The sequence below is a fragment of the Oncorhynchus kisutch genome, linkage group LG18, assembly GCF_002021735.2.
Source record: "Oncorhynchus kisutch isolate 150728-3 linkage group LG18, Okis_V2, whole genome shotgun sequence".
In the NCBI taxonomy this organism is placed as follows: domain Eukaryota; kingdom Metazoa; phylum Chordata; class Actinopteri; order Salmoniformes; family Salmonidae; genus Oncorhynchus; species Oncorhynchus kisutch.
The window spans coordinates 28,838,988-28,982,534 of NC_034191.2; the positions used below are offsets into that span (position 1 = coordinate 28,838,988).

Sequence of the window (143,547 nt, forward strand, 5' to 3'; positions counted from 1 at the left end):
TCCTTGCTCGCACATGCTTTTTCAGTTCCGCACATGCTTTTTCAGTTCCGCCCACCCATCTTCTGTGGGATTGAGGTCAGGGCTTTGAGATGGCCCATACAAATACCTAGACTCTGTTGTCCTTAAGCCACTTTTCCACGACTTTGGATGTATGCTTGGGGTCATTGTCCATTTGGAAGACCCATTTGCGATCAAGCTTGAACTAAAACGAGTTTTAATGACTCCAACCTAAGTGTATGTAAACTTCCGACTTCAACTATATGTGGTGACAAACTGGCCCAGAACATATACATATATTGCTTTCTCAGTCAGTCAGGAGACCGCTTCCTGCTGTAGATGAGCAACCCAGAACTGTGTTTGCCTCAAAAGCATTTTGCTTCAATCAGTTAATTTCAGTTAAGAATAACAATTATTATTGTATTTTAACAGCAACAGTTCCAACCTAGAGTAGTTTTCAACAATAATTTATACAGTAAGATGTACTGGCCTTATCATCTTTCATCTTCATCTGTACCGTTACTAGGGTTACACTCTCAGTAGCTAGCTTGCTTTGGCGAATGTTGGCTATTAGCTGTGTACAAGGCCAGCGGATTGTTTGAAAGAGAAACTCACATCTACTACTATGAGAGTTAGTTAGTACTCCCTTATTTCTGCTTATCATCCACCACCTGTTATAAAATGACAGCAATAGCTTACTAGCTAACTTACTTTTCCACTGTCGAAGCACTGTTTCCTGAAGCATTAATGTAAACTCACCTCATTCAGTACAAATGTGCGCAACCGCAACATTCAAATGAGGCTACAAAGAAAACTAATGGGACTGTAGCGAGTGTGTTGACGTCAAAATCGGGGGTGTGAACTAGGTTTCCATTCAAGCGTTGATCGAAATGGTAATGGCTCTATAGTATTGGAGAAAAGTTGAAAAAACGGACCCTCCGTTACATCTTGATGTCTCATGTCGTAACGTACAGCACGCATAAGGCAACTAATTCTGTCTTACAGCCTCTCTCCACCAGGTGTAGCACTTCTATCATCCTTTAAAAACAAGAAATGGACAGTGAAGGGGGTAAGGGGGATACCTAGTCATTTTTTTCGTAATCATTGCATGCGATCATCATTCTCAAAGCCGCTGTTTACTTCGAAGATCACTTTAACACCGCCCTAAAAACCCGATTCAAATTTGACACAAACATTCAAATAGGTATGTAATGACACATTATATAAACTCTTTATAGTGTTATATTTACATTTTAGAGGCGATAAGGTGATAAGTTGGACAGATCAGTGGAAAAAAAGCCATTTTCCCACACATCTCTCCTTCTCACTATCACACATTAGTTTCGCTTCCCCACCCGCCATTTTAAAAAAGACCCGACGGGCTCATTGCCTGCTTGAATTATGCAGAAACGGGCAGCGTTTAGGTCATGTAATTGATTCTGTTGGAAAGGGGAGAAATTGTGCTTTACAATGGTATTGACATTACAGTTGATCTGGAAGTATTACGTTTTTAGGGCGCTAAAATAAGGGCAATTGTACGGACCAAGGCTTACGTGAATTTACGTTATGCCGTTTTGAAATAACTCCCAGTTTACCATCATGCTGTGAATGTATGGTCAAGACGTGTCATTTTATTAATTTGTTCGTGAAGAGACTCATTACTAAGCCCTTCCACACACAAAACACATTGTGGGCGCTCTTCGTTATACGTTTGTATGAAAGAGAAAGAAATGCATCGCTGTATATGCGTTTCATGACAATTGAGCTCAGTAAGTCAGAACTTGTAGCTATGGGTCCATTTGATGACAACGGTGAGTGATGGCGTGTGGGACTGACAAGTCGATGGCAGACAGCGCATCATCTGCTGCTGAACCACAGCGCTGCATCGTGTGTGTCGCGGAGTGATCTTCAAGAATACGGCAGAAAAAAAGATCCGGTAAACCGCGAAGCACACCCGCGCAGCTGACAAACTGAGCAAAGACCTCCTGTTTAAGATTAAGCAGAGAGCTCACCGAACAGAGAGCGCAGATGCACTTGGCTAAATCAATTCCAATAATTAATGAAATAATTATACATTTACTCTCACTCGTCGCGACCCACCATTAACAGGTCCGCGACTCACTTTAAGAAAGGCTGAACTAAATAGTTTATGAATGCTGGTGCAAATGCAAGACGAATAGACCACCTCCAGAAATGAAGCTTCAAAACTAAATGTACTGTATTTTGCAAGATTTTGAGTTAAAATCCTGCCTAATTGTAATTTTCCATTGGCTACTACTGGTAAGACAACAGTTACCTCCCTGTATCCACGAGACAGGAAGTGTCGATGACCATAGAATATAGAAAAAGTGGCAAAGCAACGTAGGTCTACAGTGATTATCAAAGGTCAGAAAACCCAGCGTTCTATCATCGGAGTAGGGTGCCAATGACTATAATGTTGGATTGTAGCCTACATGATTCTGTATAATAAACAATGTTGCAAAAAAAATGCCTGTTTGTGCTACACTGTGTCCAATGATATCTGCCGCCAGGGGGACTCGACCCGCGCTGAACATACTTCCCAAATTCCAACTAGAACCTGGAGGTGAGTCAGAGTCAGTGGTCCGCCTAAAAAACGAAATCATTTGCAGACTACGTTTTTCCCCACTCACTTCCGTAGATCGAGTCTATTTGGTGTAAGCAAATACGGTGAGTGTTTTGGAAAGATTGGGGTTAATTTATGTGAAATCCTCAAATCTAGAAACCAAACTAAAAGTCAAAGCATTGTTTTTATTGACTGAAAAACGGTTACTGCTCCGTGACGAAAGAACTCCATCCCGACCCGTTACAAGGTATGTAAGTCCAGTGACATCCCCGCTTGGACTCTGTTCCAGTTAGCAGCTTTTTTATTTAGCCTTTGTAGACAAAACTTCGGTTTTGTTTAAACATCTTGGGAGGTCATGTTTCAATGTGTCCCCGTGTTTTGGTTCTTGGAGAGCATGATTACAATTATAAAAAAGCAGCAAGACTATTTTTTACAATCTATTCTCGGTTCAATATGAATTAGCTATATTGTTGTACACAGCTTCCAGTAAATATTTGTCTTTTTGCACAGAACAATAGGATTAAAATAGAGATTAGTGGATCATCTCCAGAATGTAGGAGTTACTGGCTACTGACTGACTCATAGGCTAATCATGTAGTGGCTTGTCATACCACGTGGCATAGGCTACTCTTGCTCATCATTTTCATGTTAATAAAACCTAAATCTCTCTCTCTCCCCCCTTATTTGTTTTTTTTTACCCTGTAGGTCTCTCTGATCACTGTTATCTTGGCCTAATGTCTGTCCGGGTGCCATCCATGAGTGTGCTGCCTCCTGTTCGAAGGGACCGCATCATTGCCCAGCTTCCTCAGGTAAGCATCTTACATGCTAGCAGTAAAACAATAATTTGAATGTGTTAACCTTGTCTGAGCTTGCAAAGCCACCGGTAACACTTTACTTGACACTCAGCATCATAACACGTTATGACATGGTCATAACCATGTCATAACATGTCATAAGAGCTGGCATAACTTGTCATAACCTGTAATAATATGGTCATAACCATGTCATAACATGTCATAAGAGCTGACATAACTTGTCATAGCCTGTAATAATATGGTCATAACCATGTCATAACATGTCATAAGAGCTGACATAACTTGTCATAACCTGTAATAATATGGTCATAACACTATCATGACAATATTTAGACCTGTTGTGACATATTGTGTTATTTTAGGGCTGGTTATGACACCTACATAAGAGTGTCAAAACCCACAAAACCTACCACACAAGGCAAACATTCTATTACACCATAGCCTATGTGTCAACAGTATGTTTATGTTATATACGTTTTTTTGCAATTGACCATATTAAATGACCATTGTAATTGCGCACACGTTGATGTCAGACATTCACCTACCCCAATGTTCTGTTGCTGATGAGTGGGATGAATGCAGGAGGTGATTTCAGGAGCAAGACCCGACACCCCCTTTTAGACTAATAACTGACATAAGGGCATGTACAGTACGTGATAGGCCTATCTGCCTTATATGATTATGATGGTCATAATGCTTCTTGACAGTGTCATAAAGTGCATTTTCTACAAGTTATTAAAAATATTATGAAAAAAACATGACTGAAGAATTCATTACAACATCAACGAAACTAAGGATTTAAGAAACAAACTTTCAAACGAAAGGAAATGTCTTGGCATGGCAAAAACTAATTTGAATAAATGTGAGTTTTGACACGCTTATGTAGGTGTCATAACCAGCCATAAAATAATGCAACATATGTCACAACAGGTGTAAATATATGGGTCATGACCGTGTTATGACAGGTTATGTCAGCTGTTATGACACATTATGACATGGTTATGGCCATGTCATAATGTGCTATGACACTGGGTGTCAAGTAAAGTGTTACCAAGCCACCAATCTCATAAAGCTGTGTTCATTATGTTCTAATCTAGTTTTACAGTAAGAAGGCTGCTGTGCACACTAAAGATGAGTTCAACTCCAAAGTGAAGACTGCCTGCCAGGAGCAACGCACTGGCACAGTAGGGTGGGTAGGCCACAAAACATTTCATGTTCAAGATATACAGGTTAGATATATACCTTATGGCATTATGGGGATGAGGGTGGTATGTTGTGTCTCATTGGGGTCTTTGATTGTCTCTCTGTAAAAGTCTCCTTCTCCTCCAGTAGGTTTAAAATTGCTAAGGTCATAGTGGTTGGTGACCTGGCTGTGGGAAAAACATGTCTGATTAATAGGTAAGCAAAGCTTGGATACTGCTGATGCGTAGTATTTGATTGCAGTATGAGTCAACTGGGCAGTTTTGGTAAATCAATAACCAGATGGAATGCACAGCGTACAGCAAACTTGAATACAGCAGGTTGTATTTTTTCTAGGTTGTTTGTAAGTACAGATTGTCAGCCAATTTTCCTAATATTTCACGCTTTTATCATTAGGTTTTGCAAGGATGTATTTGACAAGAACTACAAGGCGACCATTGGCGTTGACTTTGAGATGGAGCGGTTTGAAGTGTTGGGGGTGCCTTTCAGCTTACAGTTGTGAGTCTCTTTCTACTGGTCTGTTCTACAGTATTAATCCCCAGAGCTAACCTGTGTTCCTTCACTCACCAATATCTTTCTCCTCTACAGGTGGGACACTGCAGGGCAGGAGAGGTTCAAGTGTATTGCTTCCACATACTACAGGGGAGCTCAGAGTAAGGGGAGTTTCTCTTTTGAACAGTTTTTATGTTTCCACATCATTCATTATGACCTATAACATGTTGCCATGTTCTTAGGGACAGATGTGATGAGGTTTGAGTTTACTAATAAAGTAAATTTTGTTTTCCAGCTATTGTTATTGTGTTCGATGTAAATGATGTGGCATCTTTGGGCCATGCAAGGTAAAATACATTAGAATCACCTGACATGACTATGGATGTGCATTTCAGCTGCATGTGTGCTCTGTAAACTCTATTTAACATATTTGAATGTCACTGCGTTTATCCACAGGCAGTGGCTTGAAGATGCCTTGAAGGAGAATGATCCTACCAATGTCCAGCTTTTCCTGGTGGGCACAAAGAAAGACCTAAGTGTATGTGTTTACTCTTTTGATATACATTCTTCAGAGGCACAATTGATCCGTTTTAGTCTCTCCATTTCAAAATCATACTTCATGATGAGGATACAACTTAGCCACTTATTAACCACTGTCCCAGTATTCACCTCTGTTCCAGTGGTATGTTGTTGCTTTAGGGGAATGTCAAATCTGGATTGTTTGGGGGGATAAAGGCCAACGGCATCAAGTATCCATGTCTTATTAAACACCGTACCACAGGAATGCATTTTTCCAGAAGTCAAATTTCAGACTATATACTGGATACTAAGATATTGAAAAAGATTCTGTATAAAATGCATGGAATACTGTATATTATTATTATACATTATGTTTTTTTCTATTGGGTTTGTATTTTCCTCTTCTCTATGCTATTTCCTCAGTCTCCTGCTCAGTACTCTCAGATTGAACAGGATGCCATCGAACTGGCTGAGGAAATCAAAGCAGAATATTGGGCCTTGTCATCATTGACTGGTGGGTGGGCTAATACATCAAATCAATGTTGAGATTGGTAGCAATATGATAGGATGCAGCCTACTTGTTTGTAAGGCGGTATTATCAATTATCATAAACTAATTGTTTAAACATCTACGGAACAAATGTGACTATTTTTGTTGTAGGGGAAAATGTGAGGGAATTTTTCTTCCGTATTGCATCATTGGCATTTGAGGCCAACGTTCTGGCAGAGCTAGAGAAGAGTGGATCAAGGCACATTGGGGACGTTATCAGTGAGTATACAGCTATACACTGTTAAAATATAGAAACAAGCGTTACAGTGCCTTGCAAAAGTATTCATCAGCTTGGTGTTTATCCTATTTTGTTGCATTACAACCTGTAATTTAAATACATTTTTATTTGGATTTCATGTAATGGACATACACAAAACTTGTTGAAGTGAAATAAAAATACTTCAAATAAGAAACGGAAAAGTGGTGCTAGCATATGTATTCACACCATTTGCTATTAAGCCTCTAAATAAGATCTGGTGCAACCAATTACCTTCAGAAGTCACATAATTAGTTAAATAAAGTCCACCCGTGTGCAATCTAAGTGTCACATGATCTCAGTATATATACACCTGTTCTGAAAGGCCAAAGAGTCTGCAACACCACTAAGCAAGGGGCACCACCAAGAAAGCGGCACTATGAAGACCATGGAGCTCTCCAAACAGGTCAGGGACAAAGTTGTAGAGAAGTACAGATCAGGGTTGGGTAATAAAAAAATATCAGAAACTTTGAACATCCCACGGAGCACCATTAAATCCATTATTTAAAAATGGAAAGAATATGACACCACAACAAACCTGCCAAGAGAGAGCCGCCCACCAAAACTCACGGACCAAAACTCACGGCAAGGAGGGCATTAATCAGAGAGGCAACAAAGAGACCAAAGATAACCCTGAAGGAGCTGCAAAGCTCCACAGCGGAGATTGGAGCATCTGTCCATAGGATCACTTTAAGCCGTACACTCCACAGAGCTGGGCTTTACTAAAGAGTGGCCAGAAAAAAGCCATTGCTTAAAGAAAAAAATGTGCAAACACGTTTGATGTTCGCCAAAAGGCATGTGGGAGACTCCCCAAACATATGGAAGAAGGTACTCTGGGTCAGATGAGAGTAAAATTGAGCTTTTTGGCCGTCAAGAAAAACGCTATGTCTGGCTCAAACACAACACCTCTCATCACCCGAGAACATCATTCCCACAGTGAAGCATGGTGGTGGCAGCATCATGCTGTGGGGGATGTTTTTCTTCGGCAGGGACTGGGAAACTGGTCAGAATTAAAGGAATGATGGAGGGCGCTAAATACAGGGAAATTCTTGAGGGAAACCTGTTTCAGTCATCCAGAGATTTGAGACTGGGACGGAGGTTCACCTTCCAGCAGGACAATGAGCCTAAGCATACTGCTAAAGCAACACTCAAGTGGTTTAAGGGAAAACATTTAAATGTCTTGGAATGGCCTCGTCAAAGCCCAGACCTCAATCCAATTGAGAATCTGTGGTATGACTTAAAGATTGCTGTACACCAGCAAAACCCATCCAACTTGAAGGAGCAGGAGCAGTTTTGCCTTGAAGAATGGGCAAAAATCCCAGTGGGTAGAGGTGCCAAGCTTGTAGAGACATACCCAAGAGACTTGCAGCTGTAATTGCTGCAAAAGCGTAGCCTAGTGGTTAGAGCGTTGGACTAGTAACCAGAAGGTTGCGAGTTCAAACCCCTGAGCTGACAAGGTACAAATCTGTCGTTCTGCCCCTGAACAGGCAGTTAACCCACTGTTCCCAGGCTGTCATTGAAAATAAGAATGTGTTCTTAACTGACTTGCCTGGTTAAAAAAAAAAAAGAAGGTGGCTCTACAAAGTATTGACTTTGGTGAGGTGACAATCACCTCAAGTTTTCTGTTTTTTTTTGTCTTATTTCTTGTTTGTATCACAATAAAAAATATTTAGTATCTTCAAAGTGGTAAGAATGTTGTGTAAATCAAATGATTACAACCCCCCCAAAAAATTGTAATTCCAGGTTGTAAAGCAACAAAATAGGAAAAATGCCAAGGGGGTGAATACTTTCGCAAGCCACTGTATGTAACATTAATAACATCACTTCTCTCGCCATGTTAACCCTGACTAGGTTACAGACAGGCCCTTGAATGAGTAACATAAGAAACACATAAGAGCCTTTTTTCATGCAAGTTTATTTGTCTGTTTCAGAAATTAACAGTAATTCAAACAACGTGTATGCAACATCAAAGAAGAAACAGTCAAACTGTTGTCAATGAAGACAAACACATGACTTCTACAGTTAAAAGGTACCAAAGCAAAAAGCATAATTTACTCAGAAGAGAAACTGAGAACCATGGACCACTCCCAGACACATGGAATTTGCAGTGAGAGCTAGCAGACGGGACAGAGACTTTTGCTTCCACAGGCATTTGATTTTCATTTCTACTGGCCCAGAAAGAACAGCTCCTTGGTTGGATGTAGATTCCTGTGGTGTTTGGCTTATTTTTGCCTATCTATAGTTTCGGAATAGAATTTCCTCTATGACATTGCACTCCATACTGTACAATTCCAGTTTTTGAGTGTTGACAGATTATCACGTCACTGCTTAAATGGCTATGGAGTATGGACAATCATGGATGTCTTCAAATACCTAATATGGATATTTTTAAGACACCACCATTAGGCCTATTAGAGTTTTTACAGTGTTTTGTCTAGTGTTGTTTGCATGCTATATGTTTTTTGCACAATTTGTAACTATAGCATAGATGGAAACTCATGACTCCACCCTGGGAGGTTATATTATGCTAGCTAAGGAGTATGATTTCATTGTTTGGATAGTCCTATTTTTAGCAGCACAGAGGCGTTCATACAGTATGAGAGATGTGTATTAGTCAGATGTACCTCATCTACGTTAGAGACAATAATATAACTGAGAATTATTCATTTTGAATTATATGCGATATTTGAATGACTGATCTTATACTATCCCTCTAGTTGAATATCATAATCAGAGTGAAATGTGCATACATATGTCTAGTTGTCCTTTTAGACAATAAAGATTATTTACGTTTTCTTTCTAATATGTTTAATTGCAGAAGTAAGTTTTGACTCTATAAAGATATACTGTGTATCAAAAACTACTACACGTAGCTCTATAATATAGATATAAGCTTTAAAATCACTGCTCTGTATCAAATCAAACTGCTGTTTACCTTTAATTAGACTAATTCAAAGTTATTATTAAAAGTCCTATATAGGATGAGTCACTAATCTGTAATTAAATTATGTTTTATAACTGTTTGTCATATTAGCCAGGGCCTCTTAATATGAAACAATAATACATAAGGTCGCTAGTGAAAGTCTACACACCCTTTGCACAATCTTCACATTTTGCTTCCTTAAAATACAAATACAAAACATTTATTCAATTAAATATTTTTTCCTGTCAATCTACACGACCTACTCCACATAAATGACTAAGAAATACAACATTACAACATTAGGATTGTTGTTGTATTTAACCTTTATTTAACTAGGCTAGTCAGTTAAGAACGGCAAGGTAGCTTAGTGGTTAGTGTTCCTAGGTTGTCATTGAAAATAAGAATTTGTTCTTAACTGACCTGCCTAGTTAAATAAAGGTAAAATAAAAAGAACAAAATCTTATTACAGGGGCTGGGATTAAAAAAATATATGAAAAAAATAGGTATACAGTATATATAGGACAAAACACACAACACAACACCACCTATAGAGAGACCTAAGACAACAACATAGCTAAGCAGCAACACATGACAACACAACATGGCAGCAGTACAAAACATGATACAAACATTATTGGGCACAGACAACAAAGGGCAAGAAGGTAGAGACAACAATTCATCACGTAAAGCAGCTACAACTGTCAGTAAGAGTGTCCATGATTGAGTCTTTAAATAAAGAGATTGAGATAAAACTGTCCAGTTTGAGTGTTTGCAGCTTGATCCAGTCACTAGCTGCAGTGAACTGAAAAGAAGAGCGACCCAGGGATGTGTTGTCACGTTCTGACCTTTATTTTCCTTTGTTTTGTATTGATTTAGTATGGTCAGGGCGTGAGTTGGGTGGGCAGTCTATGTTTGATTTTCTATGATTTGGGATTTCTATGTTTCGGCCTAGTATGGTTCTCAATCAGAGGCAGGTGTCATTAGTTGTCTCTGATTGAGAATCATACTTAGGTAGCCTGGGTTGCACTGTTTGTTGGTGGGTGATTGTCTATGTTGATGGCTTGTTTCAGCGCAGCTCGCATTAGCTTCACGGTTGTCATTTTGTTTACTGTTTTTGTATAGTGTTTCAGTGTTCAGTTCTTTCTTTAATTAAACATTCAACATGAACACATATCACGCCGCATTTTGGTCCTCCGATCCTTCTCGCCTCTCCTCTTCAGATGAAGAGGAGGACGACCGTGACATGTGTGTTCTTTGGGGACCTTTTATAATGTCTGCTTCCATCTCACACTCTCAAACACATAGATCCTATGAACACAGCTCACTTTTCAGCTCACACTCTCAAACACATAGATCCCCTGAACGCACCTCACTATCCAGATCCCAATCACCTGAATTCTAATCACCTGTTCACACACCTGTATGTCATTTACACACACTATTTAGTTTAGTTCATTGCACCCCATCATTGTGAGATATTGTTTGATTTTGTCCACAGTCTAGTCGGAGTGCTGTTTATGGACATATTAGTCCTCCCGTGTGTCGTAGTTTTTGGCTGTCCTCACTAACAACGTTTTTGCCTATTCCCTGCCTATACTTTTGCCTATCAGATTTCCTGTCATCAACCTCTTGCCTGATCTCCCGGACTATGTTATTAGCCTTTCCCCCTGCCTGTACTGTTACCTTTTTAGATTCCCTGTGTTTGACCTTCCCTGGATCATGGTACCTGCCTTCTCCTGTCGTCCTTTATTAAACAAACACCTGCTGTGCCCTGCGCTTGAAACCAGCACTCTGTCTCCCATCATACTCATTACACCTGTAACAGAATGTGACTGACAGAATGGGTGTTGTATGTGGAGGAAGAGGGCTGCAGTAGGTGTCACAGATAGGGGGAGTGAGGGTTTTATAAATAAACATCAACCAGTGGTCTTGCGACGGGTATACAGAGATGACCAGTTTACAGGAGTTTAGAGTGCAGTGATGTGTCCTATAAGGAGCATTGGTGTCAAATCTGCATTGATTGCATACTGTATGTTAATAAACTCAAAAAAAAGGAAACGTCCTCTCACTGTCCACTGCGTTTATTTTCAGCAAATGTAACATGTGTAAATATTTGTTTGAACATAAGATTCAACAACTGAGACATAAACTGAACAAGTTCCACAGACATGTGACTAACAGAAATTGAATAATGTGTCCCTGAAAAAAGGGGGCGTCAAACTCAAAGTAACAGTCAGTATCTGGTGTGGCCACCAGCTGCATTAAGTACTGCAGTGCATTTCCTCCTAATGGACTGCACCAGATTTGCCAGTTCTTGCTGTGAGATGTTACCCCATTCTTCCACCAAGGCACCTGCAAGTTCCCGGACATTTCTTGGGGGAATGGCCCTAGCCCTCACCCTCCGATCCAACAGATCCCAGACGTGCTCAATGGGATTGAGATCTGGGCTCTTTGCTGGCCATAGCAGAACACTGACATTCCTGTCTTGCAGGAAATGACATGCAGAATGAGCAGTATGGCTGATGGCATTGTCATGCTGACAACAAGCTCAGTCCGATGATGCTGTGACACACTGCCCCAGACCATGACGGACCCTCCACCTCCAAATCGATCCCGCTCCAGAGTACAGACCTCGGTGTAACGCTCATTCCTTCGACGATAAATGTGAATCAGACCATCACCCCATGTAAGACAAAACCGTGACTCATCAGTGAAGAGCACTTTTTGCCAGTCCTGTCTGGTCCAGCGATGGTGGGTTCGTGCCTATAGGTGACGTTGTTGCCGCTGATGTCTGGTGAGGACCTGCCTTACAACAGGCCTACAAAGCCCTCAGTCTTAGCGACCGTTCCACAGGTGTATGTTCATTAATTGTTTATGGTTCATTGAACATGGGAAACAGTGTTTAAACCGTTTACAATGAAGATCTGTGAAGTTATTTGGATTTTTACGAAAGACATGCTCCTGAAAAGGGACGTTTTTGTTGTTGTTGCTGAGTGTACTTGATGGAAGCACCTTTGACAGCTATTACAGATGTAAATCATTTTTAATAAGATTCTACCAACCTTACCTTAGGGTAACATACTGTATATCCATTGTTTTTGTCAAAATTGCTCAAGCTCAGTAAATTTGGTTGGGAATCATTGATGGACAGCAATATTCAAACATTGTCTTGTTTTTCTTTAAACAGATTTAAGTCAGGACTGAGACTGGACTATTTAGAAACAGTCAACACCTCCTGGAAGGCCATTCTGTACATATTTGGCATTACATTTTGGGTAATTTTTTAAATCCCAGGGTTAGGTTTTCAGAAGACTGAGGTAATGTAATGGGCTATGCTTACATTACATATTTTTTAAAATCCTAACAAACTATCACGCCCTGACCTTAGAGATCCTTTTTATGTCTCTATTTTGGTTTGGTCAGGGCGTGAGTTGGGGTGGGAATTCTATGTTCTTTTTCTATGTGTTTCTATTTCTGTGTGTTTGGCCGGGTGTGGTTCTCAATCAGAGGCAGCTGTCTATCGTTGTCTCTGATTGAGAACCATAGTTAGGTAGCTTTTTCCCACTGGGTTCTTGTTGGTAGTTGCTATCTGTTTTTGTGTCTGCACCAGACAGAACTGTTTCGGTTGTTCTCTTTGTTGTTTTGCAATTCAGTGTTCAGTTCAACTAATAAAAGATTAAGACGTACCACGCTGCACCTTGGTCCTCACCTTCTTCCACCAACGGCCGTTACAGAACTACCCACCACCAAAGGACCAAGCAGCGTGGAAAAGAGGACTGGACATGGGAGGACATTCTAGACGGCAAGGGATCATACACATGGGAGGAGATCCTGCCTGGAAGGGATCGCCTCCCATGGGAACAGCCAGGAGAGCGGAGGCCGCAGGAAAAGGGAACCGGCGATACGAGGGAACACGGCTGGCAAGGAAGCCCGAGAGGCAGCCGCCCCCCAAAATTTTTTTGGGGGGCACACGGGAAGTGTGGCAGAGTCAGGTTGGAGACCTGAGCCAACTCCCCGTGCTTACCGTGGCGATCATGGGACTGGTCACTCCCTCGCTGTTCTCAATGGCCACAGCAGCAACACCTGCAAATATGCATTACTTTTACTTGATAATAATTAAGGTAGAAGAAAACTTTAAAGTATACCGTTGTGATTAAAGTATATATTTTTTGCACTTCTCAGTGATACAACAAGTTAAATCAAGTCTAGCCTACCTACAATGAGACACATTGTCTGGCACTGTGATTACACACTGACCTACAACAGTCGCTCCCTGTCACTCCACCAGTTTGATAGCAGCCTTCATGGTTCCTCCGGTCTCTATCCACTGGTCCACTATCAGCACCTGGAGCCCTGAAGCACAGAGACAGACCAACTAGTGGTTGTGGTTGTGTCCCAAATGGCACCCTAACACTGGCAGTCCTACTGAGATACAGTACAAAACACATTTAGAGAATCACCTTGAAGGGCAAATGTTTCCTTAAATATTTGCTATACAGAGTAGGGCCCTTGGTTCCTGCACCAACACTAGAGGGCATTATGTCACAGGAAATAAGAGTGGTTATGTCTGGAGGGAATGAGGCCATGGTTGCATTCATTGAAACAAATACAAAGTCAGAGCCAAAACAGGCCATACTGCCTCTTTGCTTGTGGGTTCATTGAGCTCGTCTATCACACTGTATGTTGTCCATTGCTACATTCATGTTAATGAGTATGTCTCTTTATCCTTCACCTCAAGATTCTACAAACAAGGCAGGACTCTTGAAACCTTAGACGAGTGGTGTCCGTTCATTGGCCATAGACTCAAAATTGTGACTTATTCACCAAGGAAAGCTATCCTGTCAGACTGTGATGGTGACTCACCTGGCCTTAACACATCCAGGCGAACCTCCACCATCTTCTCTCTGTCTGAGTAGTCACTGTACTCTTGGCTCTGGGTTTGTATGCGCAGGTGTCCTCCTTTGCAGATAGCCAGAAAGCCCTTTCCAAGGGTGGTGGCCACAGCCGATCCTGAAAACCACCAAGATAAAAATGACATCTTAGAAACAGCACAGATACACTGTTATTGTATTGATGAGATTGTGAGTTCATTTCACCAATCAATTTTCTCTCAGAAGAAATTGAAGTGATTGAAGTGACAGCAGCATTCCATATAGATAAATCCATACAGATCCATTTCACACATACTGTGATTGATTTAGCAAGGCTTTTATTTTGAATTGCATGGTGTGATATCGTACTCTTAAAGTGTGTCCTTGGTGACGCAATTCTCCAAGCAGGACCTATGTGTACTACCCCTAAATTAAGTATCATTGCCAAGGGGGTTAGGTTTCCTGCCCTTTCAGTGGAGCTTGCTGGATATGAAATTAAATGAGTATCAAGTAAGTAGCATAGAGCCACACTTCAGCAACAACACATGAGCAGATTGGTTGAGATTGTGTGTTTTCCTAAAACATTATTGACTGGTTGTTTACCGAGGATGAATCCCATTGCATCTATACCCATTACCAGGTCAATGGCCTCCTTCTGGAATGGATAGAGAAGGTCCTTCACACAATCTGACAGGGCCTGGATTAGAGACAAAATAAACCAGAATGAACCAGATGGACCACCCGGACTGCTATGGGTTTCCTTACAGTATCTTTACGTATATGCACTGGACAAAATAAACATTTTGTATACTGCAGGGGAAATTTGTTATAGTTATAAGTTGTACAGTGGGTATCATAAGTATTCACCCCCCTTGGATTTCTTCGTATTTTGTTTCCTTTACAAAGTGGGATTGAAATAGATTTAATTGCAATTTTTCTCATTGATCTACACAACATACTCCATAATGTCAAATTGAAAAGAAAATTCTATACATTTTTACTAATTAATAATAAAATAGGAAACTATGCAGTATTTTTCTTTTTACGTGTTGTTATATCTTACATTTGTACCCCAGGTAATCTTAGGTTTCATTACATACAGCCGGGAGGAACTACTGAATATAAGAGCAACGTCAACTCACCATCATTACGACCAGGAATATGACTTTCCCGAAGCGGATCCTGTGTTCTGCCTTCCACCCAGGACAATGGATCGGATCCCAGCCGGCGACCCAAAACAACGACGTCGTAAAAGGGGCAGACGAAGCGGTCTTCTGGTCAGGCTCTGGAGACAGGCACATCGCGCACCACTCCCGACCATACTACTCGCCAATGTCCAGTCTCTTGACAACAAGGTAGATGAAATCCAAGCAAGGTTTGCCTTCCAGAGAGACATCAGAGACTGTAACGTTCTTTGCTTCACAGAAACATAGCTCACTCAAGAGACTCTATCGGAGTCGGTGCAGCCAGCTGGTTTCTTCACGCATCGCGCCGACAGAAACAAGTATCTTTTTGGTAAGAAGAGGGGCGGGGGGGTATGCCTTATGATTAACAAGACGTGGTGTGATCATAAAAAACATACAGCAACTCAAGTCCTTCTGTTCACCTGATTTAGAATTCCTCACAATCAAATGTCGACCACATTATCTACCAAGGGAATTCTCTTCGATTATAATCACAGCCGTATATATTCTCCCCCAAGCAGACACATCGATGGCCCTGAACTAACTTTATTTGACTCTATGTAAACTGGAAACCACATATCCTAAGGCTGCATTCATTGTAGCTTTAACAAGGCTAATCTGAAAACAAGACTCCCTAAATTCTATCAGCATATCGATTGCGCAACCAGGGCTGGTAAAACCCTGTATCATTGTTATTCTAACTTCCGCACGCATATAAGGCCCTCCCCTGCCCTCCTTTTGGAAAAGCTGACCACGACTCCATTTTGTTGCTTCCAGCCTACAGACAGAGACTAAAACAAGAAGCTCCCGTGCTCAGGTCTGTTCAACGCTGGTCCAACCAATCTGATTCCACGCTTCAAGACTGCTTCGATCACGTGGACTGGGATATGTTCCGCATTGCGTCCAACAACAACATTGACGAATACGCTGATTCGGTGAGCGAGTTCATTAGAAAGTGCATTGACGATGTTATACCCACAGCAACGATTAAAACATTCCCAAAACAGAAACCGTGGATTGATGGCAGCATTCGGGAAAAACTGAAAGCATGAACCACTGCTTTTAACCAGGGCAAGGTGACCGGAAACATGACCGAATACAAACAGTGTAGCTTTTCCCTCCGCAAGGCAATCAAACAAGCTAAGCGTCAGTATAGAGACCAAGTAGTGTCGCAATTCAACGGCTCATACACAAGAGGTATGTGGCAGGGTCAATCACGGATTACAAAAAGAAATCCAGCCCCGTCGCGGACCAGGATGTCTTGCTCCCAGACAGACTAAATAACTATTTTGCTCGCTTTGAGGACAATACAGTGCCACTGACACAGCCGCTACCAAAACCTGCGGACTCTCCTTCACTGCAGCCAACATGAGTAAAATGTTTAAACGTGTTAACCCTTGCAAGGCTGCAGGCCCAGACGGCATCACCAGCCGCGTCCTCAGAGCATGCGCAGACCAGCTGGCTGGTGTGTTTACGGACATATTCAATCAATCCTTATCCCAGTCTGCTGTTCCTACATGCTTCAAGAGGGCCACCATTAATCCTGTTCCCAAGAAAGCTAAGGTAACTGAGCTAAACGACTACCGCCCCGTAGCACTCACTTCCGTCATTATGAAGTGCTTTGAGAGACTAGTCAAGGACCATATCACCTCCACCCTACCTGACACCCTAGATCCACCAACTTGCTTACCGCCCCAATAGGTCCACAGACGACGCAATTGCAACCACACTGCACACTGCCCTAACCCATCTGGACCAGAGGAATACCTATGTGAGAATACTGTTCATCGACTACAGCTCAGCATTTAACACCATAGTACCCTCCAAACTCGTCATCAAGCTCGAGGCCCTGGGTCTCGACCCCGCCCTGTAGTACAACTGGGTACTGGACTTCCTGACGGGCCGCCCCCAGGTGGTGAGGGTAGGTAACAACATCTCCACCCTGCTGATCCTCAACGCTGGGGCCCCACAAGGGTGCTTTCTGAGCCCTCTCCTGTACTCCCTGTTCACGCACGACTGCGTGGCTTGTCACCAAAAGCACTCACAAACTCCTACAGATGCACAATCGAGAGCGACCTGTCGGGCTGTATCACCGCCTGGTACGGCAACTGCTCTACCCACAACCGTAAGGCTCTCCAGAGGGTAGTGAGGTCTGCACAACGCATCACCGAGGGCAAACTACCTGCCCTCCAGGACACCTACACCACCCGATGTCACAGGAAGGCCATAAAGATCTTCAAGGACAACAACCACCCGAGCCACTGCCTGTTTACCCCGCTATCATCCAGAAGGCGAGGTCAGTACAGGTGCATCACAGCAGGGACCTAGAGACTGAAAAACAGCTTCTATCTCAAGGCCATCAGACTGTTAAACAGACACCACTAACATTGAATGGCTACTGCCAACATACTGACTCAACTCCAGCCATTTTAATAATGGAAATTGATGGTAATTGATGTAAAAAATGTATCACTAGCCACTTTAAACAATGCCACATAATATAATGTTTACATACCCTACATTACTCATCTCATATGAATATGCATATACTGTACTCTATATCATCTACTGCATCTTTATGTAATACATGTATCACTAGCCACTTTAAACTATGCCACTTTGTTTACATACCCTACATTACTCATCTCATATGAAAATACTGTACTCGATACCATCTACCATCTTGCCTATGCCGTTCTGTACCATCACTCATTCATATATCTTTATGTACATATTCTTTATCCCTTTACACTTGTATGTATAAGGTAGCAGTTGTGGAATTGTTAGGTTAGATTACTCGTTGGTTATTACTGCATTGTCAGAACTAGAAACACAAGCATTTCGCTACACTCGCATTAACATCTGCTAACCATGTGTATGTGACAAATAAAATTTGATTTGATTTGATACTCTATGGGTGTCCCTAATAAACTGGCCGATGAGTGTATAGTTGTTGCATAAGTATTCACCCCTTTGTTTAGGCAAGTCTAAATTAGTTCAGGAGTAACATTTGGCTTGACAAATCACATAATAATTTACAGGGACTCACTCTGTGTGAAATAATATATACATATATATAACAAAACATGTTTAAAAAAAAACTTTTACCCCTTTTGCTCCTCAATTTTATGATATCCAATTGGTTGTTACCATCTTGTCCCATCGCTGCAACACCACTATGGACTCCGGAGAGGCGAACGTCGAGGGCCATGTGTCCTCTGAAACATGACCCTACAGTACCAAGCCACACTGCCTCTTGACACAATGCTTGCTTAACCCAGACGCCAGCCGGACCAATGTCTCAGAGGAAACACCTTCCAACTGGTGACCGAAATCAGCTTGCAGGCTCCCGGCCCGCCACAAGGAGTCGCTAGAGTGGGATGGGACAAGGAAAATCTCAGCCGGCCAAACCCTCCCCTAACCCGGATGATGCTGGGCCAATTATGCGCCGCCTCATGGGTCTCCCGGTCATGGTCGGCTGTGACACAGCCTGGGATCAAACCCGGGTCTGTAGTGATGCCTCAAGCATGGTGCCTTAGACCGCTGCGCTACTCGGGATGTGAAATAATAGGGGTTGACATGATTTATGAATGGCTACCCTTTCCTATGCCCCCCATACATTTAATCTGTAAGGTTCCTCAGTGAAGTATTGCATTTCAAGCACAGATTCAACTACAAAGACCAGGGAGCTTTTCTAAAGCCTCATAAAGAAGGGCAGTGCTTGGTGGATGGTTAACAATAACAAATCATACATTGAATATATCTTTAAGCGTGGTCAAGTTAATAATTATGCTGTTGATTTATGTATTAAACCACCCAGACATCAAAAATACAGTCGTCATTCTGAACTAAGCTGCAGGACAGGAAGGAAAAATGCTCAGGGATGTCACTATGAGGTCATTGGTCATTTTAAAACAGTTATAGAGTTCAATGGCTGTGATGGGAGAAAACTGAGGATAGATCAACAACAACATTGTAGTGACTCCGCAATAATGACCTAAATTACAGAGTTAAAAATAAGAATACAAATGTACAGAATAAAAATATTCAACAATGTACATCCTGTGCATATGCAACAAGGCACTAAAGTAATACTTCAAAAAACACGGAAAAGGAATACACTTTTTGGCCTAAATGCAAAGCCTTATGTTTGTGGCAAACGCAACACATCACTGAGTAACTGCCTCCTTATGTTCAAGCATGGCATTGGCTGCATCATGGTATGGGTATGCTTGAAATCAGCAAGGACTGGCTAGTTGTTCAGGGTAAAAAGAAACAGGATGGAGCTAAGCACTGGCAAAATCCTAGAGGAAAACCTGCTTCAGTCTGCTTTATACCAGACTCTGGGAGAGGAATTTACCTTCCAGCAGGACAATAAATTACAACACAAGGCCAAATCAACAATGGAGTTGCTTACCAAGAAGACAGTGTTCCTGAGTGTCCAAGTTACAGTTGTGATTTAAATCTAATTGAAAATCTATGGCAAGACGTGAAAATTGCTGTCTAGCCATGATCCGCAACACCTTGACAGAGCTAGAATTGTTTAAATAATAATGAGTTGCACAATCCAAGTGTGCAAAGAAGACTTCCGCCTGTAATCACTACCAACGGGGTTTCTAACATGTATTGACTCAGGGGGGTTAATCTAATCAAGGTATACAGTATTAGTGTTATATTTTTCATTAATCTTTATAAAATGTTCAAATATTTCTTCTACTTTGATATGACAGAATGTTTTGGCTAGATCGTTGACAAAAAAAAGGACAAATCCATCTTAAATCCCACTTGGTAACACAATGAAATGTGAAGAAATCCAAGGAGAGTGAATACTTAGGATACCCACTGTATTGTTCAGTTACCACATCATCTTTTAATCCCTCTTGAAAGGCAAAAGTACTCTCCTGGGGAATACATCCCAAACATTTGTTGACCCAGAAATGTGAAATACAACTGCTAAAAGCCACTCAACACTCACTCTCACCTTCTTTGGACAAATGGACCAGGAAATTAAAGGTATATCACTAGAACCTGGAAATTACAGTAGAGTCTTGATGGGTCCAACCAGGCAAAAGTTGGTCCTCTGGTGTTTGGTGCCATTAGGGAAAGGTACCAGCCTTTCCCCCTGTCTGTTGGAACAGCCAACGCGTCCATTTGTAGTAACAGTCCACACAGTTAAAGAGGCAGAGGAGCCTGGGCTGTGAATCTGTCTGCTGACCTGGCAACCCATATCAGGTTCCATGGAGTGTGCCAATGTGTAGACCATGCCACAGAGTACATACTAACATGGAGGCCTTAACAGAGCTCTACTCATTATCATTAGCGCTAGACCCTGATATTGTTATTGCAACATTTCTAATATATATTTTTTTAAAGTAATGCAACCTGAATGAAAAGTCATAATCCAGTTTAAATCAATGTCAAGACACATTTCAGTTTGCAGAATCAAAATTCACATGTAGTCTCTTTAGTTAATTTAAATACACAATTGGAGCAAAAGTTAATAAGATTGGTTAAAATGAAAATATAATCTTTATTGCAATAATATGGTGTATTCAGCTCAATTAGCACAGAAGATTACTCTAAAATATGGCTAAGATATTTGAAAGTTTGCTGTTTTAAATGATAAAACAAAATACAAAAATGATGCAATAGTTCTAATGCTATAATGTTGTTAAAAGTTAACAAATGTATCAAACAGCTTTAATCATGAATATTTAAATAGACTTACAACGCTGTCTTGTGGTGGATATGTGAAGATACTGTGCATACAAATAACTTTGGTGAATCCCAAACATAGTTAATGATAGAAGCCTTTAGTGGCCAAAAGGCAGTTTTGGCACGGGAAGCGCCATTGGCTTCCACCATACTTACACCATTTTAAAGTAATCAAAATAGTCAACTGGGTGGGGATTCCTATGGGTTGTGGCTCTGCCCATGCTGTCACAGATGCTATAATAGCACAGATATAAAGATGAGTCCTCTATCTATCTCTATGATCCCAAACTAGCCCCTCTCCCTTACCAACTCGCTTGGAGGGTCCTACGTTGTCATGTGTTGCTGTCAAAACTCAGAGGGTGACGCCTCGATCAGACCGACAACGTCATTGTGTTTTGGTACACCTGAAGTACAATTATTTCCAATGGAATGCTGTGTTTATCTTGCACACAGATTGTCTGTTATATTGACCAGATACTCATGTGTACGCTCTAACAATGGAAATACATTTCTTTAAAAATGGAAGGCATTCGAGAGTAGGCCAAATCAGGTGGGTCCAGTCTAGCCAATGAGATGGCTGATATGCACGTGAATGACAGACACAACTCTGATATAAAGTGTTTTTTCTCAAAGTTGTCAGGATGTCACGCATCCTAATTATATCAGTACACTCGTAACAACCTAAACATTACGAAACGTATAATCGATCGAATAAGTCACACCAAACAAATAAACTATTACATGTTTATTAACCAAATTCAACATTCTCATTGACCAACAAGGAAAACAACATTGAGTCCCCTGACGCTTATGATGACTTTGTGCAATTGCACCGTCCGCAATCGCAGGGCTCTCCAGAGGGTGATGCGGTCAGCCTAACGAATCACCGGGTGCAAACTGCCTTCCCTCCAGGACATCTACAGCACTCGGTGTCAGAGGAAGGCCAAGAAGATCATCAAGGACCTCAGCCACCCGAGCCACGGCCTATTCATCACACTACAGCTACAACCCCGCAGCCCCTGCGAGGCAGGGGGGTTGGGGGCCCCCAGAGCCCATGCAGGGGTGTGTGGTACACCAGTGGTAGTTCGGTGAATAGGCTGTGGCTCGGGTTCGCTGCATCTACGATAACATCTGCAAATATGTGTACATGACCAATAAACTTTGATTTGATTACAAAAACTCCTCCCTTGGTGAGCTTAAAAAAATAGAAAAAATGCCACTTGCTGGAGAAGCCGAATTTTGGTTCCTGTTATCGCTCTTGCTTCGCCTCTTCCTCTCTGCCTTTCAGCATTGAGTTGCAGTGCATTCTGTGTTCTGTGGACTATAAGGATCTATCCAACGTATGCATCAAATTGTAAGCGTAGAGTTAACAGAAATAGTAGCAAAAGGTGAATGTTGAACTTCTGTTGCACACATATCCAATAACAATTTTGGATTACATACTGAAAAAAGTTTGACTTCAGAATTTATTAGGCAGCATTGATGCAATTATGCTGTTGGTCTGATCGAAGCGTGACTTGCAGAGACTGGCGAGGGAGATCAACAAGCCTTTACTATTCTGCTAGCGTCACTTTTCTACGGTAATGAGGAAACCTTCAAAATGAAAGCCAGCATTTCAAAACATCGCAGGGTGGATAATGCATTAAAAAACGATATTACATTATAATCCATTTAGATTTTCATTGTGCTTAATAGCAAATGCAAAAAGGAATTTATGGAGAATTTAAGGAATTTTAAGACCACTTGAGAAATACAATGTTCAGACTGGTAGGTTGACAATATTGGACTTAATAGGGAAAAACATGTTTTATTTGTGCCCATATAAAAGTGGGGTTGGGAGTACACAGTAGGGTCTCTAGAATCTTTATATTGTGTCATTTAATGGGGCACCGAATAATACGGAGTGTTGCTGGCCTTTACCAATATATATAAAATATATATTGGCTTATAGTGAAAAAAACATGATTTGTGCCCATGTAAAAGTGGGATTGGATGTACTCAGTAGAGTCTGTATAATCGATATATGGTGTTATTTCATGGGGCACTGAATAATAAGCCAGTACGAAAGAGAATTTGAGGATAAACAACTTCCAATTCAGAAATACCTGTCATTACAGTATCTGGCAATGCATGGGGGTTGTTGTGGTGGATGTGACACTATACTATGAATTTTCTCATCAATGCCCCCATTTTAGGAAACAGTCAGATGGTAGTAATTGTGGTGTTTATGTGTGCTTGTTTTCTAAAGCAGTCAATGTGAATACGCTTTGTCACAATGGCATACAAGACTATGTTTTACATTAGTTATCAGACGGGAAATGTCTTTATTCATAGAAGTTAAGGTGTTAAGCTTTAAGAATATAACGGACTCATGTAATGTATTTTAAACTGTACATAAAATACCTTTGCTGACCTTGATAGATAATCATCACAATATAACATGAAAATAATATTGTCTTTGTTATTGTTTTTGAAATATAGTTAATAGGCATATGCCTGTACTCTACACAATAGCTTTGAACATACCAGTATTGGTGTAAACTTTCTAAAGAAATGCTGGTATAAATGATTGGTTGCAATGCTGTATAAAACAGTTATACTACACTAGAGTGAGATTTTTTTTCCCGATATTCCCAAAGTTTAGCATGTCTTTGGAGGGGAACCTTACAAGATATAAATCTCAGTAACAGTTAAACATCTTAGGCTTGTGTGTGGCTGCTCGGCCATAGAAATCCATTTAATGAAGCTCCTGACCAACAGTTACTGTGCTGACCTTGCTTCAAGAGGCAGCTAGGAACTCTGTAGTGAGTGTTGCAACCGAGGACAGATGATTTTTACGCACTACGCGCTTCAGCACTCGGGTGGTCCAGTTCTGTGAGCTTGTGTGGCCTACCACTTTGCGGCTGAGTCGTTGTTGCTCCTAGATGTTTCCACTTCACAATAACAGCACTTACAATTGACTAGGGCAGCTCTAGCAGGGAAGAAATGTGACAAACTGACTTGTTGGCAAGTTGGCATCCTATGACGGTGCCACGTTAAAAGTCACTGAGCTCTTCAGTAAGGCCATTCTAATTCCAATGTTTGTCTATGGGGATTGCATGTCTGTGTGCTGGATTTTATACACCTGTCAGCAACAGATGTGGCTGAAATAGCCAAATCCACCAAATTGAAGGGGTGTATTTCTCAGTTTTTTTATTTAGCTAGGCAAGTCAGTTAAGAACAAATTCTTATTTTCAATGACAGCCTAGGACCAGTGGGTTAATTGCCTTGTTCAGGGGCAGAACAACAGATTTGTATCTTGTCAACTCGGGGATTCGATCTTGCAACCTTTCAGTTCTAAGTCCAACACTCTAACCACTACTAACCACTAACCACTATCCCTGCCGTTGGGATAGCATTTTGCTCTGGAGCCTGCAGCCTTGCTGGCTTGGTCAGAGGCTGTCGAAGGGCCTAATTAGCCCATACACATGCAATAATTTTCACTCCCTCAGCTTTGGGACATTTGTGCAAATGGTGGGGGCATGTGAACAAGCAAATGGAGGCCCGAAGTGCCTGAGGAAGGAGAAGGGGGTAATTTGGGTCTCAGCCTAAATTCTCTTACTTATACTTTGGTTTAAGAATGTTTCATTTTCATTAACTCGAAAGTTATTAAGACTGCTATACCACTTTTGGTGAGTGAACCAACCCTCTTGCGTTTTTATATATAACAGTAACCCCTTTAACTTTATCACACACATCATAAATTGATTATGGATGGGGGAAAGAGCAATCATATAAACTGGGAGGCAATAAGGTCAAACATATACTGACAGAAGTAACATTTCAAAGAAATGTATAAAAAAAATGCATTAACTGTCAAGCAACACTCATCTTCTCTCTGTTGTGTCAAGCAGGGTTGTATTAGTGATGTCTCTGAGCTTTGATGAGGAGGCGCATCTGACTCCTCCTTGACACATCATGTCTTCATCTGGATGCTCAGGAATAGTCTGGACTTTTGGTACCTGCAATACCATGTGTAAATATACTGTAGGTCTAAACCATTGGTAGAAATGTGAAAATAGGAATTAATGAAAATTGTAATGCCATAGAGATCCTATTAATCTACTAGAGGGGCTTTGTCATACACCCTCAAAGTTCTAGAATGGAGTGAAATTGGCAGCCGTATTGGTTAGGGAGATATCCAAACCAGTCTAATTGGAATGAATGGCAGTGGAGGCATAATCCAGATTTTACTAATGCAGGGAGGAAACAAGTAAGTAAGCGTGCCAGAAAGTATGTCATATAATTATTGACACCCTAAAATATTGTCATATAATTATAAATACAGTTCATACAGGTTTTATACCAATGTTCTGTATAAATAGCCTTTCTAATATACGTAAACAGGCCATAAATGTTTTTTTTTTTCATTCTTGGAACACTTTGAGTGCTACTATACATTATATTTACAAAGGTATGTGGACACCCCTTCAAATTAGTGGATTAAGCTATTTAAGCCGTTGCTGACAGGTGTATAAAATCGAGCACACAGCCATGAAATCTCCATAGACAAACATTGGCAGTAGAATGGCCTCACTGAAGAGCTCAGTGACTTTCAACTTGGCACTGTCATAGGATGCCACTTTCCAACAAGTTAGTTCGTAAAATTTCTGCCCTGCTAGAGCTGCCCCAGTCAACTTTAAGTGCTGTTATTGTGAAGTGGAAACGTCTAGGAGCAACACAAGTAGGACACACAAGCTCACAGAACAGGACCGCCGAGTGCTGAAGCGCGTTGTGTGTAAAAATCATCTGTCCTCGGTTGCAACACTTACTACGGAGTTCCAAACTGCCTCTGGAAGCAACGTCAGCACAAGAACTGTTCGTCAGGAGCTTCATGAAATTAGTTTCCATGGCTGAGCAGCCTCACACAAGCCTAAGATCACCATGCGCAATGCCAAACATCGTCTGGAGTGATGTAAAGCTCGCCGCCATTGGACCCTGGAGCAGTGGAAACGCGTTCTCTGGAGGGATGAATCACGCTTCACCATCTGGCAGTCCGATGGACGAATCTGAGTTTGGCACATGCCAGGAAAACGCTATATGCCCCAATCGATAGTGCCAATTGTAAAGTTTGGTGGAGGAGGAATAATGGTCTGGAGCTGTTTTTCATGGTTTGGGGTAGACCCATTAGTTCCATTGACGGGAAATCTTAACGCAACAGCATACAATGGCGTTCTAGATGATTCTGTGCTTCCAACTTTGTGGCAAGAGCTTGGGGAAGGCCCTTTCCTGTTTCAGCATGACAATGCTCCCGTGCACAAAGCGAGGTCCATACAGAAATGGTTTGTTGAGATCGGTGTGGAAGAACTTGACTGGCCTGCACAGAGCCCTGACCTCAACCCCATCGAACACCTTTGGGATGAATTGGAACGCAGACTGCGAGCTAGGCCTAATCTCCCAACATCATTGACCGACCTCACTAATGCTCTTGTTGCTGAATGGAAGCAAGTCCCAGCAGTTATGTTCCAACATCTAGTGGAAAGCCTTATCAGAAGAGTGGAAACTGTTATAGCAGCAAAGGTGGGACCAACTCCATATTAATACCCATGATTTTGGAATGAGATGGTCCACATACTTTTGGTCATGTGGTGTATTTACAACTTGTCTAAGTCCTATCATCAACTGATTCCAGCCAATGTATGACTGGGGGTTGACTGCATTTTTGTAAATGGAATGTTGGCATATTGGCAGTTAATTTGAAAGATTTATGGAATCTTCCCTCTAAAAATGACTGGCTAGCTAGCTAACAAATGTACAGTGAAAATAAATTCTTTAAATTAATTATTTTACACAATATCACAGCACTAGCAAACCATGGTTGACTAACTCCCTGACCAAAATGGCTGGCCTTTATGCCATCATAAGGTTCATGTCCATTCTAGTATTTTAGTAATTCCTAATTCTATGCCATCTTGTCAATAATGTTCCCTCACCTGAGAAAATATCCTTTTGCATCTCCATGGACAGTCCCTTATCAATCTCAACTCCTCCTCTCTGCTCACAGTCAAAGAGTGTCCTGAAGGTACACATCCCATTAGACTATCAGAGTATGAGAAGAAGCTGGAATTCATTAACTCGTTCATAAGGGGGTTTAGGTAGGCAGGCTGCACCTGTGCTATGCGTGTCTAGGTGAGTATACACAGCCAAAGGGTGAGTGTCTCTAGGCCTACTCAGTTGTTTGCTTACTCTGTGACGCCATAGTAAGAATGGAGAAATCGACAGAACCTTCCATTTAATACAATTCAATTTAATAGAAAGATAAATACATGTTTGTTGTAGGCAGATTGTATTACCGTGTCTCATTTGTTTGTGCGTAATAGTGTGAACGTTTTGTAATACGTGCGTATTAGTGTGAATAATTTCGTTTTATCAATAATTTATTATTGTCACTTTCTATTAAAACTCTTATTCTGATAATACCAACTGTAACTATTTGCCTATTAAAAATGGATTATAAAGGCTTTGTTATATAGTCAATGGAAAGGTCCCAAGGCTATCCAAACGGATTACCAGCATATAGGCAGACTTTTATCAATGTCAGAATGTAATACCAATGGAAACAAGGTATTTGATTTATAATATCTGGAGCACAGAAGAATTATTGTTTTCCACCCACTTCATCTTTACAGTAATGAGCATTCAATTAACCCAATGGCTTTTCCAAGGTTTAGTCGAATGTTGCCTCAGGTGATTTTGCATCATTTCTCTCCACCTTCTAATAACAATCCGATTCCAGTGCATTTGCGGAGAATACAAAACGACTACGACTCTCCTGGAAGCTCATGGTAAATTCTGCCTTGTGACATAACAGTGGGCTGATTAGAACTCACCGCGGATTTTTGTCTTGACTACTGACTGCACATGCAGACCCAGCTAATTGGGTGAAATATTTAATAGTTCATAAAACCTAATAAAATGTTGCCAAAGAAGTATATGTTGCAATATTTAAAATGCATAGTCCGTTTTTGTCAAAAGAGTTCCATTACATAGTCAGCTACTTTAATAGTTGAATTACCTGCCCGTACCACCATGCAGTGCCAGTCCAAGTAAATTACCCTTTTGACACTAGGGCAACATTTACGCTTGGCCCGGATACAGTAGCGCACCCTCTGACATGACCTCAACCTCAGCTCTCCATCATCCATCGTTAGTAGGTTTCAACCCCCGAAAGAACATTAATTAAACCCAGTTTGCTCATACATGCTGCTGAGAGAGCGCGGATTGCGTGCACGATTTGCAAACCTTTCCATTCTAGAAAAAGAAAGACGCTTGTTTCGACATTCTAATTTAGGTCACCACCAATGCCTTTTGTGGAATCTAAAAGATGTCAAATCTCTTGGGTTTCAAGAATCACGCCATCCCTTTTACCATGGAAAGCGCGAGAATAACCTCCTCCTTGCTTGCAGCGTCACCAAAATTAAATCTCGATTTTTTTTTTTTATGAAAAGGGGGACGGGAAGGTAACTTGCGGTCAACGCACCGCAGAGTAGCCTAGGCTGGCAGCAATAGTACACCCCATCCTATTAACCCTATCGGTTCTGCTTTCTTTGATTATTCGCCTATAAATAAATTGAATGCGTATAAGAGAAAAGACGCAAGCAAAAATGTCCCTTGTTAATATACTTTCCTGTAGTTATGGTCTCATTTGGATGTAACAAAATTCAGGCACAAGTAGACTGATTCTTTTCGTGTTGAACTTCTAGTAATTGTAGATTAGCCTTGTTTTTATGTTTAAATGACTAAACATCAATCTACGCACATTCTGAAATTAGACTGACCACACAGTCTCAATGAATTCTGTTGAAATAATGGAAAGTGTTTAATCGTCCACTCAAGGGGTACATTTTATGTGTCAGACCCCTCCCATTACTGTCAGTCATCGTATTAATAATCGCGCCACTAGAAGTGTCATTATAAAGCCGGTTTTGGCGAGAGCCCGGGAACAGTAGTGGTGCTCTCTCAGTGCGCGTGGTGCTGAAAGTGCCATCTGAAGTAATGTGGTCGGTATTTTTTTTCTTTCTGTCTTATCTGGACAGAAACTTTGTCAAAGGAGAATTCCCCAATTATTCCCTAGATGCAGAGAAACAGAGTAAAGATGTGTTTTTCATGCTCAACAGCACATTCTGTGCCAAAATGTCAGGCATGGGGGGAAATTGCTTTTACCAAGTGTCAGACGGAATTGAGGAGGTGCGCTCCGTGCGTGACCCGGCAGGTAAACTGGTGGATTGCTCAGTAACCATCAACCAGATGCAGGTAAAGTCGTTCATGCATGTGTGCAGATTAGGACTGAAGCACCAGAGAAATAACCCAGGAGATATGGAGTTTAGTTTTACAGACATGGCAGAAGCCAAATACAACTGTCAAGCGTTCCAAAGGACATCAAAGCGCACGACGGCCACCACGGAGAGGATAGCCGCGCCAACAGCACATACACCGAAGGAGACGAGAGAGAATTCTGTCCAGGAGGATGGCAAGCAGGTGATACGGAGATCCAAGCGAGGATTCACTTATCCTGGAACCCTGTGGTGTGGAGCTGGCAACATGGCTGATAATTACGACCATTTGGGTAGGTTGCGTGAAGTTTGATATTATTCTGTATTCTAGATGCATGATTAACTATTCTGAACTCATTTAGCCATTCAACTGTTTCTCTGATGTTGGTTTGTTGTGTTTTTTAATATACACTCTCTATTTGTAGGAGAGTTCGCAGCGACTGACAGTTGTTGCCGCGTTCATGACTACTGCCCCTACGTCATCCATGCGTTTTCCTCAAAGTACGGCTATACCAATTTCAAGTGGCATCCCCTTAGTCACTGTGACTGCGATGATGCGTGAGTTGCCTACACTATAGTTGGAACGCCTTTTTTTGTTTATACAGCTTCATACACAACTATGTTAGACAGTTAAAAGGCTGAAACCAATTATATGATGTACTGACTGTCAAACCATCCAAACAGGTTACAGTAAGCTGCTGGAGTGGCACATTTTCTCTTTGTCACACTGTCTGTGCAGGTTGAAGGAGTGTCTGAGGAAAGTCAATGACACCTCCTCCAGGGTGGTTGGTCAGGCTTTCTTCAATGTCATTGAGGTGCCCTGTTTCCAGTTCATATATGAAGAGCAATGTGTGGAGCGCCACTGGTATGGCGTGTAAGTACAGTATTTACTGTAGATTCCAATAATGCGCTTATAAATCAAATCAAAGTTTATTGGTCAGATACACAGATTTGCCGGTGTTATGGCAAGGTGCAGTGAAATGCTTGTTTCTAGCGCTAACATGCTGACCAGACCGGGCACGTGCGCGAGCCTCGCAAAATAAATGTAGAAATCCATGTTATTTAATTATTGCACCCACACTGCTCTGCGATGCCAAGGGCTAAAATAGAACTCCTTTCTATTTCTATTTCTGAAAGTCCTGCCTCTCCCATCTCCTCATTGGTTTATAGACGCAGGTACCCACGTGCCATTTCCTCATTGGTTATACCCACGTGGGCGATTGAAAGTCGAAATATTTTGCCGGTAGTCGTGGTAAAAGGGTAAGTTAGATGTCAATCACTATGTAAATTCAAAGATAAAAAAGCTTGAAAGGAGGAGCGATGACTAGAAACGATTTGGCTAGCTAATTAACGTTAGCTAGCATGTGTAAGCTAACAAGCTAAATTGCCATACATGTTTAATGCTTTTCGACCTGTTCCCAAATTAATGTCATTGGTTCAGAGTTTGTTTTGATATTTTAACCTGCCTGTCATGATCGCGTTTGGTGTGGGGGGGAAGAATACATTTATGCATGATAGCGCACGACCGCGCACGCACGCAGCCAGTTTGGGTTCCGTGTAACAGTGAACTAGAATGTCTTGCAAATACAATTCAAATAATAAAAAAAATCTAACAAGAAATAACAATCCAAGCATTTTTAAGTGGCTTTGAAGTACACTACAGGGAGCACATCTTAAACCTCTCTCCATCTCTGTTATTCACACAGGTGTAAAAAGTATGACAAGCTCCTGGTTGCAGTGCCCAGAGAGTCCATCCTGTATGATTTCGGAGGCATTGAGGTTATTGATGTGCTGACTGTGGCTCCTCTGGTACAGAAAGAGACAAAGAAAACAGGCATAGAGCAGGACAATCCTGAAAGCACACCACAGTCCACTGTGTCCGGCTCCCAGACCACTGGCCCCGAGGAGCCCTCTCTCAGCAACATGGTCACCGCAGCTGAAGACTTCATCAAATTTCTGGCCACCGTCTCCACCTCTCAGGGCTCGGCTACAGACACCACCAAAGGAGAGACACAGACCTCAGAGAAGAAGAAGAGGAAGAACACTGCAGGGAAAAATAAGAAAAATAACAAGAAGAGGAAAGGGAAAGGAAAAGGGAGAAAGAGGAAGCAGAAAATCAACTCAGTCTCAAAAGGAGCAGAGGAAGGGACAATGGTTAGTCCTACCAAAGCAGTGGAAGCTGTCGACAAGAGTAACTTTGTGAATGGGCCTGAGAATGTTGACCAGTTGAACAGAAATGTCAACCGTTTCAGTGATGGTGAAGTAGATCGTGGAGGGATAGAGGAGCGTTCTAATGATGTCATGAGAGATGAACCACATGTAGATGAAGAAAGTGCTGCAGATGCCTCTGTCACCCCAGTCACTTCTATCAAGAAGGAGCAGACAATGCTGGAAATCCCAGCTCTGATGGATCCCACAGAAGCAGCGTCTCTCTCTGCAACCACTGGCACACCCATTGTGACCACACAGAAAACCAAAAGGAAGAGATCAAGAAAGGGGGAAGGGAGGAAAAAACAGAGCAACGTACCGCCAACTGTCACCCCTAAAGGAGTTGCACACCATACCGCCATTAAACAGGTCCTCACAACTTCCACAACAGAGAGCTCTGGCACCCAGACCATCCCTACCAGCACTGCCATAATCTCTGCAGATCAGTCTGTGCAACAAAGGTTAGAGAACCACAGTGAAAAGGGCCCTGTTACGGTTACTGCCGGCACCCCCATTGGGACTTTTATCAAAAGCAAAAGGCACAGGTCAAAGGAGAGAAAGGAAAGAAATAAAAGGAGGAAAATCACTTCCACTCTTCCCATGGTGGCTGTTACTTTCAGAAACCTCACTGAAGAGGATTTTGCAGTGATCACTACTGAGAGCACAAGTGCTCCAGCCGTCACCACCATCACTACTGTTAGCACTGCAGGGCAGCCAGTATCACACAGACCAGAATGTCACAATGAGAAGAGGTCCAATACCACTACGACTGTAAGCTCGACTTTGAGTGAGACCAAAAGGCACAGGCCGAAAGAGAGAGAGGGAAGAAAGATGAGGGGAAAAATCATACCACCTCTTTTGGCTGCGGGAACATCTCTGCAGAATCCCACTGAAGATGCCCTTCGTACAGTCACTACTGGCAGCACTGGTGTACTGAACATCCCCACAACCACCACTGTAGTCGCTGCAGAGCAGGCAGAGACACTAGCACCACAGAGCATAGGGAGTCACAGTGAAAAGGGACTTCTCACCACAACAGCCAGCGTCCCCGTTGTGACTGGGAGAAGACAACGCTCAAAAGAGAGGGAGGGTAGAAATAAAAGTAAAAAAGAGGCCATAACCACTGTTGTCAAGGATGAGGTTCCCATCCATAATGAGAATGAAACTAAACTTGAAGAAATAATGACAAGTATAAGTCTGACACCCTCAGTGTCAGCAATTTCATCCAAAGTTGACGAAGTAGGAGAGTCTAATCTACAGGAATCTGAGAACCACAGAGAACAGGCCCTCTTCCCTGTGCAGACCAGCACACCCACTGTAAGTCCAATAAATTCCACTGTCCAGAAAATAGGAGAGAGACTAGGTAGAAAGAAAAGGAGAAAACCACCACAATGAGACTCATACTAACTATATTTCTAGTATAGATTAAAAAAAAATGCAATGATGTCCTAGATGACTAGCCTAGCTCTTGACTATCAGAAAAACCTGCTATGCAGACTCAGACGTAGGTGTATTATGTGTTAGTCATCATCTTGTGTGTTTTGTCAAATCAACATTTGTGCCACTATTCAACAGGAATTGTAACAAGTGCATGAAGGATCAGGATAATGTTTTGTAATAATGTATATGCATTTAAACACCAATGATTAATAAAATATTGGAAAGAAGCATATATTGAGTGCAATGAATTCTACAAGTGATGATTTCATTAATAACTCATTCCCTTTTGTACATGTAGGCATTTACTGTACTGTACTCCCAAGACAGCAGGGAATATTTAATAAGGAAGAAATTAAAGAATTCCAAGTTCAGGGAGTTTGCCATTTCATCTGCTTACCCGTAAACTGCTTACTTGTACTTTTCTGAAAACAATGCTTGCCATACTGTATACACAGACAGGCTCCAAGCCAAGAAAGCTGAGCCTTCTTCCAGGTTTAAATACTATTTCCTTTGTTCTGTGTGGGACTTTGGACCTCTAGTCTCTTCCAATGCGATATAAGGCATTTTGATGAAAGGGGTCACATTCTTCAAAAAGGATTATGTGCTCACTGTGAACTCTATTCTCCCCACCTAAATTAGGGTTGTAAAGAGGCTGTAACACTGAGGCTCAAATCCCTCAGCTGATTCTCACATGCTACTCTGAGGAGTTTTACAGAATTAGATTGACATATTATACTGTAGCTTACTTTAGAGAGTACAGACACATATGTTTAGAATAACTTCTGTAATTATGTCCAGCAGTTTATGGAAGGTGCACATCCTTTTTTGGTATTTCCCACTTAAAGTAAATGAACATAAACAGCGTTAGGCTTTCAAACATGCCATTTCTGTTTCTGTTGTTTGTTTCTTGTCTGTTGTTTCTTGATTTAATTGAGCTAATTTACAGTAAATTGCCAGGATATGTTACAGACTGAAAACACCAGCTAGGGTAATAGTAAAACTGTTGGAGACTTCAGGAAGCAGTGACTGGTATTCAAAGCTTAATAACAAAGGGGACTTTGATGCTACTGATGGTGTTCCAGACTGGGACTAGACCCAAGCATTCAGACCAGCTTGGTTTGGGGGGGGGGGGGGCAGAATGTTTAAGCAGTACTGGCAACATAGTAGGCTAGTTGGATCTGAGACAGTATAATCATTTCTCACCTCATACCACATAATATTAAATCATCTGCATTGTCTGTTTTTTTCAATGGTCTTTTGAATGGAATCATACTGTATTTTGTATGGTCTGACTACTTGTGAGTAACAATTGTTCTCAGTTGGCAAAGAAACAAGAGGGTCTTCTGTATTAAACATTTTTTTATGAAGGAAAGGCATTCAACAATGCTAACATACAGCTTTAATTCGTACTTCAGGCTGGCACTGATAGATCTCTTCTTTGTTATGGCCTCATTTTGTTAATGGATTACATGAGAACATGATGAATACTGAAACTGACTGACACTTCTTACATGACTTTAATTCAACTACAGGAAGTGAATTTGATAGGTTTAAAATACATTCATATGGATTAAATGTTGATAGAGGATAACATTTAAGTGTACTGTATATTACAGGACAGTAGCTGTAATGTGAATATGCTGATGTAGCACAGTAAGCACAGACCGCAGTCGGCAATGCATTTAAAAATACTAAAAACATTCAAAGTAAAAAAAATAATACAATTAGTAAAAGTGCTTGAGGTCCTATACCTATTTTGTTCAACACGTCCAAGTAAATACTGTCAATGTTCTTCATTGTGTTACACAGACTAGACATGAAGCTTGTATAGCTACTGTAGGCTAAAACCTATAACCAGTCGAGCTCTCATGCAATACACTAAGCAGCAACTTCATATGAATCCAGAAACTAACAAGATAGCTATTGAAATGGCCTAAGACCCATGTGACAAAGATAAAATAGTATACAGTAGATATAATATACATGGTACTAGAAATTGCCTTTTAAAACCCCTACTGAGATGGTTAATATTCATATAGCATGTTACAGTAACCTTGGGTGTGATTCAGAAATACATAGTTTTCATTGGTTTTTGTTGCATCACATGCATTTGAAGTTAATACGCTTAAAACCTGGTTTAAAGAAGGCATGCAGTTGTCATTGTTCCCAGTACATTCCACAAAAATTGCAAGTGAGGAACAGTGCTACCAAAGAAGTGATAGTCAACATTTACAAACATCTTCTTTAGGTGAATTTGAAACAAACCACTGTTATCAAATACATTTTCCATGTGCAATTCAGTCATCCATATTGGTCACCATCATCTTATCCTTCAATCTGACCAACTGAAGCAGTGAAGTGTATGCAGTATTATACAGTATAATGAGTCCAGTTCATATACAGTACAGTAGGGGTGAGTAACAGTGGGATCGGGAGAAGGAAAGTCTACTCTGGACCTAGCGATCCATCTCATCCAGCAGCGGTGTGGCGTCTCCAGCGAGGGACATGGGCGTGCTCTCAATCATGGGGCTGGGAGAAGGTCGTGGGGTCATTCTGGGCCTCGTCTTCTTGCGCTCTGCCTCTTTCTCCTGGAGCCACTGCTCGGCCATCTTGCCCCAGTCCACTGCTGTGTGGGAAGTTGCCCTGAGGGTTGGGAGCATGGAGAGAAGATAACTCACTATTTACTTACTCGCTCACAATCTAGCAGTTGTATGCTTCCTGAATAATTAGAGCTAAGTTATCTGCGGTTGGAAACTTCCGTAAGAAATCCTTTCTAAGTGCCCAGCTACATACATGAACCATAGTCTCTCCATTTGAATTACCCAAATTGAAATAGTTTCTCTATTTGGATAATTCTGTCTAAGAGTTAGCTTTGAGAAGTGACTTACTTTGGTGTTGGTGTCCTGTGGTGGCGGGAAGAGGATGATGATGTTGGTGTGGAGGAGGAAGGGCGGTGTCCATGTCCTTGTGACCCATGTGAGGACTGGGGAGTGCTGCTGGGGTATTGGGGTGTGGTGATAGTCTGCTGCTGGCTAGGGGTGGGGGTGGTGTACGAATAGCTTGGTGTCAGAAGGGGAGTAGCAATGGGCTGCTGAGCTGGTGTGGTAAACACCTGGTACAGAAAAAAGAAGGGCTCATGTTGAACAGAAACATGAAAAACTGACAGATATTTGTGATGACATTCAGATATACAGTAAGCGTCTGTCTATTCCAAACGTACGTGATAGGCGCTGCTGCTGCCCCCCCCACCGCTGCTGTCCCCAGTGTAGCCATACTGGCTGGATGCCCAGCCGGCAGGTGTGGTGTTGGGGTTCTGGCCCTGGCCCGTTACAGCGGCAATGGCACTGAACATCTGAGAGGTCATGTTCTGAGGGAGGGCGTTCACTGCACGAGTCAGATCTGAGTGACAGAGACATAGGGCATACACAACACATGCAACTTTATACATTAGGAGAAGATTAAACAGAGAAACTGCTTCTTAAAAGTTCTTAAAATGTTGATGATTCCAACCTTAGGATGCATGAAATGATAAAAACCAATTGAGGTAACATATAGTATATTATAGCCATAGAGATCCTGGTGAGTAAGTATACACAGTAACTGACCTAGGGCCTGGACGATACCACTATCACGATACTCGTTAGTATCATGGCAAGAAACAAAACACAAAGCGGATATAAGTTCTTTAGGAAAACAGCCCTGATGTTGGAAACAAACATCATGTTGACATCCAGAGTCACATGTATTTATTTTTCTAGCTATATCACACAATATTTTACATACAGCATGTTTTTAAAGGACCAAAGAGTAAGATCTGCTATGTGTTTTCATTTTTGCCATGGAAAAAATATGGAGATACTAGGTATCATCCCGGCTCTAAACTGACCTGCAATGTTAATATTGGCTGGCGTGGCATTGACAGAGGCTGGGGTTCGTGTTCTACTGCTGCTGCTGGGAGTAATCCCTGTAGGAGAAATACCAGAAATCAGATAACAGAAGTTAATCTGTCATTAGAGCACGATTACCCTGGACTGTATGTTTAATTGTGAGGCATTTCAAAGGCAGCATTCTGTATATGCTCTGACCTGCCACTGGATCTTGGAAATGGTCTTTGAACCATCGGAAAAGTCCATTGACTGTGGGAAAAATCTGTCCTCTGTATCTGAACCCCTCAGGCGTGACAGTCACAAACTCAACCCTGCATGCCAGAGAAAAGTCATGACATTCTGATTATGACATTCTAACAATAACACTACAGTGCATTCAGAAAGTATTAAGAACCCTTGTCCTTTTCCACATTTCATTCCATTACAGCCTTATTCTAAAATTGATTAAATAGTTTTTTCCCTCCTCCTCATCAATCTTCACATAATACCCCATAATAAAAAATTCTTGCAAATTTAGAAATCCCCCTCCTTTACTCCATACTTTGTTGAAGCACCTTTGGCAGTGATTACAGCCTTGAGCCTTCTTGGGTATGACGCTACAAGCTTGGCACACCTGTATTTGGTGAGTTTCTCCCATTCTTCATGCAGATCCTCTCCAACTCTGTCAGGTTGGATGGGGTGCGTTGCTGCACAGCTATTTTCAGGTCTCTCCAGAGATGTTCCATTGGGTTCAAGTCCGGGCTCTGGCCACTCAAGGACATTTGGAGACCCGAAGCCACTCCTGCGTTGTCTTGGATGTGTGCATAGGGTCATTGTCCTGTTAGAAGGTGAACCTTTGCCCCAGTCTGAGGTCCTTTTAATCAAGGATCTCTCTGTACTTTGCTCCGTTCATCTTTCCATCGATCCTGACTATTCTCCCAGTCCCTGCTGCTGAAAAACAACCCCACAGCATGATGCTGCCACCACCATGTTTCACCGTAGGGATGGTGCCAGGTTTCCTCCAGACGTTACAAGTTCAATCTTGTTTTCATCAGGCCAGAGAATCTTGTTTTTCATGGTCTGAGAGCCCTTTAGGTGCCTTTTGGCAAACTCCAAGCGGGCTGTCATGTGCCTTTTACTGAGGAGTGGCTACGTCTGGCCACTATACCGTAAAGGCCTGATTGGTGGAGTGTTGCAGAGATGGTTGTCCATCTGGAAAGTTCTCCCATCTCCACAGAGGACCTCTGGAGCTCTGTCAGAGTGACCATCGGGTTCTTGGTCACCTCCCTGATCAAGGCCCTTCTCCCCCTATTGTTCAGTTTGACTGGGCGGTCAGCTCTACACTCTTGGTGGTCCAAACTTCTTCCATTTAAGAATGATGGAGGCCACTGTTTTCTTGGGAACCTTCGGTGCTGCAGACATTTTTTGGTACCCTTCCCCAGATCTGTGCCTCGACACAATCCTGTCTCTGAGCTCCATGGATAATTCCTTCCACCTCATGGCTTGGTTTTTGCTCTGACACGCACTGTCAACTGTGGGACCTTATATACTCCAATCAAGTTGAAGAAACATCTCAAGGATGATCGATGGAAACAGGATGCACCTGAGCTCAATTTTGAGTCTCATAGCAAAGGGTCTGAATACTTATGTAAATAAGGTATTTCTGTTTTCACTTTGTCATTATGGGGTATTGTGTGTAGATTGATGAAGGAAAAAAAATATTTTATCCATTTTAGAATAGGGCTGTAATGTAACAAAATGTGGGAAAAGTCAAGGGGTCTGAATACTTTCCTATTGAACTGTACATTATGTGACATTACAACACCACATTACTGTATTTATGAAGGTTCACTGAACAGTGATGATTACTGTGGATAATGTGACAAACCCTCCTGAGCGAGTGAGAGGTAAGTAATAGTTAATGTTTATGTTCATGTTCTGTCATGTCTCTTGTTACAAGCACCAATAATCACTCTTTCTCTTCGCAGGCAACAACGGCAGAGACAAACAGGCGCTTCATGCTTCCCCAACTGTCCTGGCACACATTCTGTTTGGGTTTGGGTGGGGCAGTTCCATTTCAAACACAAGAGCTTTTCTATTTAGGGTGTCAATTGCACATGGAAAAAAATGAAGCCAAGCGCATCTCCAGCATTTGTATTTCTATGCAAATTCATGCATCCTATGAATGGGTGTTGATTTAAATGACAAAAGCAGTGGGAGGTGTGGTTGGCAGTCCTGAGGTAACCTTGGCTTTGCGCGGGGCTGGTAACCGAGCAGAAACTTCCCTGGCAGCTCTCTACAGGCAGACACATAGTAGGGGATGAATGTAGGCTTCTCCTTCTTGCTTTTCACCAAGACCTCCTCCATTTTCTGCAATTCAAAAAACAGGGACGGCAGCTGATGATCAATTGAAGAAAATTGAAAAGGTTTCTATCCCATCTGTCTCTTTGTATCTCTTAATCCCCCACTCTCTCAGACACACACAAACTGGCAGATAGACTGATGCACAAATAAAAACATATCCATACACAATGATACTGTGAATTGAAAGAATGTATATCCTTGTTCCTACCTTTCGGTCTCCACCATTGCATTCTTGAAAATACTTGTGACCGAGCAGATCGCGAGCAAACGCAGCCATTGGTTGAACGTATCTGGCTGTGATTTCATCCAGATCTTCAAATTCCTGAGAAAAAGGTCACACAACCTACTAAAAAAGTGAAACACATTGGTATCGTGCCAAATGGCACCCTATTCCCTACATCGTGCACTACTTCTGTGGATTATACAGGGAAAGGGTGCCATTTTGGATGCACATATTTGTATTCATACAGGCATATACTGCTTCATAATGAAGAAGCCTGTGAATGGAGCTGACCTCAGTGTTGATCCACAGGGTATGTCCCAGGCTGAAGGCGTTCTCCTTGCCCTCCTCACGTACGTCAATGTGCTGGTAGATGCTATCAGCAACCTTCCAAGTAACAGTCAGGTGGTTCTCTCCCTTACTACTGGGCCTGATGATCACATCTCCCTGGTCCATGGACTCCATCATCTTCTCTGCCTGCTTGAAGTTGATGTTATGGAACGATGGGTGGGCTATCACCCTCTTAATGTAGGCTATAGGGAGTTGAAATCTGTATTTTAGAGTTTGGTATTATATTATTAGGGTTGGTTTCCCAGACACATAGCCTTGGACTAAAAAACACTTTAAATGGAGAATCTCCAAAGAACATCCATCTTATTCTAGGACAAGGCTTAATCTGTGTCCTGGAAACCGGCCCAAAAACTACTCTTACTACCATTACCACAATCAACCAATAATAAAAGATGAATCCAAAATGCCATTTATCAACTCCAGCTATGTTCTCCATCTAGAGATCTCAGACAGGTACACACTTGTTCTCTGCTGTTTCTTCTTGGCCTCCTCCTCCTGCTTCACATCCTCTGTCTCAGTGTCAAAGTCGTAGTAGGTGTCCTTGGGAAGCTTCCAGTCGTTGTTCTTATCCGACAGGTCTGACGTCCGACAGGTCAGATCCACACTGAGCTTCTCAATGTCAATCTTCATGATCCTGCAGTGCACTGTCATGCCCACCTACAGCAGGTTCAAGTTAAAGTGTTATATGACTGTTAGTTATACTGAAATTGAGAGATATTTTGGGGGAAACTACTGTGATACCTTAACCCTTTCTTCAGGGTGCTTGACCACTTTGTCACTGAGGAACTTGGTAGGGATAAAGCCGGTGACTCCGTTGTCCATGCGACAGCGGACCCCAATAGCTTGGCCAGGGCAGGAGCCACTGTCAAAATGATTCCACACCTGCCAGAGAGACCAGAGGCTATGTCAGACTTTGTTGATCAAAAAGACAGACCAATATAAATATAGCCACAAATAATAATCTAGGAATTTAAAAACCATAACACACCACTCTTCAGAGTAACTGTCAGTATAGATTGCAGCAGAATATGGAGCATATATGATTCTCACCTCGCTGAGCTCAGGAAAGTTGTCCTGCTGACAGAAAGGACACTGCCACAGACCTGTCTCATCATTCCTTATGGCCTGGTCATAACTCTCCCCCTGGGGGCGCCGGTGAGCAATGCCTGTCACCACACTGGTAATAAGTTTACCTAAAGAGGCAGGGCAGGACAGGACAGACAGTGTTGAGATTCCAGTAAAGGATTTATACATGTTTTCTACTATGTCAACTTTGGGGCTGTGACTCCCTGCACCAAAATAAACCCTGGCAGTGTGCGTATTAACACATCACTTTGAAAGAGATATCAATAATGCCCTGGTTGAGAAGGAACAGTATGGACCGATGTAGAAGGTCTCTGGTGTCTCCTTGGTGAGCAGGTTGAAGATCTCCTCTGTGTTAGGTCCTCTGTAGGTGGACCTCAGGTCTTTGTACCTGCAGCTCAGCTCAGCACGGATGTCATACAGGGTGATACCCTTGTTACCATAACCCTGTGGACACAGAGAGTCTCAAACAGTGAGCACTACAATGTCCTCAGATCAGGAGGAGTATGCAAGAATATGCAAGCTCTTCATAACCAAACCAGAGTAGGACAACGGGTGTGTTCAAAATGGCACTCTATTCCCTATATAGTGCACTACTTCAGAGACGCAGCCTAAATCTCCCACACTGACCTGTCTTTCCAGCTCCTCAGCGAAGGCATCCAAGTCCAGGTCTTTGAGCCGCTCTGGGTTTTCCAGGATCTCCTCCAGTGCTCCGGCCGGGTTGGCGTCCTCCGCTGACTCATCGTACTCCAGAGCGTCCACGGCCATCTTCCTGGCCCACTCATAGGTCTCTGGGTGCACCCGTGACCCGTCCAGAACCTCAATATAGGAGTCAGTACTGCAGGTAGGGAGAGACACTTGATGTCAATGATTCAGTTATTTAGTGAATTGGCTGTGTACTTTTGTCAAGTTATTCACTGTTACTATTATGAGTTGAATTTCGAATAGAAATATGTTTTTTAGTCTCAGGTATTTTCTGCACTATTGGATGAATGACCATGCCCAATGTTCTGAGACTGACCTATCTCCCAGAGAAGCTGTGTCAATCTTTATGAAACCAGCACAGTTGATGAAGACCTTGGGGCCCATGTGACACATGGTGACCAGCTGAGTGCGGTTCTCCAGACGAGTGTTATTTTGCTTCAGGATCTGGAAACAGAGAGGGATAAATGTACATGCAAAGGTATCTGTTCAGAAGTCAGTACAGTAGAGCAGTGGTTCCCAAACTATAGGGTTGTAATAGTAGAAGCACAAGGTGCAATTTAAAAATTGGGAAGTGCATCATCAGTTTTTCTCTTGTCATGTCTGTCATTGTATACCTTAGAGAGCTATTTATAACTTGTCAGAAATGTCCAGTTGATCAACTAGCCCATGTCAGCTAACGTTTTTAGCTAATTTCTTTAGCTCATAGACTTTGTTGTAATGTTTGAGTCACTCAGATATCACATTAATACACATTAGGCATGGCAAAATGTATAGATTTGCATGAAAATGAGCTTTAAACCTGAAATGTTCTCTCCGCCAACAAGAGGGGTGTGAACTGTTTGTGTCATGAACAGTGCTTGCACCCATAGATATAGACGTGGTGCGCGCGTGTGTGCAGAGGGGGGGCACGGGATGTTCCACAATGCTGGAAGGGGGCCTGAGTGAAAAAGTTTGCAGTAGAGTACTGAATTATTCTAAGATACTGTAATAATAAAAACATATAGGTACATACTGCTACTGTATATCGATAAATTCTATCTGGTAACACTTGGTATATTGTTTCTCTTATATATGTGTAGTAACACTGTAATTACATTGTATTAACATGTTGGCAATCTAGATGCCTCAAGTGATCTATGTCTTACCCTGAGCAGGTGGGATCCCTTCCTGGGCCCCAGGCCACAGACGTACTGCAACAGGCTCTGGGTGTAGGGGTGGGCCATGGCCCGGTTCACATCCACACCCACTTCATTCACCCGGTTGATGAACTCACAGTACAAAGCATTCAGCAGGTCCTCCTTCACTACATGCTCCTGTGTGGGAAGCGAACAGAGAGCGGTCAGACTCACTCTTTACAGACACATTGATTCACAGACTTTGATTCAAACCAGACTATGATTATCATGTACCGTCAACTACACTTCTGCATTTGGGAGATTCCACACCAGCATTGCCCGAAAATATTTATTTTATCACAGATTTTTGGCTGAATTCTCACATAAAAACTTAAGTGGGTGGAAATATGTTTAACAAACTTTTTACATTTGTATCACAAATATTTGTTTAGAACCATTTTAAGAGCTATACCTGCCTCCTGTAAGACCCTATGGTCAGTGAACCATACATGTTACAGACAACATCTTGGTGTTTGGAACAATATACTCGTCAAACACATAACATTTTAAAAGTGGGCTCTCTGCTACTTTTGAAGAAATTATCAGTTTTATACATTGACATTCTAGGTCATTAACCAATCACAGCCATCCTGTAGGATTGCACATTCAGCAAGTCACCAGCAGAGGAAGTTCCCTTTGAATCCATTTTCCCATTCACTGTGTTGGCAGTGCTCATAAAATGTATCATAATTGTAACTCACTCTGGAAATGTGATGCACTTGTAGAGTATATTGTTTAAAACAATCAAATCAAAAAGGGTACTTTTGAGGCATAAATATGAATAGTTATGTTTAATAAATTCACATGTAAAATTGTATTTCAGAATGTAGCAATACTCCATATTTTAGAGCACAATGTTAGGAGTATAATGACACCAAGATGTTGTCTGTATCATGTATGGTTCACGGATACAGTAGGTTTAAAAAGGGCCTAAAATGGCCACTTTCATGATTTTATAAAAAACGGTTTGTTACAAGTCAAATCAAATTGTATTTGTCCCATGTGCCGAATACAACAGGTGTAGTAGACCTTACCGTGAAATGCTTACTTACAAGCCCTCAACCAACAATGCAGTTCAAGAAAGGGGTTTCTAAAGGATCTCTGTAAACCACCTGTGTGTTTTCATCAGAGCCGCTGCTCGGTGATGATGATCTCCCAACCATGCCTGGCCAAATGGAGACAGGGGTTGCGTCCTGAATGGCACCCTAGTCACAATATAGTGTGCTACTTTTGATCAGAGTCCTATTAGGAACTGATTCTGGATGATGTCATTAGTACCTGCAAAGGGTGCAACTTGAGGCAGAGGATGTCATCGTCACTGCTGCACACCTGAGCATACTCCACCAGGGGGTCCTGGATCTTCCTGGCCACAGACACAGCCTGTCTCAGGAGAGGGGGGTAGTCCCGGAAATCTGCCTGTGGATTGGAGAAATAGAAAAATACGTAGAGTTAAGAGAAAATCAATTTAAGTGTCACTCACTCCACAATATTAAAGTCATTGGCAATACATATTACAGATTTAAAACCGCATTGTGGACCACTCAGAGAGTTATGAGAGGTACAGTATGTAGAACACATCCAATGTAGAACAAATTGAGATGAGGAAATGTTTGTCTTGTGAGAATAAAAAAGACATGTTTAGGGAAAAGAGGGCAGGACTTGACCTCTGACTTCTTGCTGTTCATGTAGAGCATGGCCAGTTCATTGTCAACCAGCTCCACCCCAATGGTGGGGAAAGAGGACTCCTGCTCCAGCTCACTAGCAGTGCGTTTAATGTCCTCAATCACCATCTGGGCATCCCTGCACAAGGAGTGGAGGAAGGAACGTTACAAATATTCAGGATAAGTCTTAAAAGTTGTACACTATATAGGGAATAGGATGCAGTTTGGAATACATCCTCAGTCATGTTAGTAACCTTCTTCAAACAGCAGTCTAAGAAGGCCACAGGTGAAAGCAAGCAGGAGAGTGTTGCAAACCTGTTCTCCCCAGCTATAGCGATGATGTGAGGCTTCTTGCTGTTCAGAAACTTCTTCAGGGTTTCAATATCGTGGATCTAAAGGTATGGTAGGACAAATATTAGAACATGGACAAATATTAGTCAACATTGGATGGTATGGTTATCTGAGCTTCGTCAAAACTCTTGCCCTGTGTCCCAAATGTACACTATTCCCTACATAGCGCACAACATTTTACCAGTATGCACTCACTACTGGAAGTCGCTCTGGATAAGAGCGTCTGCTAAACGACTAAAATGTAAATGTAAATAGGGTGCCATTTAGAACGCGCCCTTGGATTGGTTTCATAAATACCTTTTTCTCCCTTTCATCCTCCCTCCATGCGTTCCTCCTCTTCAGGAAGTAAGGAAGCCTGAGGAAATCCCCCACTTCTCCGTCACCATTCACCAGGGCGCAGAACACTGGGGTGTCTCTGTGGACAAAGAGGTTTGCAGTGAATAATAACTAAGTCATAAACACAGAAATCGAATTAAATTACTAGAGGGGCCATGTCATAAACCTTCAGTTCCAGAATGGGGTGCAAATTACAGCCATATTGGCCAGGGAGAAATACAAACCAGTCTAATTCGAATGAATGGCAGTAGAGGCATAATCATGATTATACTTTAAATTACATGTAAAAGAATGTCCTCCCCAATTTCATGGTATCCAATTGTTAGTAGCTACAATCTTGTCTCATCGTTACAACTCCAGTATGGGCTCGGGAGAGACGAAGGTTGAAAGTCATGCGTCCTCCGATACACAACCCAACCAAGCCGCACTGCTTCTTAACACAGCACGCATCCAACCCGGAAGCCTGGCAAACTTGGTTAGCGTGCACTGCGCCAGGCCCACCACAGGGGTCGCTGGTGCGCGGTGAGGCAAGGATATCCCTACCGGCCAAGCCCTCCCTAACCCGGGCAACGCTATGCCAATTGTGCATCGCCCCACGGACCTCCCGGTCGCGGCCGGTTACGACAGAGCCTGAGCGCGAAGCCAGAGTCTCTGATGGCACAGCTAGCGCTGCAGTACAGCGCCCTTAACCACTGCCCATACCCGGGCGCGAACCAGGGACCCTCTGCACACATCAACAACTGACACCCACGAAGCATCGTTACCCATCGCTCCACAAAAGCCGCGGCCCTTGCAGAGCAAGGGGAACTACTACTTCAAGGTCTCAGAGCAAGTGACGTCACCGATTGAAACGCTATTTAGCGTGCACCGCTAACTAAGCTAGTCGTTTCACATCCGTTACACTCACCCCCCTTTTGACCTCCTCCTTTTCCGCAGCAACCAGTGATCCGGGTCAACAGCATCAATGCAACAGTATAACTTTAGACCGTCCCCTCGCCCATACCCGGGCGCGAACCAGGGACCCTCTGCACACATCAACAACTGACACCCACAAAGCATCATTACCCATCGCTCCACAAAAGCCGCGGTCCTTGCAGAGCAAGGGGAACTACTACTTCAAGGTCTCAGAGCAAGTGACGTCACCGATTGAAACGCTATTTAGCACGCACCGCTAACTAAGCTAGCCGTTTCACATCCGTTACACCAGTACATGTCCAGGCCCGTCTGAAGTTTGCTAGAGAGCATTTGGATGATCCAGAAGAAGATTGGGAGAATGTCATATGGTCAGATGAAACCAAAATATAACTTTTTGGTAAAAACTCAACTCGTCGTGTTTGGAGGACAAAGAATGCTGAGTTGCATCCAAAGAACACCATACCTACTGTGAAGCATGGGGGTGGAAACATCATGCTTTGGGGCTGTTTTTCTACAAAGGGACCAGGACGACTGATCCGTGTAAAGGAAAGAATGAATGGGGCCATGTATCATGAGATTTTGAGTGAAAACCTCCTTCCATCAGCAAGGACATTGACGATGAAACATGGCTGGGTCTTTCAGCATGACAATGATCCCAAACACACCGCCCGGGCAACGAAGGAGTGGCTTCGTAAGAAGCATTTCAAGGTCCTGGAGTGGCCTAGCCAGTCTCCAGATCTCAACCCCATAGAAAATCTTTGGAGCAGCCCCAAAACATCACTGCTCTAGAGGAGATCTGCATGGAGGAATGGGCCAAAATACCAGCAACAGTGTGTGAAAACCTTGTGAAGACTTACAGAAAACGTTTGACCTCTGTCATTGCCAACAAAGGGTATATAACAAAGTATTGAGATAAACTTTTGTTATTGACCAAATACTTATTTTCCACCATAATTTGCAAATAAATTCATTAAAAAATCCAACTATGTGATATTCTGGATTTTTTTCCTCATTTTGTCTGTCAAAGTTGAAGTGTACCTATGATGAAAATTACAGGCCTCTCTCATCTTTTTAAGTGGGAGAACTTGCACAATTGGTGGCTGACTAAATACTTTTTTGCCCCACTGTAATTATTAATGCAGTTTAATACCAGTTAAACTGTATACAGACAATTAAATACAGTTTAATTGTCTGTATAAATAGCCTCTAAAATATATGTACAGTGTCTTGCAAAAGTATTCATCCCCCTTGGCGTTTTTCTATTTTGTTGCATTACAACCAGTGAAACAGTGCAAAGTACAATTTACATAATATTGGTGTCTGATAAATCAAAAATATCGCAGAGTGAAGTAATAGTCTATGGAATCAGTGATCATTTTATTACATTTTGGACAAGGAGGATTTTTAAAGATATATTTAAGTGTCACAAAACCGTTAGAATCAGAGGACTCAAAAAATACTGTGTAGAAAGGTTTAGGGAGGAAGTGGGTAAAATTGACTGGTCACCTGTGCTAGATAGTGTAGCGGTAGACAGTGCCTGGGAAGCCTTTAAATGTAGATTCCTTGATGTGGTGAATGTGATAACTCCCATTAGATGGGTCAGGGTAAAGCAGAGATCTAGCCCTTGGTTTAATCATGAGATTCTAGAATCTATCCAAGCCAGGAATAAGGCCTTTAAGAAATTTAAGAACTCTCAAGAGCAGCATGATTTTGTCCTATATAAACATCACAGAAATTAAGCACAGAGCAGGATGGATGAAGCACAGAGCAGGATGGATGAAGCTAAGAGGGGTTACTTTGCTGGGAAAATAATTGAAAACAAAAATTACCTTAAAAATAATTTAAGGAACTAGGCTGTAGTAGTACTACCAAAAACAAACTAAACAGTATTGGACTGAACATCAAAGGGGAGATGGTATATGAAAAAGCAGGGGTTGCCAATGAATTTAACTATTTTCTTTACTTCTGTTGCCAGCAAGCTGGTTAGCAAGCTGCCCGCCAGTTCTGGTTTGTATGGAAGCAACCAAGTCAAGAAGTATTATGTAGAGTTAGGGGTTCAGCCAAACTCTTTTTCTTTTGCAAAGGTAGCAACAGCCAAAAAGGTCAGTATGCTGGCAGAGCTTAAATGCTCCAAAGCCACAGGCCTGGATAATATTCCTGCAAGGTTTCTAATCGATTCTGCTGAGCAAATTGGCCCTTGTATTACGCATATTGTTAATCTCTCTCTTGAACAAGGCACCTTTCCCAGGGACATGAAACAAGCTAAAGTTATGCCTCTGTATAAGAAGGGGATAAAGTCTGACCCTGGGAATTATAGGCCTGTATCTATCCTGTGTAACATCAAAGATCCTGGACAGAATTGTACATGAGCAAACGTATGAATATGTTAACAAACAGGGTCTAATGTATGATTTTCAGTCGGGTTTTAGAAAAACATACTCCACTGACTCATGTCTACTTTACTTGACTGACTTCATCAGGAAAGAGATTGATGAGGGAAATCTGTGTGGAATGGTACTGCTTGACCTACAGAAGGCCTTTGATACAGTTAACCACTGTCTCCTAATCTCCAAACTGGAGGCACTGGGGTTAAGCAGTATCCCTCTAGGCTGGGTAAAGTCCTATTTATCAGGAAGTAGTAGAGGTTAATGGTTCACTGTCTCAGGCAAAACCAATGAGTTGTGGCATTCCGCAAGGGAGCGTGCTTGGGCCTTATTGTATATTAACGATATGAAAGATGCTTGTTCTTGCCGTCTTTTTCTTTATGCGGATGACTCTACACTTCTGGTGTCTCATAAAAGTAAAACTATGTTGGAGAGCATACTTAGCACAGAGTTTACAAACATTAGCAAATGGCTTGGAGATAATAAGCTATCTCTGCACTTAGGGAAAACTGAAGCAATTATTTTTGGATCCAGACCTAAATTGTGTAGGTTGTCTGAAATCAGAGTGGAGTTAGGGGGTGAGGAGCTGACTACTAAAACCTATGTTAGCTACTTGGGATGTATCCTTGATGGAAGCTTGGGAGGTGTGAGCATGGCCAATAACGTGCTAGGGAAGGTTAATACCAGGACTACGTTTTTGGCTAGAAAGTCCAAGCTGCTTAATAAGGACTCCATGAAAGTGCTAGCTACTGCCCTCATTCAATGCCATTTGACTATGCTAGTACTTCCTGGTTTGGTGGCTCATCTAAATTTATGAAGGGGAGGCTCCAGATTAGAGGTTGACAGATTAATCGGAATGGCCGATTAATTATGGCCGATTTCAAGTTTTCATAACAATCGGAAATCGGTATTTTTGGGTGCCGATAAAAATAAAATAAAAACTTTATAACCTTTATTTAACTAGGAAAGTCAGTTTAAGAACACATTCTTATTTTCAATGATAGCCTAGGAACGGTGGGTTAACTGCCTTGTTCAGGGGCAGAACGACAGATTTTCACCTTGTCAGCTCGGGGGATCCAATCTTGCAACCTTACAGGTAACAAGTCCAACGCTCTAACCACCTGCCTCTGATTTGCACTCCACAGGGAGCCTGCCTGTTGCACGAAGCAGTAGAAGCCAAGGTAAGTTGCTAGCTAGCATTAAACTTATCTCATAAAAAACAATCAATCAATCATAATCACTAGTTATAACTACACATGGCTGATGATATTACTAGTTTATCTAGCGTGTCCTGTGTTGCATATAATCGATGCAATGCTGGGGGATGATTTAACAAAAGTGCATTTGCGAAAAAAGCACAATCGTTGGACGACTGTACATAACCATAAACACCAATGCCTTTCTTAAAACCAATACACAGAAGTATATATTTTTAAACCTGCATATTTAGCTAAAAGAAATCCAGGTTAGCAGGCAATAGTGACCAGGTGAAATTGTCTTGTGTTCATTCCACGCAGAGTCAGGATATATGCAGCAGTTTGGGCAGCCTGGCTCATTGCAAACTAATTTGCCAGAATTTTACATAATTATGACATAACATTGAAGGTTGTGCAATGTAACAAGAATATTTAGACTTAGGGATGCCACCCGTTAGATAAAATACCGAATGGTTCCGTATTTCACTGAAATAATAAACGTTTTGTTTCCGGATTCGACCATATTAATGAGCAATTTCACAGTATTTCTGTGTGTTATGTTATAATTAAGTCTATGATTTGATAGAGCAGTTTGACTGAGCGGTGGTAGGCAGCAGCAGGCTCGTAAGCATTCATTCAAACAGCACTTTTGTGTGTTTTGCCAGCAGCTCTTCGCAAGCACAGCGCTGTTTATGACTTCAAGCCTATCAGCCTAATGGCTGGTGTAACCGATATGAAATGGCTAGCTAGTTAGCTGGGTGCGTGCTAATAGCGTTTCAAACGTCACTCGCTCTGAGACTTTGAGTAGTTGTTCCCCTTGCTCTGCAAGGGCCGCGGCTTTTGTGGAGCGATGGGTAACGTTGCTTCGAGTGTGGCTGTTGTCGATGTGTTCCTGGTTTGAGCCCAGGCAGGGGCGAGGAGAGGGACAGAAGCTATACTGTTACACTGGCAATACTATAGTGCCTATAAGAACATCCAATAGTCAAATATGAAATACAAATGATATAGAGAGAATTAATCCTATAAATACTATATTAACTACAAACTAAAACCTCTTACCTTAGAATATTGAAGTCTCATGTTAAAAGGAGCCACCAACTTTCATATGTTCTCATGTTCTGAGCAAGGAACTCAAACGTTAGCTCTTTTACATGGCACATATTGCACATTTACTTCTCCAACACTTTGTTTTTGCATTATTTAAACCAAATTGAACATGTTTCATTATTTATTTGAGGGGGGGTCCTCCAATAATCGGTATCAGTGTTGAAAAATCATAATCGGTCGACCTCTACTCCAGATAGCCCAGAATACGTTGATCAGGGTAGTATTGAAGGTGAGTCCACGTACTCACATAGGCAGGAGCTGCTTTCAGGAACTAAACCGGCTGCCTGTTGAGGCTAGGGTGTCCTAGACTAGGTTTGGTTTACAGGAGTATTTATGGTCCTGCACCCAGATATTTAAGTGATTACTTTCCTCGTGTTAGGGATGCACACAATCACAGCACCAGATCAGGTGTTGCTGATGTGTGCTTATACAGGTTCAGGAGTAATGCTGGGAAAGGTACAGTACTTTCTTGTATACAGGAGCCTCAGAATGGAATGAGTTGCCTCTGCCTATAAAAACAACGTCCTCTCTGGACAGCTGTAAAAATAAAGTAAAACTATGTTTGATGTCTTCTGTGCCCATATGAATAACCGCTATGATGTAACTGGAATGATGAGATAGATGTTCTTCTTCTCTGTTTTTGTTTTATTATTTCACTGCCATACTGTGTTCCATCTTGTCCAGCCATCTTGTCTCAAGAGGACCACAATGGAAATAAGTCCCAGACTTTATTGTGTGTTATCCTCTATGATTTTATTCATGTGCATGTATGGCTTTTAAGTTTTATGTGTGCTTGTTTTTTTTTAAATGGTCAAATTAATAAACTAAACTAAACTAAAAAAAAATGCAATTGAAATGGATTTCTATGTGGATTTCATGCAATGGACAAATTGGTGAAGTGATATTCCCCAAAATTAAAAATGTAAAAGTGGTGCGTGCATATGTATTCACCCCCTCAGCCCCTAAATAAGATCTGGTCTAACCAATTACCTTCAGAATTCACCCGTGAGCAATCTAAGTGTCACATGATCTGTCACATGATCTCAGTATATATACACCTGTTCTGAAAGGCCCCAGAGTCTGCAACACCACTAAACACCACTAAGCAAGGGGCACCACCAAGTAAGCAGCACCATGAAGACCAAGGAGGGACAAAGTTGTGGTGAAGTACAGATCATGAAAATATATATCAGAAACTTTGAACATCCCACAGAGGACCATTAAATCCATTATTAAAAAATAGAAAGAATATGACATCACAACAAACCTGTCAAAACTCACGGACCAGGCAAGGAGGGCATTAATCAGAGAGGCAACAAAGAGACCAAAGATAACCCTGAAGGAGTTGCAAAGCTCCACAGCGGAGATTGGAGCATCTGTACACAATGACTACTTTAAGCCGTACACCTCACAGAGCTGGGTTTTAGGGAAGAGTGGCCAGAAAAAAAGCTATTGCTTAAAGAAAAAAATAAGAAAACAAGTTTGGCGTTAGCTAATAGGCATGTGGAAGAAGGTACTCTGGTCAGATGTGACTAAAATTGAGCTTTTTGGCCATCAAGGAAAACGCACCTCTCATCACCCAGAGAACACCATCACCACAGTGAAGCATGGTGGTAGCAGCATCATGCTGTGGGGATGTTTTTAATCGGCAGGGACTGGGAAAATGGTCAGAATTGAAGGAATGATGGATGGCGCTAAATACAGGGAAATTCTTGAGGGAAACCTGTTTCAGTCTTCCAGAGATGTGAGACTGGGACGGAGGTTCTCCTTCCAGCAGGAAAATGACCCTAAGCATACTTCTAAAGCAGCACTCGAGTGGTTAAAGGGAAACATTTAAATGTATTGGAATGGCCTAGTCAAAGCCCAGACCTCAATCCAATTGAGAATCTGTGGTATGACTTAAAGATTGCTGTACTCCAGCAGTGCCCATCCAACTTGAAGGAGCTGGAGCAGTTTTGCCTTGAAGAATGGGCAAAAATCCCATTGGCTATATGTGCCAAGCATATAAAGACATAACCCAAGAGACTTGCAGCTGTAATTGCTGCAAAAAGTGGCTCTACAAAAAGTGGCTCTACAGTATTGACTTTGGAAAACTTTGAGTGATATTATATGATACTTGCTGCATTTAAAAGTCCTATCATCAACTGATTTCAGCCAGTGTATGGCTGTGGATTGACTGCATACATGTGGTAAAGAGGTCATTGTAACTACCAAAATAATGAAAACACCATGGAAACACGTAGGGTGAAAGATGCCGTGGGGGTAACGGGAGTTAGCATAGCAGTCACTCAACTCTTATAAACCTGAGAAGGAACTACTTCTAAATGTTAATGCACTATATACTGTATACAAAAGCATGTGGACATCCCTTTAGTAGATTCGGCTATTTCAGCCACACTCGTTGATGACAGGTGTATAAAATCGAGCACACAGCCATGCAACCTCCATAGACAAACTTTGGAAGTAGATTTCCCTATATTGAACAGCTCTGTGACTTTCAATGTGGCACCATCATAGGATGCCACCCTTCCAACAAGTCAATTTGTAAAATTTCAGCCCTGCTAGAGCTGCCCGGGTCAACTGTAAGTAAAATCAAATCAAATCAATTGTTATTTGTCGCATGCTCCAAATATAACAAACCTTATCATGAAATGCTTACTAACATGCCCTTAACCAACAATGCAGTTTTAAGAAAAATACTTTAAAAAATAAGAAATAAAAGTAACAAATAATTAAAGAGCAGCAGTAAAAAAGCAATAGCGAGGTTATAAACAGGGGGTACCGGTACAGAGTCAATGTGTGAGGGCACCGGTTAGTCGGGGTAATTGAGATAATATGTACATGTAGGTAGAGTTATTAAAGTGACTATGTATAGATAATAAACAGAGAGTAGTAGCAGAATTAAAGGGGGGGGGCATGCAGGCAATGCAAATAGTCTGGGTGGCCATTTGATTAGATGTTCAGGAGTCTTATGGCTTGGGAGTAGAAGCTGTTTAGTTAGAAGCCTCTTGGACCTAGACTTGGCTTTCTGGTACAGCTTGCCATGCGGTAGCAGAGAGAACAGTCTATGACTAGTAGTGGCAAAAGTCTTTGAAAACCGTCTTTGACAACCGCTGGTGTCTTTGACAAAGATAGAGGTCCTGGATGGAAGGAAGCTTGGCCCCAGTGATGTACTGGTCCGTACGCACTACCCTTTGTAGTGCCTTGTGGTCGGAGGCCGAGCAGTTGTCATACCAGGCAGTGATGCAACCAGTAAGGATGCTCTCAATGTGCAGCAATAGAACCTTTTGAGGATCTGAGGACCCATGCCAAATCTTTTCAGTCTCCTGAGGGGGAATAGGTTTTGTTGTGTTCTCTTCACGACTGTCTTGGTGTGCTTGGATCATGTTAGTTTGTTGGTGATGTGGACACCAGGGAACTTGACGCTCTCAACCTGCTCCACTACAGCCCTGTCGATGAAAATGGGGGAGTGCTCAGTCCTCCTTTCCTGCAGTCCACAATCATCTCCTTTGTCTTGATCACATTGAGGGAGAGGTTGTTGCCCTGGCACCACACGGTCAGGTCTCTGACCTACTCTCTATAGGCTGTCTCGTCGTTGTTGGTGATCAGGCCTACCACTGTTGTGTCATCGGCAAACTTAATGATGGTGTTGGAGTCATGCCTGGCCATGCAGTCATGAGTGAACAGGGAGTACAGGAGGGGACTGAGCACGCACCCGAGGGGCCCCTGTGCTGAGGATCAGCGTGGCGGATGTGTTGTTACCTACCCTTACCACCTGGGGCAGTTGCAGAGGGAGGTGTTTCGTCCCAGGATCTTTAGCTTAGTGATGAGCTTTGAGGGCACTGTTATTGTGAAGTGGCAACAATAGCAACAATAGCTCAGCCGCAAAGTGGTAGCTCACAGAACGGGACCGCCGAGTGCTGAAGTGAGTAAAAATCGTCTGTCCTCGGATGCAACACTCACTACCGAGTTCCAAACTGCCTCTGGAAGCAACGTTAGCACAATAACTGTTCGTCGGGAGAGTCATGAAATGGGTTTTCATGGCCAAGCAGCTGCACATAAGCCTACGATCACCATGAGCAATGCCAAGCGTTGGCTGGAGTGGTGTAAAGCTCGCCGCCATTAGACTCTGGAGCAGTGGAAACGCATTCCCTGGAGTGATGAATCACGCTTCACCATCTGGCAGTCCAACGGACTAATTTGGGTTTGGCGAATGCTAGGAGAACGCTACCTGCCCAAATGCATAGTGCCAACTAAAGTTTGGTGGAGGAGGAATTGTGGGCTGGATTTTACAAATATGTCCTTTGTTTGATCAGATTTGTTGAATGTGTGCCAATCCGTTGTCCTTCGATCCACCACGGTCTGTGTTCCATTGACCTCTTTACCACATCTATTGATTGAATGCAATGTTGGTATATTGGCAGTTGATTTGAAAAATGTATGGAATCATTCCTCTAAAACTTGCTGGCTAGCTTGCTAACAAACATACATATGTTATCACAGCACTGGCAAACCATGGTTGAACAACTCCCTAACCAAAATGGCTGACCTTTATCCCACCATAATTAGATCCAGTCCATTCTTGTATTATAATTCCTAATTCTATGGTCACAAACACATTAAATAAATAGGTAATTCAATTTAGCTGACTGTAAAAGTGGTAAAGACAATTTACTGAAGTTAAACCCTTGGTAGGGGGTTTATTCCCTATAAGGTGAACTATTTTTGCCAAGAGCCCAAAGAGTCTAGTCAAAAGTAGTGCACTACATAGGGAATAGGGTGCCATTTAGGACACACCCAAAGTGAAGTCAGAGACAGTGTGCAGTAGTCTACCTGCTGGATGAGAAGGCCACTCCCAGCACGCGGATCCCTTTGCCCTGGGCCTCAGACATGAGCTCCTCGTCCTCCTCCTCCTCCACTTGTTGGTCAGGCCGATAGGGCGCCACCTTCAGCCAGTTATACAGCTTCCTGCTGCAGGCCTGAGGGGCGGGCAACCACTATCACAACACTGTAGCAGGCTCAACATACATCAATGCTCTGTGCCACCTGCTTTGGAAAGTCAATACCGGAATAAGAAAATAAGTAATCTATACAACAGTAGCAACGACGTCACATCAACGTAATGAAAAGAAGATCTAATTAAATGTTGAGATAATAATGGAAGTTGCTGCAGAAGATTTATCCTCCTCCTTGGGTGTGTGTGTGTGTGTGTGTGTGTGTGTGTGTGTGTGTGTGTGTGTGTGGAGGGGGGGTGGGGTACCTTGATGATGTTCTCCTTTGCTTCTGCAATAAGTTTGTTCTTCAGCTCTTTCGCCATCTGCGGGTAAAGGAACTGTTTGAGGGAGCGCTCGATGGCCAGAGTGCGCTGTCTGTTCCACTCCTGAACCTGGTGGCTGAACTCATCTCTGTAGTAAAACTGCTTTATCTCTTCATAGTATGCCTGGTCACCTCCGTACCTGCTCAACAAACATAGTGATAGCATGGTACTTGACTGACTCAGGACAGTATACATGTAAACAGAGCACATTTTGGAACATGTTATTACGTGTTATTAATATGTTATTACATGTTATTAATGTTATTACACATCATTAATATGTTATTACACAAAACTCAGCGGCATCGTCGCAAATGGCACCATATTCCCTACATAATGCACTACATTCGACCGGAGCGTAGTGCACTATTTAGTGAATATGCTGCCATTTGGGATGCAGACTATAATGATATTAATATGTTATTACACAATGTTATAATAACAAGACCTCACCCCTTCACTCCAATCAGGTCAATACAGACGTTAATGGTGAGCAGGCCCTCTTCCTCTGCCTGCAACATCTTGAGGAACTGGTCTCCATTCAGCTCCTTTACAGGCTTGTTTTTCAGGTATTTAAAGGAGAAGCCATAATGGGCCTCATCCACATCCTACAGGAGAGATTAGACCACATACATGTATGGTAGAGTACTCTAATCTAGGTAATGACACTCTAATCTGCTAAATAACTCAAATGTAAAAATATGAGTCAATGAAAAGACATAACTTGTTAAATGTGTTTTTTTCTATACAATATAAACTCATCTCTTCAGAAAGTATTCATACCCCTTGACTTATTCCACATTTGTATGTGTTACAGCCTGAATTCAAAATTGATTCAATTGATTTTGTTTCTAGACTGGGCTTTGGCTGGGCCACTCAAGGACTTTCACATTCCTGTTCTGAAGCCATTCCAGCGTTGTGTTGTCAATTTTGAATTCAGAATGTAACAACAAAATGTGGAATAAGTCAAGGGGTATGAACGGGGAAAGGGGATACCTAGTCAGTTGCACAACTGAATACATTCAACCAAAATGTGTCTTCCACATTTAACCCAACCCCTCTGAATCAGAGGAGCAGTTGTGTTGGGGTTAACGGCCTTGCTCAAGGGCAGAACGGCAGATTTTTCCACCTTGCCAGATCAGGAATTCGAACAAACAACCTTGCAGTTACAGTCCAAAGTTCAAACCGCTAAGCTACCTGTCGCCTCTGAAAGTACTGTATATCCCATGAAAGACCTAAATAAACCACTAATACAACCAACAAAGAAGTGGCGGTAATTGCTGAATAGGGTTGCAGAATTGCAGTAGTTTTTCCCAAATTCTCAGGTTTTCCAGGAATTGCTGGTAGAAAGATAAAGGACTTCTTGCTTATTCACTCCTGATAGCAGGAATCTTCCAACCAAGATTTCTGGAAAACCTGGGAATTCTTAGAAAGTTACTGTGATTTTTTAACCCTATTGCAAATAGATGGTGTATACCTTCTTTCCCTTCTTGGTGGGTTTGATGTTGATCTTGGCTCTCTCCTGGAATGTCTGTCGGAGCACATGTCTGACTAGAGGCTCCCGAGCGATCTGCATGGCGACCATGTAGCGAGTCCCCTCCAGTACTGCCTCCGCTGTGCTGAACTGGCTGCACAGGCAGAGAGAACATACTATTAGTAGTATTGTGGAAGGTATAGGTTTGCATCTCAAATGGTGCCACAAGTTTGCATATTCACCTCTCAACACCACCCCTGTTACTGCTAAAATGGTTGGGTTATCTTTATATGAAAATGCATTCTGTATACAGTGCAATAATGTGTTGCTGGTTAACCTGCAGATGTAGTCCTTAGCCAGCTCCAATGGCTCAGCAGGAAACTGCTCCGTCTCGTGACGCTGGTAACTGTCACGTAGGTTCTCTCCAAACTGCTCTGGAGTCAGACCAAACTTCTTGGCTAGGCCATCTGATGAGAGAACCCTTTAAATGGTGGACTCAAAAACTGTTGCAAATATAGTCGGCTCATGATACAGCAAGAGCACTTCGATTGGAAAACTCTGTTTAAGTACACTAGTCACTAGTCACATTACTTAGCAAGTTTTGTATTATCACGAGCTAACTGTACAGACCTGAAGATGTATGGCACACACATCTGTTTGTAAAAGGTGCTGATAGTGACACCTACTGGACACACATGATAAAGAACTCACCCAGTCCTGCACCCTGGCAGATGCTGTACATATCCCTGCGAGATGCAAGCTTCAGGTCCGGCCCCTTCGGGTGCTCCTCTTCTTCCTCTTCCTCCTCCTCTACTACTTCCTGCTCATTACCTGCAAACAGAATACATGATAATTATTCTGATGAGGGCAAAGATCCACTGTGCTTTCACAATCTTACAATATATAATCTAAATCGTACCATCTTCATCCACTTCTTTGATCTTCTTCAGCTTCTTCTTGCTGGACCTGGCTGCATTCTGCATCTTTGGGATATCCCGGCCATAGTACAGCAGGAAATGGTTGTAGACGTCGCCCAGTTCATCACTTGACTGGACATCCTTCAGCCTTGTCAGACAAACATAATCAGGTCAGCACTCTGATACAACAAAGATAATAAAGGTGTCATAACATGACTAGGGTCCTGTCCAGGGGGTGTACTTGTACATCAAGGTGCCTCACACTACAGAAACAGGAGATAGGCTCCTGCCCTATGGGCCATTCTGGCTCAGACAAGGCTTATTTACAAACATGTTGGACATGACAAGCCTTACCGCTCTAAATCTGAAGTGTCTAATGGTCGAATGCCATCAGCCAGTGGCTTATCTGGGTCTGCTGAGATCTGTTCAAACTGGTATCCCTGCATCTTCTGGAACAGGCGTCTCAGGTTCTGTTTGCGGGTTTTCAACTGGGTCCACTGAGGAGGAAAGACAGTCCCAGATTAAACAGTAATTAAACAGAGAGAATAAGAGGAGGAAGTTAACAAAAATCCAATGCTACAGTATATTACCTTCTCATCCCACTGCCAAACTTTCCACAGATCATTGATATTGAGTTCAGGTTCCACATACTCTTTCCTGTAGAACGCTATGAACGGAACCTTGAGGTGAAACAACAAATACAGTTGTATTAACTAACTAAAATTATATGGAAGAACTCAACATTACCTACAGTGATAGAGGAACTGTGTAATACCTCAAAGTGTTGGTTTCTCATGAAATTCAAAGCCTCTTTAATCTTCTGGATGGTGCTGGGGCCTTTTCTGCTAAATGTAGTGGCTGGACCTCTGTCCAAATAGTCTGCGTTCTCCTGAAAACACAGAATATTTTATTTAAAAAACACAAGCATTTTAAAAACAGACCTACAGCCTTATTCTAAAATGGAATAAATAAATGTTTTCCCTCATCTATTTACACAAAATGCCCCATGATGACAAAGCGAAAACAGGTTTTTAGAAAAATCTGAAATACCTTATTTACATAAGTATTCAGACCATTTGCTATTACACTCTATATTTGGCTCAGGTACATCCTGCTTCCAATGATCATCCTTGAAATGTTTCTACAACTCAATGTTTCTACAATTCAATAGATTGGACATGATTTGGATAGACACACACCTGTCCGTATAAGGTCCCACAGTTGACAGTGCATGTCAGAGCAAAACCAAGCCATGAGGTCTAAGGAATTATCCATAGAGCTCTGAGACAGGATTGTGCCTAGGCACAGATCTGGGGAGGGGTACCAGAGCATTCCTGCAGCATTGAAGGTCATCAAGAAAACAGTGGCCTCCATCATTCTTAAATGGAAGACGTTTGGAACATCCAAGACTCTTCTTAAAGCTGGCTGCCCGGCTAAACTCAGCAATCTGGGGAGAAGAGCCCCGAGCTCTGACAGAGCTCTAGTTCCTCTGTGGAGATGGGAGAACCTGCTAGAAGGTTAACCATCGCTGCAGCACTCCACTAATCAGGCCTTTATCGTAGAATGTCCAGACAGAAGCAACTCCTCAGTAAAAGGCACATGACAGCCCGCTTGGAGTTTGCCAAAAGGCATCTAAAGGACTCAGACCATGAAAAACAAGATTCTCTGGTCTGATGAAACCAAGATTGAACTCTTTGGCCTGAATTCAAAGTGTAAAATCTGAAGGAAACCAGGCACTGCTCATCACCTGTCTAATACCATCCTCACAGTGAAGCATGGTGGTGGCATCATCATGCTATGGGGATGTTTTTCAGTGGCAGGGGACTGGGAGACTAGTCAGGATCGAGGGTAAGATGAATGGAGAAAAGTACAGAGACATCCTTGATGAAAACCTGCTCCAGAGCGCTCAGGACCTCAGACTGGGGTTAAGATGCACTTTCCAACAGGACAACGCAGTAGTGGCTTCGGGACAAGTCTCTGAATGTCCTTGAGTGGCCCAGCCAGAGCCCGGACTTGAACCTGATCTAACATCTCTGGAGAGACCTGAAAATAGCTGTGCAGCAACGCTCCACATCCAGCCTGACAGAGATTGAGAGGATATGCAGAGAAGAATGGGAGAAACTCCCCAAATACAGGTGTGTCAAGCTTGTGGCGTCATACCCAAGAAGAGTCGAGCCTGCAATCGATGCCAAAGGTGATTCAACAAAGTACTGAGTACCAATTTAAACCAATTTAATCAATTTTAGAAAAAGGTCTGTAAAAGTAACAAAAATATGAAAAAAGTTAAGGGGTCTGAATACTTTCCAAATGCACTGTAGACTGTAGCATCAGCTTGAACTAATTGTCTTATGAGACCCAGCTAAAATATCCTCACTCCAGTACCTGCATGGAGATGGTGAGAGTAGAGAAGGCATTCCTATAGATCCACTCAGCCTCCTGTTCCAACTCATCATCCTCTGCAGGCTTCACACAAGTGGAGCGCAACTAAAAACAACAAGACCACACACATAGAAAAGGGTATGGGCTACAGCAGTGGTATTCAAAGACAATGTTATTCAAAGTAAGTGGTATTCAAAGTCGGGGTCGTGGGGGAACTAGAGTGAGGTCGACCCAAAAAATGAAATAAGTACAGCACCTGTCAAAAGTTTGGACACACCTACTTAGTCAAGGATTTTTCTTTATTTTTACTATTTTCTACATTGTAGAATAACAGTGAAGACATCTAAACTATGAAATAACACAAATGGAATCATGTAGTAAACATAAAAGTCAAAATATACTGCATAGTTGATTCTTCAAAGTAGCCACCCTTTGCCTTGATTACAGCTTTGCACACTCTTAGTAAACATTTAAATAAACCCTTGAATGAGTAAGTGTCCAAACTTTTGACTGGAACTTATATATATATATATATATTTTTTTTTATATATATATATTTTTTACATTTTGATAATAGATTAAATAGATTGAATTGAAGGTTATTTGTTGATGTGAACATCAAAGTGTGCCGATTTTAAGGTTGTGTCATTATATTTGGGGTGGTGTGGGGTCACACAAAATTATTGTGAAAAGAATGCGGTCCCCAGAAATACTGCCTGAAGAAATTGTTTGAATACCAATGGGCTACAGAGTCAAGCCCATAACACTTATAGGTGAATTTCAGGTGCTCACATGTCCGTATGACTATGGTTGTGTTCCAAATGTCACCCTATTCCCTATATAGTGCCCTACATTTGACCAGAGCTCTATGGGTCCGAGTGCCATTTGGGACGCATCCTATAGAAGTATACACACCTGGAACCTCTCTGGCATGTCAGTGGAACGGATCTCATTGTCCTGGTCCGTCATGTGACTGCTCTCCAGCTCACTGGGCTCATAGATCTCAAAGATACTGCGTCGGCCCACCCTCTTCTTGGTCTGCTTCTTGGGCCGGTCCCATGACTCTTCATCTGCATCCTCCTCCTCCTCTGCATCTTCATAGGCTTCAGTGTCAAACTCGGCAAAGTCAAAGTCCCCTCCGAATATCTCCTGGGCCTCCTGAAGTGCTCTGTAAAAAAAGGAGTGGTGCTCAATACTAAATACGGCAGGTGAGTAAAGGTAAACATGATTGCATCCCAAATGGCATCCTATTCCCTTTAGAGTGCACTACTTTTGACCAGGGCCTATAGGGGAATAGGATGCCATTTGGGACACACTTAACATATCAAATTCTATTGCACAGATAGGACTTCATACTTTCGTTTGAGCTTCCAGGTGGAGAGGCTACTAATTGAGATCTAAGTGATTCAATTAAATGTCAGAATCTTACGCATCTGTATATCCTGGCAGCTTCTTCCTCCACTTGGGTTTCTTCAAGGGCTGTCCGTCATCATCCACAATAAAGTCATCGATATCTGAGAAAAAAATAAAAATACCTATGACTCAAAGATTTTGAAATGGCTTTTAAAAATCTGCTAACTCAAAACAATTCCACTGTTTATAGATGAAGTATCTCAAATGTTTCATACCAGACTCTTCATCGTCCTCCTGCTCATCCTCCCCGGGATGCAAAGGCACATCCAATGCCTCGCCCTCATCCGCTCCCGTCCCCATGAAGATCTCATCCGCTATCATGTCCTTCTCATGGGCCTCCCTGACGTCATCATCTCCCTCCTCATCCTCATCGTCCGACATGTCTCGCAAACGACGGAACTTTTGCTGTTTATGGGGATAAGGAAGGAGCAGAGGTATCAGGAAAACATTTTAGTCTATCTCCTTTTACATACTATTTTTAGAGAGTGGGACTATGGGACATGACATGAGACCTCAGCTGCGTGCTATACAATGTCCATGATGCCAATGCATTTTGCTTGTCATTAATGGCATCAAAATATTTACCCTTTTCACTTTCACTCCCAAATTCTCCTCAATGAGATCAATATCATCATCATCCAAGCGGTCGTCAAAGCCTGTAGACAGAAAACACAAGATACTCAAACACCAAAGGTGATTATTGTTGTATGCATGGTTCTGCTGCACACTGTTAGGTGTCACATATCAAAATATAATCAAAGAGTTCACACCATTATAGTTTATTCAAAGCCCGAAGAAACAGCCTACAACGTGGCTAGGAAGCAATCACAGTGCAGCCCAGACAGGAATAAATATTGAAACAATTTATGAATGACCACTTACTTCTCTTCCTCTTATGGTGTCCAATTTCCTCCCCAGAGTCACTATCTCCTTCCTTATCTTTCTTCCCTTCCTTCTCCTCCTCTTCCTCTCCTTCCCCTTCATCCACACCATCATCAATCAGACCACTGAGGTTTCCATCCTCATCTTGGTCCTCTGTATTCTCCCGTTCCTCCTCCTCATCTAAGTCACAAATCAAGAAGTTGTACATCAAGTAAGATTACACATGACATTGTGTGCAGCCTGCACATTGTTACCATGGTTCTTATTTAGAGTAGTTGTGAGGATAAACTCTGTCAAGGGACATCTTTGAAATAAAATAAAAATGATTCACATGCTGTACTCCCAAATTCCTCCTCAGACTCCTCTGCTTCGCTCTCGATGAAATCCATGTTTAGGGGCTGTTGAAGAGATAATAAACAACTGGATTTTCATTAGCTGGTTTTGTGTCAAAGAACAGTCGTTGGAAATAATGTTATGGGACATGACATAGGACAAAATTATTCCATAATTGTACATGTTTAAAGTATGGTTATGTCATAAGAAAATCTTATTGTAAACAATTAAATATTAGTCTACAATAAACTATGATGATACAACGCTTCTGTCTGCTATGGCTGACTGGGAAAGATGCAGCACATTACTATAGCCAGGGGGCGAGGACATTGCTAGACATCAAAGGTTTAGCTAGCTAGCGAAGATAAAAATGCATATGACTTTGAAAATAATCAAAGTTAGCCTTAGCTATCCAACGGATATCAGGCTGGAGATGCAGGTAGCAATCTTCTTAGCTAGAACAAGATAGCTAGCTAGCATAACAACAATGGAAGGAGATGGCTACCGAGCTAGCCACATCTATTGTTGCTATCATACAGCTGTATTGTCAGAAACAGCTGGCTGACTCCCATTGCCCATAACGGTACATACCTATGTGATGGGAGTCAGGACTGGCTCCTTTTTAAGTTGACTGATTAGCAGAGCGGGATATGGAAAATAGATTCATTTCACAACGACCAGAATGTGTTAGCTAGCAAGGCGCAAGTACATTTACAAGACTGGAACAGAAAAATCCCTCAAACTCTACGAAAGCGAGGTACGTCACAGATTTACATAGCTCTCCTTGGATTGTAAAGAGTGCAATCCTTGCATTATACTTCGTGTATTCTTTTTCTAGTGTTATGGTATGCAACATAAGACATTTAGTTTTTTCATTACTTTTCAATGCCTTCTTTTTGTAATATTTTTTATGTTTCCTAGAACATGTTATTCAGTTTATTTGGACCTTGTGTTTACTGTATTATACAATTAACTTCTGAACCCAAAATTCACTTCAATTTTTTTTTTTTTAAACACATTCATAAAAAAATATATCTAAATACTGATGGAAAATTGTAATAGTGTTGTTCCACAATGTCACAGAAAATGTACTTTATTTAAACTCATAATCTCAAGTATCAGATTGTAAAGGGGCTGCAGTATAGCCTACAATCATTTTCATGGCAAATATTTATTTTCAAATCAGACCCCAAATCACAATTCAAAACCTCCACAATGCTACAGCTTTGAGACAACTTTCAATCCTCTTTGAGATGATCGAGGTGCATGAGATTCCTCCTGCAGGACTGCTTTATGACACTTGCTCCACAGGTCGCATTTGAACATCTACAATCAAGATATGCAAAGACGGGAGAACAGTAGTTATAATTTGTTAAATTATTGTAAACTTTTCCCACGTTCATTCAAACATTGATGGAAGTGATGTGCAGAGAATACTGAGACAGACATAAGTTAGACAAGTGTCCTACTTACGTGAACATGTGGCGGGATGTGCCTAAGACATCAATTACAGCACTGGCAATATCCACTGCTTCCAAAAACTGTAGGAAGGCAGTAGAATTTTAACGTACACATTCAAAAACAATCGTATTCCAAGATATCATTATTATTGTTATTATTCACCTTCATACTGTCGTAGGTAGCAGCAGCCTTCTCTGAATGGAGGCTGTGAAGCCGGAAAACATATTCTGTTTCCACCATTCCAGGAGATATACACTGTCCAAAGGAAAACAGAAACACTGGGTTAGTGTTAGATGGCTCTAATGATTACATTGTGACATAGCTAGATAAATATGAGATTTAGATTTTAAACATCAATGTGGTCTGTCATGAGGACACAATGACCTGCTATTGTGGAATGTTGCCAATAATAGAACACCATTGTACTCAGTAGAGTACCGTTGGTGCATTGTACTCACAGTATGATAAATCAGCACAATTCAGTGCTGGGTGGTTGATCATCTCATTTACAATAGAATTATATATTTCTAATAAGAACACTAGGAATCAATAACTTACCGTGGCTTGAATGTGGGTTTTAGCCCCTCGCAGCTCTTGCCTCTGCCCCTCTGTCAGGGCAGTCACAGCTGTTTATGTTGATGATGTGTCCATCATCCACCTTCCTCTCCCTCTTTGACTGGTATGCCTCTCGTGTGCAGATAGACAATGTAATCAATCAAATAAATCAATCAAATGTATTTATATAGCCCTTCTTACATCAGCCGATGTCACAAAGTGCTGTACAGAAATCCAGCCTAAACCCCCAAACAGCAAGCAATGCAGGTGTAGAAGCACGGTGGCTAGGAAAAACTCCCTAGAAACGCCGGAACCTAGGAAGAACATGGCCAAGATGTTCAAATGTTCATAGATGACCAGCACAGTCAAATAATAATAATAATCACAGTGGTTGTAGAGGGTGCAACAGGTCAGCACCTCAGGAGTAAATGTCAGTTGGCTTTTCATAGCCGATCATTCAGAGTATCTCTACCGCTCCTGCTGTCTCTAGAGAATTGAAAACAGCAGGTCTGGGACAAGGTAGCACGTCCCGTGAACAGGTCATGGTTCCATAGCCGCAGACAGAACAGTTGAAACTGGAGCAGTAGCACGACCAGGTGGACTGTGGACAGCAAGGAGTCATCAGGCCAGGTAGTCCTGAGGCATGGTCCTAGGACTCAGGTTCTCCGAGAGAGAGAGAGAGAGAGAGAGAGAGAGAGAGAGAGAGAGAGAGAGAGAGAGAGAGAGAGAGAGAGAGAGAGAGAGAGAGAGAGAGAGAGAGAGAGAGAGAGAGAGAGAGAGAGAGAGAGAGAGAGAGAGAGAGAGAGAGAGAGAGAGAGAGAGAGAGAGAGAGAGAGAGAGAGAGAGAGAGAGAGAGAGAGAGAGAGAGAGAGAGAGAGAGAGAGAGAGAGAGAGAGAGAGAGAGAGAGAATTAGAGAGAGCATACTTAAATTCATACAGGACACCAGATAAGACAGGAGAAATACTCCAGATGTAACAGACTGACCCTAGCCCCCCGACACATAGACTATTGCAGCATAAGTACTGGGGGCTGAGACAGGAGAGGTCGGGAGACACTGTGGCCCCGTCCGACGATACCCCCGGACAGGGCCAAACAGGCAGGATATAACCCACCCACCCACCATGGCAAAGCACAGCCTCCACACCACAAGAGGGATATCTTCAACCACCAACTTACTATTCTGAGACAAGGCTGAGTATAACCCACGAAGATCTCCTCCATGGCACGAACCCAAGGGGGGCACCATCCCGGACAGGAAGATAATGTCAACGACTCAACCCACTCAAGTGGCGCACCCCTCCCAGGGACGGCATGGAAGAGCACCAGTAAGTCAGTGACTCAGCCCCTGTAACAGGTTTTGAGCCAGAGAACCCCAGTGGAGAGAGGGGAACCAGCCAGGCAGAGACAGCAAGGGCGGTTCGTTGCTCCAGTGCCCTTCTGTTCTTTTTCTTTTTCACACTCCTGGGCCAAACTACACTCAATCACAGGACCTGAAGAGGTCTTGAAGAGATGAGTCTTCAATTAAGACTTAAAGGTTGAGACCGAGTCTGCGTCTCTCACATGGATAGGCAGACCGTTCCATAAAAATTGAGTTCTATAGGAGAAAGCCCTGCCTCCAGCTGTTTGCTTAGAAATTCTAGGGACAGTAAGGAGGCCTGTGTCTTGTGACCGTAGAGTATATGTAGGTATGAACAGTCGTGGCCAAAAGTTTTGAGAATGACACAAAAATGTATTTTCACAAAGTCTGCTGCCTCAGTTTGTATGATGGCAATTTGCATATACTCCAGAATGTTATGAAGAGTGATCAGATTAATTGCAAGGTCCCTCTTTGCCATGCAAATGAACTGAATCCCCCCCAAAACATTTCCAATGCATTTCAGCCCTGCACACAAAAGGGCCAGCTGACATCATGTCAGTGATTCTCTCGTTAACACAGGTGTAAGTCTTGACGAGGACAAGGCTGGAGATCACTCTTTCATGTTGATTGAGTTCGAATAACAGAGTGGAAGCTTCAAAAGGAGGGTGGTGCTTGGAATCATTGTTCTTCCTCTGTCAACCACAGTACCTGCAAGGAAACACATGCCGTCATCATTGCGTTGCACAAAAAGGGCTTCACAGGCAAGGATATTGCTGCCAGTAAGATTGTACCTAAATCAACCATTTATCGGATCATCAAGAACTTCAAGGAGAGCGGTTCAATTGTTGTGAAGAAGGCTTCAGGGCGCCCAAGAAAGTCCAGCAAGCGCCAGGACCGTCTCCTAAAGTTGATTCAGCTGCGGGATCGGGGCACCACCAGTACAGAGCTTGCTCAGGAATGGCAGCAGGCAGGTGTGAGTACATCTGCACGCACAGTGAGGCGAAGACTTTTGGAGGATGGCCTGGGGTCAAGAAGGGCAGCAAAGAAGCCAATTCTCTCCAGGAAAAACATCAGGGACAGACTGATATTCTGCCAAATGTACAGGAATTGGACTGCTGAGGACTGGGGTAAAGTCATTTTCTCTGATGAATTCCCTTTCCGATTGTTTGGGGCATCCTGAAAAACGCTTGTCCGGCGAAGACAATGTGAGCGCTACCATCAGTCCTGTGTCATGCCAACAGTAAAGCATCCTAAGACCATTCATGTGTGGGGTTGTTTCTCAGCCAAGGGAGTGGGCTCACTCACAATTTTGCCTAAGAACACAGCCATAAATTAAGAATGGTACCAACACATCCTCCGAGAGCAACTTCTCCCAACCATCCGGGAACAGTTTGATGACGAACAATGCATTTTCCAGCACGATGGAGCACCTTGCCATAAGGCAAAAGTGATAACTCTGTGGCTCGGGAAACAAAACATCGATATTTTGGGTCCATGGCCAGGGAACTCCCCAGACCTTAATCCCATTGAGAACTTGTGGTCAATCCACAAGTCAATCCTCAAGAGTCAGGTGGACAAAAAGCCACAAATTCTGACAAACTCCAAGCATTGATTATGCAAGAATGGGCTGCCATCAGTCAGGATGTGGCCCAGAAGTTAATTGACAGCATGCCAGGGCGGATTGCAGAGGTCTTGAAAAAGAAGGCTCAACACTGCAAATATTGACTCTTTGCATCAACTTCATGTAATTGGCAATAAAAGCCTTTGACACTTATGAATTGATTGTAATTATACTTCAGTATTCCATAGTAACTTCTGACAAAAAATATCTAAAGACACTGAAGCAGCAAACTTTGTGGAAATTAATATTTGTGTCATTCTTAAAACGTTTGCCCACGATTTTACAGCAGGACCAAATCAGAGAGATAGGTAGGAGCAAGCCCATGTAATGCTTTGTAGGTTAGCAGTAAAACCTTGAATTCAGCCCTAGCCTTAACAGGAAGCCAGTGTAGAAAGTCTAACACTGGAGTAATATGATCATCTTTTTCTAGCAGCCGTGTTTAGCTCTAACTGAAGTTTATTTTGTGCTTTATCCGGGTAGTCGGAAAGTAGAGCTTTGCAGTAGTCTAACCTGGAAGTGACAAAAGCATGGATTAATATTTCTGCAAGATTTTTGGACAAAAAGTTTCAGATTTTTGCAATATTACGTAGATGGAAAAAGCTGTCCTTGAAACAGTCTTCATATGTTCATCAAAAGAGTAACGCAGAGGTCCTTAACAGTTTTATTTGAGACGACTGTACAACCATCAATATTAATTGTCATGTTCAACAGAAGATCTCTTTGTTTCTTGGGACCTAGAACTAGCATCTCTGTTTTGTCTGAGTTTAAAAGAAGAATATTTGCCGCCGTCTGAAACACAGACTTCCAGGGAGGGCAATTTTGCAGCTTCACCATGTATCATCGAAATATACAGCTGTGTGTAGTCCGCATAGCAGTGAAGGTTAACATTATGTTTCCGAATGACATCACCAAGAGGTAAATATATAGTGAAAGCAATAGTGGTCTAAAACGGAGCCTTGAGAAACACCAACCTTTACAGTTGATTTGTGAGAGGACAAACCATCTACAGAGACAAACTGATATCTTTCCAACATATGAGATCTAAACCAGGCCATAACTTGTCTGTGTAGACCCATTTGGGTTTCCAATCTCTCCAAAAGGATGTGGTGATCGATGGTATCAAAAGCAGCACTAAGGTCAAGGAGCATGAAGACAGATGCAGAGCATCAGTCTGATGCCATTTAAAGGTCATTTACCACCTTCACAAGTGCAGTCTCAGTGCTATGATGTGGTCTAAAACCAGACTGAAGTGTTTCGTATACATTGTTTGTCTTCAGGGAGGCAGTGAGTTGCTGCGCAACAGCTTTTTCCCAAAAATTGTGAGGAACGGGAGATTCGATATAGGCCAATAGTTTTGAAAATATTGTCTGGATCAAGGTTTGGCTTTTTCAAGTGAGGCTTTATTACTGCCACTTTTAGGGAGTTTGGTACACAACCGGTGGATAGAGAGACGTTTATTATGTTCAACATAGGAGGGCCAAGCACAGGAAGCAGCTCTTTCAGTAGTTTAGTTGGAATAGGGTCCAGTATGATTTTCACATCGGTTAAATATCAATGTGATATGAACTGATGGAGTGCATGACACAGAATGTGACGCCCATCCCGTGTTTCTTTTTTATTAATATGGATAGTGACATTAACACAGAGATTGAAACGCACATCAATAACAAATGCTATTAAATGACGGAGAGCATGACACAGAATAGAGACAATCCTCCCTTGTTTCTTGACTGTAAGTCACACTGGATAAGATGTCTTCTAAATGACTAAAATTGAAAATAAACAAATATAGAAATATGGACAGCAGTTGACATAAACACAGAGATCATTGTCAATGGCACCTACATTAATCATTCAGTCCTCCAGCCATCGGTTTTGCCATTCAACAGTGACTCTAGATGGGCCAGGCCAGCATTGCTGATGCACACATCCCCTTCATGATAAAGGGTCTTGATGGCAGAGAACATGGAAAGGATCTCCCTTCCTTTGACAGGTCACATTTGTAGGGAACAAGGGTGCCCAGCGCAACAAGGGTGCCCAGCGCTCTGACACTGCTGCCAGTTTCTAAAATAAAGAGGTAAGAGGACTTCATGCACAATGTTCCATAGGGTAAAACACCATGGTGAAGCCATTTGAGAGTAATTCACAAATGTGCTTCATTTGACACAGAATGTTTTCTACAAGATCATATTCTACTGTGAGGACTGTGGAACACATAATTAAAATAATGAAACAGTTTGCAAAGAATACTTCAGAGTTGACATAAATCAGGTGTCAAGTTATAATAGGTGTAAGTGCAAACCTTGTGACAGAATGCAGGTGACTTGTCAATTATTTATTTGTTTGCTCATAGGCTACATATGAAACAGTGCAGTAAGTGTTTATTTTGAATTTGTTCAATTATTACTATGTGATATGAAAGTAGAATGATCTATGTTTCTAGAACCGTACCGCAATTGAAAATCGATTCACGTTTAGACAGTATTTGGCTGTTTTGGCATCCAATATTGGGCTAAGATAATAGACGGTTAGCCTAGTCATCACAGAGCAAATAATTGCAACAACAAATAGGCTACACTAACGCTTTACGTCACATCACACGGCCACAGCCGACAACCTTCATGCAGTGCTGGACAAGAACCAAATCTTGCTTAGGGGCCCCAAAAGGCTACTGCTGACCTTTTGGGGGCCCTAATGTTCTGAGAACCATATGTTTCTTCTTTCTGTGAATGGTGCAGGATAGTTCCTTGGCTTTGGGAACATTCTCAGTACGTTTAACCTTTCTTTTCTTCTTTTTTTTTTACATATATATTCTGTTCTCAGCATCAACAAAACTCTCTCTATTCTCTATCTTGTCAAGTGTGTTCAGGTTTGTTGGCCACACTCACTAATTGGACACACCTGATCGTAATAAGTGCTTGTTTCCTTTGAAATGGGGTCTGTTTGAATAGACTAAAATAAACAGCTTTGTATGTGTAAAAACATTGCATGCTAGCACCATCCTGGTGGTGCAGTGGACTAATTACAACAGAAGACAATACGTTTAAATCTCACTGATGCCATGTCACAAGAAGAAATACATGTGTTAGCATGGAGTTAAACAATTATTAAATGTTTTATTGAAACATTCAGTGAAAGTTTTAAGAAAGTTATTCAAAAACCTCTAAATAAATAATAATTTCCATTCTCAGCACGTTAATAAAACCTCCCAGAGTAAACTGTTCTCAGAACTTCCATGCAAAAAAAAAAAAACATTCCCAGAACAGGCAAAATGTTCACTTCCATTCTCAGAATGTTCAAAAACATTCTGTTTATCAGTCAGGAGACTTATGGCTTCGTTCCCAGAACCAATAGGAAAACAAAGGCATACGTTCCCACAACTTCCAAGGAACTAAATGTGCTAGCTGGGTACTGTTTACTCCTCATGTGAAAGTACACCACATCTCAAATCATAAAATGATATGCCAACTATCTAGTCAGAGTAGTACTGACGAAATAGCCAACAAGGAGTGTCTCACTAATATATTCAATAGTTTTCACTCATATCTATCTATAAATCACTCTTGACTGGGGTAATTGACATTTGTTAACAAATGCCTATCAATTTATAGATACCAACAGCCCTATGCTATGTAAATAAATCTTATCAACAGGGGAACTTTCCACCCAACATTTATGCTTATTGGAATCCCAGTCCCTCCCTCGGTGTACACATCACAGACAAAATTAAATGGTCCACCCACACAGCGCCTCTTCAACCTCAGGATGCTTTAGAAATCAGGCTTTTCACCTAAAACACTCACAAACTTTTACAGATGCACAATCGAGAGCATCCTGTCGGGCTGTATCACCGCCTGGTACGGCAACTGCTCTGCCCACAACCTCAAGGCTCTCCAGAGGGTAGTGAGGTCTGCACAACGCATCACCGGGCAAACTACCTGCCCTCCAGGACACCTACACCACCCGATGTCACAGGAAGGCCATAAAGATCATCAAGGACAACAACCACCCGAGCCACTGCCTGTTCACCCCGCTATCATCCAGAAGGTGAGGTCAGTACAGGTGCATCAAGAGACTGAGAGACTGAAAAACAGCTTCTATCTCAAGGCCATCAGACTGTTAAACAGCCACCACTAACATAGAGTGGCTGCTGTCAACATACAGACTCAATTCTCTGGCCATTTTAATAAGTTTAATAAATGTATCACTCGTCACTTTAAATAACGCCACTTTTATGATGTCTACATATCCTACATTACGCATTTCATTTGTACAGTGCCTTGCAAAAAGTATTCATCCCCCTTGGTGTTTTTCCTATTTTGTTGCATTACAACCTGTAATTTAAATGGATTTTTATTTGTATTTCATGTAATGAACATACACAAAATAGTCCAAATTGGTGAAGTGAAATGAAAAAAAATGACTTATTTCCAAAAATACAAAAAACATTTCTTTGGAGAAAAGTGGTGCGTGCATATGTATTCACCCCTTTGCTATGAAGCCTCTAAATAAAATATGGTGCAACCAATTACCTTCAGAAGACACATAATTTGTTAAATAAAGTCCACCTGTGTGCAATCTAAGTGTCACATGATCTGTCACATGATCTCAGTATATATACACCTGTTCTGAAAGGCCAAAGAGTCTGCAACACCACTAAGCAAGGGGCACCACCAAGCAAGCGGCACTATGAAGACCAAGGAGCTCTCTAAACAGGTCAGGGGCAAAGTTGTGGAGAAGTACAGATTAGGGTTGGGTTATAAAAAAATATCCAAAACTTTGAATATCCCACAGAGCACCATTAAATCCATTATTAAAACATTTAAAGATTATGACACCACAACAAACCTGCCAAGAGTGGGTCGCTCACCAACGGACCAGGCAAGGAGGGCATTAGTCAGAGAGGCAACAAAGAGACCAAAGATAACCCTGAAGGAGCTGCATCACACCACAGCGGCGATCGGAGTATCTGTCCGTAGGACCACTTTAAGCTGTACTCTCCACAGAGCTGGACTTTACGGAAGAGTGGCCAGAAAAAGCCATTGCTTAAAGACAAAAATAAGCAAACACATTTGGTGTCAGCCAATAGGCATGTGCTCCCGAACCGGAGCCGCCACCGAGGATAGATGCCCACCCGGACCGGGGGGTACTGTCAAGCCCTGACCTGAGAGAGCCTTTTTATTTCTCTATTTGGTTAGGTCAGGGTGTGATTTGGGTGGGCATTCTAGTTTGTCTGTTTCTTTGTTGGCCGGGTATGGATCCCAATCAGAGGCCCCTGTCTATCGTTGTCTCTGATTGGGAATCATACTTAGGCAACCTTTTTCCCACCTGTGTCTGTGGGTAATTATTTATTTTCTATGTGTGTTTGTGTGCGCCACGGTTTGTGTCACGTTCGGTTTCTGTTTACCTGTTTTTTGTGAAGGTTTCACTTTATTAAAGATGTGGAATTACATGCACGCTGCGCCTTGGCTCATTTATGACAGGGAGGTTGAAGACCACGAACGTGACAATGATGGAGGGCACATAATACAGGGAATTTCTTGAGGGAAACCTGTTTCAAAATATTTTGCATCTTAAAAGTGGTAGGCATGTTGTATAAATCGAATGATACAAACCCCCCAAAAAACTATTTTAATTCCAGGTAATAAGGCAACAAAATAGGACAAATGCCAAGGGGGGTGAATACATATTTTCGCAAGCCACTGTAGCTAGCTAGGTCTGGCCCAGCTCTGGTACATGGCGTAAATAGTACCTAGCCAGCTCTGGACTGCACTAACTAGCTCTGGTCCAGGGCGTTCAGACTGACTAACTTAGATTGCTTCAATAAAGTTTTATGCTGCAATTTACCACAGTCACTAATAATACCACTACTATTGCATTAACTACCACTACAACAACTACTACCACCACCACTGACACAGTCACCACTACTTGGTCCCTCCTTCTCAGTGATTGTTTGTGATATTTAAGGGCAAAAATGTTCACGAAAATGGAATCTAAAGGGGCTCTTCAAAGGGTTCTCCTAGGGAGACAACCGAATAATCCTTTTAGGTTCAAGATAGCACCTTCTTTTCTAAGAGTGTACCACTCCTATTACTACCACTACCATTACTATAACCCACTATAATAAATCTACAAAACCACCCCAAAATAGGTCACTATATCTAACCCATTAAAACCCTACCATTAGTACTACTACTATTACTACTGCCGTCATTACCACTACAATGTATTTCATTACCATGAAAAACACGTAAAGAGGAGCAAGCACAACAAAGTTTCTTCAGGAAATGTCCTTTTCTATTTTATTAATGAATTTCTATGGTATTTGTTGTGCAGCTTCAAAATAGCAAGCATTTATTTTGTAGTATATTTAGCTAGTTACTTTCCACATAGCTTTACTGTAGTTTAACTTATTCCAATGTGGAATAACTAGGGTTTAGCTAACTACATATCTAACTACATACCAGTAAATATTTTGAGATGCTGTTTACCCTCACGTGAGTAAACAGTAACTATTTCAACTGTGATGAATACTACTAGCTATGATATTTCACAGCTTTTACTGAAGAATTGATTCATCACCAGGCTAAGCTACTCTTTAGAAGTAACATGTCATATGCAGCCTATGGGCCACAACATTAATAATTGACAAGGTCACCTGAATTCTGTCACAAGGTTTGCATCACACAGCGTTTTACTGCACTTAGGCGTATTATAGCTTACTACAGTCTAATGACATTGACACCTCTTGACCTTGGGACTATAAGGTTCTATCTGACTTTTTCCTCAAAAATACGTCATTCACATAGGGGCCGATTCAGACCAAAGTTATATGCGCATAAATGGAACTTAATTCCCTTTAATGCACTTTTGTGTGGAAGATGTGTGTCTACAGATATGTTGTATTCAGACCTTTACTTAATTCCCTCAGAAATCCAAGACCTTACCGGGCCATGAAACAATGAATAAAGTCGAGCAACCTGTCGGTTCCTAGTGGAACAGCGTCTGCTTTCTTTTTCCTGATTGAAATAACACCATTCTCAGTGCACTGTAATTTACAACTTGATAGGAGCTATTGATAAGATCTAGGTAAAAGAGTAAGCCATTTGGATAAACGGATTGTAAATATAAATTACAATTGTTTTAGATAAATTGTACTTTATGATCACTGGAGACAAATGTGAAACCAGTCATATAGCAACAAACTGAAGCCTATCAACATTAAACATACCTCTGTAAAGTTTATGAAATGCTGGCCTTAAAACTTGCAGGAATGAAATTTGGAGATAAAAGCTATAGGCTTCTGTAGCCATGCACAAATGACAGTATAGTGTCCAAACCTACAAACAACCGAGTGCACTTATGTTTTCTATAATGTTTTAATTAAATTCCCAGACTTTTCACTGTGTTTAAAAAAAAATGGTATTGATGTTACATATTAGCCGGTATCGGTAGCCACTGTCAGTTATACCCACACACATTTATAACTGTCACTTTACTTATATTTTGCCTCATTCCATTCCATTGTCAGTTTACCTTTCTTTCCTTTGTCACGTTGATCTGGTTATTCCTGAGGATCACTACAGTAGCATTAGTGGATCATAGTATTACAACTTGTGCAATAATTTGGAATATGTAGCCTATTTGAATCATTATGGAACGCAGACCAAATGAGTGAGCAATGTTAGTGTAGATTTATAGGACTACTGTTCAACCCCTATTGTTGACTTTCTAATTTAACAATTGAACAATTGAATATGACAACTTTCAGGATGAATAAAACAACTGTATTTTTGTTTCACCAATATATTTAGTGTGTAAAGGCTCTCAAAACCTATTTTTGTATTATTATTCATGAATACTTTCCTAACCCTAAATAACATACAAATCTATTGGTGCGGAAAAGGAGACAAATATGTGTGCATTTATTTACATGGCTTTTTTAAATTGATCCTTAATATTCTGAACCGTTCTCTCAATATATTATAGTGAGTCTGTTGAGAAAATTAAAATGAAATGTACACCACATCTAAAGGGATGGCTTTAGATACATTTACTGAAAACCCTATTGAATGAAAACTTGACATGAAAATATTGTCCAGCAAGTGGGAGGGTTTTCAGCAGTTTAATTAAATCTATTCAGGGCACGTAAGTGAACCACACCTGCAAAGCCCGTTGCGGACCTGCAAAAGGTAAGTCTGAATGCCAACTACTGAGAAGTGCGTAGGAAAGGCGTACATAGGAAAGGCCAACCAGGTAGCTAGGTCCAGCTGGCAAGATAGCTAGGTCTGGCCGACCGACCAGCCAGATAGCTAGGTCCGGCCGACCGACCAGCCAGATAGCTAGGTTCAGCCGGCAGGATAGTTAGGTCCAGCCGGCCGGCAAGATAGCTAGGTCCGTCCAGCCAGCTAGGTCCGTGCAGCCAGACAGCCCAGTTTTTCTTTAGTTGGTCATTTACATGTGAGATGTGGCAGATTTTTTTTAGAGGAAAGTAAAACTCAGAATGTTCTCTCTGCGTAAACACCAATTAACTTGGTGGTATCAGGTTCTATCTGCAATCCAATCACACAATCCTGGGTTGTCAATAAAAAATGATTGAATGTAAGGGGATTTACTGTACTTATTGATTCATGAAAAAGGCACTCCACCACTGCTGCTTCATCATCCTATTTTTCCAACTTAATTGAGTAGAATAAGAACAATCCCCCTCCCCCCCAAAAAATGTATACTGTCACATAGCTAACTAAAAAGCAGCATTCCTCAAGAGAGGATGGCTTTCACTTCAGCAATGATAAATTCATGCACTTCTTTGACGAAAAGATCATGATCATTAGAAAGCAAATTCTCTTTAAATCTGCGTGTTTCTCCAAAACGCAGTTGTCCTGAGTCTGCACAACACTGCCAGGACCTAGGATCAAGGGAGACACTTAATCCTATATCTCTTGACACATTCATGAAAATAGTCATGGCCTCTAAACCTTCAAGCTGCATACTGGACCCTATTCCAACTAAACTACTGAAAGAGTTGCTTCCTGTGCTTGGCCTTCCTATGTAGAACATAATAAATGGCTCCCTATCCACCAGATGTGTACCCAACTCACTAAAAGTGGCAGTAATAAAGACTCTCTTGAAAAAGACAAACGTTGACCCAGAAAATATAAAAAACTATCGGCCTATATCGTATCTCCCATTCCACTCAAACATTTTTTGACTCAACTCACTGCCTTCCTAAAGACAAACAATGTATACGACGTGCTTCAGTCTGGTTTCAGACCCTATCATAGCACTGAGACTGCACTGAGACTGCAATCGTGAAGATGGTAAATGTTGATGGTTTGTCCAAATCAACTGAAAGTTTCGGTGTTCCTCAAGGTTCCGTTTTAGGACCACTATTGTTTTCACTATATATTTTACCTCTTGGTGATGTCGTTCTGAACATAATGTTAACTTTCACTGCTATGCGGATGATACACAGCTGTACATTTCGATGAAACACGGTGAATACTCAATATTGCCCTCCTGGAAGCCTGTGTTTCAGACATAAGGAAGCAAATGTTTCACCTTTAAACTCGAACAAAACAGAGATGCTAGTTCTAGGTCCCAAGAAACAAAGAGATCTTCTGTTGGATCTGACAATTAATCTTGATGGTTGTACAGTTGTCTCAAATAAAACTGTGAAGGACATTGGTGTTACTCTGGACCCTGATCTCTCTTTTGACAAACATATCAAGACTATTTCAAGGACAGCTTTTTTCCATCTACATAACATTGCAAAAAATCTGAAACGTTCTGTCCAAAAATTATGCTGAAAAGTTAATCCATGCTTTTGTCACTTCAAGATTAGACTACTGCAATGCTCTACTTTCCGCCTACCCGGTTAAATCACTAAATAAACTTCAGTTGGTGCTAAACATGGCTGCTAGAATCTTGACTAGAACCCCAAAATTTGATCATATTACTCCAAAGCAAGCATCTGTATACTGGCTTCCTGTTAAGTCTAGGGATGATTTCAAGGTTTTACTGCTAACCTACAAAGCATTACATGGGCTTGCTCATACATATGTCTCCGATTTGGTCCTGCCGTACATACCTACATGTATGCTACGGTCACAAGATAAAGGCCTCCTTATTGTCCCTAGAATTTCTAAGCAAACAGCTGGAGGCAGGGCTTTAGCCTATAGAGCTCCATTTTTATGGAATGGTCTGCCTATCCATGTGAGAGACGCAGACTCGGTCTTGACCTTTAAGTCTTTATTGAAGGCTCATCTCTTCAGTAGGTCCTATGATTGAGTGTTGTCTGGCCCAGGGGTGTGAAGGTGAACGGAAAGGCACTGGAGCGACAAACCGCCCTTGCTGTTTCTGCCTGATTGGTTCCCTTCTCTCCGCCTCTAATCATATTACGGGGGCTGAGTCACTGGCTTACTGGTGCTCTTCCATGCCGTCCCTAGGAGGGGTGCGTCACTTGAGTGGGTTGAGTCACTGACGTGATCTTCCTGTCCGGGTTGGCGCCCCCCTCGGGCATGTGCCGTGGGGGAGATCTTCGTGGGCTACAGTATACTCAGCCTTGTCTCAGGGTAGTAAGTTGGTGGTTTGAAGATATCCCTCTAGTGGTGTGGGGGCTGTAATTTGGCAAAGTGGGTGGGGTTATAGCCTGCCTGGTTGGCCCTGTCTGGGGGTATCGTCGGACGGGGTCACAGTGTCTCCCGACCCCTCCTGTCTCAGCCTCCAGTATTTATGCTGCAATAGTTTATGTGTCAGGGAACTAGGATCAGTCTGTTATATCTGCAGTATTTCTCCTGTCTTATCTGGTGTCCTGTGTGAATTTAAGTATGCTTCCTCTAATTCTCTCTCTCCCTCTCCCTCCCCTCCCAGAGGACCTGAGCCCTAGGACCTTGCCTCAGGACTACCTTGCCTGATGACTCCTTGCTGTCCCCAGTCCACCTGGTCGTGCTGCTGCTCCAGTTTCAACCGTTCTGCCTGCGGCTATGGAACCCTGACCTGTTCACTGGATGTGCTACCTTGTCTTGGACCTGCTGTTTTTGACTCTTTCTCGCTCTACCACACCTGCTGTCTCTTTATACTCGGCTATGAAAAGTTAACTGACAGTTACTCCTGAGGTGCTGACCTGTTGCACCTTCTACAACCACTGTGATTATTATTATTTGACCCTGCTGGTCATCTAGGAATGTTTTAACATCTTGGCCATGTACTATTATACTACTATTATACTAGTTATAATCTCAACCCGGCACAGCCAGAAGAGGACTGCCAACCCTTCAGAGCCTGGTTCCTCTCTAGGTTTTTTCTTAAGGTTCCTGCCTTTCTAGGGAGTTTTTCCTAGCCACCATGCTTCAACATCTGCATTGCTTGCTGTTTGGGGTTTTAGGCTGGGTTTCTGTATAGCACTTTGTAAAAAGGGCTTTATAAATATTTTATTGATTGAATATGTCACAAAATAGTTCTGAGATCTGGGGCTTGAAAAATTCTCAAAACTATACTTTGGCAGATAGAACCTTATAGTCCCAAGTCCTTGACTATTCATATCATAGGTTCTGGTACTCTTTTTAAATTACTTAGATTTTTTTCACCACTTTTTCAGAAGAATGGCCATAACGTAAACTTTTTTTATGGTAAAAACTAATAAAACAAGTGCCTTAGATTATGTTTAAGGCCCTTAGCAGAGGCATTGCTGTTTTTGTCTTGTTCTATATCCACACGAAAACTTCCATGGAAGGGGTATTTCACTAAAAATACAAACTTACCACATTTCATTGATAAGTAGCAAGTAGTTTACTGACTTTGAGTGTCAGAGAACAGAAAAACATATTAGTTTAGTCATCCAGAGCTAAGCTTTAGCAATGTTGCTAGTTATCCATAGGATAAACAGTAGTGTCATTTTAGGGAACTATCACTTTAACAAATGTGTAATGAATATGAATTCATATATTTGATGATGTGATTAGAAAGAAGGAAGAGTATTCTCTATATTTAATATTTCAATGGCTGCACTTTTCTATTGAAATTGAAATAATTAACATTTTGTGGCAGATAGAACCTTATTTAAATAGATTGACATTTCAGAGGCATAAGGTTCAATCTGCGATTGCAACCCCCTAAGAAAACAGATTTACAAATGTCTTAGGATTTTGATACTCGCAGTTTAGTTACCTTTACGGCGAGGAACTTAATGGGTTATAAAAGAAGAATTGAGATGTGAAAATCTGGGATGTGAAAACGTAAATGCTCAATATATCAGAACTATGCATTGCGCAGATAGAACCTTATATTCCCAAAGTCTCGACTTCTTCTCTGTTTTTATCTCATAAATTTTAGATAGTATCAACATTTGAAAAATGTATTGGGTGGTGGGAATGGGCTTCCATATATAAACATGGACAGTGACACCTACATCAATCATCGTCCTCCAGTCATCGGTTTTGCCATTCTGCAGTGACTGAGGATGGGCCAGGCCAGCTTTGTTCATGCACACATCCATCCCTGTGCCCAGAAGCTCTGACACTGCTGCCAGTTTCTAAAAGAAAGAGGTAAGAGGACTTCATGCACAATGTTCCATAGGGTAAAACACCATGGTGAAGCCATTTGAGAGTAATTGACAAATGTGCTTCATTTGACAGAGAATGTTTTCTACAAGATCATATTCTATTGTGAGGAATGTGAAGCACATCATAAAAGTAATTAAGCAGTTTGCAAAGAATACTTCACAAATGGCATAGAACGGGTTTCATTAACTACAGTCATTAGACTGTAGTTAGTTATAATAGGCCTAAGGGCAGTAAAACGTCCTGTGATGCAAACCTTGTGACAGAATGCAGGTGAAAGTCAATAATTAATTTTTTGGCCCGTAGGCTACATATGACATGTTACTTCTAAAGAGAAGCTTGGTCTGGTGATTAATCAATCCTTTAGTAAATTGGTGAAATATCATAGCTAGTTGTATTCATCATAGTTGAAATAGTTACTATTTACTCATCATGTGAGAGTACACCAAATCTCAAATCATCATATGATATGCCAACTCTCTGTTAAGAGTAGTGCTCAGGAAATAGCCTACAAGGAGATCTCACTAATATTTAATATTAACAGGTATGGATACAACCTAGTGGGAGGGGTTGCCTTTTCTAGAGAACCTTGCCACCTAACAGTTATTTACCAGATGCTCTGCGTGTGGCATCATTTAGAAAATAACTGATTGAATTTGACATAAGCAAACATAAATCACAATGCATTTACTAATTTCCTTTTTCTTCGCCATCATTGTGAAGATTCAAGGGGCAGGTGAGTTTTTTTAATTGTTTGATTTATTCAATCTTAGTACCTAAAAGGGGTTGAAACTGGATGTATTTGTGTAATTGGCATTGGGTATACAATGTTTGGGAAGCTTCAGTGAAAATGTAGTTAGCTAAACCTTAAGTTATTCCTTACTAAAATAAATTAAACTACAGCAAAGCTATGCTTGAGTGGAAAATAACTAGTTAAATATCCTACAAACCAAACGCCTGGTACTTTGCAGCTTCACAATACATACCATGGAAATGCATGAATAAATACGAAAAACATAAAATATCTTAGCCCAACAGAAATAGGGAACTAACAAATAAGCCACGGCAACCAGAACGAAACAGGTGGGGTTTTAGGAGAGGTTCTCAAAGACACTCATGGGGGTCTCCACTAAAAATTGACTAGCAACAATAGTCTGGGTCCTAAAAGAAACCCACCATAAGTGCCCACTAAACCCCCCCCCCCCCCCCCCCCCCCAAAAAAGCCAACACACCAATTTATAGTATTGAGCTAAAAAAAGAAAAACGTTTAAATTTGACCTTTATTTAACTAGACAAGTCAGTTAAGAACAAATTCTTATTTTCAATGACAGCCTAGGAACAGTGGGTTAACTGCCTGTTCAGGAGCAAAACGACAGATTTGTACCTTGTCAGCGCAGGGGTTTGAACTTGCAACCTTCCGGCTACTAGTCCAACACTCTAACCACTAGGTTACCCTGCCGCCCAAGTTGATCAAACCAGCACAGGTGAAACTAACGACTGACTAACGAGGTGACAGGTGCAACACATCCTGACTAAAGACCAATCAGAGCAAGCCCACACCTAAACAGAGCCAACCTTGAAATCAAAAACTACATTGCGCAAGACCCCAAAGCCTATAACACCTTTCCAGGTAAGACAGCAAATATATCCCATATTTTTACCAACAGAAAACAACATCCATTTTATAAAATAAACTTAAATGTATCACTTTCTCCAATAAAAACATGGTGATAACTGGCGGTCTCTCATACAGTTCCTTGCGAAAGTATTCGGCCCCTTTGAACTTTGCGACCTTTTGCCACATTTCAGGCTTCAAACATAAAGATATAAAACTGTATTTTTTTGTGAAGAATCAACAACAAGTGGGACACAATCATGAAGTGGAACGACATTTATTGGATATATCAAACTTTTTTAACAAATCAAAAACTGAAAAATTGGGCGTGCAGCAAACTCTCTCCAGAAGTTCAGTGAGGATCTCTGAATGATCCAATGTTGACCTAAATGACTAATGATGATAAATACAATCCACCTGTGTGTAATCAAGTCTCCGTATAAATGCACCTGCACTGTGATAGTCTCAGAGGTCCGTTAAAAGCGCAGAGAGCATCATGAAGAACAAGGAACACACCAGGCAGGTCCGAGATACTGTTGTGAAGAAGTTTAAAGCCGGATTTGGATACAAAAAGATTTCCCAAGCTTTAAACATCCCAAGGAGCACTGTGAAGCGATAATATTGAAATGGAAGGAGTATCAGACCACTGCAAATCTACCAAAACCTGGTCGTCTCTCTAAACTTTCAGCTCATACAAGGAGAAGACTGATCAGAGATGCAGCCAAGAGGCCCATGATCACTCTGGATGAACTGCAGAGATCTACAGCTGAGGTGGGAGACTCTGTCCATAGGACAACAATGAGTCGTATATTGCACAAATCTGGCCTTTATGGAAGAGTGGCAAGAAGAAAGCCATTTCTTAAAGATATCCATAAAAGGTGTAATTTAAAGTTTGCCACAAGCCACCTGGGAGACACACCAAACATGTGGAAGAAGGTGCTCTGGTCAGATGAAACCAAAATTGAACTTTTTGGCAACAATGCAAAACGTTATGTTTGGCGTAAAAGCAACACAGATCATCACCCTGACCACACCATCCCCACTGTCAAACATGGTGGTGGCAGCATCATGGTTTGGGCCTGCTTTTCTTCAGCAGGGACAGGGAAGATGGTTAAAATTGATGGGAAGATGGATATTTTTATATAGCTGCCTAAAAATCTGACATTTTGAAAAACAGGTACATTTTGATGTTTGTAACTTTCTGTAACTCTCATCCCCTTGTGATGAGCCCAACCGAAACAAAACTCGTCTCCAGTACGCCAAAACGTGCAGCCAAAACAAAATGTGTGACAGAGCTACACACTGGCTAAACACAAAACACTAAACTTATTGACTGCCCACCCTTGAAATACAATCAGCAACCAAGTTGTCCTTATCACGGACATGTCTGATTTCATGGGGAAACTCATGAAATATTAAACTCTTGCAAAGGAGTCAGGGATTCGTGGAGTGTGTCTTTCGCAGGAAAATAAGAGGGTTATGATTGGTATAGACCACACGAGGGGTAGAGGCCAATACATAAACCTCAATGTGCTGAAGAGCCAGTGCCAAAGCGAGTGTCTCCTTCTCGATAGTCAAGTACTGTTTCTGATATGAGGCCCATTTCTTTGAAAAATTACCCCACAGGGTGCTCGATATTGTGGTACTCTTTCTGTGGAAGCACCACACCTGCTCCTACATCGCTGGCATTTGGCGTTCTAAGCAAATAGACAATGGAAATCCAGAGCAGCTAGCACTGGTACAGAGACCAAAAGAGTCTTTGTCTTCTTAAAAGTCTCCCGACAGTCTGGGCTCCAACGGAAAACGAAGTTCGGATTTGTCAAAACTGTAATTGGAGCAACATGCTGGGCAAGTTCTTGCAAATTGCCCGGTAGTAGCCAGCCATTCCCAAGAATCTGCGCACTGGAACGTTATTATTAAGGGCCTCCACTTTTGCAAGACCGGTTGGACTGTCCCTTGCCCGACCACCTTCACAAGATACTTCTCTGATGCTTGGGCGATTTCACTCTGACAGGTTCACTGTCAAGTTGGCAGGGAAAAATTGATTCGAACAGACTCAATGTTCTGAAGGTGTTCTGGCCAGGTGACATTAAATACAACCACATTGTCAAAATACGCCACTGCATTTTCCAGACCACGTAGCACTATGTGCATGAGCCTTTGAAACATGGCTCCGGCATTTCTCAAACCAAATGGAAGATGAAGGTAGGAAAATTAACCATCAGGAGTGACAAAAGCAGACAGCTCTTTGGTACGCTCAGTTAGAGGGACCTGCCAATATCCCTTCAATAGGTCGAACTAACTAACGTACTTGGCAGTGCCAACACGGCCCACACAATTGTCGGCCCGGGGCAAAGGGTACGAGTCTGACTTAGTAATTGCATTGAGTTTGCAAAAAATCTTAACAAAACTACAGAGGCCCATCTGCCTTAGTTACTAATTTATAGGGTGAACTCCACGGACTGTTGCCATGTTGTGCAATGCCATGCTCAAGCATGAACTCCACTTCACTGCAGATCTTTTCAGGAATCACTCGATAGACATGTTGTTTGATTGGCAGAGACCCCAACGTCAATGTAATGCTCTAGTACATTTATCTGAGTTGGCACATCTGAAATTAAACCCTGATATTCTAAAAAGAAGTGCAACAATATATCAAGGTTTTCCTTGATGATGTAATGTCTTGAAAAGCGAACTTGTAATGGTGACCCCAGAACGGGCAACAAAACCAGGTCACCCACACCGAAAGTGTGGTTTTGGGTCTTTTGATCATACCAAACTTTCCTTTTGGTTTGTGGAACAAAATTCTCACTGGAAAACTGACAGGTGCGATGCAATCTGTATAGAAAGTTTCTTGTGTGTTTGTCCTGCAACAACCTCTCTCTTAGCAAGCTCAAACGACCTCTGACATGATGTATAAACACGAGCTCATTCGGACTGAAACCGAGAGATTCCTGAACAACCTCTTGAGCTGCAAATAACACATGAGCGTCCCCTTCATCCCAGTATTTCTCAAACTCACAGCAGTAAACTCTCCACATAGACTTCAAAGTCTGATGAAATCTCTCAAGAGCACCTTGAGACTCTGGGTGGTGGGCACTAGAGGGGCATTGGGTAACACGCAACTGCTGTAGCACTTGCTGGAAGACCTTTGACATGAAATTTGAACCTTGGTCTGATTGCACTACCTACAAAAGTCCAAACATTAAATTATTTCACAAGAGTCTTAACCATACTGGGAGTCGTGATTTTCCTCACTGGAATGGTCTCAGGGAAACAAGTGGCAGCATACATGATAGTTAAGAGAAACTGGTTACCACTCTTTGTTTTGGGCAAAGGACCAACATAGTCCACTGCTGAAAGGTTAGTCAAAATCAGGAATAGGCTGCAAAGGTGCAACCAGTACAGCTTGGTTCGGTTTACCTGTCCGCTGGCAAACGTTACAGGATTAAACAGTAAGCCAGAACATCCTGTTTCAGACCAGGCCAAAAAAAGTTACCCAAGATATGGTCTTATTGACCAGCCATACTACCATCATCAGCCAACCTCAGTATCTCTTGTCAAAGTGTAACTGGATTGACAATTTTGAGACACTGGGCCAATCGTCTTACCCAGAAGTGGTGCAAGAACGCCATTTCCTCATCAGAACATCTATGTCAAAGTAACCCATCAAACTCTTCATCAAACTCCTCCTCTGGACATATCAACTTAATAAAAAGAGAGGCGAGGGAGTGAGCTGCTTATTAGACATGGGTGTCAATTGTAGGGTCCCTCTCTTCTGTCAGAGGTGATACAAATTTGCTCACCTTTGGGGTTTTCAAAGAAGAGGCCAACTCAGGAGGTTTACCAAAATTAGGACCACACATAAACGTCTTAGACAGATCGAACATGGTGGAATCACTGACATCCTCTTCAATACTGGATTGGCTTTAGGCTTTCTTCTTACATAACACATGTAACGGCATATGCTGGGAACACTCTAGGGTACTTTTCCGATAACCCGTCAGGTTCCTCCACTCTGGGTTCCCTACAAATGACAGGATTTGACACAATGTTCCTGCCAGCCAAATTGTTGCCCAAATTTAATGAGACCCTTTTCACCAGAAGGCTAGGCCTTACTCCTACAACAACAAAAAACAGAAACAAGTTGCAGAAGTGTCAGACAAAGGCAAAACACCTTAAAAAATAAAGGACTGGGCTGCCCCACTGTCTCGCAGTATTTTCACAGGCTGCTTAACAGCATCACCACTCATCAGAGACACTAACCCGTCTGAAACAAAGGGTTCATACACATCTGATCCAAAACCTTGTTTAGGAGATTCACCAGTCCCAACCAGAGCCTTAATGGTCTGGAGTGCTCCCACAAGAAGAAACTGCTTTTTTCTCTCATTTTTCTGTTTCAACTTAGGACACTGAGAGGCAATGTGTCCTTTCTCACGGCAGTAATGACAAACTGGAGGATACGAAGAATCCGTTTTCTGACGATCCTTATCTTTGGCACTGGGGAAAAAACGGAAACCTCGCAGTAGGAGGTGAATCCTCTAGATTGCTTTTTGGGTAGGGATAACTACTGGGTGCTTTGTTTGTGAAGGTAGTTTTATGTGTCAACCCAAACTCATATGCAAGGACTGCAGCTTTCTCAAGAGGGAGATCCTTGTGGTCATAAATGCAGGTAGCAACCCTTTCGTGAAGGCAATTCTTGAACTGTCCGAGGAGTATGTGTCTTTAAATCCTCAAGGTCTTTGACCCCTTGTGAACCACATCACCGATCAAAAATACATGCTTGTTCCCTTGCGAATTCAACATGACTTTGTAATTGTGTCTTTCACAATTTACAGAACTGTTGTCTATATGCCTCTGGAACCAACTCATAAGCCCTAAGGATAGCAGCTTTAACAGTGTCATAATCTGAACTCTGATCAAGAGATAAAGCGGCATACAGATTCTGAGCTTTTCTCACAAGAACACTTTGGAGGAGCAGTGACCAGATATCGTGCGGCCATGTTAGGGATGTGGCAATCTTCTCAAACAGAGTAAAATATACAGTACCAGTCAAAAGTTTGGACACACCTTCTCATTCAAGGGGTTTTCTTTATTTTTACTATTTTCTACATTGTAGAAAAATAGTGAATACATCAAAGCCATGAAATAACACATATGGAATCTCGACTGACGGACGTCCACCTCGTTGCTGCTGCTCCTCTCCGATATCCACCTGCTCTGGGGAAAAGACACAAATCACAACGATATCAATAGCACTACTAAAGTAAAGAGCTTATTTCCAGCGTGTAAGTGTGACTCCAATTATTGGCCAGAACATGCTGACACGCCTGACGCTACAACCCAGCAGGCCTGTCGTAGAGCAAGAGACAGTCCAGCAAGCAGCAAAGACAACCAAATCTGCCATTGATGACCAAACCAGCCATCGACTAATGAACCCTGTTTGGGTAGAGCTGAACGAATTAACCCTGCTCGGAAAGAACCGGACGAACAAACATTGGCCACTGCTCCATGAGTGAATCAACTGTTGTGTTAGTTTGCGCCGGTGCTCATAGTTAGCCCTAAATCCTAGCCCCTTATACATTTCTAATCGGATCGTAGTGATACTGTGTATTGTCATTGTTGTAAAAGCTGGATTTATAATCAAGAACTTTTGATTGTACTTTGGCCTGCCTCTGTAGTTGTTTGCCTTGGAGTAATGGTCTCTGTCAAAAGCCACTAAAATTGTGTTCCTTTACAGCTGCCTATCTGCTTGACAAAGGTGACCATAACATTGGACTTTACAACACATCTTATGTCATTTATTTTTTATTTAGGAAGTTAAATACTCAAGCAACATTTATTTATGCCATTGGATGATTCATGATGTCCCAACATGATATCATAGGAAAACGTCATCCAGTCACGTTTTTTCAAAAAGGAAAACTTCACAATATATGACATTGTCAATACATTGCATTCAATGGGAAAAAATGGTTAATGTCCCAAAAAATCCCTTCTCCAGATTGGTGCTACCAGTCCCAGGTTACATGTGGTGGCCACTGCACAGGTAAACCCTATACATTCAGTACATATGCTAAAATACCCATTGTGATCAAAGTTCTTAAACATAACCAATGTTCTGTCTCATGTGAAGGACCTGATGGTTGGACAACGGTTGCTGGGGCATGTGGCGGAAAAGCCCAATCCCCCATTAACATTGTGACAAGAAGAACTCTACCAGATGGACGCCTTACACCATTCACATTCGCTGGGTACCAAGAGGCCTTCCACAGTCTCATCACAAACAATGGTCGCACTGGTGAGTTTCTATGTAAATCGGCCTCCCGAGTGGTGCAGCGGGCTAGGGCACTACAGTGCTTGAGGTATCACTACAGATCTGGGTTCAATCCTGGGCTGTGTCACAGCCGGCCGCAACCGGGAGACCCATGAGGCGACGCACAATTGGCCCAGCATCGTCCGGGGTTAGGGGAGGTTTAGGCCGGCCGGGATTTCCTTGTTCCATCATCGCGCTCTAGCGACTCCTGTGGCGGGCCGGGAGCATGCACGCTAACACGGTTGCCAGTTGGACGGTGTTTCCACTGACATGTGGTGTGCCTGGCTTCCGGGTTAATCGAGCAGTGTGTCCAGAAGCCTTTTGGTAGGGTTGTGTTTTGGAGGACATATGGCTCTCGACCCAAGTCTGTATGGGAGTTGCAGTGATGGGACAAGACTGTAACTACCAATTGGAGAGAAAAAGGGGTAAACAATCACATATGTAATAATAATAATAATTTCTATATAAATCAGTGGTTCCCAAACAAGGCCTAATATGAACATGCGGTGTCACGCCTTGATCATTGTATTTTGTGTTTTCGTTATATGTTTGGTCAGGCCAGGGTGTGACATGGGTTTATATGTTGTGGTTCGTATTGGGGTTTTTGTATTATTGGGATTACGGCTGAGTAGGGGTGTTGCATAGGTTTGGCTGCCTGAGGCGTTTCTCAATCAGAGTCAGGTGATTCTCGTTGTCTCTGATTGGGAACCGTATTTAGGTAGCCTGGGTTTCGCTTTGTATTTCGTGGGTGATTGTTCCTGTCTGTGTGTAGTGTTCACCAGATAGGCTGTATTAGGTTTCACGTTCCGTTTGTTGTTTTTGTATTTATTAGTAATTTCACGTATCGTTCCGTTTTTTTCTTCATTAAAGACATGAGTAACCACCACGCTGCATTTCGGTCCGACTCTCTTCCTTCTACAAACGAAGAACGCCGTTACAGAATCACCCACCACACACGGACCGAGTGGCGTGGTAACAGGCAGCAGGAGCAGCGAAGGGAGGACGTTATGGATAGCAGAGGCTTGGAGTATACGACGTGGGAAGAAATAGACAGGTGGGCGGCCGACCCAGAGAGAGTGCCTGAGCCCGCCTGGGATTCGCTGGAACAGTGCGAAGAGGGCTATAGACGAATGGAGTCGAAAAGAAAGACACGGCGGCGCAGAGCGAAAACCGAAAAGCAGCCCCAAAAATGTATTGGGGGGGGGGCCCAGAGGGAGAGTGGCTGAGTCAGGAGATAGACCTGAGCCAACTCTCCCTGTTTATCGTGAGGAGCCAAGGAGGAGACCAGAACCAGAGCCGGTGTTGGAGGTGAGCGAAACAGAGACTGTGAAGGAGTTAATGGGGAAATTGGAGGAGAGAGAAATGAGGGAGTTGCTGTGTTGGTGATTTTTGCATGGGATTCGCCCGACGGAACGTGTTGGGGATTTGATGGCACCTGGGTTAGCGCACCATACTCGTTCTGAGGTGCGTGTTAGTCGGCTGGTGAAGTTGGTGCCAGCCTCACGCACCAGGCCTCCTGTGCACATCCCTAGCCTTGCACGTCCTGTGCCAACACTGCTCTTAAGATCTCCAGTACGCCTTCATGGTCTAGCCCATCCTGTGCCACCTCCACACTCCAGTCCTCCGGTAGCAGCTCCCCGCACCAGGCTTCCTGTGCGTGTCCTCGATCCAGTACCACCAGTTCCAGCACTACGCACCAGGCCTTCAGTGCGCCTCGCCTGTTCAGCGCAGCCAGCGCTTTTCTCCTCTCCTGCGCTGCTGGAGTCTCCCGCCTGTTTAGCGCAGCTAGAGCCTTTCTCCTCTCCTGTGCTGCCGGAGTCTCCCGCCTGTTCAGCGCAGCCAGCGCTTTTCTCCTCTCCTGCGCTGCTGGAGTCTCCCGCCTGTTTAGCGCAGCCAGAGCCTTTCTCCTCTACAGCACTGCTGGAGTCACCCGCCTGTTCAGCGCAGCCAGAGCCTCTCTCCTCTCCTGCGCTGCCGGAGTCTCCCGCCTGTTCAGCGCAGACAGAGCTGCCAGCCTGCAGGGAGCAGCTGGAGCTGCCAGCCTGCATGGAGAAGCCAGAGCTGCCAGCCTATATGGAGCAGCCAGAGCTGTCAGTCTGTAAGAAGCCACCAGAGCTGTCAGCCTGCATGGAGCAGCCAGAGCTGTCAGTCTGCATGGAGCAGCTGGAGATGCCAGCCTGCATGGAGAAGCCAGAGCTGCCAGCCTGCATGGAGCAGCCAGAGCTGTCAGTCTGCATGGAGCAGCCAGAGATGTCAGTCTGCATGGAGCAGCCAGAGCTGTCAGTCTGCATGAAGCAGCCCGAGCTGTCAGTCTGCAAGGAGCTGCCAGTCTGCAAGGAGCTGTCAGTCTGCACTGAGCTATCAGTCTGCAAGGAGCTGTCAGTCGGCAAGGAGCTGTCAGTCTGTAAGGAGCTGCCAGTCTGCAACGAGCTGCCAGTCAGCACGGAGCCACCAGAGCTGTCAGTCTGTAAGAAGCCGCCAGAGCTGTCAGCCTATATGGAGCAGCCAGTGCCGCCAGTCTGCCCAGCGCCGCCAGTGCCGCCAGTCTGCCCAGCGCCGCCAGTGCCGCCAGTCTGCCCAGCGCCGCCAGTGCCCCCAGTCTGCCCAGCATCGCCAGTCTGTCAGGATCAGTTAGATCCACCAGTCAGCCAGGATCCACCAGTCTGCCAGGATCCGCCAGAAGTGCCAGTCGGCCAGGATCTGCCAGTATTGCCAGTCGGCCAGGATCTGCCAGTAGTGCCAGTCGGCCAGGATCCGCCAGTCAGCCAGATTCTTCCAGATCTTCCAGTCAGCCAGACTCTTCCAGATCTGCCAGTCAGCCAGACTCTTCCAGATCCGCCAGTCAGCCAGACTCTTCCAGATCTGCCAGTCAGCCAGACTCTTCCAGATCTGCCAGTCAGCCAGACTCTTCCAGATCTGCCAGTCAGCCAGACTCTTCCAGATCTGCCAGTCAGCCAGACTCTTCCAGATCTGCCAGTCAGCCAGACTCTTCCAGATCTGCCAGTCAACCAGATTCTTCCAGATCAGCCTGTCAACCAGAATCTTCCAGATCTGCTAGTCAACCAGAATCTTCCAGATCTGCTAGTCAACCAGAATCTTCCAGATCTGCTAGTCAACCTGAATCTTCCAGATCCGCCAGCCAGCCAGGATTTACCGGAGCCTACTACCTACCTGAGCTTCCTCTCAGTACTGGGCTTCCTCTCAGTACTGGGCTTCCTCTCAGTACTGGGCTTCCTCTCAGTACTGGGCTTCCCCTCAGTTCCGGGCTGCCCCTCAGTTCCGGGCTGCCCCTCAGTTCCCGGGCGGCCCCTCAGTCCCGAGCTGCCCCTCAGTCCCGAGCTGCCCCTCAGTCCCGAGCTGCCTCAGTCCCGAGCTGCCCCTCAGTCTCGAGCTGCCCCTCAGTCCCGAGCTGCCCCTCAATCCCGAGCTGCCCCTCAGTCCCGAGCTGTCCGTCAGTCCCGAGATGCCCCTCAGTCACGAGCTGCTCCTCAGTTCTGTGGGGTTTTGGGTGAGGACTATTAGGCCATGGTCGGCAGCGAGGGTGGATTATCCCAGGACGCGAAGGGGAGGAACTAGGAAATTAATGAAGTGGGGTCCACGTCCCGAGCCGGAGCCGCCACCATGGACAGACGCCCACCCGGACCCTCCCTATTGTTTTGAGGTGCGTCCGGGAGTCCGCACCTTAGGGGGGGGAGGTTCTGTCACGCCTTGGTCATTGTATTTTTTGTTTTCGTTATATGTTTGGTCAGGCCAGGGTGTGACATGGGTTTATATGTTGTGATTCGTATTGGTGTTTTTGTATTATTGGGATTACGGCTGAGTAGGGGTGTTGCATAGGTTTGGCTGCCTGAGGCGTTTCTCAATCAGAGTCAGGTGATTCTCGTTGTCTCTGATTGGGAACCGTATTTAGGTAGCCTGGGTTTCGCGTTGTATTTCGTGGGGGATTGTTCCTGTCTCTGTGTAGTGTTCACCAGATAGGCTGTATTAGGTTTCACGTTCCGTTTGTTGTTTTTGTATTTATTAGTTATTTCACGTATCGTTCCGTTTTTTTCTTCATTAAAGACATGAGTAACCACCACGCTGCATTTCGGTCCGACTCTCTTCCTTCTACAAACGAAGAACGCCGTTACATGCGGTCACAGGAGAATTGACCAAATCCTGAAGAAAAACCAATATTATAATATCTTTGTATCTCAAAAGCATTGTGGTTAACCTTAAATATCTAAATGAGAATTATTCAAATGTTAAAGACAAAATTCAACCAGAGAGCTCCCTTAGATCAGGGGAAAAGGCTGCACTTGACCGTCGCCCTTGAATCATTCCCACAGTGAATGGCTAGGCCTGCTACGATATGAAACCACACACTATTGCAGAGACTTCGGTATTACCGGCCGCAATTGATATGGTGAAAACAACTGTGTGGAGAGGCAGAAGCACATGAACTCACATCAATACCTTTGTCAGATTACGCTGTTTAACAAAGAATTTATGCTATTGCTAGCAATCATTAGGAAACTCTGACTGAACGACTCAAACTTCCTGGCTTATGCTCTCCAAATGGATGTTAGCTGTCAGGGCCGAGATGCCCATGCATTGACTTTTGTTCGGTATACATATTCCGGGATGCTATTCACAAGGACATATCTCCCGAGCATGGAACGGCACAGGGGATGTTCAGTGTGCTATGTGGCTATATTCTTGCAAAACAGATTCCTTGGGATTGAATGGTGGGCTTTTGCACAGATAGGGCACCATCTATGGCAGGACAATGGGCAGGCCTCTGCACTCTAGTTATGAATGTGTCTCCCTCTGTCATATGGACACATTGTATGATACACCGAGAGCAACTGACGGCAAAAAAGTTGGGCACAGAACTCTGAGATATACTGCAGCAGGTAACTTAGATTGTAAACTACATCAAACCACATCCATTGCACACATGCCTGTTCACAACACAATGTGGACATGTAGGATCAGAGCAGGACAATGTTTTATTTCACATCAGGCTTAGTGGTTACCAAGGGGGAGTGTTGGAAAGATTTTTTTGTATTGAGATAGGAATTGTTGTCATTCACAATGAATGTAACAAAAACAGACTTGGTTGTTTAATGAAAAGAAAATGTGTCTCCTTGCCTATGTAACAGACATATTTGGGAAACTGAACGACGCAAGCATGCAGGGGAAATACAAAAACATTCTACAGATGAGTGAGTGACCGAATCAGTGGATTCAGAGGAAATTATTATTATTGTAGAGCCAAAAGCGAACCATGCCCCCTTCCCTCAGCAGTGCATGTTTCTAACAGACAACAGCATCAGTAAGTGTCCCACACGAGTGATGACTACTCTCCTCCAACACTTGGAAGAGCACCTTGTGACCTACTTCCCAATCCATTTGACTGTGTGATCCTGTCTCTGTTGACATGTCGGCAACTGAAATTGAACAGCTGATCGAGATGTCATGTGACCGAATGCTGCAGACAACGCATTCATGGGTCACTACAAAGGAATACCCTGTTGCCTCCCTCTGAGCATTAAAACTCATGGTACTCTTTACCAGCTCATATTTGTGAAGCTGGATTCATTGCTCTCGTCTGCATTAAAACCAAATATCGATCCAGGTTGGATGTGACAGCAGAGATGAGGTGCGTACTGTCAACCATGCCTCCTGACTTTGAGGAGCTCCAGCATGACATGCATCAAGCCACACCCATCTCATTAGTGGTGGTGAGATAAGCAGCATTATGTCAGACTAATTTGCAATTGACTGTCATAGCCTCACGTTAAAAGTATGTGATGATAAGTTGAGAAGCCAATCAGAAATATTGTTACAATGTTTTTCAATTGACTGCCATAGCCCCAAATAAAAAGTAAACATTGACTGTTATTTACATAATTCTTTTCACATGGTTAGGGTGGGGAGAATTTTAATTTAAGCTCAAAGCTCCATAACATTGGCTTAACATTACAATAGTACAGTACATGCAAAGGTCCTTGGACTCTATATATCTCATTTTACATGGACTAAAGCTTTCATCTCTCTGCAGTTCATGTGGACCTGCCTGCCACAGCAAAAGTACAGGGTGGAGATCTGGCTGTGCCATACAAGGCAATACAGCTCCACCTGCACTTGGGCAAGGATGGAGGCCCTGGATCCGAACACACCATCGATGGAGAACGATATCCCATGGAGGTTTGATGACCAAAATAAAGGAAACATTCCCATAATACACCATGTATTTTAAAACTCCTGATATTTATTTATGATTATCACATAGTTTTAGGTCTTTTAGATACAGTTCAATCGAGTACAGGCTTAACTGAATGGAAAACAGAGACAGAATGCAATATGGAATTTTGAATAGTTTGGGGTAGGCCTTGTCTCGGAGGAATGTTCCTCAGAGCCAGATGCTGATGACAGATATCCCTATGCTAGGCAGCTGGCATCGAACCCCCCATGCTGGGGGAAAGGAGTTATAATGACGGGCCTTAAGGTTATTATTATCCCACACATGGCTAATAGGAAAGAAAAGAAGAAGCAAGACGCTATGCTGATGATGATAAGTTTGTGTTCATTCGCACTTTGCCTGTAGAATAGGAAACCAAGTGAATTTTGTACTACTTACTTGATGAATTTAAATGAGAATTCAGATCAGCCATTCTAATTTAACTTTTGTGAACTACATTATGTGTACAGTAATTATACATAAATCACATTAATGTACACTTTTGCAAATTCACATTTATTGCAATCTTTGACATATTTGTCAATGATATCTCTTGATGTCAACAGCTGCATATAGTAAATATAAAAGAGGAGTACAACTCTTTGGATGAAGCTCTGAAAGACCTTACAGGGGTTGGAGTTCTAGGATTCTTTTACGAGGTATTTTTCAGCTTAATCTTATAAAATGTTCTACAACATGACAAAATGGGATTTATATGACCTTTGATAAATGATTCTCTCTGATAATCCTGATAATTTCTCTTATATTTTCAGCAATCAGGAAGCTCCAACAAAAAATACGATTCCATCATAAATGCTCTGAACTCAATCAATATGCCCAGTAAGTCAGCTTATAGACAACAATCATTGTTATGTATCTTTTATAGCATGGATCCAGGTACTAAATGATGCATGTTCCTGATCATACAGGGATAGGCCTATGTGATAGTGTGCTGATAGTTTAGATACAAAGTAATAAAACCCTTGTTTTTTAACCACAGTGTCTTCGATAAAGCTATTAGCAATCACTAGAAATATGAACAGTAGGCTATTTTGTAGACCATTTACAGGTCTCAACATAAACTGTATTGGGCAACACTTCACCTTAAATGATTACTGTGTAGTTCCATAGGGGCCACTTAAGATAGTTTTACCCTGTATTTGTTCCATTGTCTTTATTGTGTCCACCTTTAGGCTCCAACACTACCCTGAGTGATGTGTCCCTGGACATGTTCATCCCCTCTCAGAGTAATATGACCAGCTACTTCCGCTACCAGGGCTCTCTCACCACACCTCCCTGTGAAGAAGCTGTAGTTTGGACCGTGTTCAAAAATACCATTCCTCTCAGCAGGCAACAGGTGTATAATGCTTGACATTACACCTCACCTTACCTAGGTCACTTTTATACCTGACATTATACCTATACCTTTTGTCAGTGAATGTATAGTAAATATATTGCAAAATAAAGTCCATAAAGTTGTTATTTGTATGTCTTTATTGAGTTGTATTTTTTTTTACTGTATTTCTAACATGTTTTTAAAATATCTTTGTGTCCTACAGCTTGATGCATTTTCTCGGCTTCAGTTTGCTGATGGGAAGCCTATGGTGGGAACCTATCGCCCAGTCCAGCCGTTGAATGGTCGCCTGGTGTATCGCTCTGGAAGTCAAGTTATCTTAGTCAGCACTTGGCTACTCATCACCTCTGTGATATCAGCCATTGGACTCCCACTGCCCAAATAAATACTAGCATCTTTGGATATGTGTATCAGTGAATTAGAGAGAGCCCAATATTATCGTAATCTCAAATGCAACACTCTAAAAAATGCTGGGTTAAAAACAATCCAAATCGGGTTCTTTGGTTACCCAGCACTGGGTAAATATTGGACAGAAGACACGCTGATTTATTTTGACCCAGCCAGTGGGGTTGCATGAATAACCCAACATGTTGGGGGGTTGGAATTACCCAGACATGGTTTTATTTAACCTTCAGTTTGGTATTTTTTACTTTCATGCTGGGTCTTTTTGAATGTAATCCTTAGGTTATTTTCAGGAGACGTGGCTTATTAGGGAATGGCTTTCAGATAGATCTTATTGGACACCCGTGAGAGTAAATGTCATTCCTGTTCATCATGTTAAGTTTACATACTGCACATTTCATCTTAATTTTTTGTATGTTACACATTCTTCTAGAATATTAATTCATTATTTATTAGATATTATAATAAGGTGGTATCCATCCCAACAATGGGATTTGCAGAGGCTTTTAAGGAACTCATACACTTATGTAAGCCTCAATGAAGTCAGTGTTCAACCTTAACATGTGATAACTATACAACAGAACAGATTAACGGGAATGATATTTACTCTCACGGGTGTCTAAAATGAACTATCTGAAAGCCACTCTCTTACTAAACTATGCCTTCAGTCTCAATTACCCAGAACAAATAACCCAGCATCAACAACCCAAACAACCCAGAATATGTTTGTGTATGACGGCAATGCAGTTGTTTTCAATAAAGTTCACTTTACTTGCCAAATTATAGTTGTTACAGTTTATTCAACAATTAAGGAGACAGCATTAATGATGCACATAGAGATTTCCTTTTATCTTATTTTGTATGTATTAAAATAATAGTTGAGGGCATTACGCCAAGCATTGTTATTACACTCTTATTAGACCTCCTAATCGTTAAAAAAAATATTTAATTCACATCAACTTCCTGTTATTGAACAGTCTGTGTCATTATTTGACCTGTGCTTTTCCACAGAACCAACAACACAACTGGTGAGAATCAGTATCAAAGCACTGGAATTCTGATCTATTTTGTCTGGAAACAAAGCACATCCATGTCCTTTTTATATTAGGTGTACCCAATCAGTTAAAGCTGTAAACATATCATTTTTACTTCACTTTATTCACTCTAACTAAGCAGAGGGCAGCACAAAGGCTATATGTGATTTCATCTTCTATGTCATTTCTTCTACAATCCAGCAAGTGTCAGTAATGGGGAACAGCACACACTCCGTTCCTTTCTTCATCCTTTTTGACCAACTTCACACTGCACAAAGCAGGTAGTGGTCATATAACCATGTGTTTTGACTGAAAATATAATTTCCTCTCTGTGGACTTTATCCTTCCCATATCCAGGTCAGGTTACTCAGGATACCCCACACTTAACAATTTCATACTTGTCTAATCCTAATTCAATCAATCCTTTGTCAACAACCTGTGGATAATAGCCACTGATTTCATTTAGGTACAGGTAGGCTACACTATCCATTTCACCTTAAGTAGTCCCATGTTACACAGAAATAGCACTACAGTGCGTTGAGCCACGGGAATAATCTCCTCTGCAAATCATGTTTGGCTATTGCTATAGGACTCCTTCAAGGAGGCACACAACACCCTGAACCAGAGCTACTCAAGGATCATGACTTTACCATGTGTCTGTAATATCTATGTTATTACATGGTAGTTACATAGGCAAGTAAAGTGTAATTACAGTGTAGGGAGGTTGAAATACTAGTAAGATGCCCATTGAAATCATTCAATGTGAGAGAACTGGTAGGTCTTCAACTGTCTTCAACTAAACAAAGAAAAGGTAGAGTGTAGGTTTGGAACAGCGGTGTGTTGTCAACGTTTCACAAAAATATCTTGCACAGTTGCACACACAGTTTCCACCCATCACACACTTCCTCCTCTCTCACTTGACTTGACTCTGAGGTTTAGGTTGTCTTTACCACATCGGGCATATCTCACTTAAACGTCATCTCACGGGTTTCAGTTGTGCCTATTGCATATAGCACTTCTTCTGTTGCTGTAAACTGGGTAGAGGTATGGGTTCCTGTCTGTTAGCAAAGTGCATTAGAAGACAAGAGAACAAGCAACAGTGTAACCTATCCTATCAAATCTTTTGCAATGAAGCTGATATCTGCACAAAACAGGTTATGGATCAATTAGTTATAGCATGTCTGAGAAACCCTAATAAGTTCTTTTACCTATACTTCACCTCTTTAATAGTGGATATATTCTATTATAAGCCAAAAACATCCAAAGCTGTTGATCTCTCCTCTAGACTATAGTCAACATGGACACCACGTAAGTACGTTAAATCAATTTGAAAAGGGATCAATAAAATATGTATCAATTTCACAATATCAGACAATGTCTGCGTGTCCTTGAAAGGGGGGGACCACTGCCACTGTCTGTATCCCAAATGGTACCCTATATAGTGTACTACTTTTGGCCAGAGCACGATGGTATCTGTTCAAAAGTATTGCAATATAAAGGGAAAAGGGTGACATTTGGGACACATTCTCTGTCAGTAGTGAAGATGTCTGTCTATGTGGGCCGTATGGGCGTAGATTGGTTGGGGTATCTCAGAGACAGAAGGAGGTATCGCTGTAGAGAGACTGTTGAACCTCTTCCTGTGGTTTACACCACGTGACTATGAGGCTTAATAAGAACACCACTGTTAGTTGACACTGTTTCTGCTGGGATAGAGGAGAGAAAGATGGTAAGACCGTGTGATATACTGATTGATGTAGCTTAATAGATTCATTGAATATAATTTTGTATAAAACAGAGGAGAGTTTTACTGTATGGTGGCAGTAAAGACAATGTATTACAAAAATATTGTAACATTTTACTGGTTCTACTGGTTGAGATGATTTTAGTACACTTTTATAAATTATTAGATCATTTTGTTACACATCCGCAATGTATTACAAAAAACATGACTGTTTTTGTGACAATTTAGTTAATTCTTACCTTGAATTTGCTCTGCTGATTGGACTGAGGAGGGGTTCTGAGCAGCACCAAACATGAAACTGCCACAGCAACAAGAAGATACAAGAAGATACTGATGTACAGTGCAGTCATCCATAAAGTAGAGAGTACTACTAAACTCCTCTGCACAGTGTAGTGTTTCCTACTTTATGGATGAGTGTACTGTTGGCTACGGAGAAAAACACTACAGGGACTACAGGGACTCCAGTGATCAATGAAAGATTCTGAAAAGCTTGGAGACCTTGGTCTATGTTTAAGTTGTATTTAATTTATGTACTAGAAATGCAGAATAAATCTTCCCATTAAGTATTCAATAATTTCTCAAATAAAAGTAGATTTGATTGCAATATTGTACTTATGAAAATAAATAAATAGTGTTTCTTCAATGGTTTGCTTTCCATGGTTTATGGTCATTCAACAATTGTAGATTTTTGTATAACAATCTGTCACGCCCCCTGACCTTAGTATTCTTTGTTTTCTTTATTATTTTGGTTAGGTCAGGGTGTGACATGGGTGATGTATGTGTTTTTGTACTGTCTAGGTGTTTAGTATGTTTATGGGGGTGTATACTATATAGGTGTTTAAATATGTCTATGGTTGCCTAGATTTGTTCTCAAATAGAGGCAGCTGTTTATCGTTGTCTCTGATTGGGAATCATATTAAGGCAGCCATCTTCTTTGGGTATTTTGTGGGTTATTGTCTACGTCTAGTTGCATGTGTATGCACATTTATAGTATAGCTTCATGTTCGTTTTGTTATTTTGTATTGTTTGTTTAAGTGTTCTTCGTCTTATTAAAGAAGATGTATTCATATCACGCTGCGCCTTGGTCTCCTCTTTACGACGAACGTGACAGAATAACCCACCATAAAAGGATCAAGCAGCGTGATAAGGAGGAACAGTGCTTTGTGGAATCTAGGACTAAGGGACGAAATACTGGACGGTAAAACATCCTGGACCTGGGAGGAGGTAATGGCAGGGGACAAGACCCTGCCATGGAAGCAGGTGGAGAGAGCACAGGAGGAACGGCGACGATATCTGGGTACAAGGCTAGCACGGAAGCCCGAGAGGCAGCCCCAATACATTTTTTGGGGGGGAGGCACACGAGGAGTTTGGCTAAGTCAGGTAGGAGACCTGAGCCAACTCCTCGTGCTTACCGTGGCAGGCTTCGTACTGGTCAGGCACTGTGCTATGCGGTGGAGCTCACGGAGTCCCCAGTACGCGTGCTTAGCCCGGTGCGCTACATCCCAGCTCCCCGCATCTGCCAGGCTAGGTTGAGGATCCAGCCAGGACGGATGGTGCCAGCCCTGCTCTCCAGACAGCCAGTGTGTCTCCTCGGGCCAGGATATCCTGCGCCGGCGCTGCGCACTTTGTCTCCCGTATGTCTGCACAGCCCAGTGCGTCCTGTGCCTGCGCCCCGCATGTGCCGGGCTAGAGTCACCATCCAGCCAGGACGGGTTGTGCAGGCCATTAGCTTGAGACCTCCAGTGCGTCTTCATGGTCCGGTCTATCCAGTAACACCAGTGCCAACACCATGCACCAGACCTACAGTACGCCTCCACAGCCCAGTACATCCTGTTCCTCCTCCCCGCACTCGCCCTGAGGTGCGTGTCTCCAGCCCGGTACCACCAGTGCCGGCACCACGCACCAGGCCTATAGTGTGCCTCGGCAGTCCAGTACGCCCTGTTCCTCCTCCCCGCACTCGACCTGAGGTGTGTCCTCGGCCCAGTACCACCAGTACCGGCACCATGCACCAGGCCTGCAGTGCGCCTCGCCAGTCCAGAGCGTCCGGCAACAGCACCCAGTCCAGAGCGTCCGGCAACAGCACCGAGTCCAGAGCGTCCGGCAACAGCACCCAGTCCAGAGCGTCCGGCAACAGCACCCAGTCCAGAGCGTCCGGCAACAGTCCGGAACCTACCACGACGGGCCGCAGTCCGGAACCTACCAGTCCGGCTCCGCCAGAGTCTCCCTCCAGTCCGGCTCCGCCAGAGTCTCCCTCCAGTCCGGCTCCGCCAGAGTCTCCCTCCAGTCCAGATACGCCACTCACTCCAGACTCGACCATCAGTCCAGTGGCGTCCTCTAATCCGTGGTCGGCGGTGAGGGTTCCCGCTCCAGAGACATTAAGTAAGTGTGACGAGTCAGAAATGGAGCGGGTTCCACGTCCTGAGCCAGAACCGCCACCTCGCAGTCATGCCCACCCAGACCCTTCCATATAGGTTTAGGTGTGCGAGCCCGGGAGTCCACATCTTTTGGGGGGGGGGGTACTGTCACTCCCTGACCTTAGTATTCTTTGTTTTCTTTATTGTTTTGGTTAGGTCAGGGTGTGACATGGGTGATGTATGTGTTTTTGTACTGTCTAGGGGTTTTGTAGGTTTATGGGGGTGTATACTATCTAGGTGTTTATGTAAGTCTATGGTTGTCTAGATTGGTTTTCAATTAGAGGCAGCTGTTTATCGTTGTCTCTGATTGGGAACCAGATTTAGGCGGCCATCTTCTTTTTGGGTATTTCGTGGGTTATTGTTTAGTTGCCTGTTTGCACTTTTGTATCATAGCTTCACGTTTGTTATTTTGTATAGTTTGTTTAAGTGTTCTTCATCTTATTAAAGAAGATGTATTCATATCATGCTGCGCCTTGGTCTCCTCACTTTGACTAACGTGACACAATCTCAGTGCAGTTGATAGTAAAAGTAGTTGTACAGTTACACTTGTTTCAGTGTTCAGCATCCGGTTATGATGAAGCTCCTGCCCTGTATAATTCTAAACCCGCTAACATGAGGTACATAGGAACAAGGGAATTAAACAGATTTTCAGAAAGAACAGTTTAATAGTACTGCTAAATTCTGCATATTGTAGATATCTTCATTCAATAACCATGATTTCATTATTTTGGCCAATCTTACTGCACCTTAAAATGTCCAACAAAAGGTTTGTAGTTCATAGGATTTCTTTGGACAGAGCAAAATCTGTCTACTACGTTACGTGCATGATGACCTGCAAACGGCAACAACAACAAAAAACATCCCATGATCATTACAAATTATGGAGGAGATTTATGTGGTCACAAGTATTTATGCAGAAGAAAAAAATGACAATCTGGATATTTGACACAGTAAAACATAATATCCCTTCAGATATCCTTTAAAAATGTTAATTTTCATTGTATCTAATTCCGATTCTTGACATAATTTCACGTATCTGATGTTCCTTGTTAATCCTATTTCCATGGTAGTGGTTCCAGGTAGTTGGATGGCACCAGACCTCTCAGCCCAGGAAGGTCCCCCTGGATGGAGATTAGACATTGGCAAAGCAGTCATCATTTAGATATACAACCAATGGCAAACAAGGTTTACTTTCTCCAAAGACTACTTAATCAGCACTCACATAATATAATCCATCTTCATCCATATCACCAAACACACACAACTCAGCCTACAAGAAAATGTTTTTGGGGAAAAGTTACTGTTCATTTGGTGTAGCTGTAATATGCACAGTAAGGCCCTGTAACTGTGATTACCTGATAATTAGAGTTCACTAAAATCAAAATAAGAAAGTTATAGTGGATTTGGACATCCATGTGGAGGTTCCACACTCATGTCGCTGTCCATGTTGGGGGAACTTTCCCATGGGTCATACTCAAAGATGGCCACCATCCTGCGGACGACCAGGTCATTAGCACACTTGGATCTGATGGGAAACGCAGAGGTCAAGAGCTGAATGATTAGATCATAGTCTAGGACTGCATCCCAAATGGCACCCTATTCCCTATATAGTCTACTACTTATCACCAGGGCCCTGGTGTATAAAGGGTGCATTTGGGATGCACACCAATGTCATTTGTCATTAAGAAATCTCAGATTGTTTCTCATGTAAATTATTTCAGAGAGTGCGAAAGAGAGTGAAAGAGCTAGTGAGAGAAAGAGACCTGTACAGGTGTGGTCGATAGGCAGGAAACCCTGCTGTATGAGCTCATGTTTGAGGTAGTCATCATCCACTGGGATCACAGATACCATGTTACTAGGCATGGCACCAGACAGACCACCAGACTCCCAGTGGTAGAAACCATCATCATCATCTTCATCTCCAAACACCTGGCAGTGACAGAGACAGGAGTCAGCCATTTTGTTTTCCTGAGATTTGTTTGGTAATGATACAGCTCTACTGTGCATGAGTGGAAAGTTATCAGTTCAACATCAACCAGTTGCAAAAGTTGACAGGAAATGAGGAAACCACAGCTTTTGCACATCAAGTAGGCCTACGCATTAACAGAGAACAAACAGGAAACACCAGCATCTAGGACTGATAAAAAAGAAAATCCAATATACTATATAACTGCTTATAATCTGCCTACCTCATATTAACCCAGCCGTGTTCAAACTTGGTTTGATCATATCTACCCCTTTAAAATAGGAAGTACAGTAACTCTATAAGGTATACAAGGTATAAGGTATACAAAAGGAGTTTATAAGTTGTTTATAAACGGTCAATTTTTTTATAGACAGTTTAGACACCTGGTATAAACAGCTATAACACAACAGTTGATATTCTACACTACAGTATTCTCAGTACATTAACTTAAGGATCTGTCCTGGCACAAAAGGGAGCTCCTCGGCAGTGGTCTCAGGGTTTGGCGACATCGCAGCAGGGTTGTATGGAAAAGATCCAGAAAGAGCCATACGGGGGGGTTCCTGAGACACCTGACTTGACACCTGGTTGGTGGTCACCAGCTCCCATTGCCTAATATCCTCTGGTGTAGCAATTCTCAGTCCATCAGTGTACAGAAACACATCCACTGCTAGCATCCCTCCATTAGCCCTTATTTGAGTCAGCGCAACCCTGATGAAGGTTAAGGGCCAGAATGTGTTAGTTTTAACATTAAAGAAGCATTTTTATTAACTTCCACTCTCTTCCAAGAGTTGCTGAATTCCCGCTTCACTTCAGTGAGACCAACCCCCTCTCAGCTCTACTTGTTCTCCCCACTGTATAAGGTCAGAGTCAAGTTTACCATTGAAGCTGCTTCACACAACTCTGCCTATCGCCCCACCACTACAGACTTTAGTTATTGTCTTAGAAGCTGTAAAAAGTGTTAGTGTTTTAAACCTTAGCCTATTTAGCTAGATCGAACCAGCTAATCTGCCACTGCCACGATGGATATCAGAAATTGGCCTTGTCAAAGTACCCAAATAAAGCCAAAAGGAGAAGGAGTGATGAGCAGCAGCAGCATCAAACCACCGAGCCCACCGCCAAGCCCAGCAGCGAAGATGCTGCCAAGCTCCAGATAGCTCCACATACAGAGCCTACCCACCCTTCCACAGGTGCCGCCAGGATAATGGCTTCACAGTCCCCTCCACCTCCTACTGTTCCTGACGATCTTGGAACAGAGGAGCCAGCCCAGGTTAGCCTAGAATCCTGCCTTAGCCGCAGGTTTTTGTAAAAAAAAAAGTATTTTAATAGCAACTGGTTCATAGGAAGAGAGTGGCTACATAATTCAACATAATTCCAATGCAAGAACCCAAATGACGCCCCTGGGAATACTACATATCGGTATGTTCCATCATAGAATAAGACAGAGATGGCCGCCTCGCTTCGCGTTCCTAGGAAACTATGCAGTATTTAGTTTTTTTATGTGTTATTTCTTACATTGTTACCCCAGGAAATATTAGGTTTTATTACATACAGCCGGGAGGAACTATTGGATATAAGAGCAACGTCAACTCACCAACATTACGACCAGGAATACAACTTTCCCGAAGCGGATCCTCTGTTTGGTCATCACTCATGACAATGGATCTGATCCCAGCCAGGGACCCAAAACAACGGTGCTGCAGAAGGGGCAGACAGAGCGGTCTTCTGGTCAGGCTCCGTAGACGGGCACATCGCGCACCGCTCCCGAGTATACTACTCGTCCATGTTCAGTCTCTTGACAACAAGGTAGACGAAATCCGAGCAAGGGTTGCCTTCCAGAGAGACATCAGAGATTGTAACGTTCTTTGTTTCACGGAAACATGGCTCACTCGGGATACGTCATCAGAGTCGGTACAGCCACCTGGCTTCTTCACGCATCGTGCCGACAGAAATAAACATCTCTCTGGTAAAAAGAAGGGCGGGGGTGTATGCCTTATGATTAACGAGACGTGGCGTGATCATAACAATATACAGGAACTCAAGTCCTTTTGTTCACCTGACCTAGAATTCCTTACAATCAAATGCCGACCACATTATCTACCAAGAGAATTCTCTTCGATCATAATCCCAGTCGTGTATATCGACGGCCCTGAAAGATCTTCATTTGACTCAATGCAAATTGGAAACCACATATCCTGAGGCTGCATTTACTGTAGCTGGGAATTTTAACAAGGCTAATCTGAAAACAAGGCTCCCTAAATTTTATCAGCATATCGAATGTGTGACCCGGGCTGGCAAAACCTTGGATCATTGTTATTTTAACGTCCGCCCTCCCCCGCCCTCCTTTCGGAAAATCTTACCACAACTCCATTTTGTTGCTCCCAGCCTATAGTCAGAAACTAAAACAGGAAGTGCCCGTGCTCAGGTTTGTTCAACACTGGTCCGACCACGGATTCCACGCTTCAAGATTACTTCGATCACGTGGACTGGGATATGTTCCGCATAGCATCAGACAATAACATTGATGAATACGCTGATTCGGTGAGTGAGTTTATTAGCAAGTGCATCGGTGATGTTGTACCCACAGCGTCTATTAAAACATTCCCCAACCAGAAACCGTGGATTGATGGCAGCATTTGAGCAAAACTGAAAGCCCGAACACTGCTTTAAATCAGGGCAAGGTGACCGGAAACATGACCGAATACAAACAGTGTAGCTATTCCCTCCACAAGGCAATCAAACAAGCTAAGCGTCAGTATAGAGACAAAGTAGAGTCGCAATTCAATGGCTCAGACACGAGAGGTATGTGGCAGGGTCAATAATGGACTACAAAAGAAAAACCAGCCCCGTCGCGGACCACGATGTCTTGCTCCCAGGCAAACTAAACAACTTCTTTGCTCGCTTTGAGGACAACACAGTGCCACTGACATGGCCCGCTACCAAAACCTGCGGGCTCTCCTTCACTGCAACCAACGTGAGTAAAACATTTAAACATGTTAACCCTCGCAAGGCTGTCGGCCCAGACGGCAGGTGTGTTTACGGATATATTCAATCAAACCTTATCCCAGTCTGCTGTTCCCATGTGCTTCAAGAGGGCCACCATTGTTCCTGTTCCCAAGAAAGCGAAGGTAACTGAGCTAAATGACTATCGCCCCATAGCACTCACTTCCGTCATCATGAAGTGCTTTGAGAGACTAGTCAAGGACCATATCACCTTGCTTGATTACCAACAACGACGAGATGGCCTACAGGGAGGAGGTGAGGGCCCTCGGAGTGTGGTTTCAGGAAAATAACCTCACACTCAATGTCAACAAAACTAAGGAGATGATTGTGGACTTCAGGGAACAGCAGAGGGAGCAGCCCCCTATCCACATCGACGGGACAGTAGTGGAGAAGGTGGAAAGTTTTAAGTTCCTCGGCGTACACATCACTGACAAACTGAAATGGTCCACCCATACAGACAGCGTGGTGAAGAAGGCACAGCAGCCCCTCTTCAACCTCAGGAGGCTGAAGAAATTTGGCTTGTCACCAAACACTCACAAACTTTTACAGATGCACAATCAAGAGCATCCTGTCGGGCTGTATCACCACCTGGTACGGCAACTGCCCCGCTCACAACCATAAGGCTCTCCAGAGGGTAGTGAGGTTTGCACAACGCATCACCGGGGGAAAACTACCTGCCCTCCAGGACACCTACACCACCCGATGTCACAGGAAGGACAAAAAGATTGTCAAGGACAACAACCTCCCGAGCCACTTCCTGCTCACCCCGTTATTATCCAGAAGGCGAGGTCAGTACAGGTGCATCAAAGCGGGGACCGAGAGACTGAAAAACAGCTTTTATCTCAAGGCCATCAGACTGTTAAACAGCCATCACTAACATTGAGTGGCAGCTGCCAACATACTGACTCAACTCTAGCCACTTTAATAATGAAAATTGATGTTATAAATGTACAACTAGCCACTTTAAACAATGCTACTTTATATAATGTTTACATACCCTACATTACTCATCTCATATGTATATACTGTACTCTAAACCATCTACTGCATCTTGCCTATGCTGTTCAACCATCGCTCATTCATATATTTTCATGTACACATTCTTATTCATTCCTTTACACTTTTGTGTATAAGGTAGTTGTTGTGAAATTGTTAGGTTAGATTACTTGTTCGATATTACTGCATGGTCTGAACTAAAAGCACAAGTATTTCACTACACTCGCATTCACATCTGCTAACCATCTGTATGTAACAAATACAATTTGATTTGATTTGATTTAGAAATACATTCTATTAGGATTTTCGTGGTTGCCTATTGGTTTTCGTGGTTGTAAATGGAACTGTACATATTGGAAATGTGTGTACGGTAGGCTGGAATTGCTTAACTGGTTACGTTGGTGGAATTTAATCTACAGAAGTATATTGTGTCATATCAGGTGTTGCTATACTCATGAGCAGTATGGTTTTCCATGTTTGAAGTGGGCTTATAGGCCTATTTGTTTTGCAAGACAGCTGGTCATGGCTGCCTCTCACTGCAATAGGCTGTAGGCTGTTTTGGTTATTTGGATCTCCATTTGCCTTTTGTTTACTGCATTTGTTTACTGTTAATGTAACTAACCTAAATATAGATTGTTTCATATTGATCTGACATTTTGTTTACTAGGCCTCTTGGTACTGATGTTTTGTTCCGTTTGCATTAATTTACATTAACAGTGATGTTGGTATTCTACATTCTAAAAGAAAAGTGTCCTGGAGTTTCCTTTAGGGGTTCTTCGAATTGAAACTGTGGGGGAACCCCAAAAAGTTATTTGAAGAACCCATTAAAAGGGTTCTTCAAAGAACCCCTTTTAAAGGATCCTCAAGAACCTTTCTGTCACGATCGTTGTATGAAGCGGACCAAAGCGCAGCGTGGTATGAATCCATTATTTTATTGAATGACGAAAAACACTACGTAAACTGAACAAGCTAACAAAACAATGACCGTGACTGCTAATGAAACATAGTGCTAACATGCAACTAGACATAGACAATCACCCACAACCCACAATGACAAAACAGGCTACCTAAATATGGTTCCCAATTTGTACATAATTCCTGGAAGCTGAAAATGTCCCAGTTCTTCCATGGCTTGCATACTCACCAGACATGTCACCCATTGAGCTTGTTTGGGATGCTCTGGTTTGACGTGTACGACAGCGTGTTCCAGTTCCTACAAAATTCAGAAACTTTTCACAGCCATTGAAGAGGAGTGGGACAACATTCCACAGGCCACAATGAACTGCCTGGTCAACTCTATGCAAAGGAGAGGCTGGTTTTCTGATCCATGCTCCTACCTTTTTTTTTTATGTTTATTTTTAGAAGTTTTACCCCATTTTCTCCCCAATTTCGTGGTATCCAATTGTTTAAGTAGCTACTATCTTGTCTCATCGCTACAACTCCCGTACGGGCTCGGGAGAGACGAAGGTTGAAAGTCATGCGTCCTCCGATACACAACCCAACCAAGCCGCACTGCTTCTTAACACAGTGCACAGCCAACCCGGAAGCCAGTCGGAGGAAACACCATGCACCTGGCAACCTTGGTTAGCGCGCACTGCACCCGGCCCGCCACAGGAGTCGCTGGTGCACGATGAGACAAGGACATCCTTACCGACCAACCCCTCCCTAACCCAGGCGATGCTCGGCCAATTGTGCGTCGCCCCACGGACCTCCTGGTCGTGGCCGGTTACGACAGAGCCTGGGCGCGAACCCAGAGTCTCTGATGGCACAGCTGGCTCTGCAGTACAGCACCCTTAACTACTGCGCCACCCGGGAGGCCCACTCCTACCTTTTTTAAGGTATCTGTAACCAACAGATGCATATCTGTATTTCCAGTCATGTGAAATCTATAGATTAGGGCCTAATGAATTCCATTCAATTGACTGATTTCCTTATATGAACTGTAACTCACTGAAATCATTTAAATTGTTTCATGTTGCATTTATGTTTTTGTTGTGTGTATTTGACTTAGAGTTTTAGGATCCCTTTAAGTATTAAAAAAAGATAGAGACAAAAATGATTTGATGAAACATTGAATTTAGCTTTACTGCTATTAGCCCATAGAAGGGAAAGAAAATGGAAAGGGGATACCTTAGAGGGGTCATATACACAGCCCATGCAAATAAACAGATATGTCTATCTTAAACAGACATGTTTTTATGGGGATTATTTTATTATGCTAATTCTGCAGAATGCATGTTCGCCATTCTCCCCAGAAACATTTCACAGCCATTGAAGAGGAGTGGGACAACATTCCACAGGCCACAATCAACTGCCTGATCAACGCTATGCGAAGGAGAGGCAGGAGGCATATGGTGGTCACACCAGATACTGACTGGTTTTCTGATCCATGCTCATACCTTTTTCATGCTCCTATCACTAAGAAGAAAGCAGGACTGCTTTCCAGCTAATATTGAGACTTTTGTGACTGACAAACACATACTACCTGCACCTACAATGCTCTGAAACGATGTCAAAAAAGTCAAAATGCATAATGTTTGGGGGTGAATACTAAACTTCCACTTAGGTTGAATTTTTCACTTAGTCATGCATTAATGTCAATGGGAAGTTAGGATTCACCCCTTAGTGATTCTCAAATGCAATGAGTTAGCACAGGCTGTGATGATTCATCCATCCTTTGCACTGAGTCATGATGTAATACCATGCTGTATCAGCAGAGGAGGTTCTGAATGACTCATTTGATTGGTGCTACTGGACTAAATGTACAGAAAACAGGAGGTCCCTTCTCCATCACTCCATCTCCCTGCATAAACTTGATTTTAATGCACTGACATTGTGTGTGATATAGTGCACTACTTGGTGTCCAAAACAGACCACTATATAGGGAAATAGGTCCCATTTGGGACTTCCAATACCCATTGAATATGAATAAGGATATCTGACCTTTCAAAAATGTTTGGCAAGACTTCCAGTTGGGTTGCAAGGATAGAATCTGATTTTATCAGAGGAAACAGGCAGCACAATCAAGTTGTGGCACTAGCATATGATAAATAGTTGTATTAAGCTTATCTTGCCAGGAGAGGTCACCCTTTGCATTGGTAACTGTGATTGGTTAGTTCAGTGACAGGTGTCAGGTAGAGGTAAGGTTGAGCTGTGATGTGGACATGAAGTTAAGGTTAGGCTTAGGGTTATGGGTTAGGGTAAGGGTTAGGTTTAGAGTCACTAAGGATACATATTGGACTCATTTTCCCACATAGCCATTGCTTGCCTAGTGGGAATGAAACAGGAAATCTGATTCGCTCTCATCCCACATATGCAGGACCTCTGGATTCCCATATAAGGACTGTTTCATCAGTAGCAAGACACCCACCTTTCTGAGTGATGACGCAGCCGGGGAAAGTGTGAGGAACGAGAAAGGGTGTCCCGTCCGCACTAGCACAGACTGCACCGAACAGCTGCAGCCTAGGTTCACATAGAGTTTCACAGCATTGCGAGTAGTACACATATAATTTCATCCCAAAACCTATAGAATAACGTTCACACTAACCAAATATTAAAATGGTTGATCGCGAGCAGCTGGTGCAGAAAGCCAGGCTGGCTGAACAGGCTGAAAGGTATGATGATATGGCAGCTGCCATGAAATCGGTAAGTCTCTCCTCAAATCATTGCATGTGAATTGACTACTGTATGAATAAGGTATGTGATATGGTGTTCAATGAAACATTGAATTCTCTCAATGTAATTCTAATAAATATGAATTCTCTATTTAGATATTTGATTGCATTCCTGGGGATTTTTCATGGATGTAATGTGTATAGAGATGCACCAATACTAGCCTAGACCATTCAGAATATCACGTCTGTATCATCTCTGTTTATTTATAACGAATAAAATAGCCAAAATTTGGAGCTCAAACATTCAAGAAAGGCAATCAATATTTGCTATCGAATGCTCCTTGGGCGGTGCTTGGGCGGTGCCTGTCTCGTGCCTTTAAAAGAAATACAGTGGAGTAATATTACCACGAAATGTATTCGGAGGCACCAAAGAACATTGATTTCTCTGTCAAACGTGTCCCTCACATTACAACATTTTATAAATGTCCTATGCCACTGGGCACAGACGTCGATTCAACGTCTATTCCACGTTGGTTTTAACATAATTTCATAGAAATTACGTAGAAACAACTTTGATTCAACCAGTGTATGCCCAGTGGGATTTAATATCCCTATGTGATTTTTTTACATTCAGATCGTTTAGAATTTGGTCTTTAGGATATTGCCACGTGAGGTTGCTCAAATATTGATTGATTCTTCCTGTAATATCTAGATTTAATTAAATAATAGCCTAGTAATAATAGTCATATTTTAAATACATTTTTGTAAATTAAATGTGTCCTCTATTGATTCATATACATACATACATACATACATACATACATACATACATACATACATACATACATACATACATACATACATACATACAGTACCAGTCAACATTTTGGACACACCTACTCATTCCAGGGTTTTTCTTTATTTTTACTATTTTCTACATGGAATCATGTAGTAACCAAAAAGTGTTAAACAAATGCATATATTTGAGATTATTCAAAGTAGCCACCCTTTGCCTTGATGACAGCTTTGCACACTCTTGGCATTCTCTCAACCAGCTTCATGAGGTAGTCACTTGGAATATATTTCAATAAACAGGTGTGCCTTGTTAAAAGGTCATTTGTGGAATTTCTTTCCGTCTTAATGTGTTTGAACCAATCAGTTGCGTTGTGACAAGGTAGGGGTGGTATACAGAATATTTGCTAAAAGACCAAGTCCATATTATGGCAAAAACCACTCAAATAAGCAAAGAGAAACGACAGTCCATCATTACTTTAAGAAATGAAGGGCAGTCAATCCGGAATATTTCAAGAGCTTTGAAAGTTTCTTCAAGTGCTGTCGCAAAAACCATCAAGCGCTATGATGAAACTGGCTGTCATGAGGACCGCCACAGGAAAGAAAGACCCAGAGTTACCTCTGCTGCAGAGGATACGTTCATTAGAGTTACCAGCCTCAGAAAATTCAGCCCAAATAAATGCTTCACAGAGTTCACATAACACACATCTCAACATCAACTGTTCAGAGGAGACTGTGTGAATCAGGCCTTCATGGTCCAATTGCTGCAAAGAAACCACTACTAAAGGAGATCACTAAGAAGAAGAGACTTGCTTGGGCCAAGAAACACAAGCAATGGACATTAGACCGGTGGAAATCTGTCCTTTGGTCTGATGAGTCAAAATTTGAGATTTTTGGTTCCAACCGCCGTGTCTTTGTGAGACGCAGAGTAGGTGAACGGATGATCTCCGCATGTGTGGTTCCAACCGTGAAGCATGGAGGTGTGGGGGTGCTTTGCTGGTGATTTATTAAGAATTCAAGGCACACTTAACCAGCATGGCTACCACAGCATTCTGCAGCGATACGCCATCCCATCTGGTTTGCACTTAGTCCCACTATCATTTGCTTTTCAACAGAACAATGACCCAAAACACACCTCCAGGCTGTGAAAGAAGGAGCGTTATGGAGTGCTGCATCAGATGACCTGGCCTCCATAATCACCTGACCTCAACCCAATTGAGAAGGCTTGGGATGAGTTGGACTGCGGAGTGAAGGAAAAGCAGCCAATAAGTAGTAAAAATACAGAAAACCCCTTGAATAAGTAGGTGTGTCCATACTTTTGACTGGTACTGTATATCTGTTCATATAGGCTACAGATGTTCTCTGGATGAGGATCTATTCCTGCATACATGATATTCAGTTTCCAGCTCTTTACACAAAACAAATGTAGGAGGCAGCATAATTCTCTCTAGAATGTTCTGTATTCTGTATTGAGTCAATGATCAGATTGGATATTGATCCTTTTGCGTTCAGTTGTTGAGCTACATTATCATTCTGCAATGCACCTGTATGTCACATTGTGTGTCAATGTCAACGTGTGCAGTAGCCTCAAGACATACTGTATGTCTGGATATGGTTGAGCTGTGTGTTCTTTAAAGCAATTTTAATGAAATGTAGGTTATTGTTTGGTTTATTGATACAGGTCTCACACTGTGAAAATGCATTGTCATTAGGCCCTAAACTTATATGCCCAGTCTCCTCCAATCATTATGTAGCCTAGCCTGGTGCTTTAGTATTAAAACGGTACTCAACAACTTTTTCTCATTGTAATGAAATTAAATCTTAACAATTTATTACTTTCTAGTAATACTTTGTCTCATCGCCTGCATAATTTAGATATCTTTCCCCTGCAGATTTCTTGTTGCAAGCGATAGCATTTTAGTATTGTCTGCCTGTAGGATTCCTTTCCCTTTAAGCAATCTGCTGTGTCAGTGCATGCAGTCAGAACTAGGCCTTTTGCAGTGTAGTGGTGTGTACTCGTTCCCCTCTCCAATGGGAAATCCCTTGCCACTGCAGCCAGGGTTCTCTTGATGGCAGGAAAAAGCAATGAGAAGTATACTTTTATGTTCAGATCTCACCTTGTACAGTACAATATTATCCTGCATACATGTTTGCATTGGTTCCTTAATGCATAAATGCAGTAAGATGCAACTATAAGCAGTGCTGCTTTGTCAGTGAATGCATTGAATGTCATTGAAGACATTTCTTTATTTTTATTATGTCATGTATTTACAGTAGCATAATGTGTTCAGGATAGTCGTGACAGATTTTTACCCAGCCCATCAATAATTGTTCAACTTGGCAATTAGGTATTCAGATCAGTATGGTAGGCTGCCTCTCTTCAGTTATATTCACTGACATCAGCATTTTGGTACAATGATGATGCACTGACAAGAAATGCATATGATGGGCTTTTCCAACATCACTTGTGGTCTTTTGCACTCTCTGTCCATTAGGTTTCTTACGGATCCATTACAATCAGATGGACTAACAATTAGTCATTTAACATTTGCTTAGTAATGCCATGGCATTTGAGCTATGAATGGTATGTTCTTGCATTTCAAGCTGGGAAGGAAAAAGGCCTGTTTAGAAATATTCTGTCATACATGTATGGCTGTGATGTCACCTATCGGCCGCATTCTTTATGCTCCTCTATCAGGCTGGGAGGGTAATGTCACATCAGCTCACCAGAAAGGAGCAACGTTAGCTTCTCAATGAGAGAGAGCACTTTGCTAGAATGGGCCACCCATTAAGCTATATTTCCTCTGTAGCCTTTTGCTGTCGGGCATCTTCCCTCTCTATAGTTCTAATCTAGATAATCTAATTCTTTTTGCAGATATTGATTTAGGTGGCTATAATGTGTTTTATCAATGTAAGGTTATCTGGAAGTGGATTGGAAGTGATATTGATCGTCTCCGGTCTTTTCAGTTGCTCTTAATGTGATTCAACACACATATGGGGGTTGTTCCATAACGTGTGTCTTTTGCATCCCTTTGATATTTTAATTATAAATGTTGCGCAAATATTGCATTTTAAAAGCAAGTTATATTAAATGAAATGCCCTTTAATATAGACCACATGAATAATTCAATGAATCAGATTTTTAACATGAATAAAGATTCAGCATGTTGACATGTCCCTCTGTGCACTGTCTGTGATTTCCAGGAAGACTTTAACCTACTTAACCCCAGAATTTCATCGTTATTGTAAAGCCCTAGTTGTTTTGTTGTTTTGAAAAGATCATTTCTGAATATTATTCTTTATTTCATGTGATTATTGATTCATTTTAAGGTAAAAATAACATCCTGCCCTTCATTTTAAGGTCTACCCTATTCCTTTAAAAAAAATTGATCAAAATAAACAAATCAAATATTGTTTGTCACATTCTTCGTAGACAACATATGTAGACTAACAGTGAAATGCTTACTTAAGGGTCCTTTTCCAATAATGCAGAGTTAAATAGACTATAAAAAATAAGCATTGAACATCTAATAGTCAAATCATAGTGTAAAAGCAGGTAAGCTGGTTCTACTCTTTTTGGCCATTTTCAGGTGTTTTGTGGTGGAAAACTGAGTGTAACACATCAACAGTGTTGCCCATAGACTGACTAGAAATGTTTTAAAATTTAATTTACTTTTTTGAACCTTGCATTCAATTGACCCTTCCTGTTGCACACAAACATCCATTCCCCCTGTCAAAAGGGAATTTATGGCTGATTTTAAGATGTCAGCTGTGTTACGGTCAACCCTGTTACTTTATTTGACTTTTTTATTTAGCCTCTTGAGATTTTAAAACATGTTTATTTTATTATGTTAAACATGTGATCTTTGACAATGTTAAAAGTAGGTGAAATCAAACCTTTTTTTCCCACCAAGTTACACATCTCAAAAGGCACCGAATTTTTTGAATGACCCAGGTAAGATACTGTATATGTGACATTTGTGTGTGGGTTCATTATAATAAGTCTTGAGAATATTTATTGTTACTTATTGTAATTTGCTACGCAATGTCTTTAAGTCAGACACTAAAATACCTTGTAGGTTAGTAGAACGAAGTGTAGCATTTAGACCAAGTCGTCAGGATATACAACGTTAAAAGTTCAAAGGTTACTGATCAGTTGTACTTTTTACTGTACACTATTTGACATTCCCAGGATTAACACATTACCTCCCACCTTGTACGTATAGAGTCAAGTAGTAGGTTCAAAGCATGTCCAGGGTGACAGCATTACATAGGGTTTTAGACAGGTGAAAAGGTCAGTTTAAAGCAGAGGAGAAGGTCAGGGAGACACGTGAACTGCCTGTGCGATGATCGACTGACCGTCTACACTTACACTGCAGCTGCCCCTGGATTCCTTGTGGGAACATAGCTACCTCCAACCCTCTGCCCTCTCTCCAGTCCCAACCCCCACCCCCACTCTCTCACTATCTTCAATCTGGTTCTCCACTTGCGAGCATTAGCTGTCCACGTGGCAGTTTGATCCACTGGTGCACTAAGTGAGCTGATTGCCATGGAAACTAATTGAATCTTGCTCATTTCCAATGCAGTGCTGTATGTGCATCCAGTTTGAATTCTAACAGATCATACTGTACAGTAGATATGATAGGTGTGATACTATATAGGATTGTGACATGTTCTGATATGATTTAATGTAAAACCATACCTTCTGTACGTGATATTGTTGAAAAATAACTGTTTACATTCATGAATGCATAAACTAGGGGGTTATTGGCTGTCTTACACAGTGCATTTATGACCACTGCTCTGTCCCCTCCCCAGGTAACAGAGCTGAATGAGGCGCTATCTAATGAGGAGAGGAACCTCCTGTCTGTGGCCTATAAGAATGTGGTCGGGGCCCGTCGTTCCTCTTGGAGGGTGATCTCTAGCATCGAGCAGAAGACCTCTTCAGATGGAAATGAGAAAAAGATTGAGATGGTTCGGGCCTACAGAGAGAAGATTGAGAAGGAGCTAGAGACTGTGTGTCAGGACGTGCTCAACCTGCTGGATAACTACCTGATCAAGAACTGCAACGAGACGCAGCACGAGAGCAAGGTGTTTTACCTGAAGATGAAAGGCGACTACTACCGCTACCTGGCTGAGGTGGCCACGGGCGAGAAGAGGGCCACCGTCATTGAGTCATCAGAGAAGGCTTACAACGAGGCCCATGAGATCAGCAAAGAGCACATGCAGCCCACCCACCCCATCCGCCTCGGCTTGGCTCTCAACTACTCTGTGTTTTACTACGAGATCCAGAATGCCCCTGAGCAGGCCTGTCATCTGGCCAAGACCGCCTTCGATGACGCTATTGCTGAGCTGGACACCCTGAACGAGGACTCCTACAAAGACTCAACTCTCATCATGCAGCTGCTCCGAGACAACTTAACACTGTGGACAAGTGACCAGCAGGATGATGAAGGAGGGGAGGGCAACAAAGATTAATAAACCACACTTAGAAAAAATATATAATGAAGGGCCGGTGGGCTTTGGCAGCCGCTTTTGCTGATGATCGTACCGCAGCAGTTCTTCTTTATTTTTCCATGTGTTAAAAGAAAATAATCGAAAGAAAGGTGAGGGGAGGTTACATCTTAGGCTAATATATATATAGATATATATATGGTTGAAAGGGCCTCCGTCTTCTTGATTTTATCTTTGACATTTGCCAAAACCACTGAAATATCAGTCAATCCTGAAGTGGTTGTTGTTGGATTGGTTTGGCAGTCTCACACTGGCATAGGGACGGACTGGTGTCGTACCAAGGGAAGCTGCTTAGTTAGGTTTATGCATGATAGAGATGCAGACACTTGAGGAAGGGGGGAAGTTTGCAAATAGTTTGCAATGGTTCCAGTACGAGCAACTCAGCCACTTTTCAACCTCATATTCATTATCTCAGCACCAAACCAGTGTCTACTTATGTGAAAACATCGCATTTCTATGATCTGTGGTTAAAAAGATAAGAAGAAAGGTCCTAAAAAATGATTCTGTGACATCACAGAATTTCTAGCCAGAGATGGGTTCTTGCTCCCCACGTCACCGCAAATCTCATAGTGTTTGAAAATCACTTTTTTGTTGTGAATTTTAACATGAATTATGCCCCTATTTTAAACTTGCTCTATTTTTTTGTACCTAATGATCAATGAAAACTTGCTCGGTAGGTCTGTCCTCATTGTGGTTTTACAGACGTGTTTAATACGTCTTAATAACACACTTCATTCGAATATTTATGAAATGCGTATTTGGTAGCACTTATTTGTTTTTCCTTCGCCTCCTACCCCTTTCGATGCGTGGAACGGATGTGGGTGGGGCCAGGTCTACATAAAGGTGCTAGTTTTAAAAAAATTCACAAAAGCTCTGACGAAGGCTGTGAGGCCGATACGTAAGCTTATTAAAGATCAGTGATACTATCAAGAGTTTCCTTTTTCATTCAATATCACTGTTTTTAAAATGACACTTTTAATATCATCGGGTAGAACATTTTAATGCTTTTTTTCCCCAACAAAACATACAAATGCGCCGTTTTCACATATGTAGACATTGGTTTAGTGCTGGAGATGATGAATATGAGGTTTGAAAAGTTGCGGAGTTGTCCTTTAAGATATATCACTCACTCTTGAAGGGAGTGCAGGACAGCCAAGAAAATGCTAATAGTATTAATCTGACCAAATCAACTAGAAAAAGTCAAATGCAGATGTTTTGTTAAAATGTTGGATGTTTATTGTAAAGGATAAAATACTGTTATCAATTTACTCTTTCACATGACTTCTAGTTTTAGGTATATTTGGCATTAAATCCAATGTGACTGTTCTCTGACAGCTCTAAATATGATACTGGAACCATGGCTTAACCTCCAATAGAGTCTATCTAAAGGCAGAGACAGTTTAAAACTGAGTCATTATGTTCAAGCAGCTGCAGAGTTTGTGGTTTACTTCTGTGTTTGTTTTATTAAATGCACTTGCCTACTACACTGTTTCTTCAGTGTAAGATGATTACTACAATAATATCGATTATTCAGTATTGTGCATGCTGGTGAAGTATTTAAACATACAGTAGCTTGACTTTATTAACATATACTGTGGGTGTTAAGTATTCATATGATTGAGAAAACATAGGCTTTGTCTGATTATTTCTTATTTATAACTTATTCATATTTTGTTTTTATTTGCTATATCAAAATGTTGATCGTAAAAATGGACATGTTATGAGCATTGCTATAGTGGCATGCAATATGTATTTAATTTGTTAATGGAAGGGGAAAACACAGCAGTGATTTTGCTTAATCTTACCAACTGGTGTTTGTCATGTTAAATTATAATAATGGCTTTGTCACATTAAATTATAATAATGGCTTTGTCACATTAAATTATAATAATGGCTTTGTCACATTAAATTATAATAATGGCTTTTTCACATTAAATTATAATAATGGCTTTGTCACATTAAATTATAATAATGGCTTTGTAAAACAAATACTTTGTTCTTTGAACTATTTTGATTACTTATTTTGTCATGTTATTAACCAGTTTGAACAATGGTGACGTTTTCAGAATCTGTTTCTGTTATGAATTCACAACATGGACCATAATATATTTCTGACAGTATACATTTTTTTGGTTTGTTTTTATACCTTTTAGCTGTTTGAGTGACGAATATCTTGAATGTGAGTCCTTATGTAGCAGTTGCAGAAGAAACGAGAACTATGATGCTAATTTAAAAAAAACTATATGACAATTCTAAATGCACCATTTCCATGGCAGTCTGGTGTATTGTTGTGATGTCACTAAGTCAACGTTTGTGTTTTGTTGTAACCTCTTGTGTGCTGCTAGTATGCTATTCTTGAAATAGTTGATTCAGTATACTCCATAGGCATCCTCCATGACCATATATGGAAAAAGAGAATTATAACAACACAGTAAAAACCCACTTATGCTTTTAGATCTACACAAACTTGCATGACTCCAGTGCAGTGAATGCACATGTATGCTCATGCAATATAATGCAAAAGCTAGTAAAATAATAGCTGGCTATTAGGACTTCAGGTTGAAGCAAACAGAGAGAGTCATTTGTCATACACTGTTAATATTATTTACCACCGAGGGCTGAATGTTCCAACTGAATGATTCCCACGAGGACAAAAGAACAGATCTAAATGATCTAGGACTTTAACATTGTCCCAAATTGCACCCTCTTCCCTATATAGTGCACTACTTTTGACCCGAGCCCTATGGGGTCTTGGTCAAAAGTAGTGCACTATAGGCAATAGGGTGCCATTTGGGACGCCATTTATTCTTTAACTCATTGTACATCTCACATCCTCTGAGCTAACCATGTATCCGACTAGATATTGCTGAGGATGTTGTTTTCCATTTTGCTGCTATGTTCTAGATTTTATTAGATTTATAATCTTGATCATAATTGGCCAAAACTCAGCAATTTATTTATTTTTTGCTCTCTTGACATTATCTGGCCATTATCTGCCCTGGCAAACCCAAACACCTTGAGGTGTGTCCGATTTAGAAATGTATATTCATAAACCTAGGGTGTTACTTTATACCATTCATCTAGTGCCATCAACAGAGAGACGGTGTTATACCTTCCATTTTTGCTAATCTAAGAACGGTTAACACATGTCATTTAGTAAGTACAGTTAACACATGTAATTAAACCTGGTACTTCATTCATTTACATAGTCCCTTCTGGTATACAAGGCCACTTTGGAACCCTGTATGTTACTTTTCCCTCTGTATGTCAACGTAGATGGCGAGAGTTAACAATTCAGATTGCTTTTCCTCTGAAAGAAAGTTTAAACTCTATCATTTGCTTGGTGTAGATTTTTGGACACATCAGAAGGGATGGTTCATTCATTAAGTACATGTTTTGTTTGTGTTTATTTATTTTATTTTCAATTTGTTCACTCAGATCCTTGTGTCTGTAAGTTCAGGTAGAACACCACTGTAACATGTATGCTCTCTTTTCTCTGAAATTAAATTAAACTTCCATTGAATCCAGTAAAGGCTTGGGACCATGGCTATACAACAGAAAACATGTAGACTGTAGGCACATTATCTTGTCAACAAATCGACTACCATTAAAATGGAGGATGTTATTAAGAAACTTTGTTGCTATCTGTTGCTCATTCAAGTTAGTAGTTTGTCAGTATATAGATTTGATTTATTTATTAGTGTCATACTAGCTCATTCACCATACTTCATCCTATGAATCCAGTGCTACAATATTTCCTGTCCTTTCAAATATTTTACTGAGTGCTACAATATTCCCTCCTGTCCTTTCCAGTATTTTACTCAGTGCTATAATATGTCCTGGCCTCTCCAGTATTTTACTCAATGCTACAGTATTTCCTGTCCTCTCCAGTATTTTATTCAGTGCTGCAATGTTTCCTGTCCTCTCCAGTATTTTACTCAGTGCTACAATGTTCCCTGTCCTCTCCAGTATTTTACTTGGTGCTACAATGTTCCCTGTCCCCTCCAGTATTTTACTCGTAGACATTTAGGGAGTGTAGTGCACCATAGACAGTGTGACAGAGAAACTCATTTGTGAAACTCACTGTGCTCTTATTTGAAACACTCATGTGCTGTTCATGTTCTGGGTCAAAGATGCTGCGTCAGAGATTACATTTCCAACATGTTTGTAGGTATCGGAGAGAGATAAGGTGCTTTGCTCATCATCTACAACATCACAATATGGATCAAAGCATACTTCTAGGCTATAACAATAGAGACCACGTATACTGTACTCTCTTCCTATGGGTGAAATATAGTATTCTTTACTCAACACCTAAATTGAATTTACATGACAATACATCTCTGTCATGTGGATGCTATAAGCCAATACTATTTGCCATTCCCTGACAGTAGTTTCTCTTTCACACACACACGCCAATTATTCATGCACATCTGTTTATTCCAATACGGAAACAGCACCCCAAACTGACTGATAAGCTGAAGTGGCAAGTTGTTCGATCCCCCAACACTATACTGCAGTCTTACTGCAGCCTGCTGTACTGAAGCTTTCATGAGATTAATTTCTGTGCTTGGAACTGTCTCCCTTGCCAGCCAATAACTGATAGGCTCACCCTGCGCAGCCACCAATCCCGTTCCTGTTGCTAGGGCTATAATAAGCCTCCCGTTATTAGCCCCAGTTCCTTGCTGCACTGTTCAGACACCTATAGCATCCTGCAAAAAAAGATGAAAGCTCAAGCAGCAGAGGAAGCATTAGAATTCAGCTGCACCAACCTGTTCCCCAAGCGGCATTGTAGTGCACTACATTATCTGCACCAAGGATGACAAAACCAACATTCATACAGTGGCCAAGAGATTGTGAAAGTATCCATGAAACTATCAAAATAGTCGAGGAAACACATTGTTGCAAAATGATTTATCTGTTGATTATCTGATGATTTCCTGGATTGAGGCAACAGACTAGACAGCATAGTCAATTACAATACTAAAGTATAATCAAATTAACCAGATAAGTTCTCTCTATGTACAAATCACTGATAAATCATGTCAAACCAATACCTATTCTATGAGCTCTATTTACATGGTAACACTTTCAAGGGTTTATAAAGGGTTTATATTGCATTTACAAATGATTAAATAACCGATAACATGCCATGCTTCCTCTGAAACACGACCCCACCAAGGCGCACTGCTTCTTGACACACTGCACGCTTAACCTGGAATCCAGCTGCACATCCAGACCGGCGAAACCCTCCCCTAACCCGGACAGCGCTGGGCCAATTGTGTGCCGCCTCATGGGTCTCCCAGTCACGGCCGGATGCGACACAGCCTTGGATCGAACCAGGGTCTGTAATGATGGCTCTGGCACTGCAATGTAGTGCCTTAGACCGCTGCGCCTCTCGGGAGGCCCAACAATGAACTTCTTGACCATCTAGTTTGGAGTTTAGTGTCAAAAGGCAGCCCTGCTTAAGGTGTTGACAGATAATTAAGGAAGATATTGTATGATTCATTGCCGGAAAAAATACCAAAGCTACAGTAATAACCAAGCTACATACAGTTGAAGTCGGAAGTTTACATACACTTAGGTTGGAGTCATTAAAACTAGTTTTTCAATACACCCCACAAATTTCTTGTTAACAAACTATAGTTTTGGCAAGTCAGTTAGGACATCTACCTTGTGCATGACAAGTAATTTTTCCAACAATTGTTTACAGATTATTTCACTTATAATTCACTGTACCGCAATTCCAGTGTGTCAGAAGTTTACATAAATTAAGTTGACTGTGCCTTTAAACAGCTTGGAAAATTCCAGAAAATGATGTCATGGCATTAGAAGCTTGTGATAGGCTAATTGACATAATTTGAGTCAATAGGAGGTGTACCTGTGGATGTATTCCAAGGCCTAAATCAAACACAGTGGCTCATTGCATGACATCATTGCAAAATCTAAAGAAATCAGCCAAGACCTCAGAAAACAATTGTAGACCTCCACAAGTCTAGTTCATCCTTGGGAGCAATTTCCAAACGCCTGAAGGTACCACGTTCATCTGTACAAACAATAGTACGCAAGTATAAACACCATGAGACCACACAGCCGTCATACCACTCAGGAAGGAGACGCATTCTGTCTCCTAGAGATGAATGTACTTTGGTGTGAAAGGTGCAAATCAATCCCAGAACAACAGCAAAGGACTTGTGAAGATGCTGGAGGAAACAGGTACAAAAGTATCTATATCCATAGTAAAACGAGTCCTATATAGACATAACCTGAAAGGCCACTCAGCAAGGAAGAAGTCACTGCTCCAAAACCGCCATAAAAAGCCAGACTACAGTTTGCAACTGCACATGGGGACGAAGATCATACTTTTTGGAGAAATATCCTCTGGTCTGATGAAACAAAAATAGAACTGTTTGGCCATAATGACCATCGTTATGTTTGAAGGAAAAAGGGGGAGGGTGGCAGCATCATGTTGTGGGGGTGCTTTGCTGCAGGAGGGACTGGTGCACTTCACAAAATAGATGGCATCACGAGGAAGGAAAAAGATGTGGGTATATTGAAGCAACATCTCAAGACATCAGTCAGGAAGTTAAAGCTTGGTCGCAAATGGGTCTTCCAAATGGACAATGACCCCAAGCATACTTCCAAAGTTGTGGCAAAATGGCTTAAGGACAACAAAGTCAAGGTATTGGAGTGGCCGTCACAAAGCCCTGACCTCAACCCTATAGAAAATTTGTGGGCAGAACTGAAAAAGTGTGTGCGAGCAAGGAGGCCTACAAACCTGACTCAGTTACACCAGCTCCGTCAGGAGTTTGACCCAAGTTAAACAATTTAAAGGCAATGCTACCAAATACCAATTGAGTGTATGTAAACCTCTGACCCACTGGGAATGTGATGAAGGAAACAAAAGCTGAACTAAGTAATTCTCTCTACTATTATTCGGGCATTTCACATTCTTAAAAAAAAAATGTGGTGATCCTAACTGACCTAAGACTAGGATTAAATGTCAGGAATTGTGAAAAAATGAGTATAAATGTATTTGGCTAAGGTTTATGTAAACTTCCGACTTCAACTGAATAAACTTCATTCAAGACAATACATGTTTTGTGTTTTCATTCATTCTTGACAAAATCTGTGTGTACAGTATGTATATAGAGAGGAAACCTCACGGGCACCATCTGAACCATGCACTACATGTGTTAGCCTAGGGGCGGCAGCGTAGCCTAGTGGTTAGAGCGTTGGACTAGTAACCAGAAGGTTGCAAATGTCCGACAAATCTGTCGTTCTGCCCCTGAACAGGCAGTTAACCCACTGTTCCTAGGCTGTCATTGAAAATAAGAATTTGTTTTTAACTGACTTGCCTAGTTAAATAAAGGTAAAATAAAAATAAATAAATAATAGTCTTTGACAGAATAAACTATGCTATTGTATTCTATTCTTACAGTAATGGTATTACATCATTTGCCTGCTGTGTCCACTTCGGAATCTGAAGCTAGCCTGCTGTGCTACAAAGTATTTATTTACAGTGTAAATGACTATCATAACGTAGAGGGAGGTGGTGTGCTAAATTTGGCCCAGAGATTTTTGCTTGTTATACAATGGTATGTTGGTTTCTGATGGACTGACGACACAGTAGTCTCGTCTCTGTGGTGGGCTGTCACATTGATGTACCCAGTCTACTCAGTGTCTACTCACAGGCGGCAGGCAGAGAGTACTGTTATTAGAATTATCTGTGTACTCAGATTCTACAGTACCTCTAGCTTTTCAATAGGATGATATTTCTGGAGCTCCACTGGTATTCTCTTTTTTTCCCTTCACATTTTGGATTATGAATAACAAAATGCATGGTGATCTAATGCATCTACTTGTCTTCTGGTATATTTTACATGCAGTAAATTACGAGTACCAAAGATACATGTATTATGTAAGTTAGGAGTACCAAAACAAAGCATTTTCATAGTTCCATGTTGGGATACAGATAACCACAGCTTGCAGGGTTGGGAATGGCAAACCTTATTGCTTGAGAAGTTTGAAACTGGTCAAATCTTTCATTCTATCAGATAATTGTCCCAATCTAATCCTTTATCAAACTTCAAGATTTGCTGACCTGTTTTTAGGATTCATTTCCTCCTACTCAGATTTGTCTGTTACCTCTGGTCATGAAATATACTGTATATACAGTTGAAGTCGGACGTTTACATACACCTTAGCCAAATACATTTAAACTCAGTTTTTCACAATTCATGACATGTAATCCTAGTAAAAATTCCCTGTTTTAGGTCAGCTAGGATCACCACTTTATTTTAAGAATGTGAAATTACATAATAACTGTAGAGAGTATTACTTATTTCAGCTTCTATTTCTTTCATCACATTCCCAGTGGGTCAGAAGTTTACATACACTCAATTGGTATTTAGTAGCATTGCCTTTAAATTGTTTAACTTGGGTCAAACTTTTCGGGTAGTCTTCCACAAGCTTCCCACAGTAAGTTGGGTGAATATTTGCACATTCCTCCTGACAGAGCTGGTGTAACTGAGTCAGGTCTGTAGGCCTTCTTGCTCACACACGCTTATTCAGTACTGCTCATAAATTTTCTATAGGATTGAGGTCAGGGCTTTGTGAGGGCCACTCCAATACCTTGACTTTGTTGTCCTTAAGCCATTTTGCCACAACCAAGCTTTACCTTCCTGCTTGATGTCTTGAGATGTTGCTTCAATATATCCACATAAATGTCCTTCCTCATGATGCCAAAGCACCCCCACAACATGATGCTGCCACCCCCGTACTTCACGGTTGGGATGGTGTTCTTCGGCTTGCAAGCATCCCCCTTTTTCTTCCAAACATAACAATGGTCATTATGGCCAAACAGTTCTATTTTTGTTTCATCAGACCAGAGGACATTTGTCCAAAAAGTATGATCTTTGTCCCCATGTGCAGTTGAAAACCGTAGTCTGGCTTTTGTATGGCGGTTTTGGAGCAGAGGCTTCTTCCTTGCTGAGTGGCCTTTCAGGTTATGTCGATATAGGACTCCTTTTACTGTGGATATAGATACTTTTGTTCCTGTTTCCTCCAGCATCTTCACAAGGTCCTTTGCTGTTGTTCTGGGATTGATTTGCTCTTTTCACACCAAAGTACGTTCATCTCTAGGAGACAGAACGCGTCTCCTTCCTGAGTGGTATGACGGCTGCGTGGTCCCGTGGTGTTTATACCTGCATACTATTGTTTGTACAGATGAATGTGGTACCTTCAGGCGTTTTGGAAATTGCTCCCAAGGATGAACCAGACTTGTGAAGGTCTACAATTGATTTATTTGGATTTTCCTATGATGTCAAGCAAAGTCACTGAGTTTGAAGGTAGGCCTTGAAATACATCCACAGGTACACCTCCTATTGACTCAAATTATGTCAATTAGCCTAACAGAAGATTCTAAAGCCATGACGTCATTTTCTGGAATTTTCCAATCTGTTTAAAGGCACAGTCAACTTAGTGTATGTAAACTTCTGACCCACTGGAATTGTGATACAGTGAATTATAAGTGAAATATTCTGTCTGTAAACAATTGTTGAAAAATGACTTGTGTCATCCACAAAGTAGATGTCCTAACTGACCTGTCAAAACTATAGTTTGTTAACAAGAAATTTGTGGAGTGGTTGAAAAACGAGTTTTAATGTCTCCAACCTAAGTGTATGTAAACTCCCGACTTCGACTGTATTCTTCAACATCACAAAATAAAGACAAATAGTATTCATGACTGCTACAAAATTAATTATTCATTCATATTAACATTTATCTACTTCGCTGTTTATTAGTTATCAAATGAACCAGAATGTTCAGCGGAAGGTTTTAAGAAACCTCCCATGACTCCAACCGCACAGAGAACTATCCTGAGCCACTCCTCTTCATATAATTAACTGGAAATGTCCACTATATTCAAAACACTGTACAGTAAATCTATTTGAAATCAGAGGATTGAAACATTATGAGACTGCAGAAATACTGACTTCCAGGTGTAGACTTATCTCCCAACTCACCTGCATACATCATCAAGTGTACAGACATGGTCAGTTATATAGAAAAAGCACGGTCACACTTTATTTGGATAGTCATGCTATCAACAATCTATCTGTTGATAAGCAACTGACTAAATGTTGATAAGAAACTGCTTTCTAAGGTAGGTTACAGTTAGGGTTGGGTAAGGTTTAGAATAAGGGTTTGGGTAAGGGTTAAGGTTAGAGTTAGGGCTAGAGTTAGGGTAAGGGTTAAGTTTAGGGTTAGGATACAGGTTAAGGTTAGGGTTAGGGTTAGTAGATAGTTGAAATGTTACTGATAGTCTGTAATTGATTCTCTCCAGTTGACCAATATCTACTGCAGATTATCTGTATGCTTGACTCATCCTGCTATGATTGGTTGTTCTTAGGTCTTAGTCACTAGTCCCAATCATCATCCCTATTAATAAAGAATAACATAATAGATGTCTGTCAGTTCTCCTGTCCATTTTTTAAAGACAACCATGATAGGGAATAGATAATGGACTACAAGAAGTGACACTAACAATGCAATTTAAGGTATCAAATATAAGCCACTGAAGAAGATGTCAAGTATTAGCCATGAATTGCACTTGAGAACTGGTGCCTGCAAAATGACACAATGTTTAAAAGCTTACTCATGGGGAGTTTACTTATTGCTGATGGCCATAGAGCGGCCTTCTTCCTGTATGGCTGGCAAGGGCAGTGGGGCCTCGGCGCTGAGCACACCCTCTGCAGAGAGAGAGAGGAGGTCACCTTCTCAGAGTCCACACCTGGGAGAAGGCTGCAGCCAGGAGACTGAAAATGTTTGTATCAGAGGAGAGTACTCTCATGTGGCAGAAGTTATTATTGTCCATATCGGCATTCCAAATTGCACCCTATTCCTTCTATACTGTAGTGTGCTTCTTTTGACCAAAGCCTAAAGGGCTCTGGTCAAAAGTTGTGCACCATATAAGGAATAGTGTGCCATTTAGGACGTATCATTGCAATCATCACCCAAGAGATGTTCATTTAGATTTACAGTTTGCAAATCTTCTGCTTTGTACTCATGTAATTTTCCTGGTGAAGTGTCTTGGCACGTAACCGTGTTCATTTTTTCTCTCCTCGTGCTTTCCTGTTTTTATGACAGACACATTGGGGTTTGGAGTGTGTCTTCAGTGTGTACAGTATGTGTATGACTGTCGGTGCCCACATTGAGTTCCGTCTACAGTATATGCTTTAGAGGGCACCTGGCTGTAGTATATTGTATGTGTATTGGGCTGCTATATTAAAAGGCTTGTCTCCCTCCTGCAGCTGCTCTGGGATACCTTTTCCAACAAAGATTGACCCTTAACTATAGGCTGCAGTACTGTACATGACTAAGAAATGTAGCATATCTTCTAGCTTTGTCTGTCCAGTAGTTTCAAAAACCATGCATACAAAACATGTATTGTACCAAACACTGAAAAAATGACAAGTAGCAGGACCATGGACATTAGAGGTAATCTCCCTATGCTGGGTGTGACATGCTGTGGGCCCACACAGCAGGAACGTAAATAATACACAGTACCTACTGCACAGACCTCATGGTACAAAAGCAACAACAAGCACGCCCAAAGGATTACACTGTAAAACGCACTAGTAGCAACAAAGGCTTGGCTTGAGCATTGCAAATAGTCATTTTATTTCCTGTTGGTGCACTTTTTGATCATGTAAATCATGACCTTTTTGATTGAAACGTATAATTGTGCATTTCCTGTTTTGCTATCTATAGTTGGTTCTGGTAGGTCTGAGGGACAGACAGAGAGCAGACCCAACAGAGACAGTATACAGCAGTGGAGATTTGTCAAGACCTTGTAAATGAAAACAAATACTTTGAGAAGACTGTCTGTGTAATAAGCAATTATTTGCATTGAGTTTCAAAAACAATTCCATGAAACGTTTTGTTATTAAGAATCATGAACAGAAGGACTGTGAAAACAGTCTACCAAGGAGTATAGCTGAGAGATGACCTCTCTGGCGCATTGGCAGGTCTGAAAGTGATTGTTTAATTTGTGTGTTTAGGACTTGATAGCATGTCAGTGACACCAGCATTGTCTTTGTGTGAAATTCAACTGAGACCTTAGTGTGTTTAGGCTGGGTTTTGCAAACCAGTAAGTTATATGAAGCTCAGAGAGAAAGAGACATGGGCAACATGACTGCTAGCATGTTGGAGTCGTGAGTGACTTGGAACAGACTGACAGAGTTGGGGATGCGAAATGGACTCTGAGAAACTCAAGCCCATGATGGAGCTGACTGGGTTGTAACAGCTGTAATGGGTTTAGCTGGGCCGGGGGAGTCCCACTTGGCCTCTGCATTGGCCTGGCTGGCTCAGCCTGTTGCTGAGGCTGTCATGGCAGATGTCACTGGCAAGGGAGCAGAGAATGATCAGCTATACACCATACAGTTCTCCCAAAGAAGACAGGCTGTGCTGGAGGGTTGGTGGTCTCCCGAGCACACAGGGGAGGTGTAACATAACAATCAATTATCAACTCAATTGTACCTCTATCAGTAGACCAATGGATTTTGATGTTTAATGTGGAGAAACAAGTCAGTTTTATGCATTCTATTTCTAAGGTGTGGTCCGATCAAAAACAGAGAAACTATTGTGGTGTTGCTTGGCAACTGTTTCCACAGTAACCCTTGCTCAGAAACATTCCACTGTGGTTTTCGAGGAGTGCCATGTATAGCAATGGGAAAATAAACTGATCACAAAAATGGCAACTAATGTAAAGAATGTTTAAATATGGTCCAAAGTGATGGGCATGTTTCAATACATGAATGGACATATAATGAACATGCCTTTTTTGATATGGTTACAGCTCACATGGAGGCTGTGCATGCAGCATGTACCCCTGACACCTGTGCAGGAAGTCACACACTTCAGTATAGGGAAACTTAACACCTGGAGTGTTTTTTTTTAGATAAAGGGACTGTGTGTCATGCCAAATCCCCTGCCATAACACATATGACTAGTATGACAGCCCCTTGAGATAAATGGCTCATTAGTACTCAATCACAGGATAAACATACCTATTTGTACCTCTTCCTGCTGAGGAGTGCATGACAGAGACATAAGGACTTCATCGGTTCACCTCTTATCAAGAGTGGGCACACCTTTACATGCATTGTGTTCCCTGACTGTTGACAGAAAAAAAAGAATGGGACAAATGGCATGATGTTTCATGGTGGTCATTGGCAAGTGGTATTAGATCATTCTACAGAAGGAAGTTGATGTCTGTCTGAAGCAAGCCTAACATAGCCTCTGTATGAAGAACAATGAAGAAGAAAAAACTGACCTGAGGCACAATAGATGATACAGTCAGACACAAGGTGCCATCTAGTGGTATATTTACAAAGAAACAGGGACATTGAACATAAGGCCAATGACTATTTGTCTGTCAATTTTGAATAAAGAAACACTGATAATCAAAGTAAACACAAACCTTAGAGCAAATTACCACACCACAAATATTTATTAAAAACAACATTGTTCTCAAAATTGTTCTCAGACACATTTTCCACCAACTTCAAGTACAACATCTCTTACCTAAACAAGTCACAGGGGCGCTTTGATACGTTTGACCTGTCCCATCCTAATTAAGGTCACAGGGGAAACACTGACCAAAACTAAGGTTCATACCCTGCCACAATAATACAAGTGTTATTCCAGTTCGTTTTTTTTTCCAAAAGCATGTGGATGGTGTCAGAGAGACATACTTGAATAGCCTACTGGGCGGTGACATGACGGAATATCAATATGAACTATTGAACAAATAGGTGGTCATATTGTTGAAAATTATGTGGTATACTTCAGCTTTTCAGAAATACCAATTTTAAAAAGTCTGACCCGAAAACAAAAACAGGTGGATTTTTTTTTATTCAAGTGTTTACATTATGATATTATATTACTTTCATGTCAGCTGAGATGATTCAGAATAAGCTGCACATTTTAGCTCCTCACAATGTAGACTTTGTGTCGACGTAACTTGTTTTTCCCTCTTAAATCCTAAAAGCTATTCTGACACGTTCCAGAAGTCCATTTGACATCTAGATATGATATCACTCACTTCAATTTGTAAAACAGTAAAAAATATATATATTAAAAATAAAGCCTTTAGTCCTACTCTTTCTTTTGAAACGGCCCCAGATGAAAGATTGCTTGCACTATAGGACATTAATAACACCTGCGTACAAGAGCCAGAACATCATGCTAGAGAGAGCCATCCAGAGAAAAAACAAGAATGTTAAATTGCTACCTTTAATTATCTTCAACATCAACTGTATGAAAGCATGCAAAAATTACTTCTTTAGAATGGTACATATTTACATTGTAACAACCACATTTCAGTTCAATACATAGGTGTAATATTTGTAAAACACAGAGCTAATAGTACAAAAGGCATTCAGACCATTATGAGTAATATAGTACAGTACATCATGAACAGACAATGAAACCCTATGTTAACAGCAGACACAAACATCACGCAGATGGAATAAGACAAAAGTTAAAAACCTAATACATGGTTTGTACTGTAGTTATCACAAATCTTTCTAAATGACTGTAAGGGTGAGCTCTTTCATTTGGATCTCTCTTCAAATATATTACATTAATATGACATATTATATGAAGACACAGCAAAGAGTTTGCTTTGAACAGGTCTGTCAGAAAAAAGGGTTTTACCAGCAGCCCTCTGCAAGTGTACCATCATCTTCAGTAAGGTCCTCCAACTCTCCTTCTCCGTTTCCATCCAACTCTCCTTCTCTGCTTGATTTCCTGCAGGCAACACATGTTTTATTGTCCCCTATGATGAAATGGGGTCAAGGGGGACGACTATGGATCGGTCTCAGTACGTTTGTACATATGTTTAGTCGTCTGGCGAAACTTGGGTGAATGATGTGTCTTGCCATAGAGATTCGGCATTTACAAAATTACACAGATTGGCCCAAGGGAGGCGCTATTGTAATCAACTCAAATTCCAACATTTTAACAAGCATATCTCCTGTCCCGTTTGAGCTACAATCATGAGATTTTGTACATACAATGCCTTGCAAAAGTTTTCAGATCCCTTTGGATTTCGTCACGTTTTATTATGTTACAAAATGGGATAAAAAATATTTTTTAAAGAAATTAAATAACTATGTTATTAAATAACATGTTAGAAACACCTAGAAACACCTTTAGCATCGATTACAGCGGTGAGTCTTCTTCGGTAAGTCTATAAGAGCTTGGCACACCTGGCTTGTGCAATATTTGCCCATTCTTTTTTAAATGTAATTTATTTATTTTTTTACATTGCAGCTAGATTTCAGCTTCCATCAACGTAATTGTCAGCATCATTTTCAATGGTATGTATTTTTATTTTCAATATATTTCCCTTTATTATTTTCCCCTAACCACCCCTCCCCAAATTGGAGTAAACTAATGGACAACAACACTTAGGCTTCTACTTCCAGCTTATACATACTACATACATTTTACAGACACAATGTGTTTTACAATAGTTAACTCTTGTTTGTTTTTAATCCCATCCTTCAGTTACCCTCAACCCCTCCCATCTATCTCGGAAGACCATCCAGTTCTATTAGACATATATTGTTAACTGTGCTGTTTCACAAAAGTCTGCACCTATATACTGTACATTTTATGGAGTCAGTATACTTTACATTAGTTATCTTGTTGTTTTTAGTCCCAACCTTCACCTCAACTCAACCCCTCCCATCTATCTCACTTTCTATTTGCCATATATTTTTTCTACAGAATGTAAATTAAATATAAAAATGGTTGCAAAAAGTATTACTACAGTTGAAGTCGAAAGTTTACATACACCTTACCCAAATACATTTAAACTCAGCTTTTCACAATTCCTGAGATTTAATTTTAGTAAAAATGCCCTGTCTTAGGTCAGTTAGGATCACCACTTTATTTTAAGAATGTGACATGTCAAAATAATAGCCAAGAGAAAGACTTATTTGAGCTTTTATGTCTTTCATCACATTCCCACTGGGTCAGAAGTTTACTTACACTCAATTAGTATTTGGTAGCATTGCCTTTAAATTGTTTAACTTGGGTCAAACATTTTGGGTACTCTTCCACAAGCTTCCCACAATAAGTTGGGTGAATTTTGGCCCATTCCTCCTGACAGAGCAGGTGTAACTGAGTCAGGTTTGTAGGCCTCCTTGCTCGTATACCCTATTTCCGTTCTGCCCACAAATGTTCTATAGATTTGAGGTCAGGGCTTTGTGATGGCCACTCCAATACCTTGACTTTGTTGTCCTTAAGCCATTTTGCCACAAGTTTGGAAATATGCTTGGGGTCATTGTCCATTTGGAAGACCCATTTGCGACCAAGCTTTGAGATGTTGCTTCAATATATCCACATAATTTTCCTATGTCATGATGCCATCTATTCATGATGCCAGTCCCTCCTGCAGCAAAGCAACCCCACAACATGATGCTGCCACCCCTGTAATTCACGGTTGGGATGGTGTTCTTCGGCTTGCTAGCCTCCCCCTTTTTCTTCCAAACATAACAATGGCCATTATGGCCAAACAGTTCTATTTTTGTTTCATCAGACCAGAGGACATTTCTCCAAAAAGTACGATCTTTGTCCCCATGTGTAGTTGCAAACCGTAGTCTGGCTTTTTTTATTGCGGTTTTAGAGCAGTGGTTTCTTCCGTGCTGAGCGGCCTTTCAGGTTATGTCGATATAGGACTCGTTTTACTATAATATATAGATACTTTTGTACCTGTTTCCTCCAGCACCTTCACAAGGTCCTTTGCTGTTGTTCTGGGATTGATTTGCACTTTTCGCACCAAAGTACGTTCATCTCTAGGAGACAGGCAGAGCTGTCAATTTTTTGGGTCCTTAAATTAAATTGGTATACCTTTTTATTGATCACAATTTTCAGACTTTAATGGAGGACCGACGGTCAAGTTCCTTAATTTTTCCTTCTTTCACTGGCGTCTTCCATTTTTGCCGTAATGCTGCTGTCACGCCTTGGTCATTTGTATTTTGTGTTTTCGTTATATATTTGGTCAGGCCAGGGTGTGACAGGGGTTTATGTTGTTGTATTTCGTATTGGGGTTTGTAGTATTTGGGATCGCGGCTGATTAGGGGTGTTGTATAGGCTTGGCTGCCTGAGGCGGTTCTCAATCAGCAGTCAGGTGATTCTCGTTGCCTCTGATTGGGAACCGTATTTAGGTAGCCTGAGTTTCGCTTTGTCTTTCGTGGGTGATTGTTCCTGTCTCTGTGTTTGTACCAGATAGGCTCAGTCACTTTGGATTTTCTTTTTTCATTGTTTTGGAAGAGAAGAGAACGAGCGCCATTCTCCTTGCGGAGATGGTGCTAAATACATCAACACGGTCGGTCCCTGGGATTGGGCTGGCCAACACGATTCGTTTTGCTTGGAAGGAAAAGGAGTTGGAGCCTTTAGGACGGGAAACTTTTGGAAGGATAATATTGATGGGGATTCTAAAGCTGACGGTGAAGGACGTGTTTTGTTTCCAAGGCAACTCGTTGGAGGGAGCATACGACGTGGCACTATATACAGAGGAGAAACACGATGATATCCTGAGAAGGGCAAGAGCAGTGGGAGGCGAGAGGCCGATGAGCCACTATGAAATAACAAGCCTGGCGAAGAATAACTTTAGGGTTGTAACTGTTGGGTGGGGACACACCTAACAAGACTCAGGACTGGGTACAGGAGGAGGTGGGGAGTTTTTTGTTTGGGGACTCAGCCTCCCCGATTTTTTTCCAATCCAGCTGCAGCACTGGGGAGGGGGAGGATTGTGGGGGTAGACCAAACACTATTCCTGCATCCTGGGTTGGTGAGATGGAGGAAGTGGGGGGGATGTCGGGAGTACGGATGGTGTTCTCACCGGTAGATATGGAGCAGGGGAGCATCGGGTGAGTCTCCTGTTTCAGATTTTTTTTCTGTCTGGGTTTAGAATTTGAGTGTATTACATGTTTTTATTTGATTCTTTCATGGGGTCTAATTTTACTTTTGTTACTTTAAATGTAAGGGGTTTAAGGGATTTTGTTAAGAGGAGGGCGGTTTTTAGTTATTTGGAGGGTGTGGGGTTTGATTTTTGTTTTTTACAGGAGGTTCACCTGAGGGATGGAGGGGGTGTTAGTAGGTTTAAGAGGGAGTGGGACAAGGGGGAGTCGGTTTGGGGTATTGGGGGGGTGCACTCATCGGGGGTAGGGATTTTGTGTGGGCACAGGGAGGTAAAAGTGGAGGATTCTTTTGTGGTAATGAAGGGGAGGGTTATAGGGGTGGATGTCACGATAAGGGATTGTAAATTTAGATTAGTGGTGGTGTATGGGCCACAGGTGGTGGCAGACAGGAGGGAGATGGTGGACTGTCTGACGCCCCTGTGTGTCACAAATAGGAAATTAGTGATAGGGGGGGATTTTAATACAGATTTAGGAATAGGGGGGGATAGCAGTGCAGGCGCCATTACCAGGCTAATGGCTTGGTATATTTTTGTACCCAGGTCTTTGGGTAAGTTGTCTGGGCGGCTGTTGCCTGTTTTCTTTTCGGATCACGACGGGGTGCTCCTGCAGGTGGGGTCGCCAGTCTGCCTCTTTGGTAGGGGGTACTGGAAGTTAGATCGGGATGTGCTGGAGGAGCAGGCTTTTGTTGACGGGTTTTATGATTTCTTTTGGAGGCTTGAAGGCCTCCGGTCCATGTGCGAGGGGGTGTTAGAGTGGTGGGAATTAGTTAAGGTGAGGATTAGGGCTTTTATAATAGGGTATTGGAAGAGGAAAAAAAGGGAGGAGAGGAGGGAGGTGGATCGTATCCACAGGTTAATTGAACTCGAGTATGATGCAGGCAACCTCGGCGGGTCGTTTGACTGGGAGAGATCCGCTACCCTAAAGGCGCAGCTCAGGGAGTTGCAGGAGCGGAAGGCTCGAGCTTTCCTGGAGCGTGCGCATAGTGGCTTTCTAGAACACAATGAGACTTGTTCCGCTATGTTCTTTAAGTCGGTTAGGGCCAGACAGAGTAGGAAGGTAATGCATGGCATTAGGGAAGAAAATGGTAGTATAGTTAGAGAACCAGAGGATATGGTCAGGGTGACAACTGATCATTTCCAAGGTTTATTTAAGGAAAGGGAAATAGATGTAGAGCAGGGAAATGTGTTTTTAGAACACTTGTCCAGGTGGTTGCCGGAGGACATTAGAGAAGTGATGGAGGCCCAGATTTCACTAGAAGAGGTTGAGAGCGCTCTTAGGAGGATGGGAAAAGGGAAGGTGCCTGGGATGGATGGGCTGCCGGCTGAGTTTTATCTCAAGTTTTGGGGTATACTTGGACCAGTGGTCCTCGAAGTCTTGAAGGCCATCCTTGAGACGGGGGTCCCGGGGGGATCAATGGCTGTTGGTGTGTAAGTAACAGACCTTGGCAACTGGCGGCCATTGACCATGCTGTGCGTAGATTACAAGCTACTTGCAAAGGTTTTAGCAGACCGGTTGCGCACAGCCCTTCCCTACGTCGTTCATGAGGATCAGACGTGCGGGGTAGAGGGCCGCTCTATTAGATGGAACCTACAGTTAATCAGGGACTCCATCGCTTGGGTTGAAGATAGAGGACTGCCTTTAATGGTAGCAGCGCTAGATCAGGCGAAAGCCTTTGATCGCGTGAATAGATCCTTTTTATTCAGAGTGTTAGGTCGATTAGGATTTGGGGAGAAGTTCATAGGATGGATTCGTACATTATATGTCGGAGCGGGGTGCCGAGTTAGTGTAAATAGGTAAATAGTCACTTGGGTGACGTTTTTGACCTCTCGTCTGGGGTCAGGCAGGGGTGCCCACTCTCGGCTCTCCTCTTCGTTCTGTACATGGAGCCTCTGGGGGCTGCCATTAGGGCAGACACAGGGGTGGAAGGCTTGTTGATCCCTGGAAGTGGTGGGCTGCGTGTTAAGATGACGCAGTACGCCGACGACACTTCCTTGCTGCTGTGCAAGGACTCGTGCCTGACAAGGTCCCTTGCCATCTTTGGGGATTTCACCCGAGCGTCGGGAGCGGTTCTGAACCATGCAAAGTCTTCCGTCAAGTTTTTCGGTAGATGGCGCGGTAGAACGGATGTGCCCGGGGAGTTATCTCTCTGTGAGGGGGCCCTGAGGATTCTCGGGGTCCATTTTGAGACCTCCGGCTCAGCGACGCTGAACTGGAACATGCGTATCGCAGTGGTACAGAGGAAGCTAGCAATGTGGAAGGCTAGGTATTTGTCTTTTATGGGCAAAGTCCTGGTCCTAAAGGTGGATGTGTTGCCGTCTCTTTTGTATTTGGCGTACATCTACCCATTGCCGGCTTGTCTGAGGAGGCCTCTAGTGAGGCTTGTGTTTCAGTTCATGTGGAGTGGCAGGTGCGAGTGGGTCGCCAGGGCACGCATGATCTGTCCCATCGGGGAGGGAGGTAGGGGGGGTACCACATTTCCCCCTCAAGCTGGACACAATTTTTGTTTCTTTCTTGTTAACGGAGCTTGCTCATCCAGTGATACACCCATCCGGTTACCTCCTGCGGGTGTTCTTCTCGTATCAGGCGAGAAGCGTAATGGTGTGGTCTAACACGGGTCCTCGGGCAGAACAGCTGCCGTGGCATTTTGGTCATGTGGCCAAGTGGCTGCCTGCGCACCCTGAGGTTGAAGTTGCCCGAGTAGGTTTAGATCACAGGCACCTGTACGAGGAGGCCAGAAAGGCAGGGAGTCCGGTGCCTGTAGTGGGCATCTCGGAAGTGGTCTGGGAGGGAGTGCAGGCGCGGGGTCTGGACAACAGGCTCAAGGACCTGAATTGGTTGAGCCTCCATAGGTGCTTGCCGGTACGTTCCATCATGTACCGGTATAGTTTGGTGCAATCCCCCACCTGTCCAAGATCCTCTTGTGGCAGGGAGGAGACTGTGCGCCATGTCTTTTGGGACTGTGCCTTTGCCGGAGTAGTATGGTCTAGGGCACGGGTGTTGTTAGGTTTGGTAAGGGGGGATTTTGTATTGACTTGGGCCAGGTTAGAGAGAGGTGTAGGGAGAGCGAGAGGGACGGATAGGGACAGGTTTCTGCTCTGGCTTCTCATGAGTCTCTTTAAACGGGGGCTGTGGGAAGCCAGGCAGAACATGGTGAAGACAGGGAGAGATTGGGGGGTGGAAGGGATAGTGAGGAGGGTGGAAGGAGATTTGAGGGGGAGGATGAAGAGGGAGGAGAGGAAGTGGGGGCAGCATGCTGCTCGGGAGAGGTGGAAGGGGGGTTTAGGGCTGGGTGTCATTTAGATTTGTAAGGGGATAGATTAGGGACGTGGAGATAGGGAAAGGTAGTTTGTAGGGTGACGGGGAGGGAAGATGCTCCCCTGAGGTTTGTTTGGGGCTTTTGTTTTGTTTAGTTAAATTAAAATACCATTGTTGAAGTATGTATGAAAATTATGAGTTGTAAAGAATGAATGGTATTGAAGGTAATAAATTATTTTTTATTAAAAAAAAAATAGGCTGTAATTAGGTTTCACGTTCCGTTTGTTGTTTTGTATTTATTATAGTTATTTCATGTATCGTCACTTTTTTCATTAAAGACATGAGTAACCACCACGCTGCATTTCGGTCCGACTCTCTTTCGACAAACGAAGAACGCCGTTACAGCTGCAATTAGTTGGTTGTAATTTTTCTTTAGCTGCATGTGTGACGTAACTCCACCAGTCCTATTTGTGATCTAATTTACAAAGATTATACCTTATTTCTATTAGTATATTTGAGTTTAACCATATTTTTTGTTGCATTATTTGTTCTGTCATTTCTGGTGGATTAAACAGAAATTGCAACCAACTTTCTATGGCTTGTTTTAAAAATAGCGATATTTTGGAGATTATTTAATTTTCAAATAACCAGAAGTGAGATGTTGTAATCTGGAAAAGGGGAAAAGGGACATTCTTGAACATGGCGTGAGACATTCTTACTAATCTGCTACGGAACCAGTTCGGATTTAAGTACAACTTTTGTATTACTGAAGCCTTTAGTGAGAGGTCTAATGGCTTAATGGTTACCCCTGTATATAGCCTCGTTATTGTTATTTTATTGTGTTACTTTTTTAACTTTAGTTTATTTAGTCAATATTTTCTTAACTCTGATTTCTTAACTGCATTGTTGGTTAAGAGCTTGTAAAGTAACCATTTCACGGTAAGGTCTGTTGTATTCATCGCATGTGACAAATAAAAATGGATTTGATTTTAGTTTATTTGATTTGCCCTTTTTCTTTTCAAAAGTATTCAAGCTCTGCCAAGATGTTGGAGATCATGGCTAGACAGCAATTCAAGGCTTCCCATAGATTTTCAAGCAGATTTAAGTCAAAACTGTAACTTGGCCACTCAGGAACATTCACTGTCTTCTTGGTAACGCCAGTGTAGATTTGGCCTTGTGTAGTAGGTTATTGTCCTACTGAAATGTGAATTCCTCTTCCAGTCTCTGGTGTAAAGCAGACTGAAGCATGTTTTCCTCTGGGATTTGCTTGTGCTTAGCTCTAAACCGATTATTTTTGTCCTGAAAATCTCCCCGGAATTTGCTGATGTCATACCATGATGCAGCCACCACCATGCATAAACATAAGGCAGTTACTCAGTGATGTGTTGTGTTGGATTTGATACCAAGATGTATGTTTTTGTCATTTAGGTCATTATTGTTGAGTACTACAACGGTATTGAGCCATCCTCTGTTTTCTACCATCAAAGACATTGAACTCTGTAGCTGTTTTAAAACCACCAATGGCATCACCAATTTTTTATTTAAGTGGGCAAGTCGGTTAAGCACAAATTCTTATGTACAATGATAGCCTAGGAACAGTGGGTTAACTGCCTTGTTCAAGGGCAGAGTGAGAGATTTTCAACTTGTCAGCACAGGGATTCGATCCACCAACCATTCGGTTACTGACCCAATGCTCTAACCACTAGGCTACCTGACACACATACATCCCAGAGCAGTTTCATTCCTGTCCTAAAGCTCAGTTCAGATGGACGACTGTATCTTTGATGTGTCTGTGTGGTTTAATATATAATCCACATCATAGTTATTAACTGACCATAGTAAAAGAGATATTCTATGTATGTTGTTGTTACCCATCTACCAGTCACTGCCATTCTTTATGAGGCTTTCGAAAAGCTCCCTGGTCTTTATAGTTTTGTCTGTGCTTGAAATTCAATACTTAACTGAGGGACCTTACAGATGTTGTATATATGAGGATCAGAGGAAGGTTTAGTCATTCAAAAATCATGTCAACCCGTATTATTTCACACAGAGTGAGTCCATGTAACTTATTATGTGATTTGTTAAGCAATATTTTACTCCTGAACTAATTTAGGCTTGCCTAAAAAAGGGTCTGAAAACTTATGCAATGACTATATTTTAGTTATGTAATATATACAGAATATATATTTTTTGCCCCCTCTGACATTACATAGTAGTTTGTGTAGATTGTTGACCAAAAATTACTATTAAATCCATCCTCCACTTTGTAACACAACATGTGAAGAACTCAAAGGGGTCTGAATACTTTTGCAACTTGCAAAGCATCTCCTCACGAGCAACACGTGTCCCATAAGGACCTACTATCTCGGCCTATTACAATTACCAGAAACTATACTTTTTGTCCCCCCGCAAATGTTTTACAAGCATATCTCCAGTCCCTTTTGAGCTACAGTCATGACATTTTATACCGACAGTGCATTCAGAAAGTATTCAGACCCCTTGACTTTTTCAATTTTTTTTTACGTTACAGCCTGGTTTTAAAATCAATCAATTAATCATCAATCTACACACAATACCCCACAATGACAAAGCTAGTGTCACGTTCTGACCATAGTTCTTTTGTGTTTTCTTTGTTTTGGTGTAGGTCAGGATGTGAGCTGAGTGGGCATTCTATGTTGTGTGTCTAGTTTTCCCGTTTCTATGTTTGGCCTGATATGGTTCTCAATCAGAGGCAGGTGTTAGTCATTGTCTCTGATTGGGAACCATATTTAGGTAGCCTGTTTTGTGTTGGGTTTTTGTGGGTGGTTGTCTTCTGTCTTCGTGTGTCTGCACCAGACAGAACTGTTTTGGTTTTTCACATTTGTTGTTTTGTATTTTGTAGTGTTCACATTTATCGTCTTTATTAAACATGATGAACTCTAACCACGCTGCGCTTTGGTCCTCTCCTTCGTCCACAGAAGAAAGCCGTTACAGCTCGAAAGAAAATGTATGCATCTCCTCATGATAAGTCCTGTTTTATATCAATGTATCTCCCTATCAGGCAGTGGAGTCTGGTCTCTAACATCCCGTCCAATGTGAGCTATCAAGTTTTGATTTTCAGCAAGGGATTTAAAAAAATATTTTTTAAAACTTTCTCATTAATCCACGCGACATACATTTGTATAATTGTCACTAATTGGCCCAAGGGGGGGGGGGGCTCTGCATCATTTGTGGGGGACAACTTGTTTATTGTTGCCTTGTTAAATTTAATTTTATTTTACTAGGCAAGTCAGTTAAGAACAAATTCTTATTTTCAATGACGGCCTAGGAACAGTGGGTTAACTGCCTGTTCAGGGGCAGAATGACAGATTTTGTACCTTGACAGCTCGGGGATTTGAACTTGCAACCTTTCGGTTACTAGTCCAATGCTCTAACCACTAGGCTACCCTGCCGCCCCTTAAAGGCAACTAGAAGGGGGAAGAAGAAAAAAGAACTTTGCATTAAATGCCATGCATGTCAGGAACAGCATTACCAATCAGGTCCAATACACATCAACTCTCAGCAGCGCATAAAAAGACAGTACTAAGACCATAGAAATAGAATCACATAGAGTAGAATGATAGTGATTAAACCCCAGAAGAAAACCTGTTAGCACAAGACTGGCGTTGCGTCCCAATTCCAAATGGCAAAATATTCCCTATATAGTATGCACTACTTTTAACCAGGGCTCTTACCTCAATGAAGGATGAACCTCGGTTTCCAGTCGCCCCCAAGAGTCCCTGCAATGGGTAAGAGATAGACAAGAAAAGGACAATATCAGCAAATATGTGCTTGTTAAAGACTGCAAGTCAATGGTAAATAAGCAATGTAATCATAAAGTTACATTACATGATGGAGATAGATACTGTAGAAAAAACATCTGAACATTTATGATGGACTAATTAATATTTGCATATTTAGTTCAGGCACAATCTAATAAACCACTTAGAAATGTTGTCAAAGCTGTTGTGTGCCCTGGTGTAGTTGACTGAGCTGAACTGTAAGTGTGTGAGAAGAAGACAGCTGTGTGTGGCATCAGAGTCGTCATGCTCATAGAGGGCACAGGGGCATGTGCCCCCTCAGATTTGTCATTTTTTGTTGTTTTGTTTTGTTGTTTCTCTGTAATACTACTAGCCACTTTGACATTTTATGAAGTTGGCATTAGCTAACCCAGATAGGTTCCTAATCTCCCAACCTCGTAACTAGCTACCAAGAAGCCATTTCAGGCTATCAATCAAG

The 143,547-nt window shown here is 42.1% G+C and overlaps 8 protein-coding genes and 1 pseudogene across 17 annotated transcripts in view; 5 read left to right on the top strand and 4 right to left on the bottom strand.

The window, feature by feature from the left end:
• The window catches only part of LOC109909113 (ras-related protein Rab-34), a 15,921-nt gene extending 6,486 nt beyond the window's left edge, over positions 1-9,435 (top strand). Inside the window, exons 1-12 of one of the 7 annotated variants that reach the window (XM_020508043.2) lie at positions 1,462-2,382; positions 2,529-2,581; positions 3,287-3,390; positions 4,494-4,585; positions 4,726-4,794; positions 4,993-5,094; positions 5,185-5,249; positions 5,384-5,435; positions 5,545-5,626; positions 6,031-6,121; positions 6,268-6,375; positions 8,344-9,435. In XM_020508043.2, the coding sequence (XP_020363632.1) occupies positions 3,316-3,390; positions 4,494-4,585; positions 4,726-4,794; positions 4,993-5,094; positions 5,185-5,249; positions 5,384-5,435; positions 5,545-5,626; positions 6,031-6,121; positions 6,268-6,375; positions 8,344-8,411 (804 nt within the window). In that variant the 5' untranslated portion in view covers positions 1,462-2,382; positions 2,529-2,581; positions 3,287-3,315 and the 3' untranslated portion in view covers positions 8,412-9,435. Of the gene's footprint in view, positions 2,829-3,286; positions 3,391-4,493; positions 4,586-4,725; positions 4,795-4,992; positions 5,095-5,184; positions 5,250-5,383; positions 5,436-5,544; positions 5,627-6,030; positions 6,122-6,267; positions 6,376-8,343 lie in introns of all 7 variants that reach the window. The other 6 variants (XM_031795741.1, XM_031795742.1, XM_020508040.2 and 3 more) reach the window with 6 other exon arrangements.
• A 3,688-nt stretch (positions 9,436-13,123) lies between these two features.
• Positions 13,124-20,546, bottom strand: LOC109909694 (adenine phosphoribosyltransferase). Of its 2 annotated transcripts, none has more exons than XR_004203901.1 (5): positions 20,372-20,546; positions 14,844-14,903; positions 14,199-14,345; positions 13,593-13,688; positions 13,124-13,418 (listed from the first exon to the last, which is right to left on the bottom strand). XR_004203901.1 is itself a non-coding variant. In XM_031795269.1 (5 exons), exons 2-4 carry the CDS (start codon positions 14,838-14,840, stop codon positions 13,612-13,614), a joined length of 255 nt encoding a protein of 84 aa, XP_031651129.1. In that variant the 5' UTR covers positions 14,841-14,903; positions 20,372-20,546; the 3' UTR covers positions 13,124-13,418; positions 13,593-13,611. The 2 variants fall into 2 exon arrangements, 1 of the variants encoding a protein (XP_031651129.1); XM_031795269.1 differs by having other exon boundaries at positions 14,810-14,903.
• An 8,459-nt stretch (positions 20,547-29,005) lies between these two features.
• On the top strand, positions 29,006-33,297 carry LOC109909428 (uncharacterized). The gene is made up of 4 exons (XM_020508471.2): positions 29,006-29,710; positions 29,843-29,975; positions 30,157-30,291; positions 31,124-33,297. Exons 1-4 carry the CDS (start codon positions 29,140-29,142, stop codon positions 33,018-33,020), a joined length of 2,736 nt encoding a protein of 911 aa, XP_020364060.1. The 5' UTR covers positions 29,006-29,139; the 3' UTR covers positions 33,021-33,297.
• A 1,109-nt stretch (positions 33,298-34,406) lies between these two features.
• On the bottom strand, positions 34,407-64,227 carry LOC109909111 (transcription elongation factor SPT6). The gene is made up of 37 exons (XM_020508038.2): positions 64,086-64,227; positions 63,493-63,559; positions 63,162-63,341; positions 62,865-62,935; positions 62,495-62,684; positions 62,296-62,380; positions 61,782-62,034; positions 60,870-60,971; positions 59,263-59,376; positions 59,078-59,167; positions 58,842-58,984; positions 58,490-58,635; positions 58,282-58,401; positions 57,908-58,037; positions 57,574-57,724; positions 56,550-56,704; positions 56,040-56,235; positions 55,613-55,758; positions 45,139-45,256; positions 44,806-44,882; positions 44,494-44,629; positions 44,108-44,245; positions 42,800-42,967; positions 41,971-42,098; positions 41,580-41,787; positions 41,249-41,396; positions 40,917-41,059; positions 40,608-40,748; positions 40,328-40,523; positions 39,810-40,048; positions 39,504-39,617; positions 39,177-39,301; positions 37,151-37,263; positions 36,952-37,029; positions 36,286-36,464; positions 35,954-36,177; positions 34,407-35,708 (listed from the first exon to the last, which is right to left on the bottom strand). The coding sequence occupies exons 2-37, from the start codon at positions 63,548-63,550 to the stop codon at positions 35,522-35,524; spliced, it is 5,190 nt and encodes a 1,729-aa protein (XP_020363627.2). The 5' UTR covers positions 63,551-63,559; positions 64,086-64,227; the 3' UTR covers positions 34,407-35,521.
• Positions 64,228-64,571: 344 nt separating this feature from the next.
• LOC109909112 (dehydrogenase/reductase SDR family member 11-like) lies at positions 64,572-70,489 on the bottom strand (annotated as a pseudogene).
• An 11,141-nt stretch (positions 70,490-81,630) lies between these two features.
• Positions 81,631-97,748, top strand: LOC109909110 (carbonic anhydrase 4). Of its 3 annotated transcripts, none has more exons than XM_020508035.2 (9): positions 81,631-81,788; positions 88,408-88,428; positions 88,672-88,716; positions 88,804-88,968; positions 95,030-95,175; positions 95,776-95,868; positions 95,983-96,049; positions 96,403-96,603; positions 96,769-96,884. In XM_020508035.2, exons 1-8 carry the CDS (start codon positions 81,734-81,736, stop codon positions 96,579-96,581), a joined length of 771 nt encoding a protein of 256 aa, XP_020363624.1. In that variant the 5' UTR covers positions 81,631-81,733; the 3' UTR covers positions 96,582-96,603; positions 96,769-96,884. The 3 variants fall into 3 exon arrangements, with proteins under 3 accessions (XP_020363624.1, XP_020363622.1, XP_020363623.1); XM_020508033.2 differs by having other exon boundaries at positions 81,634-81,788; positions 96,403-96,566; positions 96,769-97,748; XM_020508034.2 differs by lacking the exon at positions 88,408-88,428 and having other exon boundaries at positions 81,635-81,788; positions 96,403-96,566; positions 96,769-97,748.
• A 1,914-nt stretch (positions 97,749-99,662) lies between these two features.
• On the top strand, positions 99,663-102,618 carry LOC116354843 (vegetative cell wall protein gp1-like). The gene is made up of 2 exons (XM_031796942.1): positions 99,663-99,725; positions 99,969-102,618. The coding sequence occupies exon 2, from the start codon at positions 100,991-100,993 to the stop codon at positions 102,209-102,211; it is 1,221 nt and encodes a 406-aa protein (XP_031652802.1). The 5' UTR covers positions 99,663-99,725; positions 99,969-100,990; the 3' UTR covers positions 102,212-102,618.
• An 8,858-nt stretch (positions 102,619-111,476) lies between these two features.
• On the top strand, positions 111,477-121,563 carry LOC109909109 (14-3-3 protein gamma-2-like). Its single transcript, XM_020508032.2, has 2 exons — positions 111,477-111,761; positions 117,341-121,563. The coding sequence occupies exons 1-2, from the start codon at positions 111,675-111,677 to the stop codon at positions 117,998-118,000; spliced, it is 747 nt and encodes a 248-aa protein (XP_020363621.1). The 5' UTR covers positions 111,477-111,674; the 3' UTR covers positions 118,001-121,563.
• A 9,970-nt stretch (positions 121,564-131,533) lies between these two features.
• LOC109909427 (calcium/calmodulin-dependent protein kinase kinase 1-like) overlaps positions 131,534-143,547 on the bottom strand; it is an 18,620-nt gene continuing 6,606 nt past the window's right edge. The window contains exons 15-16 of the mRNA XM_020508470.2: positions 143,004-143,048; positions 131,534-132,853 (exon numbers count right to left, since the gene is read on the bottom strand). Coding sequence (XP_020364059.2) covers positions 132,757-132,853; positions 143,004-143,048 — 142 coding nt within the window. The 3' untranslated portion in view covers positions 131,534-132,756. The remainder of the gene's footprint in view (positions 132,854-143,003; positions 143,049-143,547) is intronic.

What these genes read in the sequence shown, in the direction of transcription:
- LOC109909428 (XM_020508471.2), top strand. Translation starts at nt 29,140, where the DNA reads ATGTGGTCGGTATTTTTTTTCTTTCTGTCTTATCTGGACAGAAACTTT. An exon ending in TGATAATTACGACCATTTGG is followed by an intron (nt 29,711 to 29,842) that starts GTAGGTTGCGTG and finishes CTCTATTTGTAG; the next exon opens with GAGAGTTCGCAGCGACTGAC. An exon ending in CACTGTGACTGCGATGATGC is followed by an intron (nt 29,976 to 30,156) that starts GTGAGTTGCCTA and finishes CTGTCTGTGCAG; the next exon opens with GTTGAAGGAGTGTCTGAGGA.
- LOC109909694 (XM_031795269.1), bottom strand. Translation starts at nt 14,840, where the DNA reads ATGGGTATAGATGCAATGGGATTCATCCTCG. An exon ending in TGCAATGGGATTCATCCTCG is followed by an intron (nt 14,346 to 14,809) that starts GTAAACAACCAG and finishes GGTGGTTTTCAG; the next exon opens with GATCGGCTGTGGCCACCACC. An exon ending in CCTGGATGTGTTAAGGCCAG is followed by an intron (nt 13,689 to 14,198) that starts GTGAGTCACCAT and finishes TCTGTGCTTCAG; the next exon opens with GGCTCCAGGTGCTGATAGTG.
- LOC109909110 (XM_020508033.2), top strand. Translation starts at nt 81,734, where the DNA reads ATGCATTTACTAATTTCCTTTTTCTTCGCCATCATTGTGAAGATTCAA. An exon ending in TGTGAAGATTCAAGGGGCAG is followed by an intron (nt 81,789 to 88,407) that starts GTGAGTTTTTTT and finishes GTTCCTTTACAG; the next exon opens with CTGCCTATCTGCTTGACAAA. An exon ending in TTCTAGGATTCTTTTACGAG is followed by an intron (nt 95,869 to 95,982) that starts GTATTTTTCAGC and finishes TTATATTTTCAG; the next exon opens with CAATCAGGAAGCTCCAACAA.
- LOC109909109 (XM_020508032.2), top strand. Translation starts at nt 111,675, where the DNA reads ATGGTTGATCGCGAGCAGCTGGTGCAGAAAGCCAGGCTGGCTGAACAG. An exon ending in TGGCAGCTGCCATGAAATCG is followed by an intron (nt 111,762 to 117,340) that starts GTAAGTCTCTCC and finishes TCCCCTCCCCAG; the next exon opens with GTAACAGAGCTGAATGAGGC.
- LOC109909111 (XM_020508038.2), bottom strand. Translation starts at nt 63,550, where the DNA reads ATGGATTTCATCGAGAGCGAAGCAGAGGAGTCTGAGGAGGAATTTGGG. An exon ending in GACACTTCAGATTTAGAGCG is followed by an intron (nt 58,636 to 58,841) that starts GTAAGGCTTGTC and finishes TTGTCTGACAAG; the next exon opens with GCTGAAGGATGTCCAGTCAA. An exon ending in ACTTTCCTGAGCTCAGCGAG is followed by an intron (nt 40,749 to 40,916) that starts GTGAGAATCATA and finishes TCTCTCTGGCAG; the next exon opens with GTGTGGAATCATTTTGACAG.
- LOC116354843 (XM_031796942.1), top strand. Translation starts at nt 100,991, where the DNA reads ATGGAAGCAGGTGGAGAGAGCACAGGAGGAACGGCGACGATATCTGGG.